Source organism: Anomaloglossus baeobatrachus, chromosome 1 (genome assembly GCF_048569485.1).
Source record: "Anomaloglossus baeobatrachus isolate aAnoBae1 chromosome 1, aAnoBae1.hap1, whole genome shotgun sequence".
In the NCBI taxonomy this organism is placed as follows: Eukaryota; Metazoa; Chordata; class Amphibia; order Anura; family Aromobatidae; genus Anomaloglossus; species Anomaloglossus baeobatrachus.
Window position 1 is genome coordinate 199,238,183 of NC_134353.1, and position 144,179 is coordinate 199,382,361.

Consider the following 144,179-nt stretch of genomic DNA (forward strand, 5'->3'; position numbering starts at 1 on the left):
GTCCTTCCTGGTCGATTGGGTGGATTGCGGCCCCGAGGCTCGGTCCTGGTTGTCCCGGAAGTACGTTGCTGCCCCTCTTCGGCGCGCCTACATGTCCCGGCCGCGGGGAGGGGGGCTTCAAGGGGGGGGTACTGTCACGCTCCCGGTGTCCCAGCAGCCCTCCTTACCCACTGAGCCGGTTCCTGCATCGCACCACCGCTCCATACCCACTGATCCAGTCGTACCTGCATTGCACCACCGCTCTGTACCCACTGATCCAGTCGTACCTGCATTGCACCACCGCTCTGTACCCACTGATCCAGTCGCACCTGCATCGCACCACCGCTCCATACCCACTGATCCAGTCGTACCTGCATTGCACCACCGCTCTGTACCCACTGATCCAGTCGCACCTGCATCGCACCACCGCTCCGTACCCACCGATCCGGCCTCACCGTCATTGCACTGCTCCTTACCCACTGATCCACTCCACGTGTCCACCGGTCATGGCTGCCGCTCGTGCTCTCCTGTGTCCTGCTCCTGGTCTCATGAGTCTGACTCTGAGTATTAGCCTCATGCCTCTGTATAGGACCAGGCCGCGCCCACTCTCCTGGTTTTATGGACCCAGCACACCTGAAGCAGGAGGTGACATACGGCTGTGCTGGATATATAAGACTGGCCTTTCCATAGGGGCGTTGCCTGATCAACGTGTCTAGAAGCTTTGTCTTTTGTGCTAGGTGCTCAGGCCCCCTGGTGCCGTGTCCTGTAGACTTCTTGTCTTTGCTCCCTGGTACCTGTGCCTGTCTTCCTTACCGTCCTGAAGAACTTTGTGACTCTGCTGACCTGGTTATACCTGTCCCGGCCACGCCAGTGCTCCGGCTGCCGTGTACCCTGCCCTCCGGTGGGATACTCGGTCCAGTGGATCCACCTCCTGGGCTTACCAGTCCTCCCTGCCCTGACAGCTATCTTCATAAAGACTGCATCATCCCAATGAAAGCTTGCTCTCCTTCCCCATGGGCAAAACACTACTCAGACAATACAGGGTAAGGGGACCACACATTGGTAAGACATTATTGGTTCCTCAACAGGCAAAAACATATTGCACATTCCCAGCAAGAACACAAGATGATACAAGCAACAGAGTCTCACCCGCCAGGTAGTAGAGTTTTTGTGACTTCAGAGCTTCCAGGGCCAATTATCCCAGGCCAGCAGCACACTACTTTTGGCGGGCACCTACTGAGAATAGATAGAGGCAAGTTTAGGAGGTAGTTCTCTGAAACTTAAGCTGGAACCGTGGATCCTAAACTGAAATCCTGTACATTATTCGAAGTGAAGCAGTTCTGTGTTTCCACAGTTGGAACAGAAGCTCCTCGACTAAGCTGATGTAGAATCCTTCTTTAAGTGAAGCAGCTCATGTAGAGTCTAACAACTGGTGACAAAAGCAAGGACCTTTTATACCACTCAGTTTTCTTACAGGATTGGTGGAGATAGCTGCTCTTTTATTGGTCGCTAGTTCAATCTGACTTCATCTTTTTCCTCTGAACAGTGCAGTCAGAGGGGCTGAGGCAATACACATTTACAGACAATAAGGCTCCAATGAGTCTGGGAAGAGGCAATGGTTAGCTACTCTTGATTTAACAAACAATAGGACCCATACATCTTTAAGAACAGTTCACCTTGGTACAAGTGGTTAAACACTGAGCCATCACAAGATGTCCCTGGTTTGTAGGGCTAAAGGTACCATCACACTAAGCGACGCCCCAGCGATCCCACCAGCAACCTGACCTGGCAGGGATCGCTGGAGCATTGCTACACGGGTTGCTGGTGAGCTGTCACACAGGCAGTTCTCACCAGCAACCAGTGACCAGCCCGCAGCCAGCAGCGATGCGTGGAAGCGATGCTGCGCTTGGTAACTAAGGTAAATATCGGGTAACCAACCCGATATTTACCTTGGTTACCAGCGCACACCGCTTAGCGCTGGCTCCCTGCACTCCTAGCCAGGGTACACGTCGGGTTAATTACCCGATGTGTAGTCTGGCTATGTGTGCAGGGAGCAGGGAGCCGGCACTGACAGCGTGAGAGCGGCGGACGCTGGTAATGAAGGTAAATATCGGGTAACCAAGGAAAGGGCTTCTTTGTTACCCGATATTTACATTGGTTACCAGCGTCCGCAGAAGCCGGCTCTCTGCTCACTGCACATTCAGTTGTTGCTCTCTCGCTGACACACACAGCGATGTGTGCTTCACAGCGGGAGAGCAACAACTAAAAAATGGTCCAGGACATTCAGCAACAACCAGCGACCTCACAGCAGGGGCCAGGTTGTTGCTGGATGTCATACACAGCAACATCGCTGTTGCTAGCGATGTTGCTTAGTGAGACGTGGCCTTAAAGGTACCGTCACACTTTAGCGATGCTCCAGCGATCCCCCCAGTGATCTGACCTAGTCAGGATCGCTGGTGCGTCACTACATGGTCGCTGGTGAGCTGTCTATCAGGCAGATCTCACCAGCGACCAGTGACCAGCCCCCAGATCGCTAATGAGGTCACTGGTGCGTCACAAAAACCATGACTCAGCAGCAATCTTGCTAACGATCTTGATATGTGAGAAGTACCCCTAAGAGTGCAGTGACTGAGATGTAGGGCTAAGGGCACTGTCCCTGGTTTGTAGGGCTAAGGCCGCTGCCACTGGGGTTGTAGGGCTAACAGTGCTGCCTCTGCTTAGTAGGGCTAAGGGCACTGTTCTGGAATCCGGAGTTCAAGATAGACTGCTCCCTATGCTAAGTACATCTGCTCTAAATCAAAGATGGAACCTGCTCCCTTTTTCTTTTTCTGGACCCTGGCTAAGTACTGGTTGCCTCTGTGATAACTTAACGGTTCAAAGAAGGAACCTACTCTTTGTGCTTACGACATCCCTGTGTAAAATGCCTGCTGTGTCTCCTTGATTTCAAAGATGACACCCACTTATTGTTATGGCGCTGCCCCCTCTACTAAGCACTGGCTGCATCTGTTGATTTCCAAGATGGCAATATCTCCCCATTGCTGGCTTCAGCCCTTTGTTAAGCTCTGGCTGTGTCGACGTAAATGCAGCCAGTACGTAGTAGACAGGGCGGGTGACATCTTGGATTTTGAGTTTTGGTGCACACCAGCTCACTGCTCTATAAAGAGAACCTGTCAGCAGCATTTTACTAAGCAAAGAATAGACAGGGCCATATTGGCACTGTACTACTTATTAAAATGGTACCTGAGTTGAAGAAATCAGTTTTGTATATTTTCATTAATCTGTGTTTGAAGTTTTCTTCTTTTCATATTTTTGCGAATTCGGGACCCCCTGTGCGGGACTGGTGGAAGAATCTTCAGCTTTGTTTTGGCCACTGCGCTGCCTCTGGGTGTGTTTTCTTCAACCTTATTTAAATTTTGAGCTGGCTCTGTCCTAGCCATGGGTGGGGCTTGTACAGATTTATCTCTTGGCAGTCTTCAGGAAAATAGCGTCGGCAGCTGCATATGCGCAGAGTGGTCAGTGCCACTGAAGCCATTTCACTAAAGTCCACCATGAGACTAATCTGCACAAGCGACGCCCATGGTTAGGGTGTCGCCAGCGGAACATTTGAGTCCTTCTGTGTCCAGCCCTCGTGGGTTACATAATACCGTGTATTCCAAGAGCTGAAAGAAGTTCTTATCCTTTGGATAGGTCATCAATATCAGATTGTTTCTGGGTCTGACACCTGTCTTCAAATTAAAGAATGTACGTCTGGAACACCAATGGTGTGAACAAGGTGCAAGACTCAAAAATATACAACTAAACAATAGGATAAAGAGTTGCACACCAGTCACAATGTATAGGGAAATAATGAAAAGCAAAACTGCTATGGAAATACTAGACTGAAAAATACAATGGACTATCTGAAAAAAGTGAAAACATGAAAATGGTATATGCATAACTGCTATGAATAATCTGAATGCATTTTCTGTCTGAGAACCCTACCCCACCCATAGCCATGTGTTTTGTTTCACATATATAGCTTGGTCCTTTGCTTCCCATACAGAGCAAGTTTTTTAACTGCAGGTGAGGTTACACGTAGGTTAAGGACACCAAAAATAGAGATTACCTTGGCGTTTGGTTTGGGGCTCCTTTGCATTGATCAATACAATGGTTAAACATCTCTCATTCCTATTATTCATAGCAGTTATGCATATACCATTTTCATGTTTTTCACTTTGTATTTTTCAGTCTAGTATTCCTATAGCAGTTCTGCTTTTCATTATTCCCCTATACATTGGGACTGGTGTGCAACTCTTTATCCTATTGTTTTTAGGTCAAGCTGCACCCGAAAATTAAAGAAGACAACAGTTCCATACACTATGTAATGATTTTTATCAGGTACAAACATGTTCAACTTGTGAGTAAACAGTAGGGTGTGGGCACAGAAGGCTAAATTTAGACAGGTCACTATTGAGCCCTATGTTCAAACACATCAACATTGCATAAATATTCAGAAATAACATTTTAACTAAATAACAAAAATTTCTGCAAGCATTTAATATCATGCAAATAAAATGTGATTCACACACTTTTCACAGGGGTCAAATGGCAGTTAACAGACATTGTCAAGTACAATTTGTTATATATGAAAGTGGATTACGTGTAACAACATGTTCAGTATTTAAAAACTGCCCAAATACATGCTATAGTTGTTGGACAAACGCTTGGGTGGAAGTGTTCTTTCCTGACTCTGACTCCTCCAAACCCATGAACATTCTGCTCAGCTGAGAAGTCATGTGTTTTTAATGGGGATAATGGAGAAGCTGATACAGAGTAGACCGGACGGCAGCTTATCACCTACAGTGCAAAAAGGTCAGGTGTTTAAATACAAATCTCCTGACCTTCAGCTCTTCTGTGACAACATCTGTTAAAGGAGACTTGGGAGGCCCCTATACACATTTACAGATTAGACCTCATTCAGATGTATATGTTGTATGTATGTGTTTTATTATTTTTTTTTATGGATACAACATGTAATGACCATATTCTATAGAGCTGTTCGCATGCGTTTTTTCAAGGACATGTATCTGTGGAAAACTCACGGACACTTGTTTGGGTTTTTTCCGGTATCCCTGATGAAAAGAGCCAATACAAGTCTATGAGTCGGAATGGGATGTATAACATGGGTTGGTGTACATTCTGTTCTAGCTGTGCAGAAGTGATCACTGCAACTGTTCATTAGAAGCAATAGAAGCTCCTACATCCAAAGACAATAATCACTTGTCCATCTGGCTGGAAAAAAACAGTATGGAGACTGGTGGCAGACATAAGAAAAACTAAAGAAGACCATCAGGCAATCAGCAAGATGGGTATGCTTCCCCTCATTATTTTAGTGTAGGCTGGACATTTTTGGAAAAAAGTTTCAGTATCCAATCAAGAATAGGTATAGGAATATACCTAGTTGTAACTAATAGTTGGTCTCCTTTAGCAGATACCCATTCCAGTGGTTCATCTTCTTTGTATAGTCGCAGTTGAAATATCTTTTAGCAATGGAGATCACTACGTCCTCCAAATAACATACATCTCTAAGTCACTTATATTACACACTCATAGTTTGTCCAACATCTGAACTAAAAGAATGTCTCCTTTTGAATTATTTTTTAGTTTCTTAAAAAATAAGAATTGAGGCATTTATTAAAACAGAATACTAAGGTATCGCACGACAATGTTTTGTGCAATATAAACTTTTATATTTAAATAATTTGCTGTGAAATATAGGGAAAAGGCCATCCACTGTGACAAAGAAAAACAAGAAATGAGGTTCCCGGTGATTAGAATGTAATAAAGAGAGATTTTATTAGGAAGCATTAGGCTTGTTACAAATAATGTCATTACGGTCATTTCCAATATGATTATGTTACAATTATACCTCTATTTGACTTCCAATCAAGCCTTTATTCTTAACTAGATGTTCACAGATAAAGAACGATGTTTTGCATTTCCTAAATGGATGTCACGTTCCATGAGCAGTTTCTCGTTAGCACTGGCAGTATTATAAGGACAGATCTGTCCTGATCAGTGGACTTTACGTCTGATATTCTACATGTGTACAACACATAAAAGATTACAAAGATGATTATTTGAAGCGGAATAAGCGTATGCGTATTCTCTCTATGTTACACATATGGAATATTAAACCTTTAATGTTACTTTTCTAGGACCTTTTTATTATGTTTAAGAAATATATCTCTTCTCTCGGCTTCAATTTCCCTTAGCTCTAAAATGTTAAGCTGGTGTCACACTAAACGACAGCGACAACGACGTCGCTGTTACGTCACCATTTTCGGTGACGTAACAGCGACCTTGTAAGTCGCTGTTATGATCGCTGCTTAGCTGTCAAACACAGCAGAAGCAGCGATCATAACGTCGCTGTGCTACATGTTCAGAGAGCAGGGAGCCGCGCTTAGCGCTGGCTCCTTGCTCTCCTGCAGCACACATCGGGTTAATTAACCCGATGTGTGCTGCAGCTACATGTCACAGTTCAGAGAGCAGGGAGCCGCGCTTAGCGCTGGCTCCTTGCTCTCCTTGCTACAGTATGCATCGGGTTAATTACCCGATGCATACTGCAGCCACATGTCACAGTGCAGGAGCCGGCACTGGCAGCAAGAGCGGAGGCCGGTAACCAGCGTAAACATCGGGTAACCAGGGAAAGGTCTTCCCTTGGTTACCCGATGTTTACGCTGGTTACAGCTTACCGCAGCTGCCAGTGCCGGCTCCTGATCGCTTCATTTCGTCGCTCTCTCGCTGTCACACACAGCGATGTGTGTGTCACAGCGGGAGAGTGACGACGAAAAAATGAAGCTGGACATTCAGCAACGACCGGCGACCTCACAGCAGGGGCCAGGTCGTTGCTGGATGTCACACACAGCGACAGCGACGGGACGTCGCTGCAACGTCACAGAAAATGGTGACGTAGCAGCGACGTCGTTGTCGTCGTCGTTATGTGTGACACCAGCTTTATAACCACTCTATCCTCTTACATTTGCTCTACTATTTTCATTATTCTTTGCAGCCTATTTTCTACTCATGAAGAACTTGTCACTTTTAATCACCTATTTCTATAATAAAAAGAATCCTTCTTTTATATTTACTCCCTTATTCTCTATATCAGTTTTCTTCGGGCTAAACGTGACATTTCTACACATTCTAAACCTTCCTTTAAGTACTGTCCATCTTTATAACAATCCCATTACTATCCAGTTATTCTCCTATACCCAGTAAGTGACTAAAGCAAATTACCTACATACTTATCAGCCACCCATCAGTACAACATAATAACCTTTTGGTCGCTGAATGAATACGAATAAGAACCTGAAGAAAATCTGCCTTTCATATGTGAACAGGCTCTTTTGATCTTAGAAATGTTTTCCATTCCATTTGCACCTTCAGCTTTTATCCGTGGACCTTAGTTTTCATTTGAATTCACCTCGTCGCATTCATCACATTTCCTTTCACGTTTCTGACCTCTTCTTTGTATTTATCGTTATCTTGTCATTTTTCTATAAACGATTCCTCTAATTGGAGATCTTTATATATTCACTTAAACATATCATAATATGAAAAATGTATTTCTTATACACAAAGCCTTCTCCAGCTACCACTATCTAACACTTCTATCCCTCTTGTCCACTACAACCATATAACACTTTCTTCGTTTTCATCTACTGAAAGCTGTATTTACAACTCATGCTGCCCTAAGTACAAAGCCTAAATGAGTCTCCATTAACCCCTTTATCCAATATCATGTACATGTATGTGATTCAGGGGGTGATCGACATGGAATGCGCTCCACTGCTTACACGTTGATGAAGGCTGCCATCAATGCCATCTTGGTCCTCTTCTGAATCTCAGTTACAAGTGCATCTCAATAAATTAGAATATCATAAAAAATTAATTTATTTCAGTAATGCAATACAAAAAGGTAAACACATATTATATAGAATTATTACAAACAGAGTGATCTATTTCAAGTGTTTATTGTTAATGTTGATAATTATGGCTTACAGCCAATGAAAACCCAAAAGTCATTTTATCACTAAAATTAAAATAATTACCACAAGACACCTGCAACAGCTTTGAAAGCATTTCAAATGGTCCCTTAGTCTGGTTCAGTAGGCTACACAATCATGGGGAAGACTGCTGACTTGACAGATGGCCAGAAGGCAGTCATTGACACACTCCACAAGCAAGATAAGCCACAAAAGGTCATTGCTAAAGAAGCTTGTTGTTGACAGAGCGCTGTATCCAAGCATATTAATGGAAAGTTGAGTGGAAGGAAAAAGTGTGGTAGGAAAAAGGTGCACAAGCAACTGGGCTAACCACAGCCTTGATAGGATTGTTAACCCTCAACTGGTGAGGTGGGATTTTTGTCACGCAACTGGTGATGTGGGGCTTCCTATACCTCAGTGTTTAGAAATCTCTAATTTTTACAGAAAATGCAAAGATCATGTTTGTTTTAATCATTTTCTTATTGGCGATTGATTACACATGAGTATACCAAATTTTTGACACCCACAAGTATCGGAAAATGAAATACATTGATGATTCATACTAGCATTTTCCATTGAATGACAGCTGAACAAAATTTCCCTGCAGTGTTGCAAACTCCACCTCACCAGTTGACGGTTAAGTAAAGGCCATTCAAAAATTTGGGGGAGATTCACAAGGAGTGGATTACTGCTGGAGTCAGTGCTTCAAGAGACACCACACACAGACATATCCAGGACATGGGCTACAACTGTCGCATTCCTCGTGTCAAGCCACTTATGACCAATAGACAATGCCAGAAGCATCTTAGCTGGGCCAAGGAGAAAAAGAACTGGACTGTTGCTCAGTGGTCCAAGGTGTTGATTTCAGATGAAAGTAAATTTTGAAGTTCATTAGGAAATCAAGGTCCCAGAGACCAGAGGAAGAGTGGAGAGGCCACAATCCAAGCTGTTTGAGGTCTAGTGTGAAGTTTCCACAATCAGTGATGGTTTGGGGAGCCATGTCATCTGCTGGTGTTGTCCACTGTGTTTTATCAAGACCAAAGTCAGCGCAGCCGTCTACCAGGAAATATTAGACCACTTCATGCTTCCCTCTGCCAACTAGCTTTTTGGAGGTGGAAATTTCCTTTTCTATCAAGACTTGACACCTGTCCACACTGCTAAAAGTACCAATACCTGGTTTAATAACCACAGTATCACTGTGCTTGATTTGCCTCGCCTGGCCTAAACCCTATATAGAATTTATGGGGTATTGTCAAGAGGAAGATGAGAGACACCAGACCCAACAATGCAGATGAGCTGAAAGCTGCTATGAAAGCAACCTGGGCTTCCATAATACCTCAGCAGTCGCACAGGCTGATCACCTCCATGCCACACCGCATTGATGCAGTAGTTCATGCAAAAGGAGCCCTGCCAAGTATTGAGTGCATTTATTGTATAGACTTTTCAGTAGGCCAACATTTCTGACTTTAAAATCATTTTTTCAGTTGATCTTATATAATATTCTAATTTCCGAGACAATGACTTTTGGGTTTTCATTGGCTGTAAGCCATAATCATTACAGAAGTAAACACTTGAAGTAGATCACTCTGTGTGTAATTGTTTCGACCCAGGGACATCGATCCAGCTTCAAGGACACCACAAGGTCTTCTTCAGTTTATGGCAAACAGCTATGACAGATTTTGTATGTGTCGTGACGCCACTCACGGCTTGCGGTCAGGGATATGGATGACCGCCACTGCAGATTTTATGAGCGTCTGGGGCTGATGAGGTCTGCAGTCAGATGGTGTGGCCTCCCGTGAGTGAGGCAGGCCCGAGGGGCTCAGGTGTGTAGAACAACAAGTGCCAGAATAACTCAGTCTCAGTCCAAAAGTCTTTCAACTGCTTTTTACTCACTCAGGTGAGCTGACGCAGGCGACGCTGTGATAAACCAGGTTGAACCAGGGCTCCTTCGGACCAGTCTGAGGGTAACTAGTTGGCTCGCCTTCCTAGCACTTCTGTGTTCGGATAACCCCTGACTTGAAGTACCGTGGGGTCTATCCAGGGAGACGCAACTGCCTTTTCTCCTCTTTTTGGACCGTTTGCAGGCAGCGTGGACCAGGTGAGACGGCTTCAAGCTCTGTCCCCTTATGGGTCCCTGCATTGCTGCTGAGGCTCGGACTCTGTAAGGTTGGTGAGGTACTTGTAGTTCCCCTCACCGGCAGGTTTAGCAGGTAGTTAAAACTGAAGTCTGCTCTAGGGACCTGTGCCCCGTACGTGCCTAGTCACCGGAAACCTCGTACTGACTGATTGTCTGACTGACTGACCACGTGACCGTTCTCCCCCACCAACTGTCACTACACCGCGCAGGGTCTGACTAGTGGCCACGCGCGTATTCCTTAGCAACCACCGCTCACCACTGACAGACTGGCTCGCTCTACTCCTTTCCTGACAACCTCTGCACTTTAGCTCCCAGCCCCTCCACTACACCCCTTGACAAGAATTTAAGGCCAGACCCTTCCAGGGACTACCCAAGGGTCCCATGTAATGGTGTGGGAGAACTGGTTGCTATGTGTCTCTGTGTACACACCTCATTCTGGCCCTTAGGATTACCTGGCAGTACTGCCCCAGCATGGGTGCAGTACTGAGTGGTGCCTGATTGGGTCAGGGGCGCCACATAATGACTCTACTGTATATTGTAAAGTCATCTGTAACTACATAACTGTGGTTTATATTGATAAGTCTTTTTTTCTCTTCTTGGTATTGTTATTCTTGACTTTATTTTGGAAATAAAATAAAAATAAAATTGAAAAAAAAGAAGAAAGAAGCAGATTTCTCTGATAGGATATATTACAAAGTTACTTTTATATGTCTGTACTACTGCTTTACATAAATTTTGTTGACAGTACAGTTTCCATTTAACAATTCTTTGCAATTGAGTTCCGAAATATTTTGTACATAATTTAATGCAATATTCAAGTTAAATTTCTCAGAAAAAACATGTATTTTTAATCCAATGATGGTCTAAAGATTTTCTCACCTAATTAGGTTTACCTTACCAATTATAATTATACATCAATTTTACATTCTGTTGACCAAGTGTAATTTTGCACATTAATTGAACACTGTGACAATTTCATTATTATGTTACTATTGGAAAACCTGTAATATGTGACATTTACAAGGAATAAAGACATTGTTATGCTATATATTTAGAAGTAACAGGAAGGTTAATTTAATATTATAATACGGTCTTTCCTGCTCATGACATTTACACAATCTGCTATGGGATCCTCTATATTTGTTTTCATTGAAGAATTAGTTATGGTACATCTCAATGCCTAATGGAAGAAAATTATATAGACTTGTTTTAAACATAATATTTGACTAAACAGATTTCTGGTTAAAGATGTCAAGACAATACACAGTTAAGTATATTTAGTACATATTCATTTTTCACATAGCAAATTCAAGGTTCACATATACTTTTGACTTCAGTGGAAGTCGTCGGAAATCTAAAGTGAATAGAGGTAAATGATCAAATCTTTAGAAATTCCAATGTATCAGGTTTAGGAAATTTTCAAAAAATTTATATAATTCTCATAAATTTGCTGTGAATCTCAGTACTCTAATTGCCTTGAAAAGATGTTTATTATTCTCTATCTGAGGTCTCAGAGGACCGAATCCCTCTAATACAAACACATACTTATTAATGTCAAAGTGACCGCAACATAAAGATGGATGGTAGTGTGGTATCCCAGTGGTCATGGGAACCACAGTGGTGTTGTTTTCCTCACCGGAATCAATGCTATGCTTGGAGGCAGCGTGTGGACCTCTCCTTGTCAGGAACATCACATACAACATATCCTACTCCAGACCAGCAGGGGAGCTCATAACCTGTTTTGAAGGGAGTCTCTCTGTACATGCTGACCGGAGGGAAGGGTTAGAGTGAACAGGAAGGAAGTTAGGCAGAACAGTGTTGGCGAGGAGAAAGAGCGGTCACTGTTTGAGAGCTTCTGTGTGAGCTTTCCAGGACTGAGCGCTAGGACAGGACACCGGGGTCCTTGGTTACTGGGTGCTAATGGCCCAGTAGAAAAACCCGGAGGGTAAGAGATTCTGCATTCCTGGCCCATCTTAGTTCCAAGACGCAGCAGCAATATTGGATCGCAGTAATACAAGCGGGTCCCATAACCGGTTCACCGTGCCCGTCACAGTGGACAGGCATCTTCAAGTGAAGAGAGAGAAGGGGATGTTGTGCTGCTTCAGGCCGCAGCGGCTCCCACCAAAAGCGCATTAAGGAAGGCCTCCAACCCATCAGGGAAGGAGAGATCCACGCTGCTTCTGGGCTGACCGGACCACTGTAAACCTGGACCATAACACCTGACCAGTAAAGGTAAAGAGGAAACTACCAACTTGTGTCGTCCAGTTACTGTCAGCATCCCAGCCCTGCATCCCATTGCACCAATACAACCTCTGCCGTTCTCCTGGGGCCCACTCTGCCTTTGGGGAGTGATCACACCCGAGCTGCACTACCACCAGCCCCAGCAAGGAACCCTGCAGCGGCGGCTTATCCCTGGCCGCATACCACAGGTGGCATCACGACAAACTTTCACCAATCACCCCGCTTTCCCTTCATTTACTGTACGGTTTGGGGCAACAGAACCGGACAAGGCCACCCGTGACATCGTCTGACCCAACGCACAATGGCCTGGCAACGAGTAGGTTAACCACCTGCCCCGTGGGGCGCTGCAGTAACCTAATAGTAGTAATAGCCCATTTAATGCCTTGGCATCCACTTCCAATTTTTTGCTGTTCATTTTTTCCTCCCCTTCTTCCAAGAGCCATAACTATTATATTTTCCATCCAAGTAGTCTTATGAGGACTTATTTTTTTGTGGGACAAGTTGTACTATTGACTGACACCATTCATTTTATCATATGATGGACTTCAAAATGCGAAAAAAAATTAAAGATCATTGAAATTGGGAAAAAAAAGGGCAATTTTACCAGTGTTATTATTTTTTTATTCACCATTTTCAATTTTATTCTCCAGATCAGTACGATTAGACAGATCTCAAATAGGCATATGGTTTTTGTAAGTGGTGGAAAAAAATTGGAAATTTAAAAAAAAAAAATTTTGCTTGTGTCGCCATTTTCCTAAACCTGTAACGCTTGGCTGCACTATATTATCTGACATCTGCAAGGCATTATTGGGTATACCACGCAGTTGCATCTGAGGTCCATTCAGTCTTCTTTGACTGATTCACTGTTGTGCAATACGTAAGAAATCAGCCTGTATTTTTTCGAAAATTTGTGAATTTCATGAAATTCATCTCAAATTTTATTTGCATCAAATCAATTTGATTATCTTTAATTAGAAAACTCTAAACTCTTGTCCAGTGGCAGATGTTTAGGGAAAAAGTGATTTGGCAGCACAATGGCCCAGAAGTAATCACAGTAGCCCTACTGCGCTGGGACTCTGAGGGAGAATCTGACTAAGGATAATATCTGCCTGGAGTTGGTATGTTTACCATATGTTGGTAAGTTTCCTTGGGGTCCTTTGCTTTCCTTAAACACTTTAACTACTGATGGGTTGGCTTTCTCTAAAATTACTCAAAGTGTGTGCATGTCTGATAAAATTAGCTGGTAAGGGGATGATGAAGTAATTCCAATCTTTATACAGCATTATTGAATATATCAGTGACATGAAGTAAATGAACTGCTGAAAAAATAATTCCAAAAATCTTCTTGGTATTTAAAATTATCCATGAAAATTTACATGTCCTGTGCTTGAAAATACATTGTAATAAGGAATGAAAGATAAATATCTAGTGAAGTCTGGATCTGTTGGGTTCAAAAATACCCGAGCACCAACCCTGGGCCCAGAGTTCTCAGGGAATTCTGGATAACGATCCGGGTCTGGCAACTCGGGTAACAAAAAATTAAAGGAAAAAAAAGAAAAAGAAGGGAAAGCAGGAGCATTATACTTACCAAGTCTCTTGCGTGGCTGTACACTGCTTCCGGGCCGCTCACACTACTTAGGGGGCCTCTCATTAACCTCATATATATGCACTGCTTCCCCAGATCCCCAGCAGTCCAGGTGTGTCTGATTGGTTGCAGTCAGATGCGCCATCAACTAGGTGATGTTACCTGTGATCATAGGTGGAGGACAGTGGGAACCTGCAGCTGTGATGCCAAATAACCTGAGTATTGTCACCGCTAACTCCGCAGTTCATTCTCTGCCTGAAGCTCACAGTAGGCAGTCATGTTCTATGCCCACGCGCTGTCGCTTCAGATGTAGCAGAGCCGAAATTGTCATGGGACATCGTGTGGATCACGTCAGACCTGGGGTTTTTGGAAGTTAATAAAGGGGTGAAAAAGGATGGGTTTTTTGCATTCTATTTCAAGTAAAGGATTTTTTCGGTGTTTGTGTTTATTTATTTTCACTTACAGATTAGTCATAGACGACTTTAGGGCTTAGTGGCAGCTGTGAGCTGTTATTAACCCCTTATTACCACGATTGTCACAGGGGAAATCGGGACAAGTCGAGTAAAGTTTTGGGATCGTCACATCTAATGGATGCGACAATCCTGGGCAGCTTCAGGCTGCTATTTTTAGGCGGGGGAGTGACAAAAAAGGGTATGGTTCCACTTGCGTATAGCTTCCGATGTGAGAGCATCGGAAACGATATGCTAATGACCTACTGCTACGAGCATCAGCCGAGGGTCATGTGACTGTGATCCAATCTTGTGATTGCATCACAGGTGCAGAGAGGAGGAGGGGAAAACTTTCTCCCCATCTCCTCCGCTGCCTGTGTCTTGATATATTGCACTGCACTCAGATTACATGCGAGTGCAGTGCAATGTTTTACATGCTCCCATAGACTTGTATGGGGGTGTGTGAGCCGAGACTTGCTGTGAAACGCAGCATGCTGCAATTCATTCCACATGCCGCTATGGCATAAGAAAGCAACCACAGATGGACACTGCCCCATAGTTTTGCACTAGAGTGAGAGCAATTTGACGGCATTCAATCAGAGATGCAAGGACTGCCAGTGAGTGGAGGAAGCAATGAATATGTATGTAGAATAATGAGTGGCCTTGGAAGCAGCGTTAGAGCCGCATGGAGAATCAGTAAGTATAACACACCTGCTCCAATCCCTCTATCCCAGACCTGGGCAAGGGGTGGCCCGCGAGCCGGATCCGGCCCGCCTACTGTCTGTGACCAGCCCACTCGTCTTGCTGAGAGTTGGAGGCGTGGCCTGATCTATTCCTCAGCCCCGCTCTCACTGCCGGGAGCTATGTATCCCGCAATGCAGTGATAAGCAGCTGCCATGCCCCCTCTCTGCTGGTTAAGCCCCCTTTTGCTGCCAGTCATGCCCCCTCTGGATGCTGGCCACATTCTCTGGATGCCTTCTATGGCATCTATGCTGCTGTCCACGCCCCCTCATTGCTGGACACACACACTACTAGGATGCCTCCCTTGTCCCCCCTCCTGCTCTGTCGATGATAGCCACACCCCCTTCTACCCAGGGATCCTCATGTGACCAGCTCATCTCCACAGCGGGCACTTCAAAAAAGTTTGTTTTACAAACTGAGGTAATGTGCACCAGTAGCATCAGGGAGAAAGCAGAGTGCCTGCAGGAGGGGAGAGCAGGGGAGAGTCCAGCACTTATGTCTTCTCAGGTCCCCCTGTGCCTGCAATAGAGGAAGCAGCCACACAGGGGATGCAGAGAAGGCAGCCAGAGGAGCCCTCAGGCTCTGCTGCTGCAGTGCTGCCTGCCTGTGCTCTCAGTGTCCCCAGGACCAATATGAATGCCCCACTGGCCACCAATAGCAGTATGTATGCCCCACTGGCCACCATTGTCAGTATGCATGCCCCACTGGCCACCACTGTCAGTATGCATGCCCCACTGGCCACCACTGTCAGTATGCATGCCCCACTGGCCACCACTGTCAGTATAAATGCTCCTCTGGCCACCACTGTCAGTATGCATGCTCCACTGGCCACCACTGTCAGTATGTATGCTCCACTGGCTACCACTGTCAGTATGTATGCTCCACTGGCCACCACTGTCAGTATGTATGCTCCACTGGCCACCACTGTCAGTATGTATGCCCCACTGGCCACCAGGACCAGTATGTATGCTTCACAGGCCCCAGTAATGTGCATGCCCCCTACTGACCCCAGTAATGTCTATGCAACTTACTGACCCCAGTAATGTGTGTGCCTCCCACTGACCCCAGTAATGTGTATGCCCCCACTAACCCCAGTAATGTGTATGCTCCCACCCACTGACCCCAGTAATGTGTATGCCCCCCCCCACTGACCCCAGTAATGCGTATGCCCCCCCACTGATCCCAGTAATGCATTGCCCCCCACTGATCCCAGTAATGTGTATGCCCCCCACTGATCCCAGTAATGTGTATGCCCCCCCTACTGACCCCAGTAATGTCTATGCCCCCCACTGACCCATGTAATGTCTATGCCCCCCACATTTTCATTGAATTTTTGTATTGTTTAACTTACTGTTTGTTTATGAAGGGATAGTATATACAGTCAGGGCCAGAAATATTTGGACAGTGACACAAGTTTTGTTATTTTAGCTGTTTACAAAAACATGTTCAGAAATATAATTATATATATAATATGGGCTGAAAGTGCACACTCCCAGCTGCAATATGAGAGTTTTCACATCCAAATCGGAGAAAGGGTTTAGGAATCATAGCTCTGTAATGCATAGCCTCCTCTTTTTCAAGGGACCAAAAGTAATTGGATAAGGGACTCTAAGGGCTGCAATTAACTCTGAAGGCGTCTCCCTCGTTAACCTGTAATCAATGAAGTAGTTAAAAGGTCTGGGGTTGATTACAGGTGTGTGGTTTTGCATTTGGAAGTTGTTGCTGTAACCAGACAACATGCGGTCTAAGGAACTCTCAATTGAGGTGAAGCAGAACATCCTGAGGCTGAAAAAAAAGAAAAAATCCATCAGAGAGATAGCAGACATGCTTGGAGTAGCAAAATCAACAGTCGGGTACATTCTGAGAAAAAAAGAATTGACTGGTGAGCTTGGGAACTCAAAAAGGCCTGGGCGTCCACGGATGACAACAGTGGTGGATGATCGCGGCATACTTTCTTTGGTGAAGAAGAACCCGTTCACAACATCAACTGAAGTCCAGAACACTCTCAGTGAAGTAGGTGTATTTGTCTCTAAGTCAACAGTAAAGAGAAGACTCCATGAAAGTAAATACAAAGGGTTCACATCTAGATGCAAACCATTCATCAATTCCAAAAATAGACAGGCCAGAGTTAAATTTGCTGAAAAACACCTCATGAAGCCAGCTCAGTTCTGGAAAAGTATTCTATGGACAGATGAGACAAAGATCAACCTGTACCAGAATGATGGGAAGAAAAAAGTTTGGAGAAGAAAGGGAACGGCACATGATCCAAGGCACACCACATCCTCTGTAAAACATGGTGGAGGCAACGTGATGGCATGGGCATGCATGGCTTTCAATGGCACTGGGTCACTTGTGTTTATTGATGACATAACAGCAGACAAGAGTAGCCGGATGAATTCTGAAGTGTACCGGGATCTACTTTCAGCCCAGATTCAGCCAAATGCCGCAAAGTTGATCGGACGGCGCTTCATAGTACAGATGGACAATGACCCCAAGCATACAGCCAAAGCTACCCAGGAGTTCATGAGTGCAAAAAAGTGGAACATTCTGCAATGGCCAAGTCAATCACCAGATCTTAACCCAATTGAGCATGCATTTCACTTGCTCAAATCCAGACTTAAGACGGAAAGACCCACAAACAAGCAAGACCTGAAGGCTGCGGCTGTAAAGGCCTGGCAAAGCATTAAGAAGGAGGAAACCCAGCGTTTGGTGATGTCCATGGGTTCCAGACTTAAGGCAGTGATTGCCTCCAAAGGATTTGCAACAAAATATTGAAAATAAAAATATTTTGTTTGGGTTTGGTTTATTTGTCCAATTACTTTTGACCTCCTAAAATGTGGAGTGTTTGTAAAGAAATGTGTACAATTCCTACAATTTCTATCAGATATTTTTGTTCAAACCTTCAAATTAAACGTTACAATCTGCACTTGAATTCTGTTGTAGAAGTTTCATTTCAAATCCAATGTGGTGGGATGCAGAGCCCAACTCGTGAAAATTGTGTCACTGTCCAAATATTTCTGGACCTAACTGTATACTATATACAGTCCGGATAGAACTGAGCTAATTATATTAGTCCGGCCCTCCAAAAGCATCCCAATTTCTCATGGGAAAATGAATTGCCCCCCCCCCTCTATCCCTTCTACCACCATTTTAAAGTACCAGATTCTGGTCCCTATAGAGTTATAAGGGAACCAGCGTCCGGCCAGATATTCAGGATCAATTCCAGGCCCGAACTGGCTTTTTTATGCCGGTTGGACCCGCTGATCATGGGTATCTTCGAGTCTGCCCATTACTAATTCTGGGTAGTCGCAGAGAGCAACAAACTGTTATTCCCTATTTTGGAAAAACCCTACTTTTTTTAATTATATTTCTCTATATATGAAGTTTTATACATTGTTGTGAATTTATTCAATAAACTTTATTGTTTTTATATTACATCTGTCATTCTATCCTTTTCCTTTGAGGCCAGCCCCTCATTTGTTGGAGGATATTGCGATTTACATAAACCTGAGAACTGCACCATTTTTTTTAAATCTGCTGTATGTCAAATTTATTAGGGTTATTTAGCCCATTGAAACCAATGAGAAAGTGTAAAAAGGCTGCGAAAAACATAGCACCCAGTTTTGTTGCATTTTTGTTCCATTTTGGGCAACTAAAACTTTATTATTAAATATGTACTGTAAAAAAATCACACATGTAATATGCACTTAAAAACAATGTGTGTGAACATAACCTAATTTACCTGTGTTGAAACACTGGGATTTTTTTTATTTATTGTTTTTTATTTTTTTCCTCACCTTCAAAAAGACATAACTTTTTAAGTTCTTTCTTTAACACAGACATATAATACTGTAAAAAAAAATATATAAAAAATACGGCTCAATGAACATGCAAGTATCCCTAAACTATTACAAGCTAATATCTTCAAAGTAGTGAAAGTGGAAATAAAAAAATAAAAGCTATGCTTTATTCAGCTCCACAGTCCTGCCCCCTATTCCATTATGTGACCAGTTTAACATACTAAAGATATTGAAAAGTAGGAAAAGTAATGAGATTTTAGCTCATCAGACGATAAACTGCAGCAGACACATGAAATTATATCCACTCCATCTAACTAAAATTATAGCCATCTCCTTTTTTTAGTTCCTTCATGCCTCATTTAACTTGCTTTTTAGAATAAAATAGTCATTCTGACAGGTACTAACTTAGGGATCACTTATGAAGATGGGGTCAGAGCACATCAATTAGAAGTTATAGGTGTATCTATAATTCCAAGATTGAAATGGATGTGCAAACATTGAGGCCGTGTGCACACGTTGAGTATTTGGTGAGGTATTTTTTAGCTCAGTATTTGTAATCTTCGAGGGGCTGCTGATAAGTCTTTGGCTTTGTGATCTTTTTTTTTCTATGGTAACAAATGTTAAATCACATGAAAGCCTTATGTATTTATATATTTTGTGTTTGTTGCTTATGGTAACAGTGTTCTACGCATGCGGGAAAACAAAATGGCGGAGTCTAATGCAATATTCACAGCAACTGAGAGCAGAGGAGTGATCAAATTCTTATTTCTGCAAGGAAAGTCCGTGAAGGATATTCATTTTGACGTCGCAGACATTGGGGGATCAATGCCCTTCATATTCCACAGTTAAGAACTGGGTTGCATAATTTAAAATGGGCCACTTCAGCACCAATGAAGAGGAACATTCTGGATGACCGAAATTGGTTGTTGTTCTGGAGATTGTCGATGCTGTGCACAACCTCATACTGGAGAATCGACGAATTTCAGCTAAAGCAATAGCAGACATCATGGGGATTTCCCGTGAACGGGTTTGTGTCATTATCTATGAACATTTAGACATGAGGAAGATATATGCAAAGTGCATCCCCAAATGTTTGACAACAGATCAGAGAAGTCTGCGAGTGAAAACTTCCCGGTCCATTTGTCAGCGTTTGACGGACTGATAAGAACTTTATGGATTGACTGGTCACTGGTCACTATGGATGAGACCCAGATTTATTTTTATGACCCTGAAAACAAAGAACAGTCAAAAGAGTGGAGGCACAGTGATTCTCCTTGTCCAAAGAAGTTCAGGGTGCAAAAATCAGCCACTAAGGTGATGTCGTCTGTGTTCTGGGATAAGAAGGGTGTGCTGCTAGTGGACTACCTTCAATAGGGTTCCACCATTAATGCAAGGTATTACATTGAACTTTTGGACCAATTGAAGGCAGCTCTGAAGGCCAAAAGGTGCGACAAGCTGTCCAAAGGAATCTTGTTCCAGCAAGACAATGCCTCCGCTCACACTGCACAAGTGACTATGGCAAAACTGACAGAGCTCGGCTTCAAGCTGGTTGACCACCCACCTTATTCACCAGATCTAGCTTCCTCCAACTATCATCTGTTATCAAACCTGAAGAAACATCTCAAGGGTACCAAATTTTATACCATTTCTGATGCAATGGCTGCTACAGATGCCTGGTTTGAGGCACAACCGACATTTTTCTTTTTGCTAGGCTTACAGAACTTGGAATACCGATGTAAGAAGTGTATTGACATCAGTGGAGACTATGTAGAATAAATTATTATTATTATTAATAATTTATATAGCGCTATTAATTCCATAGCACTTTACATACATTGGCAACACTGTCCCCATTGGGGCTCACAATCTAAGTGTAAAGTTTCATCATCCAATCTCGTTTCTTTCTGGGTAAAACCAAAGACTTATCAGCAGCCCCTCGTAACATCAGGAGTGCATGACTCAGAGGCAATGTTTAACTCCATCACTTTTTTGTTTTTTCCTCCCTTCTTCTAAAGCAGGGGTGGGGAACCTCCGGCCCGGGGGCCGTATGCGGCCCGCGATGACATTTAATGCGGCCCCCGGGCACATTCCAGGCTACCCCAGTGCTTGAGCGGCACTCGAGCTTTTGCTGGCCGCCGACCCTTTAAAATCCCAGTGCGTTCTGGGTAGATGCTAGAATGTACAGGCTTTTTCCAGATCCTGATTGCAGCCCGTACTAGAATGTACGTGCTCTTTTCGGGACCTGACTACAGCCCGTACATTCTAGACTGAACCCGGGACTGTGCTCGAATGCTGAGAGTTTACCTTGTGGGCGGGGTAAGCAGCGCGCTGTGCTCCAGTCACAGCAGAAGAGGTGCAGCATATGCCTCCCTGCTGTACATGCCTCCCGGACCTGTGCTGTGTGACTCCTCCTCCCCTAGTATTGTGAGTATACAACCCATCGCTGCCCCTCATCCAGTGCTCTGTACCCCCCCTAGTACTGTGTGTAGCCCCAAGTGATGTGTACCCCCAAGTGCTGTGTACCCCCTAGTACTGTGTGTAACCCCTCAATGCTGTGTAATCTGTGCAGCCTTCTAGTGCTGTCAGTGCTGCCACATAGTGCCTCTCCCTGCTGCCTCCAAGTGCTGTCACCTAATGCTCTCCGTGCTGCCTTCTAATGCTGTCACTGTCAGTGCTCTTTGTGCTGCCACCTAGAGCTCTTTGTGCTGCCACCTAGTACTCTCCGTGCTGCCACCTAGTGCTCTCCGTGGTGCCACCTAGTGCTCTCCGTTTTGCCACCTAGTGTGCTCTCCGTATTGCCAGCTAGTGCTCTCTGTGCTGCCAGCTAGCGCTGTCTGTGCTGCCAACTAGCGCTGTCTGTGCTGCCAACTAGCGCTGTCTGTGCTGCTAACTAGCGCTGTCTGTGCTGCCAACTAGCGCTGTCTGTGTTGCTAACTAGCGCCCTCTGTGCTGCCAACTGGTGATCTCTGTGCTGCCAGCTGGTGCTCTCTGTGCTGCCACCTAGTGCTGTCCGTTGTGCCAGCTAGTGCTCTCCGTGCTGCCACCTAGTGCTCTCCGTGCTGCCAGCTAGTGCTCTCTGTGCTGCCAACTAGCACTGTCTGTGCTGCCAACTAGCGCTCTTTGCTGACATCTAGCGCTCTCTGTGCTGCCAACTGGTGCTCTCTGTGCTGCCAGCTAGTGCTGTCCGTTGTGCCACCTAGTGCTATCCGTTGTGCCGCCTCGTGATGTCCGTTGTGCCACCTCGTGCTGTCCGTTGTGCCGCCTCGTGCTGTCCGTTGTGCCGCCTCGTGCTGTCCGTTGTGCCGCCTAGTACTGTCCGTTGTGCCGCCTCGTGCTGTCCGTTGTGCCGCCTCGTGCTGTCCGTTGTGCCGCCTAGTACTGTCCGTTGTGCCACCTAGTGCTGTTTGTGCTGCCACCTAGTGCTGTCTGTGCCCGCCTCTAGTGCTGTCCATGCTCAGCATCTCCTGTGATGTATACACCCCTCCTGTGATCTATACGCTCCTCCTGTGATGTATATGTGGCGCCCCTGACCTGGTCAGGCACCACTGAGTACTGCACCCATGCTGGGGACAGTACAATACAGGTAATCCAGAAGGCTGACCGGGGTGTGGAACACAGGCGCATAGTGATCAGGTCTCACACATGTACCTATGAGAGGACCCCTGGGGATCCCAGGAGGGGGTGAAGCATGAGCATGGCCTCCATCTCCTCTCAAGGGGTGTGGTAAGAGAGTCTGGTTGCTAGGTGGCGTAGGCAAGAACAGGAGAGGAGGGGCAGTGAGTCAGTTAGAGCAGAACTCCATAGGGCTCAGTGAGGAGCAGACCTGTGGGGCTTTTGCTGTCTAACAGCGCCCGCGCAGTGGCTACTGACGGGGGAGAACGGTCAACTAGGAGTGCTACCCGAAATCCATCTTCAGCTAGAGAGAGAGCACGGAGTGGGAAGTAAGGAGACTGCTGGAGAGTACCAGGCCCAAACGGGCGGCAGATCCCGGAGCGGAGATAGATCCAACTTTCTTTTGCTAAACCTGCCGGTGTGGGGCTCTCAAAGCCCACGCCACAACACTACAAAAAGCCGCAGCCACGTAGCCACAGTTAGGGCCCATAGGTCACGGGAGGCAAGCAGCTGGAGTGGCCTGGTCCAGGCGACAAGCAAACGGCAAACGAAGGGGAGAGAGGCTGCAGCATCTTCCCTGGGTGACCCCCATAGGGACTAAAAGTCGGGGTTGCCCCAAACCACCAAGGGCTAAGGAAGGCGAGTTAGTAGTCACCCTCACAAGTCAGCCTGAAGGACACCTGGTTCCCACTTGGTTCATCCCAGCTATGCCCGGGTCACTCACCCTGCCATCAACTGTGAGTAAAAACCCTGAAAGACATCCTGCTTGTGTGGAGTCATTCTGCGCCTTGTAGTTCTACACATCTACACAGGGCCCTGGGGCTTGCCTCACTCTCAGGAGGCTACAACAACTGGCTGCACCCACCATCAGCCCCAGGCATCCCTTAACCTGCAGTGGCGGTCCCCACTGACCGCAAATCTGAGAGTGGCGTCACGACAAATAGAAGATTTCCTACCTGTGACCAAGATCCAGCTACGTGGAGTCCCTGAAGGTAATGCACCGACACTGCATCAGCGACATCAGCGGGGCTTCACATCTGGCGTCACGAACAGGATAAGGACTAGACCTGTTCAGACAGGTGACCATGTGCCTGGGCGGTCCGCTTGAAAAATTGGAAGCGCCGCCATATTGCCACCATGAAAAGCGCGCTGAAAAACAACAGCAGCCCGCGCTGGGAGAAGTTACCGCCCACGAAGAGGTGTGGCTACCCAGAGATCCCCTGCAGAGTTCTGACCTCGCTTGTGAAGAAAGCGGAAGCGTCCAGAGACGGCGGAGCAGAGAAGAAGCCAGCAGCGTGCTAGAAGAAATGGAGTCCAGACGCGGATACCCAGAGCCAGGCTCTGCTGCCTGGTGGTGCCGGGAGCTCGCTATCTTCTGCGACCAGCTGGAGGCCAGGATTGTGCGACAGCTCAGAGAAGAACTCACGGAGCTCCTGGAGATGGCTGCGGCGGTGCGGACCTACGAGGAGGGAGTCGCGCGACGCCTGCCAGACCGAGCGGCGACGACTCAGACCCCGATGCTGCCACCGATGGGTGAGTCCAGAGATGCCCCGGCCAGCGCGAGTGCCCCGACTCCTGCTGCTACGCCCGCGGTCCCAGAAGAGGCGCCCGGCGCGGCGACGCTGGACCAGGCCGCAGCCACGCTAGAAGCGGCCCGCCAAATCCAGGCTGCCGCAGCCATGCCCCGCCTGGCCCGCAAAGGTCCGACTACCACTGCGATACTGATCCGTGCCGCAGGTGTGACGCTGACCCAGGCTGCCACCCTGCTGAGCCCAGTCCGCCAAGACCCCACCGCAGCAGCGACGCTCGTCCGCGCCGCAAGTGAGATGCTGAACCAGGCCGCAGCCACGCCAGGTGCGGCCCGCCAAGCCCAGATCACCGCAGCGACGCCCAGCTCAGCCTGCACGGATCCCATCGAGGCTGCGACGCCAATTCAGACCGCGGCTGCAATGCCCAGTCCGGCCCGCCAAGAACCGGCCGCAACAGCGACGCAGACTCAGGCCGCCGCCACGCCAGGCTCGGCCCGCACAGACCAGGCCGCCGCCATGCCAGGCGCGGCCCGCCAAGACCAGGCCGCCGCCATGCCAGGCGCGGCCCGCCAAGAAAAGACTACCTCACCATTTATCCCGGCCTGCAAGGCCAGAGCAGACACCGCTCCCCAGTCCAAGGAGGTCCCTGCTGGGAAGCCCACGCTGGGAGAGGACCCCGCATACTGGCAGCTGAAGGCTGACATGGAGGCCAAGTTTCCACAATGGTTGGTGGATCAGTACATACTCCCTCCGCACACCCCCAAGAGGATTCCGGCAACCCCTGCAGCAATCACGCCAAAGAGTCCCCCGCCTGGGCCTGCTGAAGAAAGTCCATCCCCAGCACTGCCACCGAAGGAGTGCCAAGAAGAACTAAGGGGGAGAGGAGGCCAGGAAGCTGAGGAGCTGACTCCGGAGCCACCAGCAGTGGATCCATACTCAGAGCCGGAGATGTTGCCCTATTCCCGTTGGGATGAGGAAGACCTGACACCGTCCGCTGACGAAGATCTGCCTAAAAGCCTCACCTGGGAGCTTGCAAGCTGTACCACGCAGAGTTCAGGCCGCAAGACAAGGCGTCGCAACAGAACAACGCTGTCCCCTGCACCGCCATCCCCAGAGCAGAGAGAAGTCACGGCCAGAGACCTACAAGAAAAAAGGTTCCTGAGAAGAGCCCAAGCACAGGTCAGAGGACCCCTTTGTAGAGGAGTTGTGGAGGACTTTAACTTGAAAAGCGGATACGGCTTTATTGTGGCACGGGGTATGAAAGAGGGCATTTTCGTTAATAGGAGGGATGTGAGAGCCCACTTGCCCAGAGGACACCCTGGAAGGAATTTGAAAATTGGAGACTCAGTACAGTTCACTATGCATCAGGGAGAAAGAGGCTGGTATGCCTTAGATGTAGCACCATGTCCCAAAGAAGAAAGAAAAGACAGAGATAAAGAAACAGATGCAGAAAAGGAAACAGATGAAGATCAAGAAAGAAAAGACAAGGAACCTACAGATGAAACTACCTCAGACGACGACAAAGAGCAAGAAAGCAGCAGGTGCCGCAGCCCTACCGGCCAAAGCCCTGGTAAGGAGGAGTAGAGAAAAGCAAAAGAAAGTACAGCACGTTACAGTTTTGAAAAGTTTGAAGTTTTGCAACGTTCTCAAGTTCAAGTATGTGCCCACAAAAACTATTGTGAGAAATAAACCTTAAGGCTATGAACTGGCTATAGCCACAAACTCTCGCAGTGTAAATAGTTACACCAGTGGCACCACCACCAGGGCCAGCCTGTTTAGGGGCTTGGCTCGTCTGCAACCAGGAGGAGTCCGTCCGTATATAGGGCCTTGGCTCACTTGCGACCAGAGAGCATGCCTGTTTATGGGGCCTGGCTCTCCACCACAAAGAGGGTACCTGGTCAGCACCAACTGTGGAGGTCGCCTCTACATCCTGCCAGAAGTGGCTGAAGGCGCGACTCCACCAGGCCAGGTATACCCTGAAACCACCAGACCACGAAAGCCGCCTCTACATCCTGCCAGAAGTGGCTGAAGGCGCGGCCAACGGGAGAGGCAGATTGGAGGAAAGGTCTGGGGAAACGGATGGCCCAGACCTGGTTACCAAAAGAAACCGGTGACCTGCCTCCTGAGAGGGTTCTGGGTGGGTTAACGGACTTGTGGGTGGAGGGTGGTGATGTATGATAACTGGTGGTCTTAAAATGTTTTATCATGCTTTTACTGTTTTACGCATTTTAAAATGTTGTCTTGCAGCCCGAGGACGTGCTGGTGATAACTAAGGGGGAATGTGGCGCCCCTGACCTGGTCAGGCACCACTGAGTACTGCACCCATGCTGGGGACAGTACAATACAGGTAATCCAGAAGGCTGACCGGGGTGTGGAACACAGGCGCATAGTGATCAGGTCTCACACATGTACCTATGAGAGGACCCCTGGGGATCCCAGGAGGGGGTGAAGCATGAGCATGGCCTCCATCTCCTCTCAAGGGGTGTGGTAAGAGAGTCTGGTTGCTAGGTGGCGTAGGCAAGAACAGGAGAGGAGGGGCAGTGAGTCAGTTAGAGCAGAACTCCATAGGGCTCAGTGAGGAGCAGACCTGTGGGGCTTTTGCTGTCTAACAGCGCCCGCGCAGTGGCTACTGATGGGGGAGAATGGTCAACTAGGAGTGCTACCCGAAATCCATCTTCAGCTAGAGAGAGAGCACGGAGTGGGAAGTAAGGAGACTGCTGGAGAGTACCAGGCCCAAACGGGCGGCAGATCCCGGAGCGGAGATAGATCCAACTTTCTTTTGCTAAACCTGCCGGTGTGGGGCTCTCAAAGCCCACGCCACAACACTACAAAAAGCCGCAGCCACGTAGCCACAGTTAGGGCCCATAGGTCACGGGAGGCAAGCAGCTGGAGTGGCCTGGTCCAGGCGACAAGCAAACGGCAAACGAAGGGGAGAGAGGCTGCAGCATCTTCCCTGGGTGACCCCCATAGGGACTAAAAGTCGGGGTTGCCCCAAACCACCAAGGGCTAAGGAAGGCGAGTTAGTAGTCACCCTCACAAGTCAGCCTGAAGGACACCTGGTTCCCACTTGGTTCATCCCAGCTATGCCCGGGTCACTCACCCTGCCATCAACTGTGAGTAAAAACCCTGAAAGACATCCTGCTTGTGTGGAGTCATTCTGCGCCTTGTAGTTCTACACATCTACACAGGGCCCTGGGGCTTGCCTCACTCTCAGGAGGCTACAACAACTGGCTGCACCCACCATCAGCCCCAGGCATCCCTTAACCTGCAGTGGCGGTCCCCACTGACCGCAAATCTGAGAGTGGCGTCACGACAAATAGAAGATTTCCTACCTGTGACCAAGATCCAGCTACGTGGAGTCCCTGAAGGTAATGCACCGACACTGCATCAGCGACATCAGCGGGGCTTCACATCTACGCCCCAACCTCTCCTGTGATGTATATGTCCCAGCCTTTTCTGGGATGTATATGACGCAGCCACGCCTGTGATGTATATGCCTCAGTATTTCCTGTGATGTATATGCCTCATTGTCTCCTGTGATGTGTATGCCTCATTGTCTCCTGTGATGTGTATGCCTCAGTGTCTCCTGTGATGTGTATGCCTCAGTGTCTCCTGTGATGTGTATGCCTCAGTGTCTCCTGTGATGTGTATGCCTCAGTGTCTCCTGTGATGTGTATGCCCCCAGCCTCTCCAGACCAAGACAAACCAGGAAAAGCAGTTGTGAGTAGAGATGAGCGAACCGGTCGCGGTTCGGCTCGAGGTCGGTTCGCCGAACGGAGCTCCCGTTCGAGTTCGGTTCGTCGAACGTTCGACGAACCGAACTCGAACTGCATAGGAAACAATGGCAGGCAATAACAAACACATAAAAACACCTAGAAAACACCCTCAAAGGTGTCCAAAAGGTGACAAACAACTCACAACACAACACAAACACATGGGAAAGTGACAAGGACAAATTATCATGCGAAAACAAAACAGCGTTACGAGGAAAAAGAGGACGAGACACAGATATAGGCATGGCATGCCCTTCTAAAATCATGTAAAACACCGCAAGGTGACACTAAGCGGAGTCTCCCTTTTTTCCAAAAATTGGGCCACACAGACACCCCTTCAGTGGCAGCACTTGTGCCCCAGTTGTACACTTCACAGCTAGATTTGCATCAAGCACATTCAAAAATACGCCATACTTAACCGTCCCCAGGATGACACCGGGGTAGGTAGCAAAGTCTTTCCTGATCCCAGCTCTGTTCATCTTGGATCATTTTTAAAAAATACAGCAAGCAAGGGTTACTCCAAGCGGAGTCTCCCTTTTTTTCCAAAAATTGTGCCCCACACACACCCACCCATTCAGTGGCAGCACTTGTGCCCTAGTTGTACACTTCACAGCTAGATTTGCATCAAGCACATTCAAAAATACGCCATACTTAACCGTCCCCAGGATGACACCGGGGTAGGTAGCAAACTCTTTCCTGATCCCAGCTCTGTTCATCTTGGATCATTTTTAAAAAACACAGCAAGCAAGGGTTACTCCAAGCGGAGTCTCCCTTTTTTTCCAAAAATTGTGCCCACACACACCCACCCATTCAGTGGCAGCACTTGTGCCCTAGTTGTACACTTCACAGCTAGATTTGCATCAAGCACATTCAAAAATACGCCATACTTAACCGTCCCCAGGATGACACCGGGGTAGGTAGCAAACTCTTTCCTGATCCCAGCTCTGTTCATCTTGGATCATTTTTAAAAAACACAGCAAGCAAGGGTTACTCCAAGCGGAGTCTCCCTTTTTTTCCAAAAATTGTGCCAACACACACCCACTCATTCAGTGGCAGCACTTGTGCCCTAGTTGTACACTTCACAGCTAGATTTGCATCAAGCACATTCCAAATCCACAAGCATTTACTCTCCCCAGGATGACACAGGGGTAGTAAATTCCTGGTGGATCCATGACTTGTTCATTTTGATGAACGTTAGTCTGTCCACATTGTCACTGGACAGACGCGTGCGCTTATCTGTCAGCACACACCCAGCAGCACTGAAGACACGTTCAGAGACAACGCTGGCAGCTGGACACGACAAAATCTCCAAGGCGTAACTGGAGAGCTCTCGCCATTTTTCTAGATTTGAAGCCCAAAATGAGAAAGGCTCCATTTGCAAAGTCATGGCATCGATGTTCATTTGGAGATACTCCTGTATCATCCTCTCCAGCCGTTGACTATGTGTCAGAATTGTTGTCTTTGGTGGCCTTGCAAAGGAGGGTCTAAAAAAATTATGAAAAGATTCCATAAAATTGCTGTTACCAGCACCAGATACAGTCCTACTGGTACGGGTAGACTGTTGAAGATGACGAGACCGTCCCATGTTTGTCAAGTTACAACTGGGAGATTCACTCCCTGCACCTGCACGGTTGTTTGGTGGAAAAGCCGAGCTAAGATCGAGTAACAGCTTCTGCTGATACTCCTGCATACGTGCGTCCCTTTCTATGGCTGGAATTATGTCACAAAATTTGGACTTGTATCTGGGATCTAATAGTGTGGCAAGCCAGTAGTCATCATCACTTCTAATTTTGACAATACGAGGGTCATGTTGGAGGTAGTGCAACAAGAAGGCACTCATGTGTCTTGCGCAGCCATGCGGACCAAGTCCACGCTGTGTTTGTGGCATAGAGGTGCTACCCGTTCTTTCTTCCTCTGACATCTCCCCCCAACCTCTTTCAACTGAAATTTAACCAAGGTCTCCCTCATCCGCTGAGTCTTCCATGTCCATGGACAGTTCGTCCTCCATTTCTTCATGTTCTCCTGCACCTTCCTCAACATTTCGCCTGCTACTATGCGCCCTTGTTGATCCCTGTCCCCCATGGTCCCATGCCTGCCGCGTTGGTGATGATGAACGTCTGGACCTTGGTGATGTTGTTGTCCCTTGCGCATATGAATCCTCCTGTAGTTCCTCCCCTTCCTGTTGTCCCACCCCCTGACTCCGAATAGTGTTTAGCGTGTGCTCCAGCATGTAAATGACTGGAATTGTCATGCTGATAATGGCATTGTCAGCGCTAAACATATTCGTCGCCATGTCGAAACTGTGCAGAAGGGTGCATAGGTCCTTGATCTGAGACCACTCCATCAGGGTGATCTGCCCCACCTCTGCATCTCGTTGGCCCAGGCTATACGTCATGACGTATTGCACCAGGGCTCGGCGGTGCTGCCACAGTCGCTGTAACATGTGGAGAGTCGAATTCCAGCGTGTCGCCACATCGCATTTCAGGCGATTAACCGGCAGGCCGAAAGACTTCTGGAGCGATGCAAGTCGCTCAGCTGCGGCGGTTGAACGGCGGAAGTGAGCAGACAGTTTTCGTGCCCTGGTCAGAAGGCCATCTAGGCCGGGATAGTGTGTTAAAATTGCTGGACAACAAGGTTCAACACGTGAGCCATACAAGGCACGTGTGTCACCTTGCCCAGGCGAAGGGCCGCACCCAGGTTTGCAGCATTGTCGCACACAGCCTTACCAGGCTGCAGGTTGAGTGGAGACAACCATTTATTAAACTCGGACTGCCGAGCTGACCACAACTCCTCAGCTGTGTGACTCCTATTCCCAAGACATGTCAAGCTAAAGACCGCCTGATGCCGTTGCGCTCTGCTGCCAGCATAATAATGAGGGGTGCGTGATTCCTTCTGCGCAGTGAGAACGCTGGTGGCCTGACCAGGCAGGCTTGGGGTGGAGGTGGAGGACACAGATGAGGTGGAGGAGGCAGAAGCAGTGGCGGAACTTGGACAGACAGAGGATTGACACACAAGTCGTGGGGACGGCAAGACTTGTGCAGCAGACCCTTCACCATCTATCACCATAGTTACCCAGTGCCCAGTCAGCGACATGTAACGTCCCTGTCCATGCTTACTGGTCCAAGTATCGGTGGTGAAATGCACCCGTTCACACACAGAGTTTCTCAAGGAAGCGGTGATGTTGTGTGCGACATGCTGGTGTAGCGCGGGCACACCTTTCTTAGAGAAGTAGTGGCGACTAGGCATCTGGTACTGGGGCACAGCGACAGACATAAGGTCTCTAAAATCCTGTGTGTCCACTAGGCGGAAAGGCAGCATTTCGATAGCCAAGAGCTTACAGAGGGATAGAGTCAACCTCTTAGCTTTGTCATGGGTCGCAGGAAATGGCCTTTTATTTGACCACATCTGAGGGACAGAGATCTGGCTGCTGTGTGTAGACGGTGTTGAGTAGGGTGTCCCTGGAAAAATGCAGGTTTGTGAGGGAAGTGCAGGCGGAGACATGATGTTGCCTTCATCCAACGTTGGTGCTATCGATGTCTGAGAGAGCTGTACACACTCACTTGTTTCCCCTTCCAAACCAACTGACGACCTACCAAGCAAACTGCCTGTTGCGGTTACAGTGGTGGAAGTTGTGCATGGAAAACCAGGTGTGACAGCTGTCCCCACAGTCCTAGAAGATGAAGAGCGCACGGATGCACTGGAAGGGGCAGGCCGTGGATGGTTCGCTCCGCTAGGCCGCATTGCAGCACGGTGAACTTCCCACTGGGACCTATGATATTTATTCATGTGACGATTCATGGAAGAAGTTGTCAAACTGCTGAGGTTTTGACCTCTACTAACAGAATCACGACAAATTTTACACATCACATAATTTGGGCGATCTTTTTCTATGTCAAAAAAGGACCAGGCTAGGCAAGGCTTAGAGGGCATGCGACCTGCTGAGCCCCCCCCGACTAGTGCTCAGAGGCAGAGTGGTGGCTGATGATGCAGTTGTAGACGTGCTACCAGTGCTCCGACTCTGTCCAGGAAGGCGCAAGGTAACTTCGTCGTCGGTTGCATCCTCCTCCACCGCCTCTGTTGACCTCCTCGAGTGCCTGACTGGGGGTTGACAGTAGGTGGGATCTAGAACTTCATCATCAATTGTTGTGTTTGCACTCCCCTCCCCCTCAGACCAAGCCTCTTCTTGCCCTGACCGAATATTTAAGTTGTCATCCCAATCTGGTATCTGCGTCTCATCGTCATCAGTATGTTCCTCATTGTCTATAACCACAGGTGTTACAGTTTGTGACAAAGGGTCAACATTATGCTCAGAAACTTGGTCCTCACGGCCTGAATCAGAGTCACAAAGGTTCTGGGCATCACTGCAGACCATTTCCTGGTCTGTACTCACTGTAGCTTGGGAGCAGACCTCTGATTCCCAGGGTATAGTGTGACTGAACAGCTCTGCAGACTCAGCCATCTCAGTTCCACCATACTGTGCAGGGCTGATGGAGACTTCAGAGCTGGGAGAAAGCAAGTTTGATTGGGATGACAACTCAGAGGACTGGTGTTTTTTGGATGCGGTACTTGAGGTGGCTGAGAGGGCACTTGTTGGACCACTTGAGATCCATTCAAGCATTTTCCTTTTTTGGCCATCATCTACCTTTGTTCCTGTTGTTCGTGTCCGTAAAAAAGGGAGCACATCGGATTGTCCACGGTAAGTAGTAGACATCGTACTTTTGCTGGTAGATGGTCTATCTTCAGCAGATGATAATGGAGCTTTGCCACCTTCCCCATGGACAAACCCTTTTTTTCCTTTTCCACCACGCCTCTTCCCCTTTCCACCAGCATCTGTCATTTTGCCACTCATGTTGATTGCAACAAGATTGTGCACTGAAAATGTGGTAGTAAAAATTGAGAGGTGGTGTAGATTGCAGCGGTGGTCTATCTTTATTAACAGCAGAATAAACAACAATAACTATCCCTGACAATGCAACTACGGCCCTTAAACTGGCAGCATAAATTACTAGTATAATGGCTTAGTTATAATGAGTTTGAGTGTGCAATGCAGCCAGACGTGCTGCAAATATCTTTGCACTACTGGGACTATACAGAAGTCCAATAGCCACGTTTAGGATGCCACTAAGTTCACTCAGTGTTTGCTAGTATAATGGCTTAGTTATAATGAGTTTGAGTGTGCAATGCAGCCAGACGTGCTGCAAATATCTTTGCACTACTGGGACTATACAGAAGTCCAATAGCCACGTTTAGGATGCCACTAAGTTCACTCAGTGTTTGCTAGTATAATGGCTTAGTTATAATGAGTTTGAGTGTGCAATGTAGGCAGACGTGCTGCAAATATCTTTGCACTAATGGGACTATACAGAAGTCCTATAGCCACATTTAGGATGCCACTAGGTTCACTCAGTGTTTGCTAGTATAATGGCTTAGCTACAATGAGTTTGAGTGTGCAATGCAGGCAGACATGCTGCAAATATCTTTGCACTAGTGGGACTATACAGAAGTCCAATAGCCACGTTTAGGATGCCACTAGGTTCACTCAGTGTTTGCTAGTATAATGGCTTAGTTATAATGAGTTTGAGTGTGCAATGCAGGCAGACGTGCTGCAAATATCTTTGCACTAGTGGGACTATACAGAGGTCCAATAGCCACGTTTAGGATGCCACTAAGTTCACTCAGTGTTTGCTAGTATAATGGCTTAGTAACAATGAGTTTGAGTGTGCAATGCAGACAGACGTGCTGCAAATATTTGTGCACTAGTGGGACTATACAGAAGTCCAATAGCCACGTTTAGGATGCCACTAAGTTCACTGAGTGTTTGCTAGTATAATGGCTTAGTAACAATGAGTTGGAGTGTGCAAAGGGCAGGAGGATACAGTGGCAGGGTTGTGGGTCTCTGGGTAGAGGAAAGGAAGCCTGCCTTTCTATCCCTCCTAATGGGGAAATGCAGCGAGGAAATCCCTGACCTTAGCTACACAGACGCTGTCATCTTGTGTAGCTGTTAAACTCTGTTTTCAGGACCTGTCACCTATGGCTCTGACCCTGCCGGTATGAGCCCTTAAAAGTTCTGATAGAAAGTGCTATCCCTATGCTGTCCAGCGCTGTGTATGGAGCGTATACAGCTGTATCGGCGATAGGAGCTGCGCCAGTGATGTCTGACACCAAGGACGCAGAAGAGATAATGGCGTCCGGACGGGCAGATACTCGTTTTTATAATGCAGGGACATGTGACATGGACATCCTATCACACATGCCGTTGCTTCTCTGGCTAAAAGTCCACTTAGCTGTATGTGTGTCTGGGATTGGCTGACATGCTGGCCCTCCCCACTACACGCGCGCGCTTAGGGAAGGAAGACAAGGAAAAAAATGGCGCCATTATCCAAACAGCAGTGATCTGAATGCGCTGTTCCCTCACACTATACACTGAAATGTCATAATAGTGTGAGTCACAGAGTGACTTACACTATTACAGCGGAAAGCCAGCTAGGAATTAGCTGGGTTTTTTGCTGCTAGAACCGTTCTCGAACGTATCTAGAACTATCGAGCTTTTGCAAAAAAGCTTGAGTTCTAGTTCGATCTAGAACAGCCCCCAAAATCACTCGAGCCGCGAACTGGAGAACCACGAACCGCGAACCGCGCTCAACTCTAGTTGTGAGAAACAAAATGATCAATATCACCAAACATCACAGCTGCTCCGGCCACGACATTAGGGGTGAGTTAATTAATTGTTTGACCAAATATAGCCTGGTCCTTTTCAAGTTGATAATTTTGTGCGGCCCCTGAAGGTTGGTAGAAAATTTCAAATGGCCCCCGGCAGTAAAAAGGTTCCCCACCCCTGTTCTAAAGCCATAATGGGGTTTTTTTCCGTCAATATTACCATATGAGGGCTGATTTTTTGCAGGACAAGTTGTACTTTTGAACAACACTATTCATTTTACCATATTGTGTACTGGAAAATAGAAAAAAAATCAAAATGTGGAGAAATTGTGAAGAAAGTGAAATTCCACAATGTTTTTTTTATTATTCACCGTCTTCACTATATGTTAAAACTGACATGTCAGTATAATGCCACAAGTTGGCACAAGTTCGTAGATACCAAATATGTACACTTTTTACTTTTATCTCAGTGGTGAAAAAAAATCCAAAGTTTGTCCAAAGAAGAATAGGGGTTTTTTTTGCCATTTTCCGAGACCCACAGTGTTCTCCTTTTTCAGGATCTGGAGCTCTGTGATGGCTTATTTTTTTGCATTTTGAGCTGATGTTTTTATTTATACCTTTTTTTTTGCAGATGCTACGTTTTAATCGCTTGTTATTGCATTTTAATGCAATGTTGTAGGAACCAAAAAAACGCAATTTTGGAGTTTGGAATTTTTTTTCTTGTTGCGCCGTGTACTGATCAGATTAATCGATTTTATATTTTGATAGTTTGGGCATTTCTGAACACAGCGATACCAAATATGTGCTTTTCTTTATTTTTTTTTAATTGTTTTATTTTCAATGGGACAAGCGTGGCAATTGGAGGTGATTTGAACTTTTGAGGGTTTTTTACTTTTTCATATTTCTTAAAACTTTTTTGTTTATACATTTTTTACTGACTTTACTAGTCCCCTTAAGGGACTTTATCACTGCACAATGTGATTGCTTCTCCTGATCAGAGCAATGCAGAGAAATGCTGATCTCCTGAGAATGCCAGTGCATTGCCGACTCTCACAGCAAGTGACTTGTGAAGTCAGGGGTCATCATCTGACCCCGTCCTGTCATGGTAACACATTGACACACCGTGATGCGTCATGGGGCAGCCAATGGCATCGGGTAATAGTGTGATCTCCGCGGCTTTAAATTGCGCTGTCAGTGTTTGAGAGCGCTCTCTGAAGGGGTAACAGACATGGGTAAATCTCAAATCCGCCCGCGCCTGTAAGCCACACATGTCTGCGCATCAGATCAGCAGAAATGTGCAAGGATTACCGTGGGTTCACCGTCGGAGCCCACGGTAGCCGGGAGGACATGACCAATGACGTAATACTACGTCATTGGTCATAAACGGGCTAATAGAAATATGTGCACCTCTTCTGCATTTTCTATCCACTCCTGGCTTTGGCTTTACAATATTGAGATAAAAAAAAACCTCAAATATACTGAATATAAGTACGTGGCCTTACTGTAAAAGGCTGATAAGTGTGCCCTGGACACCAGACCTATTAGGCCACTTACACAAATTGAGTATTTGGTGACTTTTTTATCACAATATTTGTAAGGCAAAACTAGGAGTGGGTAAAAAATACAGAAGTGGTGCCATGTTTCTATTATTCTTTTCCGCTTCTTCTTCCTCTCCTGGTTTTACCTTACAAATATTAAGGTAAAAAACTCCCCAAATACTCAATGTGTGCACATGGCCATAAACTATTTTCTCACCATGAATTTTTGATGAGTTTTTGATGTTTCATAATTTCTGCATCTGTTATGTAAATTAAATTACTTGTGCTTTTGAGTACTTTTTTTCATGCATTTTTATTGTGTTTTTGTTCCTGCAGTTTTTTTCTCCTTTTTCTATATCATACTTTGAACCTGTTTTGTTTGTCGCACTTCTTGTCATTTGCCACAACTTTATTGATACAGTCGTGTGCAGATTACATGTGGATTCCAGCAGAAATGCATTAAAAAAGCACATGTATTTTTTACCTATTGAGTTTTCACATCTAATGAAATTCAATGCAGAAAATCTGCACATAAAACCTGCAAGAGAAATTGACATGTTGCGAATTTGAAACATACATCATTTTTGTAAATAAAAAGCACAGTGGGCATGAGATTTCTATACATCCCAAAGACGTTTTTGGAATTGTAAGACCACGCGCACATGATGAGTATTTGGTGAGGGTTTTTTTACCTCAGTATTTGGAAGCCAAAATCATGAGTGGTTAAAAATGCAGAGACGTTTCTATGATACTTTTCCTCTGACCTTATCACTCCTGGTTTTGGCTTACAAATGTAAAAAAAACCCTACCAAATACTCAATGTATTGCGTTTATGAGCAAAAATACACAGCATCAAAAAATCACAAAAAATTCATCATGGCAAACAGCCTTATAGGAAAGGGAGTGATGAATGGATTGTAATACACCTAGAAGAAAGGATGTCGTATAGTGATGTTTCCCTTTAATTCATTGTGCAGAGTTGCTCAGCATTTTATGTGCAGAGCCTTGAAAAAATATTCATATCCCATGAACGTTTTCATATTTTTTCATGTTATATCCAAAAACGTAAATGTATATTAGTAAGATTTTATGTAATATACCAACACAAAGGAGCAAGTGTTTGTGAATTAAAAAGCAAATAATACATGGTTTTCTAACTTTTTTAAAAATATAAATCTGGAAATTGTGACGTGCATTTTATTCCGCCCCCATAGTGAGATATCCATAAATAAAATCCTGAATGATCAATTGCCTCCAGAAGTCACATAATTTGTAAATTGTGTCCACCGGTGCGAAATTTATTCTCAGTATAACTACAGATGTTCTGTAAAGGCCTCAGATTGATGTTTGAGAACATTTGGGATCTAATAGTATCATCAAACTCAAAGAACACACCAGACAATTCAAGGATAAAGTTGTGGAGAAAAGTTAATGAGGGTTAGGTTATAAAAAAAAAAAAATAGCCCAACTCTGAACACCTAAGGCCATGTGCTCACACTGCGGATTTACCCGCGGAAATGCCACGGATTTTGCTGCAGAAATGCTGCAGAAAATGTTTATAACATTTTTGCAGTCCTTCTCCAGCAAAATCTATGGGCATTAAAAAAAATCTCACTGCATTTTTTTGTCCCTGCGGATTTTGTCCGCAGAATTTCCGCCGTGGAATTAATGTGCATGTTACTTCTTTTCTGCAGTCCTGTGTTTTTGCCATTAATTATTGGTAAGGAACCGCAGGTACCAACCTGCAACAAAATCGCAAAAATTCTGCACCAAAACAGCACCAAAACCGCATGCATATTTCGTTGCGACCTTCGTGTATTTTTTTACCGCAGATTCTTTCACAGGGTCTAGTTTTTCCTTAAGAAAAAGTCATTTTCTAGTGCGCACATAGACATACAGAGCATTGTTCAATCTATCATCCAAATATGAAAGGAGTATGGCAGAGCTGCAAACCTACATGACATGACCAGCCACCTAAAGTGACATCCCAAGAAAGGAAATCACTAATTAGAGAAACAGCCAAGAGGCCCATTGTCACTCTTGAGGAGCCACAAAGATCCAAAGTTCAGGTGGGAGAATCTGTCCACAGGACAACTATTAGAGGTACTTTACATGTTGCGACATCGCTAGCATCGGCTAGCGATGCCGAGCGCGATAGTACCCGCCCCTGTCGCACATGCGATATATGGTAATTGCTCCAGTAGCGAACATTATCGCTACGGCAGCTTCACACGCACATACCTGCTCGGCGACGTCGCTGTGACTGCCGAACTATCCCTCCTTCAAGGGGGAGGTGCGTTCGGCATCACAGCGACGTCACCGCGACATCACTAATCGGCCGGCCTATAGAAGCGGAGGGGCGGAGATGAGCGGGACATAACATCCCGCCCACCTTCTCCCTTCCGTATTGCCGTCGGGACGCAGGTAAAGAGATGTTTGTCACTCCTGTGGGTTTACACACAGCGATGTGTGCTGCCGCAGGAGCGACAAACAACATCGTACCTGCAGTCGACCCGACATTATGAAAATGAACGACGCTACACAGATCACCGATTTTCGACGCTTTTGCAATCGTTTATCGGCGCATCTAGGACTTACACGTTGCGATGTCGTTACCGGCGCCGGATGTGCGTCACTAACGACGTGACCCCGACGATACTTCAGAAGCGATGTCGCAACGTGTAAAGCTCCCTTTAGTCGTATGCTCCACAAATCTGGACTTTATTGAAAGTGGCAAGAAGAAAGTTTTTAAAACAATCCATAAGAAGTCAATTTTGCAGTTTGCAAAAAGCCATGTACAATGGATGGAGTCATGTACCGTACAATCCTGAGTGACAACCTCTTTCCTCCACCAAGACATTAAAAATGGGTCGTGACTAGGTCTTTCAGCACGACAATGACCCAAAATATACAGCCAAGGCAGCAAAGCAATGGCTCAAAAAAAGCACATTAAGGTTATGGAGTGGCCTAGCCAGTCTCCAGACTTTAATCCCATAGAAAATTTGCGGAGGGACCTGAAGCTCTGAGTTGCCAACTGACAGCCTCAAAATCATAATGATTTGGAGATGATCGGCAAAGATGAGTGGTCCAAAATTCCTCCTGAAATGAGCGCAAACCTCATCATCAACTACAAAAAACATCTGACTGCTGTGCTTGCCAATAAGGGTTTTGCCACCAAATATTAAGGGTTTTTTTTGCCAGAGGGATCAAATACTTATTTCTCTCTGCAAAATGAAAATAAATTTTTATAATTTATACAATGTAATTTTCTGGATTTTATTTTGGATATTCTATCTCTCACTGTTAAAATTAACCTACCCTTAAAATTATAGACTTTTCATGTCTTTGTCAGTGGGCAAACTTACAAAATCAGCAAGGGATCAAATAATTGTTTCCTTCACTCTACATTGCATTTATATTATATTTGGGTGTTTGGAAAAAAAGTTTCAAAAGAAATGTGAGCCTAAACGTACATTTTTTTTTCATTTGGCAAAAGAAGAAATACAGACTATTTGTGAATCACTAAATTGGTTAGAGAAATACAGAAGGCTCTGTTTTTTCCTTATTTCCACCAGGCTTTTACTTATTCTGCCTTATTAATTTGGCAGCGGTCTGGTTGTTGTTAATCACCATATACTCTAATCTTAGTTTTATGACTTTACTTTTGCCAAATCTTACAAAACAGAGACTTCTAATCCGATTCTCTTTAGAACTGTCTCCTTCCTGCTCCCATTTGAAATGACTGGTTACCATGGTTTATCCAATTTAAAAATCCAGTTTGTTGTTTTCCTTGTTTCAGCTAAACTGATTCTGATTGTATGATACATTAATGCTAATATCTAAACAAAATAATAAAATTATCATTTGGACTAATGTGATTCCTCTTTAAAGCTAACAAGTTAAATAAATGTTTTTTAAGTTCTGGGAAAAGATCTGATCTACAGATACTTGAAGTATTATACCTCAACAATGCCTTGTGCTTAGTGCATATTGATTGATCCAGTTCCTAGTTTGTTCCTTTTTACTTTTAAAAGCTATTACTATTATAACTTTATTCTTCCATTTTGGGGGGCTATTAAAGGGAACCTATCACCAGATTTGGTGACTATAAGATGCGGCCACCACCTGTGAGCTCTTTATATACAGCACTCTACAATACTGTACATTAGAACTCAGGCCACTCTGTATAACGTAAAAAACACTTTTGTTATACTCACCTAGCACTAGAAGTCCCAGAGAGGGGTCATTTAACATTTCTACCTTTGGAACCCAGAGACGGGTCGAATGACCTGAAGGATTTTAGCTAACATCCTATAATCACCGTCTTTTGTTCTGTAATTAAAGCCATTACAGTCGCACCACAGGAGGTTGTTTTCCATTGAGTTTAGCCATTTAGTTTCTAGTTAGTTCTATTCAGTTCATTTGACCCTCTTTCGGGACTTCAGGGGGGAGCTCGAAATTTCTGGGACTTCTAGTTAAGGGGCGGTCCAGTCCGATGGGTGTCGCTGCTGTCCAATCTAGTGCCTCCTATCTGTGGCGATCACCATCCTACATCTACCAAGCCCAATGTGCGTGACGCATCCTACGTTATCCCCACAGGCCAGCATTGCAGTCTTGCGCAGGCATGGGGAAAGGTGAAAGACCACCCGTGCATGTTTGGCACCCCTGAGGCTTCAGGCGCCACAGGGTACTGCACCCCCATTAGAGTGTAGTACTTATCCCGGGTTCTGGGAATGTCAGTACCGGTTTCCACTCACACAACATACAGTAACACAGGGTTGCCCTCCCTAATGGGGACCGGGCCAGGGTGGGATCACAGCAGGGGGTCACTACAGCGGTGGGTTTACAAGATGCCACCACACCAGGGGCTCCCCAGATCTGGGAATTTAGGGTCAGGGAGAAAGCAACCACCAGGGGGAGTCAGGAGCACACAGTGGGAAGAGCAGGTTGAGCTGGCAAGAGTAGTGAACCAGCCAGTGGCAGCAGCTCAGGGCAACAGCTTGGAACACACAGAACAACACAACGAAACAGGGAGAGAATAGCTTGAGACACAGAGCAGAGCAGACGTTCCGCAAGTGGTTCTGTGAGCTAAGGCTTTCAACTCAGTCGCTGAGGAGGAACAGGGCAGCTATTTCCACAGGACTGCCGCTGTCAGGATACAAAATCCTAGGGCAGATCTACTTCACGTTGTCTACCAACTCTGCAAGGGTCGCAGGGAACGGCTAGAACAGTCACCAGACCCATCTGCAGATAACAGAGAACAATAGAGGAAAATTGGGGTTTTTTGAGCCGCGCCATTGATCACTTCTCAGGTATTCAGATTAATGGATCTTTAAGCGGTTCCTTGATCCTTGGACTTTTTTCCATCTGGAACCTAGGCTATGGATTTTTTTCTCATATATTTTTTTCACGGATTCAGGGCATTTTGACTGTTTCTTTTCTTCCATCACCCAGAAACAGCAATTGCATTGTTGGATGCGTGGTCTCATGCTCTCTCTCACTGATCTATCCTACATTCCTGGGTTTTCCAGCACTGACATGTCTAAGTGAGTTCTAGGCTCATTTCATGTCCTCACTGCACATACATATGTATCTTTTTTGAGAGATAATCATGATCACACATAGATCTGTTATTTTTGGTGTTTTTATGTTTTGAGTAATTTCATTATTTCACGATCTGAGATATGTGTTATCGCCACTATAATTGATTTTATTTTTCACATCCTTCATGAAGTTACTTGTATTGCATCATGCTTCACTGCAATGCACCCTTTCCCGCCTTTTTTTTTTTTTGTCAGGGGCGGTCTTGTGATGTCATCAAATGTATTTATACTGTGTTAGTCTCCATTATGGTAGATTTTATGTGTTCTTATGCCTGATGGTCCTGAGGAAGGGAGCTGAGACTCCAGAAACACGTAGACCTGTGCAAAATAAAGATCCATTAATCTGAATACCTGAGAAGTGATCATTGGCGCGGCTCAAAAAAACCCAATTTTCCTCTATTGTTCTCTGTTATCTGCAGTCTGGGTTGCTGCTGCCTTGATCAAAACTTTCCATGCCTGCATCGTAGTTGTGACTTTCATAACTTCACTTGGTGAGTATTACTGCTCCCTGTCTCTACCCCGTGTGTTATTGGGGTAAAACCCTATTGCGCTTCTTCTCCACAGCTTTTTACTCATCGACCAGACCCATCTGCAGCAATTAGCACATAGGATCCAGGGTTGAGGACCGGCCCCATAACGGAACTGCGCTATCAGCATACAGAATGGGACACTTTACTGACACCGGGACCCTCAAGTGCTTCACGCCATGTGGGTCCGATACTTAGCACATCAAAGGAGGAAAGGGCTCACAGGCTGACATACACCGGACTTGACCTTTCATGGATCTGGGATCGGCTGGAGCCCATCTTGGCAGAGAACAGTACCCTGGGCAGCGACTGAAAGACTTGTGAGTAAAAAGACCTGGAACCGCAGCCCCTGTCTCTGCCTCTTCTTTGCCGGCATCATCGCCCAGCACTGTAGCGCCAACGGGGACTACCACCACCTCCGTCCTCCATCATCCCCCCCCCGGGGTAATCCTGCTCCACCTGTGGGGAGTGACACCATACCAGCTACACCCAACATCTGCCCTGGTGAGAGACCCTGCAGCGGCGGTTGTTTACCTGGCCACGTACCACAGGTGGCATCACAATCATCATATAGACTTTCCTAACCGTCACCCCCGTCCTCCAACTCCAACTACCACCCTCATCCTCCACTCTTGCCTCCTGTCCACCGCTATCTTTCCCTTCCTGTATGTCTTGGGTCAATGGAACCGGGCCAATCCACCCAGTGACGACGCAGAGGATCTGCACCCCCGGCTCGGCTACAAGTAGGTTATAAACACCTGCCCCGTGGGGTGCTACACATGCGCACTCTAATAACTTGATCTGAGAGAAGTACCAGTGCACAGGACCACAATGCCGGCCTGGGTGGATGACGTAATATGCGTCATGCACACGTGCCTGCCAAGAAGGAGAACTACCATCGCAGCAGAGAGGAGGCACCGGACCTGAGACCAGCGACACCCATAGGACCGGACTACCCCTTAGGTGAGTATTATAAAAGTGTTTTTTACGTTATACAGAGTGGCCTGGGCTCTTATATACAATATTCTGGAATGCTGTATAACAGAGCTCACTGGTGGTGGCCACAGCTTATCGGAGCCAAATCTGGTGACAGGTTCCCATTAATATTGCATTTTGAGGTATAATTATACAGAAAATTAAATTTTTGCCTTTTTATTCCTATCACATTAAGGCCAGATTGACTAGCGTGTAACTCACGGGAGTCTTGCATTGCATCATCCACCACGGCTGCACACTCTCCTGACAGGAGCCGGCCAACTGCATGTATTTCTATGCAGCTGAGACACTGCAGTCAGGAGAGTGGCAGGCTATGCTGGGTGATGCAATGTGAGACTCACTCGCAAGTGTGATTCCTGCCTTATGAACAGTGCGATATGAGCCAAAGAATCATATTGAAATTATAATCTAAGGACTAACTTTTATTTCTCATAAGAACATAGAGAAATATAATATAACAAGCATTTACTTAGTTACTCCAAAATTGCACAGATTTTTTTTTTCCGTGAAGCCTGAAAGAGACTCTTAATCAGAATTTTTTCATTCGGGAGCTTGACAGCTACATTATCCACACCTAAAGGAAAAAAGAACCTAATTTTCAAATTATACTCCACAAACATTCAGTGAGAAAGTCTGACATTTCTCTACAGGAGAAAACTAAACATCATTTAGTTGGGTTTGGAGCTGTTATTAGCACGCACACAAAAATCAATATCCCTGTTATTTGAATGACTTTGCTAGGAATTCAGTAGATAAATTAGGTATTAGTGATCTACTGCCTTCTAAAATCTCACTAATCAATTATACAAATCTACAATGCAGATTGATCATGATCACCAAAAAATAGTGATACTAGGTTTGTATGAATGGTCAGATATCCAATCAAATAAGAGGGTGACCTTCCTATTCTAAAAAAATTCTAGGAATATAAAGACTTAAAAAAAAGCTAAAGATATTTATGTTGTAATTAACGTATGCAAAAGATTTTTTGTGTGTATAACTCTGCTATGAAGAAATTGTTTTTTTTAATAAATTAAGACACATGCAGACTACAAGTTTGAGTAAGTATTTTATTATCACACATTTGGTTGTTAAAGGGACTCTGTCAGCACAGAATAAAGGGTGCTTTACATGCTGTGACATCGCTAACTATATATTGTCGGGGGTCATGTCGTTACTGACGCACATCCGGCACCGGTAGCGACATCGCAGCGTGTGACACCAAGGAGCGACGATCAACGATCGCAAAATCGCTCAAAAATGGTGATCCTTGACACGTCGCTCCTTTCCTTAATATCGCTGATGCCACAAGTACGATGTTGTTCGTCGTTCCTGCGGCAGCACACATCGCTATGTGTGACACCGCAAGAGCGACGAACATCTCCTTACCTGCGTCCACCGGCAATCCGGAAGGAAGTAGGTGGGCGGGATGTTATGTCCCGCTCATCGCCGCCCTTCCGCTTCTATTGGTCGGCCGCTTAGTGATGCTGCAGTGACGTCACTATGACATCAAATGGACCTCCCCCTTGAGGGAGGGATTGTTCGGCGGTCACAACGACGTCGCTAACAACGTATGTGCGTGTGACGCTGCCGTAGCAATAATGTTCACTACGGCAGCGAGCACCAAATGTTGCACGAACGACGTGGGCGGGTGCTATCGTGATCGACATCGCTAGCAATCGCTAGCGATGTTGCAGCGTGAAAAGCACCCTTAACTGTTCAAATCAAGCACAGGTGATTAGTGCATCATGGCAGGGCTAATCATTTAAGTGCACCTTCCCACCAGTTTGCTTTCCATCTTTTTTTGCCCTTCTTTGTCTCTATGAAGCCAAAGTTGTCAATAAAAAAAGAGGGGAGGGTGGAGATTAAGGGAAAATAAGCAGGTAGGAAGGTGCCTTTAAAGGGAACCAACCAGCAGGTTTTTCACATATAAAGTAAAGGGCGAATTATATTGACACTAGAATGCTGATTAGGGTTCTTTTCCACTCATGATTTCCTGGTGCGATTGCGATCCGATAAAAAATCTGATTGCACTCGCACCAGTGTTAATCAATGAGACAGTTTTCACTGTCCCGTTTTTTCTCCACATGAATCGGGCTCTCGGTGCAATCGCAGCATGCTGTGTTTTGCACTGAGTCCCAGCTCACGTGTGTGTAAAATCGCACTGCACTCGCATGTTATGCGGAGTCTCAGGGTGGAACTTTGTAATGAATCCTCCTCTTCCCTTGACTCCTTTTCTGTATTTATATTTTGTGCTGCCACTACCGTTGGCGAGGTTGGTGGTGCGTGTGCATTTCTAGTGTGACATTGTCGTCCATATAATGGCGCAGGAATCAGTGAATGCGTGTATAGCGAGCTCTGCAACCATTTTATTGAAGACTCTGTAAGATGAAAACAAGCGGCAGTGGCGCATGCGCAGGTTTTGTTTTTTTTTTCGTCAGCGCATGCGCTGTTACTGCTCATAGTCATCTCCACAGTGTCCTGTGTCAGGCGAAAAAGTTTCTGGCTGTTTTCTTTTTAATGATCTGCCCCACCATGATGAAGAAGCGCCTGTACTTGGTTTGAACAATCATTTTGTGCTGAAAGAGTTCCTATTTATGGTGTTCATGCCCTTAGGAAAGTTAGAAAAAAAGTAAAGTAAAAATGCTTTTATATATATACAGTATATATATATATATATATATATATATATATATATATTTATATGTACTGCTCAAAAAAATGAAGGGAACACTAAAATACCATTGTGCTGTTTAAGTGTGTTAAGTGTGCCCTTTATTTTTTTGTGCAGTATATATATATATATATATAGATAGATATAGATATATATATCTATATATATATATATATATTGATGTATCTACAGTGTATATATATATATATATATATATATATATGTAACGCCCCGGTGACGACCGGGGTACTCGGATCCGGGTTGGTTGTGGCTCGAGGGGTCCGGACCCAGGCTCGGCGGACACTCAAAACTGGAGCAGGGGTTATTTACAGGGGAAATGTTCATGATGCCACCTGCGGGGTGCGGTAATGAGAGTACTGCCACTGCTGCAATGAGGTCCGGGGCAGATGGTGAAAAGCAGCAAGGTGACAGTCGATATGCAGGTAGGGAAGGCCCCAGAGCTCGGGTTGGTGAGGACATGTAAAAGGCAGGGTGCAGGGGCAGGCGTACTCACTGCAGTGGTTGATTCACTGTTTAGGCGGAGAAAAACTGAGGCACACACTGTTCTTAACCAAGTCTCTGTGTACAGCTGCCACTGTCTGGAGCACGTCCAGGTCCCCGGCATCACCGGTGTCACTAGTAGTCCAGAACCTGCTTCCGTGCACTGTTTGTTGTCTGTGTGGGTCCCTATAGCTTGAAGCTGTAAGGGCCAGTTCTTCAGTTTTAAGTGAAGTCTTGCTCCTAAGGGCTGGCACTAGGGACCTCAGTGGGTTGCGTTTTTGTCTGGAAAACCTTGTCCCCTGCATTGTGCTGATGCCCTCAGTCTCTGAGCTCTAGGAAGGTCCCTGAAGGCCCCTTTCCTCTGCAGGTTAATTGCCAGGACGTTGAATTGGCTCCTGACCTAGGGTCCTGTACCCTATTGTGCTCGGTACCGGCCATTTCTGTCAGTCCCTGAACCCGGTCGCCGACTCCTCTGGTCCTGGACCACTGTCTGTGACCCAACTTCAATCTTTCTAACACTCCAGCTACTCTCACTTTGAGAGCTGTCAGTACTCTACTAACTTGGTCCCGTCCAACCGTCTGCCTGACCCCTAGGTGGGTGGCCCTGTTCCAGCTAGACCAACCCACTGGTGTGTCTGACAGGTCATGGTGTGAGGTGTGGGTTGGGATTTGTGGTGCTGATGGAGGTGACACCGGTTTCTGGGAGAAAAAAAATGCCATTTTGTGGGGTCACTAATCTACCTAAAAACACAGTGAAAAGCCATCAAAACATCATATGTAGTCCAAAATATTATCAATAAAACATCATCTCCCCATATCATGTACAACATCCATAAACAAAACAATATAAATGCTTAAGTTCTCAATTTTTTTAAACACTACAATCTAAAAAACATAAAATTTTTGTATCACTATAATAATGCTGACCTGAAAAGTCCTGTTGCCAGGTCATTTTTTTCTTTTCTTCATGCATAATGATGTGTTCAAGTGAAAATTAATGCCTTCAGCCCCGGGCGATTTTCCATTTTTCTGTTTTTGTTTTTTGCTCCCCTTCTTCTGAGAGCAGTAACTTATTTTTATTTTTCTGTCAATCTTGCCTTATAAGGGCTTATTTTTTGCGGGACGAGTTGTACTTTTAAATTAAACCATAAGTTTTTCCATATAGTGTACTGGAAAATGGCAAAACAATTCCAAGTGCGGAAAAATTGCAAAAAAAAGTGCGATTGCACGATAGTTTTGGGTATACTTTATTTACAGTGTTCACTATATGGTAAAAGTGATGTGTTGTTGTGATGTCTCAGGTCGGTGCGAGTTCATAGAGGCCAAACATGTATAGGTTTACTGTTATCTAAGGGGTTTAAAAAATTCAGATGTTTGTCCAAAAAAAATGGCATACTTTTTGTGCCATTTTCTGAAAACTGTAGAGTTCAAATTTTTCAGGATCTGGGGCTCAGTGATGGCTTATTTTTTTGTGTCTCAAGCTGACATTTGTAATGGTACCATTTTTACACAGATGCTACGTTTTGATCGCCTATTATTGCATCTTGCGCAAAATTTGCAAAGACCAAAAAATGTAATTTTGACGTTTGAAATTTTTTTGCCTCTATGCCATTTACTGATCAGATTAATTGATTTTATATTTTGATAGATTGGGCTTTTCTGAACGCAGCAATACCAAATATGTGTATATTTTTTCTTTTTTTAACTCTTTAATTTTCAATGAAGCAAATGGGGGGGTGATTTGAACTTATAGGTTTCGGGGTTTTTTTTTTTATTTTTGAAAACTTTTTTTTAATTTTACGAATCCCCCTAAGGAACTATAAGAATCAGCAGTCTGTTCACTCATTTATTTCTGTAGATCAGAGCAGCATCATTCTGATCATCAGAACATCTGCTCTTCTCTCACACACTTGGATCTCTGCAGGCTGTAAGAGGAACTGACTCATGATAGCTACAGAAGTCATCACATGACCCTGTGCTACCATGGAAACCATCGGATAACCGTGATTACATCACGTGACTTCCAATGGAGCCGGGTGAGTGAGTGCTTACTGCAGCTGTGATGTATACCGTGCTGTCACATTTTGATAGCTCAGTGCAAGGCATTAATAGGTACGAGTGGAGAGTGGATCCACTCGTGCCTGATAGCTGCACATGTCAGCTGTTCAAATCAGCTGACATGTGCGGAACTCACCGACATGAGGCAGGATGCAACCAGTACTTCCAATGTCGGTAAGAGGTTAAAAACAATGACAGGTTTGTGCTTTTTCACCATTTTACACCACTTGGTATCTGTATGTTGTATGTAAATTATATAATATTATTTACAGTTTTAAAGTTACTAGCTTTGCAAAAAACAAGCCCTTATATACAGTACCTTTTGTTAGCAAAAAAGAAAAAGGTTATGGCTCTTGGAAGAAGGGGAGAAGAAAACGAAAGTCCAAAAATAAATATTGTCTCTTATGGGAAACAGATGCCATGTAATCATTGTGATGCTGACTTTGTGCACTTGATCTGAGATGTCCAAGTTACAATGATATTTGGGAGAACTTTCTTATTTTATAATAAGACTTTAAAGTAAATTTGGATAATGCCATCCCTTAGACGTTCTTTTCTGAGTATCTACATTCACTCTGTATAGTAGTGGATACCTGAAAAAAAAAAATATCAGAATATCAGATATAATAAATGTTTATTACTTGAAGTCAACAGGTTAAAAAGAAAAAAGCACAGAGATATTGGTGAGATAAATTTGTTTGTGTGCAAATTGTCTAATTAGTATGAAATTAAAAATGAGAAAAGATAAAGTAAAAAATCCTATGTAAATAATGTTATCTGAATGTTAAGATGTTATTAAGTTGTCATGCTTTACACTGTCAGCGCACCAAATTTAATCTTTTTTTCCGTTAATTTAATTTCATTCAATATCAGTTTAATTTACTTGAAAGGTAGTGGATGTTTATCATTTAGTGAGGGATTAACCGTCAAGAACATTTTTCTGCTCAACATGATGATGCCTATATATTATCTGAGGATCTCCCATCAAACACATATGATGTGACTAGCCATGACACTTCCGAAATGTCAAGATTTATTTCTTTTCAGAAAGCTTCTTCTGAGTTTGATTTGTAAACACTCAAGCTGGAGGCTGCCATGAATTTCTTCAATTCAAATCTTGACTAGGAGTCTATTTAATCCCATATAAAGTAAAAGGGAATTTTCAATTTTATTATTAGAAGTGTATAAATATTCAACTGAGAAGTTACCATATGCGAAAATAGCTCTCGCACAGATTCATTTAAATCCTGAATAAGGATCCTTAATATGGGAGACATTGTAGTCATACTGTTATTATTAGTAGATTCTACCTGAACCCCTTAGCGACCAATGACATACATAGCTTGTGAGCATGTGGAAGTTTCCGCATCATAACATGCAATGTCCATAATGGATTTAAACTGTCACTGTGTGAAAACGCACAGTGACAGCTCTATGCCGGCACCAGTCACTGACAGCTGACCGGCATGGAAGAGATGTGGGGACCAATTAAAGAAGTCCCTGCTCTCTGATCGCTGTGATCGATCAGGGAGGATTGTGCTCCTCTTGCATTTAGGGGCTCTGTATATGGAGTATGCAAACTATTCTAGCAAAGTCTGTGTTCCAAGGGTCAAATGGTTCTCCTTCTCTCCCAAGAAAAAATCTTGCCATATGGCTAAGCAGTACTGTACAGCCACATATGGAGTAATACTATGCTCAGCAGAAATTGTGTGACACATTTTGATGCCATTGTTACCCACTTTCAAAATGTAAAAATTGGGGCTAAAACTAAATTTTTGTGGTAAAAATGTAATTATTACTTTTTCACCGCCCAATGGTATAAAATTCTCTGGCACACCTGCAATGTCAATATGATCACTGCACACGTATAAGAATTTAAATGAAAGGTGTATTTTATAAAATAAGGTCACTTATGGGGGGAGGTCTGCAGTTCTGGCACCTCAGGGGCTCTACCAATGTGACTTGGCAGCCACAAACTATAACAGCACAATCTGCACTTTAATATCCCACGCCTTCCCTTCTGAGATTTCCACTGTGTCTGAAAACTACTTCACAATTTTATGTAGGGTAATGGTGCACTCAGAAAAACTGCACAACAAACTATGTGGTCCATTTTTTTCCTATTAGCCATTATACAGTATAAATAAAAACGTGATATAAAATTCTGTAAGGCACATGTGGTGTCAACATGCTCACTGCATACTTATATGAATTCATTGAGGAGTGTAGTTTGTAAAATAGGGTCACTTAGGGGGATCTGCATCAGGGATTCTAGCAATGTGGTATGGCAACCTCAAACTATTCCAACAAAATCTGCAATACAATATGGCAGTCCTTCCTTTCTGAGCTGTACACTGTGCCTCGAAAACAGTTTTCGACCACATTTTGCTGTACTTAGGAGAAATTATTTAACAAACTGTACTGTTTGTTTTTTCCTATTACTCTTTTGAAAATTTAAAACCTGGGGCCAAAGCAACATTGTATTGGAGATAATGGAAATTTTACTTTACTTAGCCCAATGATATACAATTCTGTGAATCGCCTGAAAGTTAAAAATACTCACCACTCCCATAGATAAGTTCATCGAGAGGTGTAGTTTCTAAAAAGGAGTTACTTGTGGGAGTTTCTGCTGTTTTGTTATGACAAGGGCTCTTCAATTGGGACATGGCATCTGCAATCTATTCCAGTTAAAATGGTACTCCAAAAATCTTTCCCTTCTGAACCCTGCTGTGCGCCCAAAAATTAGTTTTTCACTACATATGGAGAATCGGTGTATGCAGGAGAAATTGTTCCACAATTTGGTGAATTTTCTCCTTCAGCTTCATGAAAATTAAAAATTTGTGGCAAAAGCAACATGGTTGTGGGAAAATGTATTTTTTCATTTTACAGCTCAACGTTAAAAAATTCTGTGAAGCACCTGTGGGTTAAAGGTGCTAACCAAAAATCTAAATAAATTCCTTGAGGGGTGTAGTTTCCAAAATTAGATCACTTGGCGGGGTTTCCACTGTTTAGGCACATCAAGGGCTCGGAAAATGTGATACGCCATCCACTATCTATTTCAGCCAGTTTTGCACTCCAAAAGTCGAATGTTGCTCTTTCAGAGCCCTGCCGTGTACCCAAACAGTAGTTTTCTACCACATGAGGAATATCTTTGTAAGCTGGAGAAATTGCATAACAAATTGTATGATCCATGTGTTCCTGCTACCCTTGTGAAAATTAAAAATTTGGGGCAAAAGCAATATGCTTGTACAAAAAAAATATTTTTTCCCATTTTCACGGCTCCATGTTATAAAATTATGTGAAGCACCTGTAGGTTCAAGCAAGGGAATATATGGAAATCATGAGGCCCCACCCCCCCAAAAAATATATATAATCTTCCTCTAGGTCACAAGATCACATCTCAAAACTTTGCAGTCCTTACAAAGTAATTTTACACTTACTAATGCCCTTAGATACCCATACCCAACTCCCTCAGTAAATTATGGTGATCCTAATACAGTATGATCCCCCAACTGTAACCTGCACACAGCCCTACATGCAGTATATTGGTATTGCATACAGTATAATGTCCCCCACACCTCTTCCCACTGTATAATGGCCCCCACTAGCCCTCCAAACTGTAAAATAATCCCCACTCAGCCCTACGCAAAGTATGATGGACACCACACAAACTTTTACACTGCATAATTGCTTGCATACAGTATAATAGCCCTTAAATAGCCCTCCATAAAGTATAAAGTCTCTCTCGTAGCCCTGCAAATAGTATAATGACCTGCACAATGCCTTCCATATGGTATAATGGGCCCCATAATGCCCTTCATATGGAGTTTAGGTTAAGTTCAGCAAAGGCTTCACCTAAGATTTTTCTCTCTACTTTGTCCCTTGTATTACATTGACCAATCATAAGCAGGAGGCGTCATGTAGGGAAAAAAAGATTATGCCCTGCTCTCAGCCATGATCAATGCAACTGTTATGTAGTGTAGATCAGAGCTTGGAGTGATTGCAAACACTTGTTCCAGAGAGTTACTGTTGCAGACATGTTTGTAATCATACTCAGCTGTTGGCTGGATAATTCTAGCCTGGGGGTCAATCACGCAGTAGTGGCCCAGAGTTGTGGTGGTTCATTTTAACCTGCTTATCTCTGACTGCTAGTTAAAATCAACAGACATAACGAGGCTTACAAAATGGTGGTTGACGTTGTTTCCATATTGGGAACATGCACACTTGTAATCCTATTTACATTAGTAAATTATAATGTTGTTAGCAACATCATAATTAGTGATGCGTGCACAGTGAATTATTCAAGTTCCAATTATTCATCTTGAATATTTTGTACTATTCATACGTTCCTCCTGAATAACGAATCTAATGCAAGTCAATGGGAAACTCAAAAAACTTTCTGGCAGACCCTTCCAGAATGTTTGGCGCAGCTGTAAAAATGCTGAAATGGATGCAAGTGTGGAAATTGATTGATAACAGCATATGGAAGATGCCTGGATGCATTTCTGAAAAACAGTTCGCTTCTGGGAATAATGTTGTTAGAGTATCATGCCACTTTGATGTGCGGTCCCTGCCTATTTGTAATAACCAGTGGAGGTAAAGTAGACAGCTGTGGAGACGCATATCTGTATGCTTTATCTTGTCTGGTTATCAAAAATAGAGGTTCCCCCAAAACTTTTTTTGAAAAAATTATTTAAATAAATAAAAAAAAAGATGTGGGCTCCTCCCATTTTTGATAATCAGCATAGATTAGCAAACACCTGGGGACTGGTATTCTCTGGTTGGGAATCTCCATGTTTATTGGGCTCTCCCCAACCTAAAAATAGCATTAGATGCAGCAATTGTGGCTCTTATTTCCGGCTCATCCCGATTACCCTGGTGCAGTGGAACTTGGGGTAATAAATGTGGTTGATATCAGCTGAGATTTGTCAAAACTTAGCTGCCATCAAGCCCTTGGTTGGAAATGGAGAGATGTCTATGAGACCCTCCTATTATCAACCCTATAAGAAAAAAAGAAACGAAAACACAAACACATAAAAATCCTTTATTTTAAATAATGAAAAAAAAATACACCCTCTTTCACCAATTTATTAATTGGCAAAAACACTCCCACAGGTCTGATATAGTCCACACAACGATCATGGCACTACTACATCCGGAGGCCATGGTAAGCGGTGACATTAGAACATGTGACCACTCACCGCGGCCTCTGGGACACAATGAGAACAGCGTGGGAGCTGGCAGAAGTGACCACACGTGAACGCACTGCCAGACTGTCTGACTGCATGTGACAGCGGGAGCGCAGTCCAACAGTCCGGCACTGATTTCAACTGATGTCCCTTCTGGGGGTTCTCACCGCCATCTGTGACCTCAGATGAACTCAGTGCCGGACTGTCGAACTGTGTGTCATGGCAGAAGCGCAGTATGACAAATGCTGGAACATCTGGAGGCTTTGAGTCTTACTAGAGTTTGCAGACTAAAGCTGGGAACTCCAGGAACCTTAAAGTACGCGTTATGCACTGTAGTATGCAGTCTGTGACTGCGTGCAATCTGGGCGCGATGCGCTCCGACCTGGAACGCAAGGGGGCGGTACCTGTCGCTTTGATAGTGATCTCAGACGCCGGCATGGTGGTGATTAACGGATTCCATCATGCTCGCAGTAAGTATGGCTTTTTGCACAGATGTGGGGCATTACGTTGTTTAAGGATGTATAAAGGCACGAGTTTTATCAGAGACTGAGCGCCACCATTTGCCTAGCACACATAGGTCCATCACCTTGTTGACCTGTGCTGATCCCTGCCACTGCAGGTCGATCTCTCCCAATTTTTTCCTCCATCTCCCCTGAGGAACTCTCATTACTGAGAGGGAAACGCGTCGGGAGGAATTGTTTGTTGTTTTTTGGTTGCAGGGCAGACATTCTATTTGGGTGCTGCCCTTGTCAGGGCGGAAGTTCATTCACGGGTCACGACAGGGTTTGTAGCATACCTGTCCACCTGATCCTTCCGGCCTGTGACCTCTCACCTTGGGACCGATATGCAGTCCAGCCCATGGATGAAGCTTGGGTGAGATCAAGCCTATGCGCTGCCATGTGGCATATTGTTGTTGTTTGCACAATTTATGCACAAGCACCTTATTATTATTATTACTGATTTTATCTATTTACTAGTAAAAGTTAAGTTTTAGTCCCTGCTGCATTTCTAGTAGTCAAAAAAGCAATGATTTATATTTAAGATGTGACAAAATCCCATTTCTGGGCAATAAAGTAATAAAATTCCTAGAATCTATAATTATCTTGACTACTACATTGTATAGAAATCAAAAATAATTTGATTATAAAAGACATTAACATGAAATTTAAATTGGCTGGGATAGGCCAATAAAATATGGCCCATGTAAAAGCACAGGAAGGAGCATGGAGAACCAAATGAGAAATGCAGGGTAATTTTTGAAAGTTGTTCTTCCTCCATTTCTTGTTGCATTCTTGTCTTCAGTTGTTTCAGAATAATGAGTTGAATGATACTGCTTATTGCACAGTTTTGAACCCTCTTAGTAAAGCCTCAGTAAGCAACACACAGCCCACATCAGCTACTAATAATGTAATAAAAACTCCAATTTCACTTCTGCGTAATGTTATCTGTCACTTCACTGCCCGATGTTGCTCGTACAGATACAGAGGTGAATTCCATCATATTGCAATTTTGAAAATCAGGTGAGGGCTCAGTAATATTGCTTTGTTCATGCAATTCGTATTGAGCTGGAGACCATTCTTTTCGGTATACAAATAGTTGAAGTGCACAGTCTCTCCTATAAATGAGCACAGCATTGTTCCAGTAAATATATATCTTTTTAATAATGTTGTACAAACATTAATGACTCTTCTACATATCTGACTGATTCTGAGACTTTTTTCTTTGTGACACAATGGGCCTGATTCATTAAGACTGGCGTTTTTGATGCTGGTCTAGATGAGACTCTGTGCTGCAATCATACACTCTTGATTCATGAAGAGGTGCACACCATGCCTGATTCATGAACCTCTGTGCGCCACACCAGAAATCTCACTTCAGACATGTACTGGAGAGAGATTTCTGGCATAAGAATGCCACAGCTCATCATGAGTTAGATGAGCTATGGTGTCCCGCCCCAGCCGTGCCCCATCCCACCTTTGCTCTGACCATTTTGTCAAAGCTGGGTGAAGCCAGTGTAAATATGGAAAATGTGGTGCAACTCCGAGTTGCAACTAAATTTTGTAGCTTTTTCAAGCTTTTGCGGTAAAGCTCTGGCAGTAAAGTTTTGATGAATCAGGCCCAAAGTATCTAGTAAATTTATGCCAATGTGATTTGTGCTTGTTGATAAAAAAAATCTGAAATTTGATGAAAATTTTGAAAAATTGAATTGGTAAACACACATTGAGCGTATTGTGGGTGAGCCTAAAGATGTCCTCATTATTGTGTATACAATTTGCAGTTTATGCTATTTATTGTTGGCACCTAAATTTATATTCCTATACCTCTTTCATAGTTGGATCCATTCCGTGTTTACAAGACCTTATTTTAAAAAATTGCACCATTCAAAGTATTCAAATTTGCGTTGTAGGATTAATTTATATTAGAATGATAAAATGAAAAACATTTTTTTTTTCCACAAAAATGTCACTTTAGCCCAACAATTTATAATTTCATAAGGATAACAGGAAAAATGGATGCCATAATATAATTAGAAATTTCTCCTGAATATGCTGATATAGTCACAAGCTACTGTTTGGGCACATGGCAGAGCTCAGAATGGAGTTAAAGCTGTTTGAGTTTTGGAGCAAAATTTAGGCTACAAAATATTGTGTATGCCATGTCGAATTTGAAGATCCTCTTAGGTGCAAAAAAAAAAAAACAGCATAAACCTCATACATATGACCTTGTTTGGAAACTACACCCTTTGAGAAATTAATCTAGGGGGGCAGTGACCAGTTTTCAACCCAAAGATGTTTCACAAAAGTTTAGAACTTTAGGATGTTTAAAAATGAAAATGTTTGTTTTTTTCATGAAAATGATGTTTTAAGCCCAAATTTCTCATTTTCATAAAAGTAACAGGAGAAAATGGACCATGCAAGTTGCTGCACAATTTCTCCTGAGTAATATGACATCCCATAAATGGTTGGAAACTACTGTTTGGCCAAATAACAGGGCTTGTAATGGAAGCAGTACCGTTTAACTTCCTGCTCGCAATTTTAGCTGGAATTAATTGCAGATGCTATCTCGCTTTTGAAGAACCCCTGATCATGCAAAACAGCAAAATCCCGCACAAGTGACTCCATTTTGGAAACTACACCCTCAACGGTGTGCGGTGAGACTCTTGTACCCATAAGTGTGTAAAGGTGGAGAAATCGTCTAAACATCCTGTCTGAAGACTTTTTATATACAGTATGTATGGATTGACATGCTGTTTTACATCTTTTATGTATTCATTAGTTTGTGTAATGTATTCATTATATTATAGACAGGTTCATCACATATTTCCCCCCCCCTTTATTTCGGATACATTATCTCCCCTTCTTTTGGTCTGCTTCCTCTTTCTCCCCCTTAATTATTTCATGTTTCTCTCTACTTTTTTTCTCTCTGCTTTCTCCATTTTTCTATTCTATCTTCTTTTTCACCTATTACTCCCTGGCTCATAAGCATCTGGTCTCTTAGCAAAGTGGGTACATCACATTCTTCTACTCAGCACTTCCCACACAGTGCAATGCCTCATGTATGTGCTGTCTTCACTAACTCCCTCCCCACAGGTGCACTGACTCCGGCATTGGCCCAGAAGCATACACCACCATGACACTAGAGATGAGCGAACCTGTTCGGTAAATGTTTACACTTAAAAGTCAGTATTTGGTTTTTCCACGAACACCTTGTTTCCAAAAATACTTTTGGAATAGCATCTTCTGCTTTGTTATAGGATTGTGGTGCTGTTTGATCAATGGCAGGATGTGTAAAATCAGTGGAGGGCGTAGAGACTCGGGATAAGGCTTTTGGCATTCAGCGGCTTTCTTTTTTTTCTTAACTTTATTTGCTGATGTTCTTGCAGCCAATCATAGCTCAGCAAGCATTCTAAAGTCAAGACGGAAGGGCATCTGTGATTGGCTTGTTAAGTCACATGTCACTGTGCATATAAATAGCGCCCATTTTGCGTGGGCTCCATTCTCTGAATGTTCCTTGTCAGGGAAGGTGCTGCTGCTAGACAGTGAGATTAGGGGTTTAATGCTACGCAGTTTAGCTACATAGGCCAGCGATAGTTTAGAGGAGACACGTGCAGCGTAGGGAGAGGTGTTGGTGTGCCAAAAATTGGCACATTAAATCATAGAAATAGGGATTGGAGGTACTTGTAGTGCCCGGTAAACAATTACCAGTGAGGCATCCAAATATGTATTGCTGCCTGCTCCAAATTACAGAGGCCAACACATCGATAGGTATTGTTAGTGCAGTATCTACACACTGTATCTTGACAATTTTGATTGCCTTTTAGAAAAATTAAAAAACACTGAACTCCATATAACTGCGTATCCTTGACCGGCCTAAAAAAATAGTTAATGCAGTATCTACAACTTGACAATTTAAACTGCCTGTAGAAAATTTTAAAAACACCGCTTTGGGTATAACCACATATTATTGGTGGGCCTAAAAAAAATGGTTAGTGCAATATCTACACACTGTATCGTGGCAATTTTATTTCCCTTTACAAAAAATTAAAAATACTGCTCTGGGTATAACCATGTATTATTGGCATGCCTAAAAAAGTTTTTAGTGCAGTATCTACACACTGTAACTTGAGAATTTTAATTGCCTTTAGAAAATGTAAAAATATTACTCTGGGTAGGTGCACGTATTATTGGCGGGCTTATTAAAGTTATTAGTGCACTATTTAAAAAGTGTTTATTGCCATTTTTATGAGTCTGCTGTAAATGCAGCACTGAAAAAAAATTATAGGTATTGGTAGTGGTGCCTGCTGAAAAATTGCTATTGAACAAGGTAAAAAGGTGTTCTAACTTTTCCGTGTCTGTTCAAAATTAGGCAGTGAAACACTATTGGAGGTAGTGTTACTTTCTTATGCCTTCACAATATTGGTAACTCAGGCACGAAGGGTACATATGTCATCAGTAGTAAATCCCGACGAGGTGGTTGTGGAAGAGGGTACAGGCAGAGTATTGGAGCTGTACATGTTGGAAGTTCTGTTAGTCAAAGGTCTAGGGAGCAAACAACGGCTCAGCCTCTTCTAGAGTAATGAGAACAACTTACGTTACTGGACAGCCTAGTACACTAGATTTGTTTGGCAGCTGTACATCAATTCAACTTCGAAATGAGGCTCATCAACATCAGGTGCATTACCAATTGGTATATGTTTGAGGCCAAAATTATTTCTTGTGGGCAGTGCCAGTATTCTGTGACCAAGAGGCATAGACCGGTCACTGTAGCATGTCTTCCTTTTTCTGTTTCTATTGCCGGACCACAGGCCTGTGTATTGCAGGGACCTATCTTCGTAATTTGTTGACCAACTTTGATAAATGGCTGGCTCCACAGAACCTGGGGTTAAGGAAGGCTAAGCATGATTATGGTGCAAACCTAGTGGCGGCACTACGGTTGGGTGACACTACGATTGGGTAACATCATATATGCATTGCATGGATTAACCTCCTTGTACAGCAATTTCTATATCAGTATTATGTCTTGAATGTGCTGCTAGAGAAGGCAAGGTCGCTGTGTGCTCACTTTTCAATTAAAATGCCGGCCCACAGGCCTGTGTGTTGCATGGACCATACCTTCCTGCTCTTTTAACTCCCTATGGGGAGGGGGGCAATTGATGCTACTGTACCGCTGTGTCCATGGAAGGATTTTTAATGTTGAGACTACTACTGTACGTATGTACTGTATGTCCATGGATACATGGACATACAGCAAGTATCGAAGTAGTGTCTTATCTGTACTGGCAGGGGTATGGGAGCACCAGCCGTACACCTGTCTCTCATCCACCTCTGTATTTTTTCTGTCAAGCTAATTGCTATGCCAAAACAGTGGTGTTGGACTGTAAAACATATTTTTGTGTTTTGGAAGCTTTGTGACCCCCCTAAAGGTTTTTTTCTGTGCCTTACATTTTGGCCTCCCATTGAATCCAATGGAGTTCAGAATGGTTCGATAAAGGTTCGGCGTTCGGTTTGATAATGGTTTGGCGAACGTACCCGTTGTTCAGTTTGGTTCAGGGAACCGAACTGCGGGGGGTTCGCTCATCTCTACATGACGCCATCTCCCCGCCCTCTGGTTACATCTAGATGCACCAGATGCTATGCACCAGATGGATGCACCAGATGGTACGTCTGCACAACACCATATCCCAGAACGACTCTGTCCTCCACATATTTCCTCATCACACGTACAGGTATGTTTCACTGCCATCACCACGGAGTTCATTCTTCTGTTTAGCTAGCACCCCTGTACTTAAGTTATGTATCTCTTGTGTGTCTCACTTGTTTATTTCTGCTGTCACCACTGTATTCGGTTATGCTACCCAGCTACCATCACCATATTTAACTATTACATCTGTTACCTATCTTCATATTTTAGTGATGTAATTTCCACCTCAATCACGGTTCTCCCAACTCATTGTTACGGCTCCTATCACGGTCCTTATTTACTCAGTTTGTTTCTTCTCATTTTCCTCAATTTTCTCATTTCTTTCATTTTCACAACCTTTTCTCCCTTATTTTTCTAATTTTTGTATTGCTTTCTTTTATTTAGCATTTTTTCCATTTTTTTTATTTTTCGTTCTTATCATTCTTGCTTGCCCTAATGTTGTACTCATTCACTGCATTTATGTCATATTTTCCCCATATTCTCAGTTTGCCAATTGGCACTATTTCTTGTCATAATTCCTCTGTGAGTCTCAGATATAAGTCTACTTGCTATTATTTGTTCCTCTCCACAGGCATACTTCCCATAATTCTTCTACCTCTTCGTATGTCATATTTCATATCATATTGTATCATTCCTTCTTAGGGAATTAGACTCTATTGCTTCATCCCGCTTCTTTTCTTTTCATACATACAATAATATGGCAGACATGATTTTCTTTATATAGATTTCTAATATATGCTGGATTCCCAATTTCACCTGTACTAAGCATATTGATAACATTTCATAGTTTTATGTCATGTTGAGATATTACTAGTGTATATACTGTATATTGCCATTATCCAATGTTACCTTGTATATATTCCTATTTTTGCATATTTGTTTTGTTAGTACTATCTACTTTTGTTACCAGATAGAATTTTGCTTGATAAAGGCCAGGTGAGGCTGCAACACATTGTGTTCTACTTTTCAAGAGTAATAATTCCATATGTTTCAAAAAATTACATGACAATTTGGCAATAAAAATGTTTATTTGACATATAGACTTGAGCAATTTTTACGCATGTACCATTATCGTATTAAATGAATAAAGGTGGACTTATCTCTTAAGAGTGGCGAAGAGCCTTTTTACTACACATTGATTTTCTACAGGGCACCTATTATTAACACATACTTATATTTATATTGCATGTTTTATATGAGGTTTTACATAATGTGTAAAACCTCATTTAATTAGCCTGGTAGTGAAGGTCAGCCCAGGTTGAGAGGAGTTAATTGGGTTCCGGAAGCTAATTCCAGTTTGTAAGGAGTTGGAGGGAAGCTACTAAAGAAGGAAATGTTATATACTGTTGTCCAGATTAGAAGCCACGAGTGTAGAGTGTATACAAACGATAGTAAGTTCTACAGCAACTAATTTCCTACACAGTCAGGGTGCAGAGATAGAACAGTAATAAGATGGTATCTGGCATCCACAGTGAGTAGATTTGGTAGCAATACAGAACTGAGAGAGATGTAATTCGACTAGGCAGCAAGGAATGGGCTACAGGGCACAGTGTTAGACAGTGTTAGACCTGTTTCACACGTCAGTGATTCTGGTACGTATGTGCTTTTTTTTATATGTACCAGAATCACGGACATACGCAGACCCATTATAATAAATGGGTCTCCTCACACATTAGTGATTTTTCACTGACCGTGTCTCCATGCGGCGTACACGTGTGTCCATGATTGCCACATGGAGACATGTCCGTTTTTTTATGGCATCACACTATGATGTGGTCCATGAAACTCGCACCAAAAAAACATGGACATGGAAAATAAAAAGTATTTTCAAGTCACCTGTCTCCAGTGATGCTGTGTTCTGCCTCTGTTCTCTACTTCTTCCTGGCCGGCTCATTACTGATATGCATATTCATGTATGCAGCCAGAGCCGACCCGGGAGTAGCTGCAGAGGTGAGAGACACAGCGGCCGGATGCTGCAGAGCTGGAGACTTCAGCACCACGTACAGCAGAAGCAGGGACAGGTGAGTATACATCCATATGCAATCACATGAATCACGGCACACAAAAGGACATATGCGCGTTTAACAAGTCAGTGAAAAACATCTGTGTTTTTCACTGACGTGTGAAACAGGCCTTAACCGGTCCTAAAGGATAAGACAATTCTGACCAGGAAGGGACACGTGGTGTCATTGCAGAAGAGGTTAGGTCATGGGTTGAACTTGATGCACTTAAAGGGAACCTGTGACCAGTTTTTTTCAGTATTGAACAAAAAGTATCACCTTCTACAGCTCCTGGACTGCATTCTATGAAGGTTCCAAATAGAAAAGGTAGTAAGTCTAGCACATGTAAAAAACTTGTTTTTTTAATCGAACATCATAAAAAAGTTTGTTCACATGCAGAGATACACTTGTAAAAACAGGTCAGGATAATGAACAAACTTTTTTTATGATGTTGGAATAAAAAACAAGTTTTTTATGTGTTGGACTTACTACTTTTTTCTATTTAGATACTTGGAGGTGATTGTCCGTGCACTGGGTACAGGTGAGCTGGTCTTTTTGTTTGTTTTTTTCTACTTGCATTCTATGAAGGTGCACCTTGTTCCTGACACCCCTTGCAGACCCCAAAAATAACTTTATAAAATCTGACCGCCACGTATGCAAATGACCTGTTATGTTTGGATGGGCGTGCTCTTTTTCGGCTCCTGTCCCACCTCCTACCACTGTTCGCTGTCCTCCTTTGATGATTGACATGTCTGACACCTCCGTCATCATTCACGTAGCTGAGCTGAATCTCGCGCCTGCGCAATCATTCCTGGCTCACGCAGGCGCACTTCGCTCTGCCACTTTGCGGGCAAAGCCGAAAACATAGATGCACTTCCTAGAATAGAGTAGCGAAGGCATGACACATTTTAAAAGTTGCTGAGGTGACAAAACACCAGAAATCCCATTTTGGAAACTAAATTCTGCAAAAAATGTATCTAATGATCTAGTAGCCATCTTGAAACCAAAAATGATTCACTGAATTTTATAATAATTGGTGAAAATGAAAAATAGCATTTATTTCCACAAAAATATTGCTTTAGCCCCAAAATTTGCATTTTCACATGGGCTAATAGAAATAAATGGACTTGGAATTTGTGACAATATGTTTTCAGAAAGGACTACATGGGCACACTGTAATGCTCAAAAGGCAAGGAGTGCCATTTTGCAGTGTAAATTTTGCTGAATGGTTTCTGGTTGCCATGTGTTATTGGTAGAGCCCCTGAGGAGTGCAGGCGTTTCACAGAATTTTATACCATTGGTCCATAGAAATAGAAAAATTACATTTTCACCACTAAAATATTATTTTAGCCCCAGATTTTTTTATTTCTTGGACCCTGCAATTTATTACACAATCACTTTTGAACTGCAATTAGACAGATTGTTTACCCTGAAGTGTTCCACAAGAATTAACACAAAGTGGAATGAAAAGAATGAAAAATTATTATTTTTTTTTTACATGAAAACATTACTAAATTTTCATTTCTATAATGGTTGGATGGAAAAAATGAACTACACAATATATTGTGTATTTTCTTTAGAAAATGCCGTATACCTCATATAGTCCCTGACAGAAGTTCTGTCGCTTATCCATGTTATGTAAATAAAAGCTTATAACCTGACTTTAAATTCAACCATTGGTTTTATAAATTACTCTTTTGAAAGTTGAAACCCTCCTAAATTTGGTTTAGGTTATGAAAATTAAGTTGCTTCAAAGCTGAAATATTGATCATTTAATGAACACAGAAAGGTCAGATTTTGGCAAGACAAAAGTTTTGTCGCCCACAGAAAGTAATGTGAAATTCAAACAAATAATTAACTTCTAATACAGAGATATGTTGCATAACATTGGTGAATGAAGTTGTGGTGCTATTAGAGCCATATTTAATATTTTGTGTAACTTCCATGAGCCTGAAGGACTGCATCCATGCGGTTCAACAATGATTCATACAATTTATTAATGAATAGTGATGAGCGAGCATGCTTGTTACTACTCGGTACTCGCACGAGTATCACTGTACTCGGGCTACTCGGCGGGGACCGAGTAATCTCGCGATACTCGTGCTGTACTCGTGGTCTTCATCCCTGCATGTTGGCGCTCTTTTGAGATCCAGCCCTCATGCAGGGATTGGCTGGCAGACCACTGCAATGCCACAGCCCTGTTAGTTGTGGAATTGCAGTGATTGGCCGGCCCGCACCGCGTGACCGAGCCTTTATACCGGCGGGCGCGCTGTGCTCTGCTCACAGCCATCCAGACAGTCAGTGCAGGGAGAGTGTTGCTGCTTCAGGGAAAGGTTTGCGGCCCTTTATAGCTATTTCCGTAGCAGGGCTGCAAACAGTGTGACCAAAAGTCCTTCTCAGGACTATTCTAGTTGTATACAGGCAGGCAGGGTATAGCCAGGTCGGAGTACAGTAGCAGAGTCCTTCTCAGGACTATTGTTGCTGTATACAGGCAGGGTATAGCCAGGTCGGAATACAGGCTAGTGACCAGAAGAGTCCTTGTCAGGACTATTGTAGCAGTATACAGGCAGGCAGGCAGGCAGGGTATATAGCCATTCCTAGTGGTGACCGTATACCAGCCTTCATCATATCTGGGGCTGGTGTACACAGTCTAAAACAGTCCAGATAGTGTCAGACTTCTCATTAATTTTTGCTCCTAAAAACCTGTTAGGTTCTTAGTGCGTCCGTGCTTGCATTTAAAAACCGCACGTGTGTGCCTGTCGGTGGCAGCGTACAGGTGCACTTGTGTGCGTTTTTACCAAACTATTATATAACGCACAAGTGTAGTGTATAATACATGTCAGTCAGCAGTGGCTGATAGTGTCAGACTTCTCATTAATTTTTGCTCCTAAAAACCTGTTAGGTTCTTAGTGCGTCCGTGCTTGCATTTAAAAACCGCACGTGTGTGCCTGTCGGTGGCAGCGTACAGGTGCACTTGTGTGCGTTTTTACCAAACTATTATATAACGCACAAGTGTAGTGTATAATACACGTCAGTCAGCAGTGGCTGATAGTGTCAGACTTCTCATTAATTTTTGCTCCTAAAAACCTGTTAGGTTCTTAGTGCGTCCGTGCTTGCATTTAAAAACCGCACTTGTGTGCCTGTCGGTGGCAGCGTACAGGTGCACTTGTGTGCGTTTTTACAAAAATATTATATAACGCACAAGTGTAGTGTATAATACACGTCAGTCAGCAGTGGCTGATAGTGTCAGAGTTCTTAATTTTTGCTCCTAAAACCTGTGTTAGGTTCTTAGTGCGTCCGTGCTTGCATTTAAAAACCGCACGTGTGTGCCTGTCGGTGGCAGCGTACAGGTGCACAATTTGCACAAACTTGGATATAACGCACAAGTCTAGTGAATACACGTCAGCACAGCATTGCAAAATGCGCAAGGGCGTTGGCAAGGAACAAGGAAGTGGACGTGATGGTGGTGCAGGCAGAGGCCGAGGTCGTGGGCAAGCTCTAATTTCGCCACAACAAAGGGCCACATCTAGTCGCTCGCACGTCCTGTCCCAAATTCTTGGGGACCGCAGCAGTACACCGCTCTTGAACCAAGACCAGTGTCAACAGGTTGTTAGTTGGATAGCGGATAATGCTTCCAGTCAGATTGGCACCACCACAAACACTCTGTCTTCAACACGGTCAAGTGTCAGTAGCCGTGATACTGCACCGCACATTTCAGAACCTGATCCTCCTTCCTACCACAAGGCTGAGTACACGTCCTCGGACATTAATGATCCCACACTTGGACACTCGGAAGAGCTGTTCACGTTTCAATTCGCACATTCTGGCCTCTCGCCAGCTCATGTTGAAGTGGGTCATGAGGAGATCGTATGTACAGATGCCCAAATATTTGAGCAGCCACGTTCTCACGAAGTTGGCAATGTGTCTCAACAAGGGGTGGACGATGATGAGACACAATTGTCAGGAAGTCAGGAGGAGGAGCAGGGTGCGGAAGAGGAAGACGACGTGGTGGATGATCCAGTAACTGACCCAACCTGGCAGGAGGATATGCAGAGCGAGGACAGCAGTGCACAGGGGGAGGGAGGCGTAGCATCCCAACAGGCAGTAAGAAGCAGGGTGGTGGCTCCAGGCAGAAGTCAGGCAACCGTTCCCCGGAACAACAACACGACACAAGGTGCCTGTACAAATGTTAGGTCTTCCCGAGTCTGGCAGTTTTTTAAGTTGGCTCCAGATGATTCTAAAAAGGCCATTTGCAACACCTGCCGTGCCAGCATCAGCAGGGGTACCAAAACTAGCAGCCTGACCACCACCAGCATGATCAGGCACATGTCAGCCAAGCACCCGACTTTGTGGGAAGTACAACAGAGTCGAGGAGCAGTGCTTGCTGATGTCACTGCTACGTCTTTGCTGGTTGTGCATGCGAGCCAATCCCCTGTCCATGCTGCCTGCGAACAAGCCTCCTCCGGTCCTGCACCTGCAGTTGCCTACGCAGAAATAACACCATCATCAAGCACGTCCTTGTCCCAGCGCAGCGTTCAGTTATCCATTCAGCAAACCTTTGAACGCAGGCGCAAATACACTGCCAACGCCCCACATGCCACAGTTCTAAATGCTAACATTTCGCGACTGCTTGCGCTGGAAATGTTGCCTTTTAGGCTGGTGGAGACAGAAGCATTCCGCGACCTGATGGCGGCAGCTGTCCCACGTTACTCGGTCCCCAGCCGCCACTATTTCTCCCGGTGTGCCGTCCCCGCGTTGCATAACCACGTGTCACAAAACATCACACGTGCCCTGAACAACGCTGTTTCACCCAAAGTCCACCTAACCACAGACACGTGGACAAGTGCTTGTGGGCAAGGCCGCTACATCTCGTTGACGGCACACTGGGTTAATATTGTGGAAGCTGGGACCCAGTCTGAGCGAGGGACGGAACACGTCCTTCCCACACCAAGGTTTGCAGGCCCTACCTCAGTCAGTGTTTCACCCACACTCTACAGCTCCGGAATGTCATGCTCTTCAGCCTCCTCCTCCTCCTGCGCATCCTCATCCACTGTACCCTCCACACCAGTCCCAAGCTGGAAGCACTGCAGCAGTGCCTCGGCGAAGCGGCAACAGGCTGTGCTGAAGCTAATCTGCATAGGTGACAAACCCCACAATGCAGAAGAGGTGTGGACAGCTCTGAAACAGCAGGCAGATCACTGGCTCACACCTCTGAACCTAAAGCCAGGAAAGGTCGTGTGTGACAATGGCCGGAACCTGGTGGCGGCTTTGAGGCGAGCCCAGCTGACACATGTTCCATGCGTGGCCCATGTGCTCAACCTCGTGGTTCAGCGGTTTCTAAAGTCATACCCAGAGCTGTCTGATCTGCTGGTAAAAGTTCGCCGCCTGTCTGCACATTTTCGAAAGTCACCTACTGCTTCAGCCGGCCTTGCCGGCTTTCAGCGCCGTTTGCATCTTCCGGCTCACAGACTGGTGTGTGATGTCCCCACGCGTTGGAATTCAACTCTGCACATGTTGGTCAGGATATGTGAGCAGAAGAGGGCAGTTGTTGAGTACCTGCATCACCTAAGCCGTCGGGAAATGGGTCAAACTCCACACATAACACCTGAGGAGTGGAGATGGATGTCCGACCTATGTACCATCCTCCAAAACTTTGAGGACTCCACCAAGATGGTGAGTGGTGATGACGCCATTATTAGCGTCACCATACCGCTACTCTGCCTTCTAAAACGGTCTCTGCTCAAAAACAAACATGATGCATTGCAGGCGGAGCGCGATGAGTTGCAGCAAGAAACAGTAGTGGGTGTGGGTGATAACACACAGCCCAGCCTCGTCTCATCACAACGTGCAGTGGAGGACTATGACGAGGAGGAGGATGAAGACATGGAGCAACTCTCCGGCCAAATTGAGGATATGACATGCACACCAGTCATATCCTCGGTTCAGCGTGGCTGGCCAGAAGACAGGGTAGATGAGGAGGAGGAAGAGGAGGAGGAGGAGGACAGCATGTTCAGTCATCGTGTTGGTCAGGCTACTGAAGTCCTGGCTGTTAAGAGTCTGGCGCACATGGCTGACTTTATGGTAAGCTGCCTGTCTCGTGACCCTCGCGTTAAGAACATCTTGGCCGACAATCATTACTGGTTGGTAACACTGTTAGACCCACGCTACAAGGAGAACTTTATGTCTCTTATTCCCGAGGCGGAGAGGTCAACCAAAATGCAGCAGTTCCGGAAGGCCATAGTCACGGAAGTAGGCAAAGCATTCCCCTCACAAAACGCTAGCGGCATAGGTCAGGAATCAGTGGACAACCAAGGCGTACAGCCAAGAGAGGCACAAGTCCAATCCGCCAGAGGTAGGGGAACAGTCTTTAAGATGTGGGACAGTTTTCTCAGCCCCTCACGTACCACAGCCCCTGAGGTGCGGGGTAGTGCCACAAGAAATCCTAAGTTTGCCCAGATGCTCAAGGAGTACCTTGCAGATCGAACAACTGTACTCCGACATTCCTCTGTGCCTTACAATTATTGGGTATCCAAGGTGGACACGTGGCATGAATTGGCTCTCTACGCCTTGGAAGTCCTGGCCTGCCCTGCCGCTAGCGTTTTGTCAGAGCGTGTTTTTAGTGCCGCAGGTGGAATCATTACAGATAAACGCACCCGCCTGTCAACTGAAAATACTGACAGGCTGACTCTGATCAAGATGAACAAGGGTTGGATTGGGCCAGACTTCACCACACCACCAGCAAATGAGAGCGGAATTTAAAGTTTGTAACGGGAATTTGCCATGTACCTCCACTCACCCATGGGTACACACTTCTGGACTTTGGATAATCGCTGGACTGCTCCTCCTTCTCCTCATGCGCCACCATGATGACCGTTACAATAGTTAGGCCTTTGTTTCAGGTATACCCCCAGTGGTAAATTTTTTCGCCCATTCTTTGCAGAATGGACATTACAACGACAGGAGACCCGCTCCTTTGCAATGGGAACAATGTTTTGAGGCCCTCATGCATGTCTCTATCCAGGGACAACGTGGAGCCTCCCAATTTTTGGCTGCCCTGCCAAAGGGCTATACTACAATAGACCCACTTCCTTACAATGGGCACTTCAGGTTTACAGGCCCTCATGCACATCTCTATCCAGGGACAATGTGGAGCCTCCCAATTTTTGGCTGCCCTGCCAAAGGGCTATACTACAATAGACCCACTTCCTTACAATGGGCACTTCAGGTTTACAGGCCCTCATGCACATCTCTATCCAGGGACAACGTGGAGCCTCCCAATTTTTGGCTGCCCTGCCAAAGGGCTATACTACAATAGACCCACTTCCTTACAATGGGCACTTCAGGTTTACAGGCCCTCATGCACATCTCTATCCAGGGACAATGTGGAGCCTCCCAATTTTTGGCTGCCCTGCCAAAGGGCTATACTACAATAGACCCACTTCCTTACAATGGGCACTTCAGGTTTACAGGCCCTCATGCACATCTCTATCCAGGGACTACGTGGAGCCTCCCAATTTTTGGCTGACTTCCAAAGGGCTATACTACAATAGACCCACTTCCTTACAATAGGCACTTCAGGTTTACAGGCCCTCATGCACATCTCTATCCAGGGACAACGTGGAGCCTCCCAATTTTTGGCTGCCCTGCCTAAGGGCTATACTATAATACACCCACTTCCTGACAATGGACACTTAATGTTTTGAGGCCCTCATGCACGTCTCTATCCAGGGACAACGTGGAGCCTCCCAATTTTTGGCTGCCCTGCCAAAGGGCTATACTACAATAGACCCACTTCCTTACAATGGGCACTTTAGGTTTACAGGCCCTCATGCACATCTCTATCCAGGGACAACGTGGAGCCTCCCAATTTTTGGCTGCCCTGCCAAAGGGCTATACTACAATAGACCCACTTCCTTACAATGGGCACTTCAGGTTTACAGGCCCTCATGCACATCTCTATCCAGGGACAATGTGGAGCCTCCCAATTTTTGGCTGCCCTGCCAAAGGGCTATACTACAATAGACCCACTTCCTTACAATGGACACTTAATGTTTTGAGGCCCTCACGCACATCTCTATCCAGGGACAATGTAGAGCCTCCCAATTTTTGGCTGCCCTGCCAAAGGGCTATACTACAATAGACCCACTTCCTTACAATGGGCACTTCAGGTTTACAGGCCCTCATGCACATCTCTATCCAGGGACAACGTGGAGCCTCCCAATTTTTGGCTGCCCTGCCTAAGGGCTATACTACAATAGACCCACTTCCTTACAATGGGCACTTCAGGTTTACAGGCCCTCATGCACGTCTGTATGCAGGGGCATTTGTGAACCTCACAATTTTGGACTGCCCTGGCAAAGGAAAATACTACAAAGACTCACTTCCTCAAAATGGGCACATTAGACTCAGAGGCCTTTATGGACGTCTCTTCTCAGGGACATCGGAGTGCCACACAATGTTTTACGTAAAATCTTTCATGTATTAATCTCAAAAAGTAACATACATTAGCTCTATCTCACTATTGGGTATGTGCCCTTAACATTTCCGCCATGAAAATTCATTTTGGTGTCATTTTTGAAGGTTTTCTGGTGAGTCCGTAAAAATGGCGTAAAACGCGGACAAAATTGTTCACAGCTGTGACTTTTGAGTGATAAATGCTTCAAGGGGTCTTCCCCATGCTGTTGCCATGTCATTTGAGCACTCTTCTGAGACTTTTGTGCCATTTTTAGGGTTTCTACATGCTGCCGGGGGTCATTTCACAAAAATACTCGGGTTTCCCATAGGATAACATTGGGCTCGGTGCTCGGGCCGAGTACACGAGTATCTTGGGATGCTCGGCCCGAGCCTCGAGCACCCGAGCTTTTTAGTACTCGCTCATCACTATTAATGAAGTCATCAAGAATAGCAAAAAATCCAGTCTAACATGCCTCCCAGAGTTCATCTAGATTCTTTGGTTTTGTCTTCCAAACTTTCTTTTTCATCCTACCCCAAACATGCTCAATGATATTCTTGTCTGGTGACTGGACTGGCAAGTCCTTGAGCACCTTGATCGTCTTTGTCAGGGGGAACTTTGTTGTAGAGATGGATGTTTGAGATGGAGCACCATCCTGCTGCAGAATTTGACCCCTTTTATGATTGGGAATGTAAGAGGTACATAATACTTCTTGATAGTTTAGGCTATTGATATAGCCTTCCACCTTGCAAATGTTTCGAACACCCCCATACTGAATGTAACTCCAGACCATGATCTTTTCACCACCAAACTTAACTGTTTTCTGGATCCATATGGGCTCCAGTAGGTCTCCTACAGTATTTGCGGCGGCTGTGGTGTAATTCAACTGAAGATTCATCAGATAAATCCACCTTCTGCCACTTTTCCAGCGTCCATCTGTTTAGCAGGCTGTGGAACTTGGCAAATGCCACATGGTTTTTTAATTGCCTTTTGTTTAGTGCTGGCTTCTGGGCACTGATTGGAGGCCATTTCGAGGCAAAATCCTACAAACTGTTCTAGTTGACACAGGGACTTGAGGTGACCAGGCCTTTTGGAGCTCTGTTGCAGTGGAAAAGGGGGCTGGCTTTGGATTTTCTAACCAACAAACGTTCCTCCTGAGAAGTTGTCTCCCGAACCTGGGCTTGTCAAAAACATCTGCAGTCTCTTCAAATCTTTTTTTAATTCTTTGTACTTGACGCTGAGACACATTAAAGGTGCCAGCCACCTCTGCAGTGGATTTGGTCTTCAGCCTCTTAATAATCAAGGCTTTGGTCGCAAGGTGGATTTTTGGCATGTTGTCAGTGTTCAAGTTGCAGTTCAACTGAAAGTCTGGGGTGCTGGGTTTCTTTTTATACGCACCCACTAATTAACCGATCATTTAGTTAGCACAGGTGAGGATGTAAACTAGGACTGGGTGCATTATATGACAAGGCGACAAAACTTTTGTCTTGCCAAATCTGACCTTTCTGTGTTCATTAAATGATGATTATTTCAGCTTTGCAGCAACTTAATTTTCATGACCTAAACCAAATTTGGGAAGGTTTCAGCTTTCAAAGGAGTAATTTATAAAACCAATGGATGAATTTAAAGTCAGGTTATAAGCTTTTATTTATATAACATGGATAAGCGACAGAACTTCTGTCAGGGACTGTATATGGTCATAAACTACTGTGTGGGAATAGATTGTACGCACCATTTGTATTGCCCCAAATGTATTGAAACAGCATATTTCACCGACTGACCCAATTCTAGAAATATCACCTATTTTGCATTCATCTAAAGTTTATGTTCTGCATACTGGTATTGCTGGGTGAACATTGCAAATATGCCAGCTTAGAGGCCAATACATTGTGCACAGCTCATTCTTCTGGAGACATGTTCCCCATTCATTTTTAAGCATGCTCTCCCCAGTTCAATAAGATTTAGATTTGGGAAAACAGCTTTTTGCTGGATTTTTTTTAGAGGGTGCTGTGTTGCTTTTGCAAAGCTTTACTGCTTCCATGTAGAAACTCCCGAGTAGAGGGTTTTATTTTTATAGGATGAGCTCAAGGTTTAATTGGTACCATTTTAGGAATATATTCTGTCCAGCTCGTGATCTTATGAGTTGTCAAGTGGGTTCATTTTACTACAATACTGGGGAGAAGTCATTATTTTTTAATTTGAGCACAAAAACAATTACTATATGTCTATATGAGTAATTTCATAAGAGGAATTTCACTATTGTACGAGGGCCACAAAAGGGACAAATACTAAAATATTTTATCTAGAAGACTCAAACATCTGACCAACATGCTGGTGGTGGCCCAGGTTCAAATTTGACACCATCATAATGTAGTTACTTATCATAACAATCCTTTTTGCAGCCGACAGAACCTGAGTTGCCAACTGTCAAGATATTGCAGGACGGTACAAAAAAATAAGGCACTTTTTTGGCCTGTTGTGAAAAAAATGTATCGTGTGTGTGATTTTTTTTTTAAGCTATAGAAACTTATACAGATTATTTTGACTGTAATGATCATCGTTTAACAGATTACAGTGACTGCAGTTGATGTCTTCATATCAGAATTATGGGCTGTAGACATGTATCACTTATTATCAGAATATAAGAGTTTTCCAATTTGTCTGTAAAAGATATTTTCTGTCCATGATTTTTTGATAAGCTGTTCAGAAAAAATAAAAAAAGTCAGTTTTTGCAGATGATGGTTTTAGTTATGTAATTTTTATTCACATGCAACTAATATATTGCTTTTAATTCCACTTTTTCTGCGGCACTACAAAGATGAAACAGCATTCTTGAGACCTTTCATGGCATCAGTAGTTTCAATTATATCACCTCCAGCCATCATATTGGAAAAGGTTATGACACCATTAATAAGATCCACTCCATCATTCCTAGAGGATAGTGGTCATTTTTGAATGAAATGGAAACTATTTATTGATTCGGATTACATACTGATACCATTTAATGTTTGTAATTTATATACTTCAATATAACATCAAAAAAGTAATTATACTGAATCTCAAATAAGTTTTTTCTGCATTTGTTATCAGTAGATTTGTAATTATTTTGTATTTCCAGACACATACTACAAGTGACGGTTCTCCACCGCTATTGGTTAGAATGTTGCATTTCCATATAAAAAAATGTTATATGGTATGGTTGCAAAAGAAATTTAGATGAATCAAACCCAGTTGTTCAAGAAAATTGCATTTCTTAGGGCAGGTTTATTTTGCGTGTAGAGTTGTGGTATTTAGGCCCGTCAAATCTTCTTTGACCATATTAAGTCCATTTGGAAAAAATTGCAGTTTAGAATGCAATTAAAAAAAAATCAATTCCTTGATATACTGGTGGTGAAGGATAATGATTAGTGAAGTGAGTGAACCGAAACTGTAATTCGGGGTTCGTACTGAAGACCTAGTATCCACTACTCGAACATGGACTTATCACAGAAGTCCATGTCCAAGTTCGGAGTTCAGTTCCTGAATAAAGTTTGTTGAAAGGCTACCGTGCAGACAATCAATAAGCTTTTCAGCTGTGGGTGTGGCGCCCCTGAGGCTTCAGTCGCCACAGAGTACTGCACCTGATTTAAGGTGTAGTGCTTAACCCAGATCTGGAGGAGGTCGGTACTGGTTTCACCACTAACACACTCAAATACACAACCAGGTTGCCCTCCCCAATGGGAACCGGACTAGGGTAGCGTCTTACGGTTGCCTTCAAACATGGGGGGCACCACTCACTAATGACAGGGACCCAGGGGAGGAGCACTTAGGGGGAGTTAGGAGCCAACACAACAGTTTTCAGTGAGTTCTCCAGCAGGAGAGGAAAGGAGCAGACGTGCCTCACTGGTGCTCTGGTGGGACACAGGAGTTCATGCGGTTGCTGAGGGGAGAGCTTCATTGCTCCCTCAGAACCAGCACCACACGAAGGGTGCAGGACCCTAGGGAAGATCGTTCTCCAAGTTGGTTTTCCAGAATCTGCCGGGACAGGGAGGTTTCAAACTTCCCTGGCCACAAATAGCCTGAAAGCCCAGTGCCAGATAGGATTCAGGGCCTTAGATAGCACCAGGCCCCACTGTGGAGCCGCGGTACCTGCAAATAGGGACAAGAGTACTACTCGAGACGGACTGGGGTCCCCAAGTAGCTTTAAGCCACGGGGATCCACCACACAAGGCACATAGGAGGAAGGGACCTACCAAGGAGCACACCGGACTGAACTCTGAAGGAATTCAGGTTAGACGGAGCCCATTACAGCAGGTGACCAGTACTATCCAGGCGAGCGGCACAAAAAATTAGTAACAACACCTGGAACCGCAGCAACTGACTCGGACTGTTACTACCAGTGCCACCGCCCCACGCCTTGGCACCAAACACCATCACTACTCCCCTCAGCATCCTCCTTGGGGACAGCTCCACTTGTAGGGAGCGATACCATCTCTGGCTGCTACTACCATCCGCCCAGGAGGACAGCGACAGCAGCAGTGGCTAAAACCCTGGCCACATACCACAGGTGTCATCACGACATTTATCCTACTACTACCCCCATCATCTTCGCTCCTTATTGTGTACACCTCGTGGCACGAAGCCGGGCTGGCCACCGCGACATCCCAGATCATCACACCAGCTCGGTAACGAGACACCCCGTGCCTGACACCCCCTGCTCCATAGGTGATACATGGGCACTTTAGGAGCTATCACAGCTGTGATTGGCAGTCTCACCATGTCACCCAGCCTGTATAAAGGATGGATTATTGGTGGTGCAGCCATTCTATTTTGAGCATGGTGCAGAGTACCCTAATGAACCTTGTGCAGAGTGCCCCAACAGAGCCTGATATAATGCACAGGAACCAGAAGAGTACCATGGATATTCGGTAGTATTCAGTGGCTTTCCTAAAGAAGAAATTCATTTCAAAATACATTGAAATAAACCACCTTTATCTACAGCCAGCATATTGGCTTTTATCATCTATTTCCAGCAAAGCATAGATATATGCACTACTTTACTGGTTCCTGTGGATTATATCTGGCCTTAGGGCCTGTGGATTCTGCAGCAGCTGCACTTTGTATCTGTTACATTATTATTATTATTTATTATTATAGCGCCATTTATTCCATGGCGCTTTACATGTGAAAGTGGTATACATAATAGGGACAATTACAATGATCATAAATAATACAAGGCACAGTCTGGTACAGGAGGAGAGAGGTCCCTACCCGCAAGGGCTCACAGTCTACAAGGGATGGGTGAGAATACAGTAGGTGAGGGTATTGCTGGTCTTGCGGCGCTATATCAGACTGAGTGTTACGGCAGGTTGTAGGCTTGTCGGAAGAGGTGGGTCTTTAGGTTCCTTTTAAAGCTTGTCAAGGTAGGTGAGAGTCTGATATGTTGTGGCAGTGTGTAGCGCCCCAGAGACCCTCAGGGCACTACAGGGAACAGCATCCTCTTGGGGATGCAGGACCTATGCCCTGGAACCTGGAGTTTCAGTGCCTTTTCCACCAAAACACAATCTAAATCCTAGTTCTCCTCTCCACACTGGGCATAGAGGGTTAACCAAGTAAGGGGATGTTGCCATGGGAATGAGTCCCTGGGTATAACCAGCCGTGTGGGAGGGGTCAGTCAATCAGAGAGTAGTCTAGAATCGGGAGCACACAGGAGAGGTGTACGGACGTGCCGGAGCTGGGTCCGTCCAATGGTGACCCTGGGGGCACAGGAGAGAGGTCGCCAGAATGAGTACCGAGATACCGCTTGGACCGGAGCACGCACGGGGCACTAGGGCCCTAGGTCAAGCACAAGTTTTAGACTGTTTGGCAAATACCTGCCCGTGAGGACACCTTCACAGACTTCACCGAACCAAATAATCCTGGGGCATCTGCAGTAAACTAGGATCGGGGTTCGGACACTTACCTCCCCACCGGGAACACACTGCCCGCCGTACGGAGAAGGAGACTGTACCCCACAAGGGACAGTTGGGGTCCCCAAACGCTCCACGCTACGGGGACTCAATCTACAGAGAGTGCCGGGGACAGAGCAACCTGGGTAACTACATTGGCACTGGTCCTCCAGGGACCTGAACCAGCAACCCCTGGGTCCACAGTGAGTAGAGACTGTTAAAGACAACCTAGATAACCTAGTGTGGTCTCCAATATTGCCCCTCCAAATCTCCCAGGCACAGCCCTACCTGCAGAGGGCCTATCATCACAGCTGCTACTACCACCAACCATGGGAGTACCTACCTTAAGCAGCGGCAGTTCTCCATCCCTAACCGCAACCCACAGGTGATGTCAGATTACAAACAGTCTTATCTCCCCTGTAAATATCCCCCATTAACAAAAGGGTCCCAGAGTATGGGACCAGGCAATGGCCACTAGAGTGACATTCCCATTTGTTACCGCCCGAGACCGAGTAACCCCTTCTCTGGGTGCTACAAGTGCATTCCAGAGTATGAGGGAGGCACGGGAGAAATCTTGGATGGGATGTTGGGAAGAGGAGATGAGAGGGGAGTAGAGAAAGAGATCATGTGAGGATCGAAGGTTACGTAGATCAGTCTAGAGTTACTCCCAGGCAGCGAGCACGTGGGACTGGGGAAAGTGAGCAGGCATTAACATTGATGGATATGTCAGGTGGGAGGGTTGAGTGAGGAGGAGGAAAGACAATAAATTCTGTTTTGTCTATGTTCAGTTTTAGGAATCGAGCAGAGAAAAAGGATGAAATAGCAGACAGACATTGTGGGATTCTGGTTAGTAGGGAGGTGATGTCAGGTCCAGAGAGGTAGATCTGCGTATCATCAGCGTAGAGGTGATACTGAAAGCCATGGGACTCTATGAGCTGTCCCAGGCCGAAGGTGTAGAAGGAGAACAGCAGGGGTCCTAGAACTGAAACTTGGGGGAAACCGACAGATAGTGGGCGAGATGAGGAAGTGGTGTCAGAGTGGGAGACACTGAAAGTTCGGTCAGTTAAGTATGAGGAGATCCAGGATAGAGTCAAATCTGCGATGCCCAGAGATGAGAGAATCTGTAGTAGAACTGAATGGTCTACTGTGTCAAAGGCAGAGGACAGGTCCAGGAGGAGGAAGACAGAGTAGCATCGCTTGGCTTTGGCGGTTAGTAGGTCATTAGTGACTTTGTTTAGGGCAGTTTCAGTGGAATGATGTTGTTGGAAGCCAGATTGTAAACGGTCAAAGAGGGAGCAGGAAGAGAGGTGTGAGGACAGTTCAAGATGGACATGCTGTTCCAGTAGTTCTGATGCATAGGGGAGAAGTGATATGGGACAATAGTTTGACACAGAGGAAGGGTCAAGGGAGGGCTTTTTGAGGATGGGTGTAATGGAGGCATGTATAAAGCATTAAGGGAATACACCAGTTGTTAGTGATAGGTTGAAAAGATAGGTTAGGGCTGGGATGAAGACAGTGGTGAGATTAGGGATGGGAATAGATCAAGCAAACAGGTTGTGAGATGTGATCTTGAGAGTAGAGTGGAAAGATGATCTTCTGTCATGGGGGAGAAGCTGGATTTGGAGGAAGAAGGCTGAGTAGTTTTGAGGAGCGGCTGTGGTGTTTGTAGGCCAAAGCTTGCTCTGATGTTGTCAATCCTTTGCTTGAAGAAAGAGGCAAAGTCTTCAGCTGAGATGAGAGGAAAGGGAGGTGGTGCTGGGGGACGGAGGAGAGAGTTGAAAGTGTTGAATAGCTGTTTAGGGTTGTGAGATAGAGAGGATATGAGAGATGAGAAGTAGGTTTGTTTTGCAGCAGTGAGTGCAGACTTGAAAGTGGTGAGGGTCTGTTTGAGGTAGTATTATTTCGGTACACAATACATGTTGTTTCATAAAAACCCCCAAAAAGGCTCGTAAAATGATTTGCTAAGTTTCATATATAATACTTAAGAAACTGAAATCCCATGGTAATAATTAACATATATGTAAAGCAAGATCTTTACATATTGTTTATCTGATTTATTTCTTCAGGGTTGGGGGCTGTTTTGCCCCGTAAGTACACAGCTATGATCAGTGACTATAGCTTAAAGCATCAGGAGTATTTCTTTTTCATTGCTAGAGTGGCTCTTTAAATGTAAGTCACTGTAGCAATATGTTATATGCTGTATGGCCTTTTGGGGCCTCTAGGGGGTCTCACTACTTGTATGTGTGCACCACAGAGAGGAGGCAACTCGCTGGTATTGCAAACAGAGTGCAAGCAACAGACAGATGTAATGGCTGACAAAACCACTTGTAATAAAGAGTCTGAAGAGATCCACTGAGTGTAATTTATGAGAGATGCAACAAACAGAACATGGTGGTAGCTGGGCACAGAACCTTCATACGATACACCTGCAAATCCTTAGAGCGTGTGTGTGAGACTAGGACTGTACAGAATATCATTGCAACTGTAAGTACAGATTTCCTGTTATTACTACAACATAGAGACTGGTCTGAAGCCCCCTCAGAAACTGTATGTCACATGATGTAATCTATCCCAGATATGGAGACACTGGAAAGAAGAGTTTAGTCTATATGTGGATATGACAGTGGCCCCCAGTGATGACAAGCGTAAAGTGAAGCTGCTTTATTACTTAAAGGGAACCTGTCAGGTCAAAAAAGCGTTCTGACTTACAAGCAGGAGCCTGTGTTAGATGGTAACCCCTTCCTACCCATCCCTGTATTGTTATATTGTGTAATATGAAAGTAATAAAATACGTTTTATTACTTTCATATGTCCTATGTAAATGACAGGGTCTCTAGCCCCATGGGCGTCTCAATGCCCTGTGGGCGTCTACATGCTTTCCATGGTATCATGCCCCTGTGGGTGCGATACCATGGATTTACATGAGCCTCATCAGTTCTGCAGCTTCAGAATCTCGCGTGCGTGCACTTACCATTCTCGTCGCCTTCTCATCCTGGAGCTTGGTTCTAGGCTTCTGACGCGCATGACCAGAACCGCAAGCGTCTTCTGAGCATTTGCAGTGCGTATCAGAAGCCGACATGCCAACACCAGGATGAGGCAGGGAGAATGGAAAGTGCGCACACGCGTGAGATTCTGAAGTAGCGACGGTCACGTCACTGATGTAAATCCATGGTATCACGCTCACAGGTGCGTGATACGATGGAAAGCATGCAAATGCCCACAGAGCGAGGAGACGCCCATGGGGCTAGAGACCCTGTCATTGACATAGGACATAGGAAAGTAATAAAACATATTTTATTACTTTCATATTACACAATATAACAACACAGGGATGGGTAGGAAGGGGTTAGCAGCTCACACAGGCTCCTGCTTGAAGGTCAGAAAGCCTTTTTTACCTGACAGGTTCCCTTTATTTGGGGAAAAATGCAGAGAAATAGCCCAGACCTTACTTACACACACAGACAGCCTAGTCCTAGTAGAGATTGCGCAGGCATTTGATAAACACTGTGACCCAAAGAAAAATGAGACCATGGAGAGATACAAGGGGGCTAAGGGGTTAAAGGAATCTGCTGCCCACTGCACTTCTTCTTTTTCCTCAGCATAAGCTGACCTGCGGTGCATGATTTAAATCCACAACATTTCAATTCTCTTTCAAATACGATGAGTTTTCTGTGTGAATTTTCCCCACACTTGCATTAGATGCAGATAATCTGCAGGTAAAACACGAACATCCGGTTTTAGTGCACTTTTGCTGCAGAAATTCATAAAAAAAAGCAGGAAATAACCACATGACTAAATCAATAAAGCTTTGCCAAATACCAGGAAATATTAAAAACAAAAACAGCTTTATTTAAACAACTAGCTGTATTACCCGGGCTTTGCATGGGATAGTAACTGTTTCTCTGTCTTTCTCCCAGTCTCTGTCTGTTTTTGTCTGTCTCTGTCTGTGTGTCTGTCTCTTTCTGTCTTTGTGTCTGTCTCTGTCTGTCTCTCTGTGTATCAGTCTGTCTCTGTGTGTCTGTTTCTCTGTCTCTTTCCCTGTCTGTCTCTGTGTGTCTGTCTGTCTCTTTCCCTGTCTGTCTCTATCCATGTGTGTTTCTGTCTCTATCCATGTCTGTCTGTCTTTGTCTTTCTCTCTCTGTCTGTGCCTATCTCTCTGTCTGTCTCTGTATCTGTGTCTCTGTCTGTGTTTCTATGTCTGTGTCTGTCTGTCTCTATCTCTGTGTCTGTCTGTCAGTCTCTTTCCCCATCTGTCTCTTTCCCAGTCTGTCTCTTTTCCTGTCTCTTTCCCTGTCTCTCTCTTTCCCTGTCTGTCTCTCTCTTTCCCTGTCTGTCTCACTTTTCCCTGTCTGTCTCTTTTCCTGTCTGCCTGTTTCCTTGTCTGTCTGTGCCTGTCTCTTTCCCTGTCTGCCTCTTACTCTGTCTGTGCCTATGTCTGTCTGTCTCTTTCTCTGTCTCCCTCTCTCTCTGTCTGTCTATGTTTCTATCTGTCTCTCTCTATCCGTCTCTCGGATAAGCTTCTTATACTAACAATGTATTTTGTTCCTATAGCAACCAATCACAGCTGCTATTAATAACCTGTAGGTCGCAGCTCCATTAACTTTAATGGAGGCAGGTTTTTTGGAGAGTAACTGTAAAGCACGGGGTTAAATTTTCTGGTCAAAACATAGTTCATGACGTTCCCTGAGTAACATGAGGCATCTGTGCAAAATTTCGTGATTGTAAATGCGACGGTGCAGATTCCTTTAGCGGACATACACACACACATACATACACACACACATACAAACATACATACAGTCAGCTTTATATATTACACTTCTCACAAAAACATAGGGATATTCAGCTTTCAGGTGAAATCTATTCAAAATGTAAAAAGTTCACGCTGCAGTGATATTTTATCATGAAATTAGGGTATTTAAGTAGAAGCATGCAATGGTGATTATATCATCTCATACAATTTATTGAAACTAAAGCCAACAACAGTGGTGGCTACACCCCCAAAAAATGTCAATGTGGCCATGAGCATCAATTACAGATTGCAACGATGTCTCATGCTGTTCACAAGTGGATTTATTGTCTGCTGAGTCATGGCATCCCCCTCTGTTTGCCCTCAGTTCATTGAGGTTCTGGAATACATTGTTATGAGCCTCTACATGGTGACTCAGTTGATCCCAAACATTTTCTATAGGATTCAGATCTGGAGAAAGTCTCTAGATGCCATTCTCTAATAATGCAATGTCAATATGATGGTACATGGTCGTAGATGAAGATGATATTAGGCCTGTATTGTTAATACAGAGGCAGAAAGACTGGATTAATTATGTTATTTAAGTAGTTGGCGCTTGTCACTGTACCATTCCCAAAGGGTAGAGCAGTTTTGTGTTGACTAGACACATCTGCCCATACTGTAACTCTACCACCACCAAAATCTTGTATGGTGACAATAGTGGCTGATACTCTCCTTGACATCTCCAGCATCATTGGCGGACATCATTTCTGGTCAGCCTAAATAGACCTTCATCAGTGAACACCACTGAGGCCCACTGGTCCCTCGTCTAGCAAGACGATTGCGCCTGTGCCTGGTGGTGTGGTTAGGTGCAGGATGTATAGCACACAGACCATGCTGATGTAAATAGTTTTGAATGTTCTGATGTGACACTTGGGTGCCTCTCACCTCCCTTAAATGTGACTCGAGTTGTGTGGAGTTCATCATCCGATTCTGAAGTGCATTGTTTACAATAAAGCGGTCATCAGTATGGGATGTGGCCAAAAGACATCCACATCTATGCCTTTCTGTGACTCTTCTAGTCTTTCTGTATCTCTGAAGATAGCAAATTCTACACCAGTAGGTATCAGAGATAAATTCCAACATGTACAACGGTTAATGCAGATATAGCAACATGTGATGATAAAACTTAACCTTTAATGGGGTATATTAAAATGAAACCAAAAAATATATAGTGATCCCAACACCATTAAAAACCAAAGAAAATGTTGAGGCCAGTTGATTCATATATTCATGGCGTCAACATGTTTCAAAGTACAGGGGTACGAAACAGGCGTCACCCCTTATCAGCAACACGGGAGCTTAACCTCATATATCAATCACCTTTAATGGCACTTCCAGCAAACTGAATAAATTCATGGATATACACAGCTTGCCAAACATGCATATGATCCTAATGGGGATAATACGGCAATAAGCTCAATCAATGAGGCAAATAAAATGAATGAGCGCGATTATTTACCCAGCTGGTTATGCATGTATGACATGCCATCAAAGGCAGACCGAGACACAAATCGACACCTGACCCATTCGGTAATGGTGCCAAATTACAAGGGTGAAATATAATCCCTCGCCCTGCTGATCATACGTGTTGCACTAAACCGTGGGGGGGACGAATTGCGCAGAGACATGTATCATAGAAGGCAATCTCCAGGGAATGCTAACCCCCAAACGGGTAACCTATGTTAGATACATGTAACATGCAAACATGCAGATAAGACGACTCAAAATCAAAACCAGCATAAGTGGAACAGTCTCACCCGATTCTTTCGTCCCGCCAATGGATCAAGGTTCTCCCGTGTTGTGAGGTCCAGGTACCGACACGGAGGGAGTCATGGCTTGGTCACCAGCCCTGTTTGGGATATAACTGACCCTTAAATTGCGCACAATGACTCCCGCCCTTACAAGGGCAGTCCACAGCTGGCCCTGTTGTGGCTGACCCTTGGTGAACAAAAACAGGTGACTCCCGACGCGTTTCTCAATGTCCGTTCATCAGGGGAGGCACAAAACACCTGTGACTTCAGCGGTGGCTCAACACAGAGCTATAACCTATACGGCCTGGTATCCCTGGTGGGTGTCTTATCTGCATGTTTGCATGTTACATGTATCTAACATAGGTTACCCGTTTGGGGGTTAGCATTCCCTGGAGATTGCCTTCTATGATACATGTCTCTGCGCAATTCGTCCCCCCCACGGTTTAGTGCAACACGTATGATCAGCAGGGCGAGGGATTATATTTCACCCTTGTAATTTGGCACCATTACCGAATGGGTCAGGTGTCGATTTGTGTCTCGGTCTGCCTTTGATGGCATGTCATACATGCATAACCAGCTGGGTAAATAATCGCGCTCATTCATTTTATTTGCCTCATTGATTGAGCTTATTGGCGTATTATCCCCATTAGGATCATATGCATGTTTGGCAAGCTGTGTATATCCATGAATTTATTCAGTTTGCTGGAAGTGCCATTAAAGGTGATTGATATATGAGGTTAAGCTCCCGTGTTGCTGATAAGGGGTGACGCCTGTTTCGTACCCCTGTACTTTGAAACATGTTGACGCCATGAATATATGAATCAACTGGCCTCAACATTTTCTTTGGTTTTTAATGGTGTTGGGATCACTATATATTTTTTGGTTTCATTTTAATATACCCCATTAAAGGTTAAGTTTTATCTTTCTGTATCTCTGTTGAAACTGGCTGATGACACTCTGTGAAACTCTAAGCTCAGTGGCCACTTCCATCTGAGAATATCCTAGTTGAAGCCTTGTAATGGCGAGATACTGTTAATCAATTGTTAGGTCTCGTCTTGGTCTCATGATATCAAAATCTGAACAACATGATGAGGAGGAGTTTTTTGGGCAGCCACAACATTGCAATAAAATGCAATAAGAGGTGATCAAAACATCGTATCTACCCAAAATGGTATCAGTAAAATCGTCAGTTCAGAATACAGAATTAAGTCATCACAAAGCCCCAAATCCTGAAAAATTAGAACTCAATGGAACTCTGAAAATGGAGACAAAGGCAAATTAATTTTTTTTTATAAATTTCTAATTTTTATTTTCACCAATGAAATATAAAAAAAAACCACTGTACATGTTTGGTATCTACATACTCAGACTGACCTGGAGAATCACATTGCCAGATCAATTTTACCATAAAGTGTACATGCTAAATAAAAAAAAAAACAATTGTGGAATTGCACTTTTTTGCAATTTTTCCACACTTGGATTTTTTTCCCATTTTTCAGTACACTACATAGTAAAATGAATGGTGTCTTTCAAAAGTACAACTCATTCCTCAAAAAGCAAGCCATCATATTATATTGATAGAAAAACAAAAAAAAATATGGCTCTTGAGAGATAAGGATGAAAAAACAAAAGTGTTAAAGTGGAAAATGACCATAGCACGAAGGGGTTATAAACCAATGGCAGAATTGCTGTTTTTTTATATTTCTTTCCATTAATGAGTTAAGAAAAGTATAACTTGTATCTACCACAAAATGGTTATCCTGTAAAATTGGCATTGTCTTATTTAGAAAAATGTAACACAGAAGAGTGTGTTCCAGAGAATGCTCAGCCTGCATCAATTAATACAACTGTCATGGAAATACAGGACATATCTGCTACAGATTTTGGTATAAATTAATAATAGTTAATAATTAATAAATAAAATAAATAATAATAATTCGATTTTGGTATAAATTAATAATAATTAATAATTAAAAAAATAATAATAATAATTAATAAATAAATGTAAGCGATCCACCATTATTACCAGAGATAACAGACACAATTAGACAATATTGAGTAGAGCAAGGGTAAGGGTTTATTCTGGAAGAACCCTTTCTTTTGAAGAACGCTGCTTCAAACTAAATTAGCCACTTGAAACGAGTGGTTAATTGGAAAAATGTTGCCCGCACTTGGATGATTTATTCTAAAACTTAAAATGCTTTATGTTGTTTTCCTTTAATCTTATTTGGCAAACATAGTTAGCCTTAACAAACCCCAAAAAAGGATTTTTAGACTGGAAAAATGTAAACACATGAAAATTCACTGGACCATCATTCCAATTACTCCTCTTGGAAACTGATGGAAAACACAATGATGAAAAGTCATTCCATTGATTCTGACCTGGAGAAAGTAATATTGAAAGAAAAGGAAAAGTGGCATAATGTTTTACAGTGTGTTCTACAAGCTATATGTGCTACAAGCTCTGTGCCAAAAACAATCTTGCACTTAGGGGGTCTTTCACCTAGGGGGTCTAGCTATCATCTTTCTTGACTTCATAGAGGTTTTAAGTAAACATAACACTGCTCTGAAAGAAAACGTTGATATACATCAAAGAAAAAGTTTTAATTAATTATCCAATAAAAATTAAGAATGAGTTTATTCACAGTTTGGGAAAGAAAGTCTGCTCAGAAACTATTTGCAACTTCAAAAAAGGCTTTTAAACTTTAGCATGACTAGGGTATTGAAAAGTGTCTATGCCACCATTAATAAAGACATCACACTGAATGACCATGGAATATAAATGGACAAAGCAGGCTTTATTACATATAATAGGTAAATAAAAATCAAATTTGCACTGAGGGGATCCTGGATGGCCTACCAATACTGAACAATACAAAACACCACAATCCCAAGTCGCACCACTCCAACTCAGGGTTGACCAACCATCATGATACTGTTTAAATAATGACTCTCTGTTCCCTGGCAACTGCCCCAGCAGGAACTAACCACATAATAAATAGGTGACATCATATATCCGATGTGACACCTGTTCTGATTATCCAGGGCCATCCCTGACTCTTCACTTCCAAGACTAGCGGGAGCGATATCTTGCCCCCCCCCGGGAGTCCCGCTACATCTTAACTGCCTTCTCCACTCCTCTCTCAGATTCAAACACCAGAGATCAATACATACTTCATTCAAATGTGCCCTGTCCTTTCTGAGAAAATCTGCATCAGAAATTTCCAGGTCCCTGCTGCAAACCACCAAGCCACTATTTTATGACACAAAACTAGATTTTGTCCTAGCCTTATTCATCCTCTGAACCGCCAAAGGAGATGCACTGCAATCTCCGACCACACCAAGATAACACCTGGAAATAATGACTTTACCCATAACAAGTCAAATTTAAAATCCCTTATCAGGTCCCTGCATGACCTCGCTGTGAGGTCGTTCCCTCCTATGTGTAACACCAACATGTCCAGGGCCCTGTCTAGTCTCAAATAGTAATGTAATTGAAGGAGAACCCCACTCCATAAAAGGCTCCAGACCCCAATCCAACGCTCTCTCACCTCAATCCTGTCCAGTCCCAGTAGCCTACCTTCCGGTCTCATGTCCACTCTCATAGACCTTCAGAAACAATTGAATGTCCCTTGATCCAAATTAAACACAAATCTTAATTTGTGGGATATACAATTATAAGCTGAACATGGAAAACCAACTATTCTAAAATTTAATCTCCTCACATATGAAGACGAACATACTATCCATATCTGCTTGATTCCCAGTGACAAATCTGCTTAATAGTAGCTTCACTTAATCCTCAGTAGCAGCACCAATTCTAAATGATTGTGAAAAACTGCAATAAACTGAAATTTAGATAAAGTCTTACCATCCTAATGAATCAAATATGAACTGTTTTCCACTTTAGGCCTGGAATCCATATACAACCCGACACACTGGACTGGGGACACCAGAGCCAGCTATTCTGAATAATGTTACCTTTTTCTCCTTACCCAGTTGATCCAGCAGAACCTGCAAATCAGCTGATCATCTGTACACAAAACATCCCTGAACTGTAATTGAGAAACTACAGTCCAGTAACTCACTAATACTGAAAGCCCCAAAAAAGCCGAGGCAAAAATTACTTTCCTGATTCCCTACCCAAGCATATCTTGGATGGACCTGAACTAATGACAGCGTAGTACATTGAGATATCACACCCCTCAAACCATCCAGAAACTGCCCTACAAACTCCTCAAGACCCTGCATACTAACTGAACCCACAGAATTACCCAGAATTACTAGCCCTAGACACATAAGTGGACAAAACAGACGAAGACACACATGTACTAGGGTTCTCATTAGGCAGACTCTGGGCAGGTTCCGGAACAGCCGTCACACTGGAACGAAGGCATTGTGCTTTGGTCGAAACTCCATCGCTGTCCCCCTGGACGTCCTCGAATGATGAAGGGATAATTCTGTCTGCTGCAGTGCGGGGAGCCCATGCAGTCCCTGGCTCCTGCACTGGCCTGGAAACAGGACTTACGGCAGCAGTTGCGGTCCTCCCCTGCTGCCTGTCATTGTCCCAAGGACCGGTCTGTGGTGTCAAAGACTCCAATGCTAACCCCCCAGGAAGGGGCAAATTCCTCGTGTCCCCCTGCAAATTACCATGCTTCCAGGGGCTGTGCCCAGATGAATCAGGCCGGGGGAATGATGCCTTTGCCCCCGCATCCCGGCGCCGGGCCACATTATCTCCCTGTGCAGAGAAATTGGCCGCAACAGGTCCCATCGAGGTATCACAAGAGAGAACAGAGGGCAGAAGCATTTCCTCCCTCCTTTGTTTGCCCCTCTGCTGAATTTTCCTGTGTGTTCCTCTCTTCAACAGATTGCTCACCCATCCTGAAGGTGCTGCTGGCAGGGGTAGTGATGGACTCCTCACTCGTCTGGATCTCTGTGGCACCTCTGGGCTCAATCTCTCCGGGTAGCTGTGGTGTCTGTCCAGGGGATGCAATTGGGTGGCACATGGGCCTATGGCAGAGTTCAGCTGCTCCTGTAGCCACTCACGGCCATGCTTCTTTCCTGCTGCTCTCAATGCAGACACAACAGCCACGTCCATGTCGCCTGTTCAGCACCGATCCATGCTGCACCAATGTTTGCTGGTCCTGGATCCTAAGTGAAGACTGTTAAACCAAGCTTTGCTTGCTTGTACAGGTAAAATTATATACCCCTCCCCTACATTCAAATTGTTCAATCTTAAGACACACTCTCTCATGTGACCCAAAGACCTGGCACATTGCCCTCTAGCTGACCCTTCTACTGTACTTGCAAATTCCCTAGTTAACCCTCTCCTAGCTTCCTATTTTCAAACTCCTATCATGTCTGGGCTTCCACTAGCTGCGCTTATTCCAGCCCTATCTTTCTATCAATTGAATATCAAAGTGGAGAAGGAGAAGGGGTTAAACCCGCGCAATCCGCCAGATAAATTCAGAGGAGATGTTGATAATTCAGAACATTCTTTTATTCCATGGGTCTACGCGTTTCAAGGTGACCTCTTCTTCAGGACCAGTAAATCAACTTGAAACGCGTAGACCCATGGAATAAAAGAATGTTCTGAATTATCAACATCTCCTCTGAATTTATCTGGCGGATTGCGCGGGTTTAACCCCTTCTCCTTCTCCACTTTGATCTGCAAACACGTGGGGCCGCTGCAGCCGCCATTATCTGATGCTATCTATGGTGGTTGTGACCTCTCACAACCTGAATCGGTGAGTGTATTGTGATATATGCTAAACCGTATGTGTAATCTGGTAAAACCCTATCAGCGCTTCTCTTTTCTAGTTTCCATATCAATTGAATATGCAACAGCAAAATAAATAGATTTTAATGAGGCAATTGATGAGTTTGCATCCATGAAGGCAAGAAAAATAGCACTGTAATGAATGGTGATATCTTTCCCTTGTCAATACACTATTTATAAATTTTACATTTTTTTATTTGTAATTTGCACTATTTATTGCGTTATCATTTTCATTTGGATAACATTATGCTGGACTTTATTAGTTTATATTTATTGTTTGCAATTTGTGAAGTTCTTCTTTCAGTGTTCTTCAGTAACTTCTGAGAGTTATAGTTTGTCTTTGATACTTGTTTAAAATAATTTGCTAGTTAGTTTCATAATGTTAAATTATTTAATTTCATTAAAGTTGTTTTTAAGATGTGCTCCCTTTTTTTTTGTTACAAACCTTTTGAGTTGATTTTAAATATGTTTGCAGGAGGGAGGGCATTTTGAGGAGTGTTTGGGTGGAGGATTACTGCGTAGGAGGGGGGTTGAAGTGTTACCACAAGCCTCATCTGGCAAGTGCCCAAAAAACCTTGTCCTGACTAGAGTTGAGCGCGGTTTGCGGTTCGAGGTTCTCCAGTTCACGGTTCGAGTGATTTTGGGGGCTGTTCTAGATCGAACCAGAACTCGAGCTTTTTACTAAAGCTCGATAGTTCTAGATACGTTCGAGAACGGTTCTAGCAGCAAAAAGCGGGGCTTTTTACAGCTACAGTGTGCAGGAGCCATCGCTGGCAGCCTGCCAGAAGCTGGTAACCAAGATAAACATCGGGTATCCAAGCAAAGCGCTTTGGTTAGTAACCCGATGTTTATCCTAGTTACGTGCAGGAAGCCCACACTTCCCCGCTCAGCTGACTCCGCCCCCTCCTGCACGTGGCATGTACACACACACTCACACACACACACACATGTTCCCAGCCATGCAGTCCACGACACTGACGTCCTCCTGGCACTCTGCACACATGGTCCCGCTCGGCTTACCTGCAGTGATGAAGTCCCGACCTCAGCGCTGTCACTGTCCTCCATGGCCGCCGCTTGTCACATCACCTTCTCTCGCTTCCGACCCGAGACTGACTAGCGGTGACGTCACAGGCCTCTCGCGATACTTGGCTGTGAAGGCGGAGGCCATTGAACTCAGTGACAGGTGCTGTCAGCAGTGCAGGAGATCAGCGCAGGTAATGTACCTCGCTGACAGCAGCACTTGTCATCCCCCTGCAGTGACCTGGGCTGACCCATTGATGTTAGCTCAGGTCACTGCACTGCTCTCCCAGCCAATGGGGAACATCCTGCTCTTCATTGACTGGGACAGTGTGGATCATCATGGCAACCCCTTGGATTACACCAGACCTGGATTTGTTTTTCTTTCTAATAAATTGGTTAAAAAGGGAATGTATTGGGGAGTGTTTTTTCAAATAAAAATGTGTTTGTCGTCTATTTTTTTTTATTACTGACTGGGTTGGTGATGTCGGGTATCTGATAGACGCCTGACCTCACCAACCCCAGGGCTTGATGCCAGGTGACATTACACATCTGGTATTAACCCCATATATTACCCCGTTTGCCACCGCACCAGGCACGGGATGAGCTGGGGCGAAGCACCAGGATTGGCGCATCTAATGGATGCGCCACTTCTGGGGCGGCTGCAGCCTGCTATTTTTAGGCTGGGGAGAGTCAAATAACCATGGACCTCCCTAGTCTGAGAATATCAGACCCCAGCTGTCTGCTTTACCTTGGCTGGTGATCCAATTTTGGGGGGACCCCTACGTGGTTTTTTTTTAAATTATTTATTTAATTTAAAATAACAGCGTGGGGTGCCCTCAGTTTTGGATTACCAGCCAAGGTGAGGCTGCCAGCTGTGGACTGCAGGCTGCAGCCGTCTGCTTTACCCTAGCTGGCTACAAAAATAGGGGGGACCCTACGTCATTTTATTTTTTCATTTTTTTGGCTAAATACAAAGCTAAGCACCCCTTAGTGCCACATGAAAGGCACCAAAGGGTGCAAAATTACAAAATGCAGGAGAGTGGGACATTATGTGTCTTTCTGCCATTATAATGACAGAAAAGACTGATATGAAGTGCACAAGCACAAGAAAATCACCAGAGCGCTCTACGGTGTGAAAAACAGTAGAAAATGGCACTGGAGTGAACATGTGACCGCCTCATGTAGGATGAAGCTATGGATCCTGGGTAAATTTATGTATTTTCCCTCCTTCAGTTTTTTTGCAGTACACAAAAAAAACGGAAGGCACACGGAGGACAAACAGATGACATACGGACCGTCTATGGAACGGAAACGGATGCCACATGGATGCACCCGTGAAAAAAAACGGACTGTTTTTTGCAGAGCACAAAAATGGATCGGTCGTGTGAATGTAGCCTTATTCTGATCTGCCGTTTATAAACAGCAGGCAGAAATAAGTGAATAACGCCCCCCAGCGTCAGAAAATCTCCGGGGTTTCAGGGCTAGCTGAGACCCTGGAGATCATGATTCAGGACGGTTTTTCCGGTCCCCGCTCATGTGATCACAGGTATACACCGTATACCGATGATCACGTGATAGTAAATGACAGCGCTGGTAAAAAATTATTTATCTCCCATCTGGCATGAACAAACATGATAAATCTCCTCCTCGGTCCCCTCCGGTCCCCCGGTGTCGCCAAAGTGCCCCCCCTGATGCCCTCCCAGAAATCCAAGATGGCCACGCGCACAGCAGCGTGTCGGCCGCATTCACCCTACTCCTCTGATTTCTGTCGCATGTGCCATGACACATGCGACAGAAAACTCCTCCCCAGGCCCTGCCAGGTCACCCCCTATAACCCCACCGGTGTTCCCCGGTGTCCCATGGTACCTGTGCAGCGTTGATCCCCCCACGACCCTCTCCTTCACAATAGACGCTGCCGCATGCACAGAGCGGCTGTCAGCTCAGCTTCCTGTGTTCAGACACAGTGAGTGGTGGTTATGCATCTGTAAGCTAAATTGGCGGCACGGTGGCTCAGTGGTTAGCACTGCAGTCTTGCAGCACTGAGGTCTTGGGTTCAATTCTCACCAAGGGCACCATCTGCAAAGAGTTTGTACGTTCTTCCCGTCTTTGCGTGGGTTTCCTCCCACACTCCAAAGACATACAGCGCTATGGAATTAATAACGCTATATAAATGAATAAATTATTATTATTACTGCAATGCCCTGCTCATGAGGTAAGGAACATAATTGATCAGGAGAGCTATATACTACATTTCCAAATGGAGGGATTTGCTTTTATAGTTTCCCTGCTGAGCGACTACCAAACATGAGAGTCTATTATACGCCACAAGAAAACACATCTAAATAGCGAGCTCTGTTGTTAAGTATTCATTCAGCTGGATAACTGGACTTAAAGGGGTATTCCATCTCCAAGATCCTATCCCCAATATATAGTAGGTGGAATAGCAATAATATCAGAAAATACCAATATTTGGAAATGTAGAATAGTTCTCCTGATTAGGCATGCCCTTACCTCATGAGCAGGGCATTGCAGCTTTGGTAGCAACCATTACGACATGGACTCTGCTGCTGTGGACCCGGGGAGAGTGAGTGCAGATTCATTGCACCCACACTCCTCACATGAAGGGTCTGCACTCCTAGAAAATGGGGGATACGTTCCCTGAGTGTTCCCCCCCCATATTCTAGATGGTCCAGAGTCGTCGTGGGACCCCTTTATTTTTTTTCTTACAATAAATTGGTGAAAGAGGAAATGTTTTGGGGACTGTTTTTTCAAATACATTTTTTTTGTCGATTTTTTTTTTTTGTTAGTACTGACAGTTTATGATGTTGGGTATCTAATAGACGCCATGACATCACAAACTGCTGGGCTTGATCTCAGGTGACTTTACAGCTAGTATCAACCCGATTTATTACCCCGTTTGCCACTGCACCAGGGCACGGGATGAGCTGGGGTGAAGCGCCAGGATTGGCGCATCTAGTGGATGCGCCACGTCTGGGGTGCCTGCGGCCTGCTATTTTTAGGCTGTGAAGGCCCAATAACTATGCACCTTCCCACCCTGAGAATACCAGACCACAGCTGTCCGCTTTACCTTGGCTGGTGATCCAATTTGAGGGGGACCCTACTTTTCTTGTGTAATTATTAATATTTATAAAATAATTATAAAAAAAGAGCCTGGGGGGACCTCCTTATTGGATCCCCAACCACGGTAAAGCTGCCAGCTGTGGTTTTCAGGCTACAGCCATCTGCTTTACCCTAGCTGGCTATCAAAAATGGGGGGACCCAACGTCATTTTTTTTTAACTATTTTTTAAATAGAAAAAATTAATGGGCTTCCCTGTATTTTGATTGCCAACTAAGGTAACGGCAGGCAGATGGGGGGTGGCAACCCATAGCCGTCTGCTTTATCTGCGCTGAGAATCAAAAATAGGGAAGCCCATTTTGTTTTTAGTTATTTAAATAAATAATTAAAAAAAATGTATATGGGCTCCCGCTGCATTTTTTGTATTGCTAGCTAAGGGTAATCCAAGCAGCTCCTGGCTGCTAACCCCCACTGCTTGGTGTTACCTTCACTGGCAATGGAAAATCCAGGGAAGCATTTTTTATTTTTTTTGCCAAAAAACTACAAAAAAAGGACGTGAGCTTCACCATATTTTTGTATGCTAGCCAGGTATAGCAGGCAGGTGCTGGAAGAGTTGGATACAGCGCCAGAAGATGGCGCTTCTATGAAAGTGCCATTTTCTGAGGCGGCTGCAGACTGCACAGGCCAACCTGTGCTGCGGATTCCAATCCCCAGCTGCCTAGTTGTACCTGGCTGGACACAAAAATGGGGCGAAGCCTACGTCATTTGTTTTCTAATTATTTCATGAAATTCATGAAATAATAAAAAAAGGGCTTCCCTTTATTTTTGGTTCCCAGCCGGGTACAATTAGGCAACTGGGGGTTGGGGGCAGCCGTACCTGCCTGCTGTACCTGGCTAGCATACAAAAATATGGCGAAGCCCACATAATTTTTTCAGGGGGTAAAAAACTTCTGCATACAGTCCTGGATGGAGTATGCTGAGCCTTGTAGTTCTGCAGCTGCTGTCTGTCTGTATGGAGAAGAGCAGACAGCAGCTGCAGAACTACAAGGCTCAGCATACTCCATCCAGGACTGTATGCAGAAGTTTTTTGCCCTCCAAAAAAATGACGTGGGCTTCGCCATATTTTTGTATGCTAGCCAGGTACAGCAGGCAGCCACGGGCTGCCTCCAACCCCCAGTTGCCTATTTGTACCCGGCTGGGAACCAAAAATATAGGGAAGCCCGTTTTTTTTAATTATTTCACTTATTTCATGAAATAATTAAAAAACAAATGACGTGGGCTTCGCCCCATTTTTGTGTCCAGCCAGGAACAACTATGCAGCTGGGGATTGAAATCCACAGCACAGATTAGCCCGTGGTTTCTGGGCGCCTCTGCTGCGAATTGCAGTCCGCAGCCACCCCAGAAAATGGCGCTCTCATAGAAGCGCCATCATCTGGCGCTGTATCCAACTCTTCCAACAGCCCTGGAGCTGGGTGGCTTGTTGGGTAATCATGAGTTAATACTGGCTTTGTTTTACTTGCCAGTATTAAGCCAGAGATTCTTAATGTCAGGCACGTTTGACCCGGCCATTAAGAATCTCCAATAAAGGGTTAAAAAAAAGACACCACACAGAGAAAAATACTTTAATAGAAATAAATACACAGACACATTAGAGACTCCATCTTTATTACCCCCTGTCAGCCCTCCACGATCCATTGTCTTCTGTCTTTCTCGTACAACAAATGCAGCTCTGCTCCATCACTGCTGCATGAGGGAAGACGCTGCTTCCCGTGCAGCCTTCACTCCGTGAAGGCTGCACGGGAAGCAGCGTGCAGCCTTCACTCCGTGAGAGATCAGTGCTGCTGGCTGCTGGCTGCTGGCGGTGACAGACGCGTTACCATAGCAACAGGGCTCCGATCATGTGATTCCCGGAGCCGCGGTTAGCGGTGACGTCACCGCTAACTGCGTTGCTATGGCAACGGTGATCTCCATTAATGACCGTCTGTGTCAGCCGGTCCCTAACGGAACGGGGAGTCGACCGTGTGCTATAGCATGTCGCCGGTACACGGCGATACACAAATGTGCACCGTGTACCGGAGAGTGCAATGACAGGTCCTACGTGACGCGTCATAGTCCTGTGACCAGTCTGTAGCCAATTAGATAATAGCCACATGACTGGTCACATGGCTATTTTGACGTCACGATAGGTCCTGCATCACTGCTGGCAGTGCTGGTCACCGGGAGGATTCAGCGATCATCGGATGGAATAGCGGCAGGAGACAGAGTGCAGGAGGGATCGCGGGGACCAGTAAGTGTTATGGCAATGTTTATTAACTGTATGTGTACATTTATAATGCGATTTTATGTGATTGCCTCCCATTATATCCTATTGGTTCGAGTTCGGTTCGTCGAACGTTCGCCGAACTGAACTCGACCAAGACCTCGGTTCGACGAACCGAACTCGAGCCGAACCACGGCTGGTTCGCTCATCTCTAGTCCTGACCCTTCCTCGACACCAGCAGCCAGGGCTGGCCTGGGACAAATAAGCAGCACTGCTACACAAACCCCACCAACCCTCATACTAATACACTCCCTACCCCATGATCAGTGAATTTTGCTTTTCTTGGCCATGCCTCTCTTCACTCTCTTAAAGCACCATTCCAACGCTTTTTGTTTGTTTTTTTTCAGAACTGGAGCTTTAAATATAAGTACTCTGCCCCCAGTATTTTACCCACCCTTCAGTGTTTTCATACACCCGGAGCCATCTTGTGACTTTAACTTCTGACTGGATGGAAGACATAAGTTACATCAAAATCTCCCAAGGCAAGTCTATAAGAGCCAGAACAAGGCCAAATTAAGACTCTCATAGGGATGTATAGTTGTGACCTCCATGAAACAATAGAGCAGCTTGCAGGTGACAAATCACCGAAGATCAACTGGAGTGGTGGCAATAGAAGATGATGCCGCCAAAAGGTGAGTATGTTATATAGGTGAGGGGACTTAGATTTAAAGCACCACTCCAGTAGTGCAATAAAAGAAAATTCTGGAGTGGTGCTTTAAAGAACCCACATGTGAATGAGACAGCAGTATGCATGATCGACCACAGCTCCATTTGCATGGTGATTTTCAGAGTTCTGTTTCTCTGGATCGTAGTGGTCCCAGTGGTCAGTGCCCCAGTGATTGGAAAGTTATCACCTATCCCCGTAAGATAGGAGATAGCTTGAGATAACCCAATGAAACAGGGTTTTCAAGATTTATTTTTAGTTGCCCATAGAAATATAGAAAAAATAAACCAGTAGAGACACTCCCAAAGTCCAATGCCACCTCTCTGACAACAGGACAGCAGAAGTGGTACTGTGCAGTGTGTATATATATATATATATATATATATATATATATATATATATATATATATACATAATACAGATACTGAGAATTACACCCAGTATGAGTTAAGAGGGCATACCAAATGTATACTGTTATACAGACTACTTTACATAATATAAAGTGAAAACCAAAGAAATAATATTATGAGCGTATAACCTACTGTAACTAAATAAAAGCATAATGAATATAAATAAACATAGGGTACTTAGTAAACACTGTATTTGATAAAAAAAATCATAAAGCCACCCCACCAACGACAAGGTGTACCCAGTTGGGACAGTACCTACACTCTCTAATATTAAAAAGTTACCATAGGTAAAAATAGGCCTCAATGTGAATAAGGGCTGAGAGTGACAGGGTCCCAACAGGACACACAGCCTTGGGATGCATAGAATGAAATGCCCAGCTCACTAAGAGGTGAGGGGGTGTCACACCCTATTTGTGCTAAATACAAGAGACAACATAAAAACAAAAAAGTGAGCCAGAGTATAAGATGGTATACATGCAGCTTGTAAGCACATTGGCCATAAGACGAAGGAAAACCAAAGAAAAAATATTATGAACGTATTTTTTTGTTTTTATAATATCGAAGTGTCATATCTTCAGTGTTGTCCTATGAAAAAATATAATATAATATTTACAAAAATGTGAGAGGTGTACTCACTTTTGTGATATACTGTATATACTATAGTGCAGAGATGTGACTCTCATGACCGGGCGAAATGATACCCGTCGTGTGTTGCAAAGGAAGGGAAAAAGGTGGTCAGGGGGCTCTGACGTTAGGGAGAGTGGGTAAGGGTGACAATTAAACATTCACGTGAGACTTTAACTTACACTCCCTATGAACCCTAGATGGGCCCTTTTTCCCGTGCGTGAGCATGTGCCTAAGCCTTGGCTGACCCTGGGCTAGCCCTGGCTAGTGAGCTGGGCAGCAAGAAGCTAGTCTTACTACTATGATATGATGCTACTAAATATCGCCAATCTATCAGGCCTTCAAAAGCAAATACACAGGCACTCAAAAGACCAGCACTGGTAGGTTTTCCCCCTCCCCTTTTTAGGAAGCCCCCACACTGTGGAGCAGACTGTCAACACAGACTAATCTACTTACTTTGGTTTACAGGTTCCTACATAAAGGGGAAACACCAAAAGTTGTTCTTTCCTCCTCTTGTCATTTTCACAAATTCTACATTTTCATCCTCATTGTGTTCATAACCACCAGGTAATTAGTATTCAACCCCGATCTTCATTATTCCTATTATCAGTATATCTGCATTCATTCCTGTCATTTAGTATTCCTAACAGGTCCCAAGCCTCCCCTTCTGTCCCTAAGATCCTCACCAGGACCCTCTCCACAATACCTCCACGCAGAGGTTTTTTGTTTTGTTTTTATCCTTCATTTTAAAACTTGTTTTATCTTAAATTATTATACAATAAATCAGCTTACAGTTTACCAATTCCCTGCTGTGTCTCCATATTTGTATACCTAAATTTAGGTCCACCCATTCACTCCCTTTTCCCACTCATCCAGTCAGCGCGGTAGTTTTTCATTTATTTCTTCTTTTAGACAGGTTTACGTGGACCTTGACAACTGCCTGCAGCTTCCATTCCCTTCCTCCCCCCCTTTTTTATAGGTCTAACTGATTTTTTCAGTCCTGTGTCCCCCCCCTGGCATCACCTCCATACCCCCAGAGTTAAGTATAGCCCCTTTCCCATTCCTTGTGGGAGCGCTAGTGTCCATCTTTATATTATGATAAGACAACTGAGGGAGCAAGACAAATAAATGGGAATAAAACCACAACAGAACTCCACAGCTTCCACAAGGATAACTTCTCCTGGGAGGTGAGCAGGGAAGAACTATACCTGGCCTATGGGAGACTAAGGAGTAAATTAAAATAATGAAAGGGAGTGGCAGCAGCTGAGATTAGAGCAATATGTAATTTCAACATAATCAAAAAGGAACTCCTAACACCTTCAACACCAAATAAAAATAAATCCGCTTTGATGTGAAAGAGTAGAGATGAGTGAACCTTTGGAGATTCGGTTTGCAGGGCACATTCGAACATTATATAATGTTCGGTTTGTAACCCTGACTTGAACCGACCCTCAATGGGAGTCAGTAATTGGACAATTCATGTCTCTGCCAACATGCGCCAGCCATCAGCAGATCACTTACAGGGGATCACTTCCAGGGTAGGGTGGGCAGGGTCTTTAAATTTTATTTTTTTTTTGTATGTGCACACTACATCCGATTACTCTGATTTCCCCCCCAGTGTGAGCCGTTCAAACACTGCAAGCGGCTTGCACAGAGCTGAGCATCAATCATACCCAAGCACAGCACTACTCACTTGAGTGGTGTGGACTTTTAACTCACTTGAACTTCGAACCCAAACTTTGGGGGTTTTGTAATTTCGTTCCCGAACCCGTACCTTGAAACTCAGGTTCGCTCATCTTTATTAGAGATGACCTATGAGTCGCTATTCGCTATGACCTTTGAATCCCAGATACTACAAAGGTCTCAGCCGGACGTGACACACTCGTGACAGGGCCTGTGTATATAATGTGGATTCCACACTATACTATATACACAGCATCATAATATATAAAAAATCTCTACACTATATAATATATGGTATCTACCCAAGCATATATTATATAAACACAGAATCATATACCCCTTATTATGCAGTATACATCACATAGGATACAATGAGTCTGCTGTATATATGTTATATAGGATACACTGAGACTGCAGTTTATATATCACATTGGAGGCTGAGACTGTATTATCCATTATTGGAGGGTGAGACTGTGATAGACATGTAGGAGGCTGAGACTGCAGTATATACAGTTAGGTCCAGAAATATTTGGACAGTGACACAAGTTTTGTTATTTAGCTGTTTACAAAAACATGTTCAGAAATACAATTATATATATTATATGGGCTGAAAGTGCACACTCCCAGCTGCAATATGAGAGTTTTCACATCTAAATCGGAGAAAGGGTTTAGGAATCATAGCTCTGTAATGCATAGCCTCCTCTTTTTCAAGGGACCAAAAGTAATTGGACAAGGGACTCTAAGGGCTGCAATTAACTCTGAAGGCGTCTCCCTCGTTAACCTGTAATCAATGAAGTAGTTAAAAGGTCTGGGGTTGATTACAGGTGTGTGGTTTTGCATTTGGAAGCTGTTGCTGTGACCAGACAACATGCGGTCTAAGGAACTCTCAATTGAGGTGAAGCAGAACATCCTGAGGCTGAAAAAAAAGAAAAAATCCATCAGAGAGATAGCAGACATGCTTGGAGTAGCAAAATCAACAGTCGGGTACATTCTGAGAAAAAAGGAATTGACTGGTGAGCTTGGAAACTCAAAAAGGCCTGGGCGTCCACAGATGACAACAGTGGTGGATGATCGCCGCATACTTTCTTTGGTGAAGAAGAACCCGTTCACAACATCAACTGAAGTCCAGAACACTCTCAGTGAAGTAGGTGTATCTGTCTCTAAGTCAACAGTAAAGAGAAGACTCCATGAAAGTAAATACAAAGGGTTCACATCTAGATGCAAACCATTCATCAATTCCAAAAATAGACAGGCCAGAGTTAAATTTGCTGAAAAACACCTCATGAAGCCAGCTCAGTTCTGGAAAAGTATTCTATGGACAGATGAGACAAAGATCAACCTGTACCAGAATGATGGGAAGAAAAAAGTTTGGAGAAGAAAGGGAACGGCACATGATCCAAGGCACACCACATCCTCTGTAAAACATGGTGGAGGCAACGTGATGGCATGGGCATGCATGGCTTTCAATGGCACTGGGTCACTTGTGTTTATTGATGACATAACAGCAGACAAGAGTAGCCGGATGAATTCTGAAGTGTACCGAGATATACTTTCAGCCCAGATTCAGCCAAATGCCGCAAAGTTGATCGGACGGCGCTTCATAGTACAGATGGACAATGACCCCAAGCATACAGCCAAAGCTACCCAGGAGTTCATGAGTGCAAAAAAGTGGAACATTCTGCAATGGCCAAGTCAATCACCAGATCTTAACCCAATTGAGCATGCATTTCACTTGCTCAAATCCAGACTTAAGACGGAAAGACCCACAAACAAGCAAGACCTGAAGGCTGCGGCTGTAAAGGCCTGGCAAAGCATTAAGAAGGAGGAAACCCAGCGTTTGGTGATGTCCATGGGTTCCAGACTTAAGGCAGTGATTGCCTCCAAAGGATTCGCAACAAAATATTGAAAATAAAAATATTTTGTTTGGGTTTGGTTTATTTGTCCAATTACTTTTGACCTCCTAAAATGTGGAGTGTTTGCAAAGAAATGTGTACAATTCCTACAATTTCTATCAGATATTTTTGTTCAAACCTTCAAATTAAACGTTACAATCTGCACTTGAATTCTGTTGTAGAGGTTTCATTTCAAATCCAATGTGGTGGCATGCAGAGCCCAACTCGCGAAAATTGTGTCACTGTCCAAATATTTCTGGACCTAACTGTACGAGGGGGTACCCAAAAAAACGAGAATTACTTGTTTCATTTTTTTAATTTCAATTAACATTTTTAAAATGTTTTGAAAACACTTTCACTTGAGGTTTTTCTTCAGTCTTGGGAATAAGAAGTCACAAGGGACTAGATGGGGCAAGTAGTGGGGGAGGAAATCAGTCTGTATGGCAAGGTATAGAGTCAGTGTCATTCAACTGATGATTCTCAAACGATGAGAGGAAACAAGTCGGGAAACACTTTATTTGGACTGTTCAGGTACACTTATTATGTAAGGTGTCAGCTGTGGACTGTCCTTGTCAGGGCAGGAGTACTTTTGGGATGCCAGAGTATAAGATAGGGCTTTAATATGGCCTCATTAGCTCCCCATAACAAAAAATGTGACTGTTTGAGTGGCAGAACTGGGCCAAGGAATAGATTCCATCTACTCCTGGACCAACACAACTGGTGAGATTGTTCTGATTATATTCTCATTGTAGTTGCTACCGTATATTGTCTAGTGGAGTCTTGTATAGGCTCAGCTCTGACGCTTGGTGACTATTTCACCATTGTGGCTGGTGATGTGCATTCATCTTAAAAAGAAAGAGGTTACTGGACAACTGTCCAGCCTATTGTTATTTCAGCCTCAACAGGCTGTTCTTGTACTTCTATGGGTTCTTTGTCTTTTTTTTTAAATTGCAATATTTTTAATCTTAACACTAAAAGTTAAGTTTTATCATGAATTTCATTTTTGCTTTCCCTATACCTGATTTCATTAACAGGAAACAGATTTTTATGCTGTCGCATTGCTCCTTAAAGGTTGCTATCGCAAAATAGCACAGAACATTGGGAGAGGCTTAAGAAAACAATCACTCCACTGCAATGGTTTCTCATGAAGGCCAACTGAGGAAGGAGCGTGTCTAGTAAGTGTACATAGCGGGAGAGGACAGCACTGCCAACCCACTTGCCTACAGAAAATAATTCTCTTTTTTCGGTACCTCCTCATAGATATAGGAGGCTGAGACTCCAGTATATACATATAATCGGCTGAGACTGTTATGTAAGAGGTTGAGACTGTGGAATACACATAGGAGGCCTAGACAGCAATATATAGATACTGTATAGGAGGCCGAGACTCTGGAGATCGAGACTAGGGTACATAAATATAGGAGGCCAGACTGCAGTATATACATATAGGACTCCGAGACTGCAGGATATACATATAAGAGGCCGAGACTGCGGGATATACTTATAGGAGGTTGAGATTGTGGCATATATATATATATATAGAACGCCGCTTTTGGTAGTGCATAGGTTTCATCCCTAACATAAATTTAATGGGCCATAAAAGACATATAATGTCCCTGGTCATAACAACTGCTGTCCAATGTTGAATGCATTGTGCAGCACAATGCTAATTCCTAAAAGCAGTCCACGGTCTCTGCCACATGACACTATAAAGCAAAGACGGGTTTATTGAATTAGTAATGGTAGCTGGTAGTGATGAGCAAGCACTACTCGTGAAGTCACCATCCTGACACCCGCTGTAGTGCTGGTGTCATTGGGGTGTCATCAGGAGGTCATCAGAGTTTATTGGGAACTCCAATGACCTCCTGGACGTCACTGCATACACACTACTAGCGGGATACTCACCTGTCGTTGGCGATGCTGTCCCCAGTGATGCTCCTGCTTCCAGGTCCAAGATGCAGTGAATATTCAATGAGTATAATGAGCACGGTCAGAAGCAGGAGACAGCAGAGCCGAAGACAGCAGCGCTGGATACAGGTGAATGGAGAAAATCTTTTTATTTCAAAGACACATGTTTTCTCTGGTACGGGTCACACTGATGTTACACGTATGCAAACAAAGATGTCACACATGTGACACACGCATGACACGTATGACACATGTATGACCATACCCATGCGTGTGGCTTGTACCTGATTAAACACAGATGTCTGAAACTGGCCTTATAATGATTTAAGAATGAAAAAAATGGTGTAATTAAATTCACAGGCAGATGGAAAACGTGATGTACTGGACTATATCACTGATCAATCAATTCACAATCACACAGACTCTGCAGTTCCTGCAACTGTCCTATCTCTACCTCTTCCCATCACCATCTATATAATACACTGGCAGACACAGTCAGAAAAGGGCCCCTGTGCAAGAACAGTATATGGGCCCTTTGCAGTCCGATAGCTTATCATAAAGCACAATAACTGCTTTGGAGGTAGAAATAGCCCCCTTTACCTCTCGGACCCTTGTGCCGCTGCACAGGTTGTGCCAATGATATGTCTGCCCCTGATATAGGATGCTGCCTCATCATTTGTTGTGGGACTGATAGTCTCTCCTGATTAGTCGGGCTAGACCATGTGAGCTTGCACTCTAGCTGACGCAATCTTTAATATATGTCACATAGAGACTGGGATTTTCTTTGCTAATTGTACAAATCAACTCGCAAATTGTTTCAGTCAGCCAGGACTTAAGAAGTTAAGCAAGTTCAATCGACATCAATTCATAGTGGATCGATTTGATCATCTCTAGTTAATGTGAGTCCCGCACACACAGCCCTCCGCAGCCACAATAAATAAAGATTGATACAAATTACTTTTATGGCTCTTCTTCTGGCCTCCTCCTCTAAATATTGCATAATATACACATGTGGAACAGTTTATCTTAACACAGATAACACAGCGATGAAATAATATGGCACAAAAATGTGCAATTTGTCACCTAACCTGACATCGGTCAATAGATTGTGCAATATTAAGTCATCTTAATCCTCTTTAGCGAGATAACTATCTGTCACAAGTTATCAAGATGGTGAGTTATTTCTCAACTTAAATATTGCTACATCTGTATATAAGACTCCATCCTACATTCCCACATATACTGTATAACTACATCCACCATGTAATGTATGAAATAAGAAAGAAGCATAAATCTCCTTATTTGTTTCAAGCTGCTCAAAGTCTCCATTCATTCTGTGATATCACCCAGTAAGAAACATAAAGTCTCACAAAGTAATAAAAACAGTGAGACAGCAGAGAGCCCAATGTCTGCCGACTCCAGTCTCTTTCTCTTAATGAGCCAGTGCTTTAATTACCAATTTAGATAGGAAATGTTTTACTTTTCTTAATTGCATTTAATATGTCTAAGAAATGTTTTATATTTTGGTCTTCCTTTACTTCATAAAGGTTCTCAAGAGGTAATAAGTCCTTTTAAAGTAAATATATTCAATATATTTTTTTATGATTTATTGGGTATGTTTGAAAACAGATCCATCAAAGCTGTCAAGGTACCATTAAGAAACCATCTTGTTAATGTTAACAGGGCCTTACAGAAAGAAAAAAACCTCTTCCTACAAACCTCTCCAGACAATTTTACTTTACTCATCTTCATTCCTATGTTAAATGCAGCTGAAGTGTGCAGATCTAAAAGGCTAATAAACAGTAAAAGCATCTTAGCAGCCATTCTGAGCATTTGATGTGATATTGCATCAAATTAAACAAATGTATATTCAAAGTGTATTCAAATGTATATTGATAGCAATACCTGGATACAAAATGTTTGTAAATACTATTCTCCTTGTAAAAACAAGACTTTTATAAAATACTATGGATACATAGAATAAAACTTTATTTTAGTGAATTTTCAAGGTGGATTTTATTGAGCTATTGTTGTGCTATATCAATAGCACGTCTCTCAATTAGCAAAGAATGCTCGGGAACGGAAATTACTCATCAAACATGCAATTGAAATAGTAGTCTTTCAACTGTATAACTCAGTTATATAGTAGGCAATTTAAACATTTTGTTCTGTGTTGTAAACACGAGACACATACCTTTATCCTTGTTTATTTCCTCCCTTTACCTCTATAGCTTCAATATTGTCACCGTTAACATCATTTCCTTTCTCCAATTCAAAATTGAACTATCCCATTTCAGACACACACTATTCCAATTTTATTTGAAGCCAATTAAGGCGCTGCTGACACCTCTGTTCTTCAATGACAGTGCTGGATACATCTCAAGGATGGGCTTGATTAAAACTATAATGGGATTTGTCGAGTTTCTATCATGGTGGCCGTTTTTTACTGAACAAAATAGTGCAGTATGTTGTCCTTTTTTTCTTTGGTATTTTTAGTGGAATCTGCAAAAAAGTCTTCATAATGAAAATCTGGAAAGCACCTAACTTGTGAGTGTTTGTTTTTAGGAGTAAGAAAGAAAACCAGAATACCTGGAGGAAACCCACAAGAACATGGTAAACTGATAGAAACTATATTCTAATGTTGTCTTTGGCCATATGTGATATTGTTTATTGATCTTTTCATTATACATCCAAGTGTAATACACCAAGGTTATTAATGGGGGCAACTTGGACAACCCCTACTCATTCCATATGTTCACCCCCTTAAAAATAAATAAGCCTATACTCACCTCTGGTGTGGCCGCCGTTCCAGTGATGTCTGAAGCCTCGTTTCAGGGGCCCACGTGACATTGTTTTGATACACGAGCCTCATGACCAATCAGTGCATGGCATCTATTTCCCCACCTTCGGACATTTGAGCAGAATGTGAGCACTATCATAGTATCATAGTATCATAGTTTTTACGGTTGAAGGGAGACTCTAAGTCCATCTAGTTCAACCCGTAGCCTAACATGTTGATCCAGAGGAAGGCAAAAAAAACCCAATGTGGCAAACAAGTTCCAATGGGGAAAAAATTTCCTTCCTGACTCCACATCCGGCAATCAGACTAGTTCCCTGGATCAATACCCTGTCATAAAATCTAATATACATAACTGGTAATATTAAATTTTTCAAGAAAGGTATCCAGGCTCTGCTTAAATGTTAGTAGTGAATCACTCATTACAACATCATGCGGCAGAGAGTTCCATAGTCTCACTGCTCGTACAGTAAAGAATCCTCATCTGTGATTATGCTTAAACCTTCTTTCCTCAAGACGTAGCGGATGCCCCCGTGTTCCAGTCGCAGGCCTAGGTGTAAAAAGATCTTTGGAAAGGTCTCTGTACTGTCCCCTCATATATTTATACATTGTGATTAGATCCCCCCTAAGCCTTCGTTTTTCCAAACTAAATAACCCCAAGTTTAATAACCTGTCTTGGTATTGCAGCCCACCCATTCCTCTAATAATCTTGGTGGCTCTTCTCTGCACCCTCTCCAGTTCAGCTATGTCCTTCTTATATATCGGTGACCAGAATTGTACACAGTATTCTAAGTGCGGTCGCACTAGTGACTTGTACAGAGGTAGAACTATATTTTTTTCATGAACACTTATACCTCTTTTAATACATCCCATTATTTTATTAGCCCTGGCAGCAGCTGCCTGACACTGTCCACTAAAGTGAAGTTTACCATCCACCCATACACCCAAGTCTTTTTCTGTGTCTGTTTTACCCAGTGTTCTACAATTAAGTACATAATCATAAATGTTATTTCCTCTACCCAAGTGCATGACCTTACATTTATCTACATTAAACTTCAAATGCCACTTCTCAGCCCAATCCTCCAATTTACATAAATCTCCCTGTAATATAAAATTATCCTCCTCTGTATTGATTACTCTGCAGAGTTTAGTATCATCTGCAAATATTGAAATTCTACTCCGCATGCCCCCAACAAGGTCATTTATAAATATGTTGAAAAGAAGCGGGCCCAATACTGACCCCTGTGGTACCCCACTATGAACTGAGACCCAGTCCGAGTACGTACCATTAATAACCACCCTTTGTTTCCTATCACTGAGCCAGTTTTTAACCCAGTTACACATATTTTCCCCTATCCCCATTATTCTCATTTTATGTACCAACCTTTTGTGTGGCACCGTATCAAAAGCTTTTGAAAAGTCCATATACACAACATCCACTGCATTTCCCTGGTCCAGGCTTGAACTTACCTCTTCATAGAAGCTGATCAAATTAGTTTGACAGGATCGATCCCTCATAAACCCATGTTGATACTCTGTCATAAAGTTATTTTTTTTTTTATATGCTGACTATGCTGTCTTCCTGCTAAAACATCCAAAGGTGTGGAGAAGGAAGCTGGTGCTTATTCATCTTTGGACCCACGTGTTATAACAATGTCACTTGGGCTCCGGGACTTTAGACATTGCTTGAACTGCGGTCACATTGGAGGTGAGTATAGGCTTATTTATTTTATGGGGGTGAACAATGGGAAGAAGAAGGGGCCGTCCAAGTAGTGAACAACCGCTTTAATGTTAGAGCTTTTTAAATCTTTCCCAACATCCACCGTACATGTATGGAGCAGGTGCAGAAGCTCAGCCTGTTCCATGCTCTAAACTATGAGAGTCAGTACGAGGCTCCTGTATGCTCCATGAAACACTGGAGCAACCGACAACTCCCAAACTACCTGCAACTAACTGGAGCAATGGTGAAAACAGATTAAGCTGCCAGAAGGTGAGTATAAGACCAGGGACACTATCCCATTACTTTGAATGTTAAAATGAATGGTGTAATTTAAAGCAAGCTACAATTTGACCCCCAGAACATAAGCTGCATATGGTAGTGGAACAGTTAAGATTGATGGAAAAGGGAGAAGGACAAACATGAAAACTGGCTGTGGTGAGAAGGAGTTAAGGTTCGCTGATATTAGCATTTAAATCAGACTAGTGCAATGTGAGAAAATCTAAAAGAAAAAGAAAAGAAAATGTGCAAAAAGTGGGATCACCAAGTATAGCAAACAATATCATTTTAATACATAGAAAAAACACCAAAACATCGGCAAGCATAAAAACAATTAAAAAAGCAGAAGCTTATAAGAATACATGTATTTGGTGTCAATGGTATGAAACACCAAACACACCCCACATCCTCAGCAAGCCAAACAAAACCCCAGAAATAGGCAGCAAACAAAGCAGTATATTAAAGGGCAAAACCCAGAAGTAATTAAATATATTGGCTAAAGTATCCAGGATAGATTAATGTTATACAATGCAGGAATGCCCAACATAAAGATGTGGCAAATATATGGTTAGCACCGCATGGATATAAATAAGAAAATAAACCAAAGCCAAAATGTCACCTGCCTTGAAGGAGATGTGTTCCGCCAAGTATATGGGAGAACAAATGCCCATGATCAGATGAAAACAGGGGTTAGAAGCAAGCATAATGCATATGAGGGTGTAGGGTAAAACCCCACGCATATCACTACAGCAGGTGACATTTTGGCTTTGGTTTTTTTTCTTATTTATATCCATGCGGTGCTAACCATATATTTGCCACATCTTTATGTTGGGCATTCCTGCATATTCGGACAGGTTTACTATTACTACTATTTTGGCTAGTATTCTATCGTCTTTTATGCCATGGGAATTCATCCATTTCCTGATGATCCCTGTCACATACAGGGGGAAACATGTCAAGACTTGGACCTGGGACTAGGACCTGAGATTGAGACTTACCTAATTGGACTTATTTTCTTATGAGGTTATATATTCTTTATCAACATATAGGGATTATTATTTAAGCTAAGTATTATTTTGGAATTTAATGCACATACTATCGTATATTGATATTATTGCGTAATTGTGCTGGATAATGGTTAGGGCAGTTTTGTAGGGGCAGCCATCGTTGAGTGGGGGCTGTACATCATATTTTAGGGTGCCAACCTCCATAACTAGGCAGAGAAAGCCTTTTAGGGCTGAATTAGGGTCATTATTTATCTCTGAGGTCATTTCACTGCTCACATTTCCCCTAGTTCATTCCCCTCTTTATTGAAGAATTTGTTCACCCGTATCCATTATTGGCCACATCAATATTATGTTGAGAAACAATGTTTCTCTCAAATACCTTGTGTTGCCAATTCTGCCTGTGAGCGGTGCTATTGTGAACTGCTCTTCCCCATCGCATGAACCCCGGGATCCGTGACCTCGGGGATCCGGTGATGTCACGTCAACTTCCTGATCACGTGACTTCACCGCAGCCGGCCCCTGTTTTCCTGAGTCACTGGGCTGTTGGCGGTGTTTCACCGCTTGTCAAAGCCCAGCGTGTCTCCTTCTTGCAGCGCTCTGCAGTGAAGGAGGAGGGATCAGGGACGTGCTGCGCTAGGCTGTGCTGAGCGATGAAACGCCACACACAGGCAATCACTCACGGAGACTGTGACCATGCTCAATTGACATAAAGTCACCGGATCACAAAAGTCAGGGAGCCCCGGGGGTCACGCAAAGGGATTGAGTGGATCAAAATATAGGTATTTGAGAAAAACATTGTTTCTCAACATAATAACGATATGGCCAGTAATGAAAAGGGGGGAACCACCCCTTTAATTATTTTTTTATACCCTTTATTAGGCGAGGTTGATTTGTTGATCGTTGACAGCCATTAGGATCTTTCTTCTTTCTTTGTCATTTCTTGACATGTTTTTTAATAGATTATAATAAACATTTGGCATTTTAATATTTATGTTTTTTCTGAACATATATTGTTAGAATACCTCAACTTATTAGGAAAATGAGCATTTTGGTGCAAGTTGTCAAATCTACTTTTAGCTCTATTTATTAAGAGTATAAAATATTGCTACTGCCTCATTTACAATAGTGGATGTGGCTCAGCAAGAGGGGTTTATTTTACCTTAAAAAGGGAGTATTTTAAGAAATCTCAAATTTCCACACTGGCATATTAAGTTTAATGAGAATGATCTATGCATACAGATCAAACAGCATCACTAAAAATGTGGGCACAGCAAACCTGGCGGAAAATATTTTCCTCATTGAGAAATCTAAGCTTGAAATGTTATTTTTTGGAATTGATATGCTTATTAACACGTAATGTCAATCAAATGTGTTATGACAAATTAGAGCGGTTCTTAACCCCTTCACGACCTTGGACGGATCTATCCGTCATAGATCGTGTCCCGTTAAGCCCCGCCCCCTGCCGCGGGCAGGCGGCGTGGATCGGCACACATATCAGCTGTTTTCAACAGCTGACATGTGTGCCTGCTAGCCGCGGGTGGAATCGCTTCCACCCGCGGCCATTAACCCCTTAAATCTTGCTGCCAAAGTCTGGCAGCAAGATTTAAATGCGCGCGGCCATGTTTGTTACTCACCGCCGCCCCCACCGGAAGTCACGTGTGTTATCACGTGACTATCGGTGGTTGCCATCGTAGCACAGGGTCATGTGATGACGCCTGCTGCTATGATCTTTCACTTTCATTTTCCCTCGGCCGAGAGCAGAGGGAAAACCAAAGTGAGTGAATCTGCTGATTACAGCGGTATTGCTGTGATCAGCAGATAGCGATCAGCGATCGGATTGCTGATTGCTATAGCCCCCTAGGGGGACTAGTAAAATAAAAAAAAAAGTAAAAAAAAAAGTTTTAAAAAATAAAAAAAAAAACAAAAAACCTAAAAGTTCAAATCACCCCCCTTTCCCCCCATTGAAAATTAAAGGGTTAAAAAATAAATAAATATACACATATTTGGTATCGCCGCGTTCAGAAATGCCCGATCTATCAAAATATAAAATCAATTATTCTGATTGGTAAACGGCGTAGTGGCAAAAAAATTCCAAACGCCAAAATTACGTTTTTTGGTCGCCGCAAGTTTTGCGCAAAATGCAATAACAGGCGATCAAAACGTAGCATCTGCGCAAAAATGGTACCATTATAAACGTCAGCTCGAGACGCAAAAAATAAGCCATCACTGAGCCATTGATCCCAAAAAATAAGAACTCTACGTGTTTCGGAAAATGGCGCAAAACGTGCGCCACTTTTATTGGACAAACTTGTGAATTTTTTTTAACCCCTTAGATACAAGTAAACCTATACATGTTTGGTGTCTACAAACTCGCACCGACCTGAGGTATCACACCCAGACATCAGTTTTACCATATAGTGAACACCGTGAATAAAATATCCCAAAAACTATTGTACGATCCCACTTTTTTTGCAATTTTTCCGCACTTGGAATTTTTTTGCCGTTTTCCAGTACACTATATGGTAAAACTTATGATTTCATTTAAAAGTACAACTCGTCCCGCAAAAAACAAGCCCTCATATGGCAAGATTGACGGAATAATAAAAAAGTTACGGCTCTTGGAAGAAAAGGAGCAAAAAACAAAAACGCAAAAACGGAAAGTGCCCGGGGGCTGAAGGGGTTAAAGAGAGCTTTTCACGTTTTTTGCTGTTTTTTTTTAATAAGTACCTCTGCCAGTTGCCACTGTTCCACAGATTCAGGAAAAATTACTTTTTATGTTCTGTGCCCCTCCGCTCTAAAGTTATGCCCCTCTGTTATATAGAGTCATAGAACTGTTGTGTGGACTTTTGTTTTTCCTACTACAGGGTGAGCCATAAGTATGGATACACCCTGGGTGGGCCATAAGTATGGATACACCCTGATAAAATGGAAGTGGTTGCTGACATCACCTTACTGTTTGTGGCATATTAGTACATGGGAGGAGCAAAACATTTGAGGCCGGGTGATGCCTAAGGCAGCCATCTTTTTTATCAGGGTGTATCTATACTTATGGCCCACCTAGGGTGTATCCATACTTATGGCCCACCCTGTAAATGACTGAAGTTCTGTGCTATATCTCCAGTTGAATGGACAATTTGCATTACTGGGGCATAACTTTGGAATTGAGGGGCACAGAAAAAAGAGAAAACTGTTCTAGACTAAGTGGAACCATGGCAATTGGAGGAGGTACTCAGTTTAAATGTTTAAAATTTAGTGAAAAGTCCTCTTTAAATTACATAATTTGGAAGAAAATTTAAGAAGGCAAGCTAAAAACAATAACAGCTCTTCATGAAGTATTTGCATCACAAAATATCAAATGTGCAGAAAATGCAAAAGGTTCCTATTTTTCTGTTATGTTACTGTACAGGTTCAATGCTATTACAGGTGTATAATAAATCAGAAGATGCTGCAAATGTCAAACTCCACAATGCCAGGTATCATCCAGGATAAGAAAAGAGGATAGAAGATTGCTATAGCTAAAGCTATAGCTAAAGATAGCAGAGGAAACATGGACTTCAGAGTGAAAAAGACAGATATCCATATGACTCATTGCGTCATGGCTACAATTTGAAATTTAAAGATGGCGACAATTTCAAGTGGATTGGTAAAAATCAAGCACTATTGTTTATCTGGTATTTATTAAGATGGAAACAGTAAAGGCAAGTAGAGTATGACTTTAGTAGAATTACCAGCCTGAACATTCACCTACTAAAAGGATCTCAGACGAGATACTTCATAAATGTATCCGTTACGTAGAAACAGCATTCACATATCCATGTTGACTGTTCTGTCGAGATTGATTCAATGTAGAACTCCTGCACAGAAACTACTGAAGTAGAAAAATGACAAGAGACATGCTTGTGCCACAAATGGAGTCAAAGGCCATCCTTTACTTGATCTGATGAGATGTTACTTGAGATTTTCAGCAACAAATGATGTATCTTTGTGAGACTCATTGAAGGTCAACCGGTTATGCCTGAATGTGTCGTTCTTATCCTGCAGCATTGGAGAGAAGATATAATGATGTGTCGGTATGGAAGGCACCATTCCAGTTTACTTTAGATCCAAAATCATTCTACGCTCAGAATTTTGTTTTCAATATGACTGTATGAGAACCATGGTATTTGCCCTGACTTCCACAATTGTTTGTCCTAAACGCAAATGTGGTGCCCCTGAGTATATCAGGGTGCCACAGGGTACTGCAATCCTTACCCAGGGTGCATGGCCTACCCCCCATGGTTCCAGGTTCCCAGAAATCGGTGTCACTACCATCCGCACAAATCCCAATCACACTTCACATCATGACCTGTCAGACACACCAGTGGGTTGGTTAAGCTGGAATAGGACCACCCACCTAGGGGTCAGACAGACTGCTGGGAGCGAAGTAAGAGAGTTGAGTGAGAGCCCTCAAAGAGTGAGGAGCTGGGGAGTAGTAGCTCCCGGGGAGCTAGACTGAGGTTGGGTCGCATACGGTGGTCCGTGACCAGAGGTGTCAGGGACTGGTGACAGAGACATTGGAAGGGTGCGACAGACATAGTGTAGGAGGACTGTTGGCATCAGAAATCCAAAAGAACTGACCAGTACCGAGTACGACAGGGTACAGGACACTAGGTCAGGAGCCGGTTCAACGTCCTGATAATTTACCTGGGAGGGAGGGTCTCTTTATGAACTTCCCTAGGAGCTCAGAGATTGAAGGCGACAGCACACCGCAGGGGATAGGGCTTTCCAATAAAGCGGCCCACTAAAATCCCAAGTGCCAGCCATCAAGAGCACAGCTACACTAAAAATATAGTGAGCGGGTCCCCAACAGCTTCAAGTCAAGGGGCCACCACAGAGAACTAACTTGTGCACGGAGGCGGCTCCGGCTTACCAAGTGACACTGGTGGGAGTGGACACCTGGACGGGCTCCCCCGTAATGACTGTGATGCACAGAGACTTTGGTTTATCCTCAGTGTGAGTGTCTGCTTTATAATCCTCATCCAGCACCACGACTACCCACAGTAAGTACCCTGGTTCCCCTGCACCCTGCGCTCCCAAACAGCTCACCAAAAACCCCAGAGGCCGGGGCCTTCCCTACCTGCGGAGGGACTGACACCTTGCTGCTCCACACCATCTGTCCCGGTACTCCTTTCAGCAGCGGCGGTACTCCAATTACTGCAACCCACAGGTGGCATTACAAACTTCTCCCCTATAAATAATCCCTTTTCAAGGATCGGAGTGTCTGCTGAGCCCAGGTCCGGACCCCTTGAGCCACGACCACCCCGGATCCGAGCACCCCGGTCTGCGCCGCGGCGGCACACAAAGGAGATAGTTTTGGCTGAGGAAAGACAAAGAAGTCACTAAGTAGTCAGCATGTTTGAATGGAACTCCTTCAAGATGGTTGAAAAAGTATCCTAGGTAGCTACCTCATCATGTATGTTGGTTCAAAGTAGGTGGTTAAAGCTGTAAAAGGCAAATGATGGATTTTGAAAGTAGGGATCATAGCAGTCATGAAAAACTATGGGGGGGACTACTTTTGGAGATGATGCTTTAGGAAATACCATTTTTTGTGAATCTTTTCTGCATCATTTCAGTCTCTTTTTGAGATGTCTTGCTGCCTGCATTCTGTTTAACTAGTATTGGATATACTATGGCTTTTAAGTGGAAGCTTTCTTTTAACCAGTTTGCATATTTACAAGGGTATTCCCATCATGTAGTGGGTGTAATACTAATAATATTAACACATACCTCCAAATAGAAATGTAGTATAGTTCTCCTGATTTAGCCATGCCTCTTACCTCATGTGCATGGCATTGCAGCTTAGGTATCCATGGTTATGACCATGAGCAAATAACTGTTACTATATGAGTGGTTGTAACTATGCATACCTAAGCTACTGTAATGCCCTGCAGCTGAGGTAAGAGACATGACAATATCAGGAGAACTATACTACATTTCTTATCGGGAGTGTTTGCTAATATTATTATTTTTAAACTTACTCGATATTGGGATAGAATCTGGGAGAAGCAAATGCCCCGTTAAATACATGAAGTGACTAAAAAGGGTTCCAAAGATTAACTTCTACACAGCAAGTTGTTTTTACAATAAAATACATTTATTTATTCTTTATAGTGTTTATGTTGCGCTTTTTCAGTCTGGTTACAGAGTTACCCACCTAAAAAGATATGATGTGCATATACCCGAAACGCATTGGCTCTGGAGCAGTGAGGGATTTAATATATGTGTAATGTTTTTTATGGTTGAATATTTGCTGCTGCCATTTAAATTTCATTAACCCCCTGATTACAAAGATAAGGGGTATGGAGAGGTGACAAAGAGGGCAGCGGCACAGTTCTGTCTATGATTAGGCAACGCAATTCAGGAGCACTCTGCATGATTATTAAGAGGAGACTGTCCTTAGGGGAGAGACCTTTCCGAGAGCAGGGTGGCTTCTTAGAAGTGCGGCCATGACACTTAGTAGAAACATGTTTGAAAATGCATTTCCAGATCACTTAAAACCCCACAGAATCTCAGATATACCTCTGCTGTTATCCAGGGAACGAGTCTAACTAATAATAACTCATAGGACAAGTGCTGCAGGGAATTCATTATACAGTTACGTAACAGTGGACATGTTCACATTTTTCAGTTCTGTTCCCATTCCCAAGCTGCTCTGACCGTTAAATGACAAATGTAACTGCAATTGTATTCCAAGACAAAACCTGTAAACCTATGTTTTCGTGTCAATAAATCAAGGTCTACGAACACGTTTCAGGCAATTTTCTGACTCCCGTAAATATAAAAAGTAACAAGTAAAAATAATCATTGAGGTAACATCTGTGCCGATGTGATTATATTGGAAAAAATGAACCACATCCATATCCCTGCCATCTATGCTATCACAGTGTCCTCCTAAATGGAAGATCAATCACATTTAAATCAATGAAAACTTCAATGCTTATTTACGATTATGGTGTAAATAAAAGGTTACTATAATACAATTTTTCCAGAAACTTGCAATCCAATCATGAAGTCTACACGGAACACTCTGATCCATAATTATATACAATGTCTACAATCGTCTAGTATCATTATACACTTTAAACTAAGTTAAATAAACACTTTCCCCATCCATGTGCTATATATATATATAAATATATATATATATATATATATAGATAGATGTAGATATATATATATATATATACATATATATATATGTATATATATATATATATATATATATATATATATATATATAGAGCACATGGATGGGGAAAGTATTTAGCTTAGTTTAAAGTGTATAACGATACTATATAATTATAGATATATATATATATAAGATAGATAGATAGATATATATAGATAGATAGATAGATAGATATACATATATATATATATATATATATATATATATATATACTGTATAAAGTAGTAGCGCACTTCAGGAGCATTTAGCAGGCGATTTGAGAACGCTGAATTCTGCTCAGCACAACTAAACATGAGGCTTTGGTCTCTCTTGAGGTAATCCCATTTGGAGGCAATGCTGCACATCTGCTTCTATTAAAACATGAAAACATCACTGACATTTGTTTTGCAAGCAATGGGGATGTTATCTCCTCTGAACTGGATTGGATTAAAATGAAAAGCGCAAAGAGGGGGAAAGCAAAACACATATGACATTAGAAGTCTGAGAACAACATGAAACAAGGGAGCATTTATTTACACTGAAAGAAATTAGATTCCACTGCAAAAAATATCAAACTGTACTAATAAATGGTTAAAAATCTATAATACGATCACAACAGCCAGACAATTAACACCATGTAGCTGACAGATAATGGCACTGAGCAAAAGACTCCTGGTAGGCTGAAAATACAATACTTGATGCAACTAAACCCTACATTATAAGTGCAATTCTGTAATAAAATTGCTGTTTGAAGGTACTTAGGAAAATTTTCGGCAAGCCTTGAAACATGCCAAATCCTAACATTATATAACAAATACACTGTTAGGATTCAGCTCTGGGGAAACAGCTTACTGTATGTAGTGTACACATGTTGAAATAATTGTCATGTCAATTAAAAGTTTCTGGGATTCATTCTACGATGTCGGTGAAAATGAAAGGGAACCAGTCAGGTGCTGCATGTACCCAGAACCACGAGTAGTTCTGGGTGCATATTACGAATCCCTGCCTAACGGTCCCTGTATACACTAGCATAGATAAAGAGATCTGTAGAAAAAGTATTTCTAAAGATCTGTAATCTCATGCTAATGAGGCTGGGGACTAGTACCAAGGGCGTTATATCCCCTGACTAGTCTGCCCTCTTAGCATGTCAGCACGCCCACAGGGATGTACTAATATGCAATTCAATGCAGCATCACCAGTGGTGACGCGCGTACCTGTGTTCGCTGTGAGGCTATGTGCACACGTGTGCGTATTGCATGCAGTTACGCTGCGTTCTGCACCACAGCGTAACTGCATGCATCCTGCGTCCCCTGCACAATCTATGGAGATTGTGCAGGAGCCGTGCGCACGTGGCCTATTAGAACACAGCGATTCGGCTGCTGCCCGAATCTCTGCGTTCTAAGAAGTGACATGTCACTTCTTTCGTGCGGTTTGCATGCTGTCTATAGGGAGAGGCAGCATGCAGAGCGCACGTTCCCGCCAGCACCATGCGCTTCAGAACGGAGCTTTTCAGCTGCGCTCTGAAGCGCACCTTTTAGGTGCGGTGCAGAGCGCACACGTGCGTACATAGCCTGACTGCACTTTTGAATGCCGGGCATATCTAGTCATGTGCAGTATGAAGCCAGGTGTATGCTTCAGAGAGGTCTACTGTGCATGACTGGAAGTGTTGGGAATTCAGAAGCGCAGTCACAGTGAACACAGGTACGTGTGGCACTGCTTGTGATGCTGCATTGAATAGCATGTTAGTATACCCCTGACATGCTAAGAGTCGGACTAGTCTCGGGTTATAATGCCCTTGGGACTAGTCCCCACGCTCATTAGCATACGATAAAATATCTTTAGATATACTCTTTCTAAAGATCTCTTTAGCTATGCTAGTGTATACAGGGACGGTTAGGCAGGAATTAGCAATATGTACCCAGAACTGCTCGTGGCTCTGGGTGCATTCAACCTGACAGGTTCAATTTAAAGAAATACACAAAATACACAGGCATGTGATTTCCATAGCTCTCCAAAGTTTTAATGAGCACTATCTCTTTTATAGTCCTCAAAAATATAGATGTAGCATGCATAAATGTAGGCATTCCTTACAGGATAGCAAATAGTTGAAGACCTAACTGCATAATAAGTAAAGACACTCCCAGCATCCAGCCAGCTAAAGTGGGCTTTACACACTACGATATATCTAACGAGATGTCGGCGGGGTCACGTCGTACGTGACGCACATCCAGCATCGTTAGTGATATCATAGCGTGTGACAGCAGAAATACTTACCTTCTCTTTCATCGTTGACACGTCGCTCATTTTCTAAAAATCGAACATCTGATTGTTCAATGTTCCCGAGGCAGCACACATTGCTCTGTGTGACACCCCGGGAACGATGAACACAGCTTACCTGTGTCCCGTGGGCAATGCGGAAGGAAGGAGGTGGGTGGGATGTTTACGCCCCGCTCATCTCCGCCCCTCCGCTTCTATTGGCCGGCCGCTGTGTGACGTCGCTGTGACGCCGAACGTCCCTCCCCCTTCAGGAAGTGGATGTTCGCTGCCCACAGCGAGGTAGTTTGGAAGGTAAGTACGTGTGACGGGGGTTACAGCATTGTGCGACACAGGCAACAAACTGCCCGTGCTGAACAAACGATGGGGGCGGGTGCGATCGCACGACATATTGCAACGTGTAAAGCAGGCTTAAGCCACCTCCCCTGAACAAATTTTTATTACAAAAGTGAAATCCCACACCCTGAGAACATGTTTTGGTATGATTGAAGATTTTAACTCTTTGCTTACTTTAAGAACACACTATTAGGCTATGTGCGCACTTTGCTTTTTACCTGCTTTTTCAACTGCAGCATTTAATGCCAAAATGGATGTGTTCTGCTTTTCAAGCATAGTCTATGGGAATTTGGGTTTCTTGTGCGCACTATGCTGTTCAAAATGCTGCCTTTTTGTGGCGGAAATTTGGGCAAAAACTTATGAAATAATCCGTGAATTGGTCTCTCACAGATATACCTAAATTATTTAATTGGCCAGATATTGAAGGACATGGATGGACGTTTAATGGAATTTCTTCCTCGTTAATTTCAAATCTGTATTTACGCAAAAAGTTATGTAGCACACAACAACATTTTATAACAAAATCAACTGTTGAAACAGTTAATTGTATGGGGGTATGTAGAATTCGCCATTGGCTACTCATTATTCCAAATGTGCATTCTACATATCTCCTTGCACGGCTTAATCTGTGATTGAAGATGCGACGGGGAACATCTAATCCTCTTCTGGGAAATGGTCGCAGGAGATTTTGTAAAAGGGGAAAAGCTTCGTCCGCAACAAAAACATAAGGAAAAGGTATATCTGACCCAGGTATTGGTTCAGGTGCAGGTATGAATTCAGAGTTGTTAATGAATTGAAGTCCTATTTGGGAATTTTGAAGTACACGTGAATCACCTGTACTTCCATGGGCACCAACATCAATTGCTATAAAATTATATTTGGCATTAAAACAATGGAAAAATATTTTTTATAGTTAAAAAAATTTGATCCTGAACGGGGTGGCTGTTGGATTCTGATGTGCTTGCCATTAATTGCTCCAATACAATGTGGAAAATTTGCAATTTGAAAAAAATCATCAGCTATCTTGATTAAGCTTTCTTCATTAGGGGTAGGCATGACAATAGGTTGAAGGGTTTCCCATATTGCTTGACAAGTTTCTTTGATTATTTCTGAAATTGTGGTTTTGCCTAGTCGGAATTGTAAATGGAGTGATGAAAAATTTTCACCTGTAGCAAGGAATCTGTAATGTAAGATAAATAATTTATTTTGCGAATTGATCATTTTTTATTTTTTTTTCTGCTTCTCTATAAAAAAAAAATACCTCAATGTAACAAGAAGTCTTTGTTCAGCAGATATTGCTTGACACATATATGTTTCTGCGTGGGTAATTTTCGGTCTAAGGGTATGTGCGCACGTTGCTTTTTACCTGCTTTTTACCTGCTTTTTTGCTGCTTTTTCTTCTGCGCTGTTTAATGCCAAAATGGTTGTGTTCTTCTATTCAAGCAAAGTCTATGGGAATTTGGGTTTCTTGTTCACACTATGTTGTTCAAAATGCTGCCTTTTTGTGGCAGAACTTTGGTCAAAAACTCAGCTTTTTAAAGAAGCAACATGTCAATTGTTTTTGCCATTTGGGTTTTGCACTGCAAAGCTGAGTTTTTGACCAAAGTTCTGCAACAAAAAGGCAGCATTTTGAACAACATAGTGTGAACAAGAAACCCAAATTCCCATAGACTTTGCTTGAATAGAAGAACACAACCATTTTGGCATTAAACAGCGCAGAAGAAAAAGCAGCAAAAAAGCAGGTAAAAAGCAGGTAAAAAGCAACGTGCGCACATACCCTAAATAAGGTAAGCAATTCATCAAAGCCTTGTTGTGGGAGCCGGCAAAATGCAATGAATTTGTCATCAAATCTAAGGATTATAATGTTTAAAAAATTAAATTTTGTTTTTTAAAAAAAACAAAAACCCTACATAGCTAAATTAAATTTTTAGAAAAATTATTGATCTCCAATTTTAATGCACTATAAATTTTGTTTGAAAATTTTAAAAAATTAAATTAAAAAAATATATACTTTCGTAAATCCGCATATGAGAGAGCAAAATGGCCTTTGACATCACGATCCTGTTACAGGGGATGTACCCACATTCCTCTTGTCGTCTGCTGCTGCTGGTTCTACAATAATTAAGATTAATTTTAAAAAAAATTAAAAAAAAAAAATATAGAAAATTAAAAAAAAAAATTAAACACAAAAAACAAACTTGTAGTCTTCTTCTACGATTTAATAACATCAATATTAGCAACAAGCGATGCCTTTGAGACCTCCTCAAACGTAAATTCGTCGACGTATTAGGCATATTCAAAAAGAATCACATAAACCAAGAGAAGCAGATTTTAGGATCCAAGTCGGAAATGACATCAGTAGATCACTATAGATCCTTTTTTTTATACTAAATAGAACTAAAACAAAAATCAACTTTATTTACAATGGTTAATATGTGACAAACACAGGATGAATGAAATTTCAGAAACGCAGGAAAGTACACATATAAACACAAGTAAAACGTAAGTTACAAGCTTCTGAAACGTAAGTAAAACTGATGCATTTGGGATGCATGTTGTGGCAAAAATCCAAAAAGGCAAAAGTCAATTTGGGCAAAAATATGCGTTTTGAAATGCAAGTAGGACGACGCAAAGTGCGCACATAGCCTAAGGATTCAGTCTTCTTGCCAAGTTCAAGTGATTGCCATGTGACCACAAATATGCAAATTGTCACTCGGCAACCACATAAACTGTTTCACACAGTAAACTTTTCCCCCAGAGCTGGAAAACCCATTTAACCCCTTCACCCTCGGGTGATTTTCTATTTTTCATTTTTTGCGCTCCCCTTCTTCAGAGAGCCGTAACTTTTTTTATTTTTCCATCAATCTCGCCATATGAGAGCTTGCTTTTTGCAGGACAAATTGTACTTTTAAATTAAATCATAAGTTTTATCATATAGTGTACTGGAAAAAAGCAAAAAGAAATCCAAGTGCACAAAAATTGAAAATAAAGTCGAATTGCATGATTGTTTTGAAGGTATTTTATTCACCATGTTCACTATAAGGTAAAACTGTGTGTCGGTGTGATGACTCAGGTTGGTACGAGTTTGTAGATACCAAACATGTATAGGTTTATTTTTATCTAATGGGTTAAAAAAATTCAGAATTTTGTCCAAAAAAAGTGGCACACTTTTTACGCCATTTTCCACGACCAGTAGCGTTCTCATTTTTCAGGATAAGAGGCTCAGTGACGGCTTCTTTTTTGTGTCTCAAGCTATCATTTTTAATGGTAAAATTTTTGCGCAGATGCTACGTTTTGATCACCCGTTGTTTGATAGATCGGGCATACCACCATACCACTCCTGATAGCCACACATGTCTGGTGTTCAAATCAGCAGACATGTGCAGGGATCACTGCTTGCTCACAGCAGCAGCCAGCGTTGATCACCACTTCATGATATAGGATGTATCGGTACGTCCATCCTAAGTTGTGAAGGAGTTAAAGAGGACCTGTCCCCAGGTGAAATGTGACCAAGTTTTTCTCTTTTTCATTCTTACTGCGCCTGTGAGAATTCCGTTTTTTGTTTTTTTATTAAAACAGTTCAAAAGATATAGGCCTTTTCACTATAGTGCTAATTTTTATGTTTTTACCAAGGGGGTATTGCTCATAAGATTCTCTGGGGACATGTCATTAGGCTGCTCTGCATAAATATCCTGTGAACACTAAAAATAAAAGGCTCATGTCTCTAGAACACTGTATGGTGGATTTACGAAAATAAACAACAAAAGGCTGAATATTCAGTGGAGCAACGGGAGTAAAATAAGAGCAACATCTGGTCACTTTTGACCTGGTGAGAGGTCCTCTTTAAGTGGCCTATAGCCTCTAGATACATTTCACCTTGTACATCAAGAGAAGATACATTTAGAACATAGAAATAAGATTGTGCTTGCAGGTAGCCTGCCATAAGTCACTTGTATTATTATTTGTCAGTTCCATGTTGTAAATTGTATAGCTGTCATGCCTTCTTCCTGGGGATTCAAGCAATATACTATCATTGCAACAGCTATTTTTAATCACTTTAATATTTTCATGTAAAATTTGTGCTTTCTTTTTTTCTGTAAAGGACTTATGTGTAATTTCTGGGAGCTCTCACTCGTTCACCGATATAGTTATTGATCACCAGTCATTTAATGGACTTATATTTAGATATAATCATAGTAATTGCAGTATACATGAATACATATGGAGGAAGGGTATTATACCAAAAAATATAGCATGTAACAAAAGATGAAATGTCAAATAGATATGAAGGGTGGTGGACTAAGGCTATTTCGTTCCTACCCCTGAAGACACCAATCGCATTTCTGTATTGTCATCAATACCAAAGCTACCGGGGGGTAGAGGCTGCTGCCGCCCCGGGCCCCATACTCCGGGGGGGCCCACCGGGCACTCCTGGAGTAGCGCTACCATTAACTATATCGGCATGCACTGCGCGCCAACATAGTTAACTTCTGCGACAGTGCTGGGGAGACGTGATCTCCCTGCACTGCTGCTGATGACAGCGCACACGGAGGACATCAGAGTTCCAGCGTGGTGATGTCATCGCAGAGCGCTGGGACTCTGATGTCTTGTGCGCGCGATGTAATGCCCCCACTGCCCTCAAGACCTGTTGGAGCAGGTGAGTATGTAACGGTGGGAAGGGGACGCCTCAGCAGTAGTCATAGTCCCGTGCCCGGAGGGCACCAAGCACGTCACGGCCATCACAGAAAACACAGGAGCACATGGAGCAAGCAGTGAAGGGAATATGGAGAGCTGGTGATCATCCCACAGGGAAATACCTGGTTTCTCCAGTACAGTGGTCCTCTCCTGATCACCGCCATCGTCCTTATCAACAAGGAATCATCCAAAATAACCAGGCAACTTAAACAGGTTTTCTTTATTAAAGTCCATCTTACAACCCTACATTAGCTCCATCCTTCTGTGTTTCTCACCTCTGGTAGGAGCGTATTGTTACAGGCTTTGAGACCGGTCACCATGACCTTACACAGGTAGTTCAGTGCTGCCACCTAAATGAACTACTAGATACAATGCCCTCGGACACTACTCCACACCACAGTCCCAAAAAGGTGCCAATTACCCCTATTTGCTGCACTGCTTCCCAGCAAGTCACAATCTTTCCTCAGTCTTTCTCAGCCCTCTAGCTGCAGGATCCTGTGCCAGCCTTAGGACTCATTAGTGTGTCCAAATTGTGTCTCTCTTGCCAGCTCCCTCTTTCCTGTGTCTCTTTCTTTATGCCATCATCAGAGGTGTCCCATTTTCCTTCATTCTGGTTTCTTCCTCGTCTCCTTGCTTCTGCTCTGTCTTGTGTCCCAAACTTAACTAACTTCAACTGTTTCTATCTGCACACCACTGTAACTTTTTCTCCACTTTCCGTATTACAAGTTCCACATAGCCAGTGACTTTGCTGCTCCACAGGCCTGAGGCCTGACTCCGACCCAGGCTGGGCCCTAACTGATGTTTCCACAGAAATAGTCTCTCTAGCTGTGCATTATCTTCTCCCCTATAGGCTAATTTCAATATCCCAACTGTCTGTTACCAGGCAGATTTAGCCTTCAACTGCATACCTATGCCTGTTCCTAGTGTCAATGTCCTACTATTGGGTAACATCTAGTGGTGGCCCTATAAAACTACACATTATTGTAACAATACATTAATAACTCCATACAGTATATTCAATAAATGCTTCTCAACTATGTGATGTCTTAAGGGGGGGTATCTTCTCTCTCTGGAGTTTCGACCACCCTCTTACATACCTCCCTTCTTTGACCATAGCCGTCCTCGGCATGATGGACACCTGCAAGACATTACATACACAGACAATACACATATATAAGATAACCAGAACATTTTGCATAACTAGTAAAGTCCTTCTCTTCGTAGGGACCCCGGAACAAACACAAAGTTCAGGCTATTGTTCACCGTTGGTCCCTCCTGTCCAGGGACAGAAGAATCATGAAAAATAAAAAATAAAAACAAAAGTCACACAATGTTCCTCCATCTAAAGAACAGTCTTTTTCTCACAGGGAATGTCCTAAGGAACAGTCCAATATCCCCCCCGAGCATTTTTCTTAAACATAGTAAACCATGAATCGCAGGGAGCTCAAGTCATGTTTGAGTCCTCTCCCCAAGCACAATCCTCTTTAACGTTACCAAAACTTCTTGCCCAGAGGGTGCCTTCACCCAGGACCCTCTTAAACAGGGACCCCAGACTTTGTTGGATATTATCCAAGTCCCAGTAACAATAAAAAAACAGTTCAAACAAAATCAGTAGTAAAGTTCTCAGGAGGGGAGTCCATATGCTACCGTACAATACATCTCCCCCTGGGCGCAGTTACTTCAATGCTACATCAACTTTCAAACTGTTCAGTCCTGCAGCACCCGGACTTAGGGGTGCCAGCCAACAGAACACAGGCCAGCAAAACTCAGATCCGGCCTCCTGGTCGCCGACGCCGCTCACCTCTCAGCCTGGCACCACCCACTCTTCCAGAAGCCTTCATCTTCCAGTGTACCCCCCGGGGTCTTCTGGGGAATGCACCTCCACTCTTTGGGCTGGACACTCTTTCCCGCCAGAACACTTCTCACGGGCCAGTGCTCTGACTCCACCCACGACAAATCAGTCTCTTACTTTGCGTGCCAATTTTTGCCGCCATTCTGGACACCATGCGGCCGGCCGCCATCTTTGTTTTTCCTGGCCACCGCATCACAGGGCTCCACTGACACTGCACAGTCCTCTGAGCCCACATGTGCCACCGGTATCACCATACACAGTCCTTCAGACCCCACAGAATAATTCATAGGAGTCACTTTCACAGTCAGTGCTACATTATATAGTCCTTCAGGCACAACACAGTCCACAAAATCCACAGGTGCTCTCAGTGCCACTTTCACTATCTCTTCAGACACTACACCATCAGTTACAGCCAGGGTCTCTTCCCCTTCTCCATGCATGATGATTTGATCCTGCCGACTACGCCAATTGTAACTGTGGGCAGGGGCGCCTCAGCAGTAGTCGTGGTCCCGTGATGGGAGGGCACCAAGTGCACCCCGGCCACAGCCATCACAGAAAACAAAGGAGCACCTGGAGCAAGCAGTAAGGGGAATATGGAGAGCTGGGGATCATCCCACAGGCAGATACCTGGTTTCTCCAACACAGTGGTCCTCTCCTGATCACCGGCATCGTCTTAGCAACAAGGAATCGTCCAAGATAACAAGGCAACTTAAACAGGTTTTCTTTATTAAAGTCCATCTATCTTACAGCCATATATTAGCTCCATCCTTCTGTCTTTCTCACCTCTGGTAGGTGCGTATTGTTATAGGCTTTGAGACCGGTCACCATGACCTCACAACGGTAGTTCAGGGCCGCTAACGAAATGATCTACTGGATACAGGGCCCTCAGACACTACTCCACATCACAGTCCCAAAAATGTGCCTGTAAGGCTTACCCCTATTTGCCACACTGCTTCCCAGCAAGCCACAATATTTCCTCAGACTTTCTCAGGCCTCCAGCTGCAGGATCCTGTGTCAACCTTTAAGCTCGCTTTACACGCTGCAATGTATCTTACAATGTGTCGGCGGGGTCACGTTGTAAGTGACGGCATCGTAAGGTACATTGCAGTGTGTAACAGCTACATGCGATTGCGATTGAACGGTAAAACATTCATTGAACAGTAAAACATTCATCGCACGCACGTCGTTCATTCCTCATGAATTGAACGTCAGATTGTTCATCGTACCTGGGGTAGCACACATCGCAGTGTGTGACACCCCGGGAACAATGAACAGATCTTACCTGCGTCCTGCGGCTTCTGGCCGGTAATGCGGAAGGAAGGAGGTGGGCGGGATGTTCACGTCCCACTCAGCTCCGCCCCTCCGCTTCTATTGGCCGGCTGCCGCGTGACGCCGCTGTGACGCCGAACGTCCCTCCCACTCCAGGAAGTGGGCGTTCGCCACCCACATCGAGGTTGTATGGACAGGTAAGTACGTGTGACGGGGGGTTACTCGTATGTGCGGCACATTCAACAAATTGAACGTGCCGCACATACGATGGGGCGGTTACGATCGCATACGATATCGTATGCTGGATCGTAAGGTGTAAAGCAGGCTTAAGACTCAGTAGTGTGGTACAAATTGTGTCTCTCTTGGCAGCTCCCTCTTTCCTGGGTCTCCTTCTTTTCTCCATCATCAGAGGTGTCCCACTTTCCGTCATTCTGGTTTCTTTCTCGTCCCCTTGATCCTGCTCTGTCTTGTGTCCAAACTTAACTAACTTCAACCGTCTCTATCTGCACACCACTGTAACTTTTTCACCACTTTCCTTGTTACAAGTTCCACATAGCCAGTGACTTTGCTGCTCCACAGGCCTGAGGCCTGACTCCGACCCAGGCTGGGCCCTAACTGACGTTTCCACAGAAACAGTCTCTCTAGCTATGCACTAGCTTCTCCCCTATAGGCTAATTTTAAAAGCCCAACTGTCTGTTACCAAGCAGATTTAGCCTTCAACTGCATACCTATGCCTGTTCCTAGTGTCAGTGTCCTACTCTTGGGTGACATCTAGTGGTGGCCGCATAAAACTACACATTATTGTAACAATACATTAATTGATATGTCCCATGAATGGGAACAACCTGTTGTTTATATTTCTTGCATTGCATATTTTTCCTAGGTAGATTTAGACTGTATGAAGTTTGTCCCTATGTTCCTCCCTTAGTTGGCTTCTGTATAGAAAGCTCCTCCCTTCTCTTTCAGTTTAGTCTAGAGAGGAACCATTGCTGAAGACATGTCTACAACCCTGTACAGATTATTCCTTTTCACCTGCCTTTACTTTGTACTTAATACAAGATTCTAGAAGAAAACTACAGCGTTTCTCCTTGTCTTCCTACAAGTCATCGTTGGGCTGAGTTAAAACTATCTGTTGATGCTTTGAAGAGTGAGTACAATCATACAGTTATCTAAGGGACTGATAATTAGAGCGGTTGGGATTCACAGCTTCTAGGAAGAGACAGAATAGTGAAAAGGACTAGCTGTGACCGGGATTAGTATACATATATCAGTAAAGAATCTATTTCCAGGAGTGCTATACTGCATACAATCCAGAGAAAGGATTACCCCAAGGGGCTAATAACAAGCCACTGCATAAAACTTTATAGCAGCTTCAGACAGAAAGTGCCCTGTAAAGTATTAACCTGTTATCAGAACTGTGTGCAGCTATAAACCAAGAATCCCCCATAAGCTAATTGTAAATTGCAGCCAGAGACTCTGCAAATACATTCTGCAAACCTCAGGCTGCCCCCTGATCAGATTGCAACATTGTATAGGTTTCCCCGACAACCAGTGCAGAGCAGCATTCACCCTTCTTGATGGAGGTAAAGAGAACAATTTCACTACCTGCTTTAGAGCAACAAGAGAAAGACATGGACTCACACTTAAATTACAGTGAAAGATCTAAGCGGTTGACCAGACCAACATGGAAGGTTAAAGAGAACCTAGAAAAAGCCAGAAGTGAACTGCTTACCCACACAACATTATTGTGGCAAAGAGTGCAAAAACAAGTAACTGTTTTATCTGCGCCCGGTGCTCATGAGCTACCACCAGAGGGAGCCCTTGAACAACTGTACTCAGCATACCAGTGCTACAAAGAGACTTGTAAAAGATATACCTCTACCCTGCTGAGATCAAATACGTCTGAGTCTCAAAAAGAACTACAGGACTTCCGACAGCTTAATGCTGAATGAGACCGCACTGTGCGCGACATTGTGAGCGAGACCGAAGCAAAAATTGCGCAAATGTCAGGAGCGGCATCTTACAAATCCAGGTCTGTTAAGAGCTCAAGGCACTCACTCAAGTCAGGCTCATCAAGGTACTCACTCAAATCAGGCTTATCAAGGTACTCAACCCTCAGCGAGCAGCTCATAAAGGCGCGCGCTGAAGCAGAAACAACAAAAGTACAAGGCATCTTAGCCCAGAGAGAAGCAAAGATGAAAACAGAATCTGCACGCAAGGAAGCAGAAATTGAAGCCCTAAAGAAGAAATGTGAACATGTGGTGGCCATTGCAAGGCTAAAGGTCTTTGAGCAAGCTTCCAGGTCAGTCCAATGCACCTCAGACTTTCAAGCCTGAACCTGCTTCATATTCCAATGCACAGCCACACCCTGCGCATAAGCAACCTCTGTATGCCCATGTCTACATGCAACCTAATATGCCGGCAAGGCGCTACACTCCCAACAACTGTTTAGCCCCGCATACAACAGATACTGTACACACCAAACCGGCGGTCGCTGGTCTATACGCCTACACCACTCCGTACTTTCCCATGTTCCCTAACCAAGAAGCTACGAATCACGCAACCAGCACCACGCAGTCAGCAAATGTGCCCCCAATGTTGGAAAAATCAGACATGTCCGACTTTGCGAGGTACATGATCCGCCGAGAACTCACCAACACCGGTCTCACAAAGTTTGATGACCAGCCCGAAAACTACAGAGAGTGGAAGTGTGCCTTCAAAACAGCAACGCGTGATCTCGGCATTATGGCTGCTGAAGATCTGGACTTGCTAATCAGGTGGCCAGGGCCACGGTCTGCTGAGAGAATCAAGAGACTCAGATCCGTATACATCAGCGACCCAACAACTGGTCTCGCAACCACATGGGACAGACTACAGAAAGGCTTCAGCAGTCCTGAAGCAATTGAAGATGCATTGCTGAAACAACTATACGACCTTCCCAAAATATCTGGCAAGGATGCTTCAAAGTACCAGGAACTCAGCGACCTGCTATCCGGCTCCAGCTGGCCAAAACAGACACACACCTACCTGGCATCAGCTACCTGGACACCGCTCGTGGGGTGAAACCCATAGTCGCCAAGTTACCTTACAATGTGCAGGAAAGGTGGACCACGGTAGGAACAAACTATAAAAAGAGCACCAAGTCTCCTTCCCTCCATTCTCCTACTTCTGCGAGTTCATCAACGGCATCGCGGAACGTAAGGCAGACCCCAGCTTCACCTGTGGAGAACCCACCAACTCCACTTCACCAGCTCCCAGGTATGAGAGCACTCATCAAAATGACAGAAAACGTAGGGGCCCAGTATCAGTCAAGAAGACCGATGTTTTACCACGTACACCAACGTCAGCACCAGACAAGGGCAATGAAGGCGGGAAGGTGGAAAATCCAAACCGTCAGTGTCCTATTCACAAACTGCCACACCCCCTGAAGAAGTGCATTGGCTTCAGGAAGAAACCCCTTCAAGAATGAAAAGAACTCTTGAAAAGGTTTGGGGTATGTTTCAGGTGTTGTGCCTCTACTGAACACCTTGCCAAGGACTGTAAGGTTACAATTAAGTGCATGGAGTGTGACAGCACGATTCGCGTACAAGCGCTCCACCCATCTCAGCCTGATCCTGCACCTACACCTTCTCCTACCACAAGTCATGGCGGGGAGAGTACAGGCCAAGCTGCAAACCACCTCACAGCATCCTCCTCGTGCACCGAAGTCTGCGGAGAAGATCTCTGGGACAAGTCTTGTGCGAAAATATGCCTAGTAAGGGTATATCCCAAAGGTCACCCAGAAAGGGCCGTGAAGGTGTACAGCATCCTGGACGACCAGAGCAACAGGTCACTCGCCAGGTCTGAACTCTTCGACTTGTTCAGCTTAAAAGGAAATGCCTACCCTTACACACTAGGTACTTGCAGCGGCATCTCAGAAGCTTGCGGAAGAGACAGTGGTCTCATGGTAACATCTCTTGAAAATATCGTAGAGATACCTCTACCGACACTCGTCGAGTGCAACCAGATACCAGCTAACCGGGAAGAGATTCCGACACCGGAGACAGCTCTTCACCACCCTCACCTGAGAACTATCGCCAGCAAGATACCAGCTCTCATTCATAGTGCAAAAATCCTAATTTTGCTTGGAAGGGACATCCTCCGGCTACACAAAGTACGCCAACAAATCAACGGGCCACACAACGCGTCATTCGCTCAGCGCTACGACTTAGGCTGGGTTATCATAGGAAATGTCTGTGTAGGCAGAATGAAGAGTCCCAACGCGATCTCCTCCTACAAGACGCACATCCTCCCTAACGGTTGCGGCACTCACTTTCAACCATGTCGGTATCTCTACTGGGTGAAAGAGAGGCTGAGCTACACCAGGTGGCGACAGCAGCCGCCTGACTGCACGGACGCACATCATCTCTGGGATGACAACTTTGGGTCAACAGTGTTTGAGTCTACGAACGAAGACAACAAGTTGGCACTGATGAGAGAAGACAAAGGATTCATAAATATTATGGATAAAGAGTTCTCTCAAAACGACTCTAACAGTTGGGTAGCCCCATTATCGTTTCGGTCTCCAAGGCCAAGGTTGCCAAACAACTCCCAGCAAGGAACCACAAGGTTCTCCTCTCTTAAATGCACTTTGAAAAGACAACTAGAAATAGAGAAACACTTTGTCGAGTTTACGCAAAATATCCTCGACAGAGATCATGCCGAACAGTGGCACCACATTCCCACCGAACAAAACCCAGCTGACCAAGGAACGAGACTCACTGCTGCGTCCAAACTCGACGACAACATGTGGCTGACACCTCCAAGTATCTTATACGAGGAGACCTGCGATAACTACGTCGGCAACATGTACGAGCTGGTGGAACCAGAATCCGATAAGGAAATTAGACCAGTCGTCTCTGCTTGCTACACTTCAGTGACATCAAAACAGAAGTTGAGACCTCATCGCTTCGAGCGCTTCTCAAGTTGGTCATCCGAGGTACGAGCCGTAGCTTGTCTTATTCACATCGCTCACTGTTTCTACAAGTCTTCAACGTGCCAGGTCTGGCACATGTGCGTGAATCATCTTGGTGTCATCGACAAAGAACATGCCAAACAATTCCGGTCCGACTGTGGAACTAATTTCACAGGGGCTTGTAAGGAACTGCAGCTAAACAACTTCTTGGCTGACAACGGCTGTACCTGGGTGTTCAATCACCCACACTCATCACACTTGGGTGGATCCTGGAAACGCATGATCGGAATCGCACGAAGAATCCTTGATTCCATGGTACTAAATCGCAAACTTCCTCTCACCCATGAAGTGCTGGTGACCTTCCTCCCAGAGGTATCCGCTATAATAAATGTCAGACCTCTGGTTCCTTTATCATCCGACCCCGACGCCCCAATGATTCTCATTCCAGCCACACTCTTCACACAGAAAATTGGAGCAGTTTCAGTCCCTCCTGGGGACTTCAATCAAAAGGACATTTTCAGAAGTCGATGGAAGCAAGTACAACATCTGTCCAACGTGCTCTGGCGTCGATGGAAGACCGAGTATTTGCATCTGCTTCAAAGCCATCACAAATGGCAGAAGTCATCTCCTAACCTGCAAGTAGGAGACGTTGTCTTGCTGAAAGACAGAGAGGCTCATCGCAACGAGTGGCCAATGGGACTCATCACCAAGGCTGTACTCAGGAACGATGGAAAGACCCGGAAGGTAGAAGTGAAGGTGACGAAGGGCGGTTCAACCCGAATCTTTTTTCGTCCAGTCACCGAACTCGTGCTACTTTTACCAAAGGAGGACATTACATGAACTAACTTTGTTGTTGGACACTGCCACGGCAGGGAGCGTACCTTTCCTTACCCCTGCTGTACTGAGACAGAACTGTCTGTGTCCAATTGAACCTTGAACCTTTCCTTTGGACTAAAACTATACCGTTGGATTATTGGGTTGGAGGAAGAGTTGTCATGTTTGCGGCTTCCCCAATCTGAAGATGGGTTTGTTGAACTTGGATTCATTTTTTACATTTTTCTACTTTTACATTTTTACGCAAGGACTATGTGTCATCGACCAAGTATAGACTTGAATTCAGTGCATTACCATTGCATTATTTTTGTTTCTCTTTTTTCTCATTACAGATTTCGTGACATTGAAGGACAGATTGACTCCTTACGTCGTAGAAGGACTTGTGAAATCAGATGATTTCAGACGGGGAGTGTTGTGTCCCATGAATGGGAACAACCTGTTGTTTATATTTCTTGCATTGCATATTTTTCCTCCTATCAGGAAATTCCATATTGTATTGTTACTAGGTAGATTTAGACTGTATGAAGTTTGTCCCTATGTTCCTCCCTTAGTTGGCTTCTGTATAGAAAGCTCCTCTCTTCTCCTTCAGTTTAGTCTAGAGAGGAACCATTGCTGAAGACATGTCTACAACCGTGTACAGATTATTCCTTTTCACCTGCCTTTACTTTGTACTTAATACAAGATTCTAGAAGAAAACTACAGCGTTTCTCCTTGTCTTCCTACAAGTCATCATTGGGCTGAGTTAAAACTATCTGTTGATGCTTTGAAGAGTGAGTACAATCATACAGTTATCTAAGGGACTGATAATTAGAGTGGTTTGGATTCATAGCTTCTAGGAAGAGACAGAATATTAATAACGCCTTACAACACATTCAATAAATGCTTCACAACTATGTGATGTCTTCAGGGGGGCATCTCTCTCTGGGGTTGCGACCACCCCAGCGCTACCGTTAACTATATCGGCATGCACAGCGCGCCAACATAGTTAACTTCTGCAGCAGTGCTGGGGAGATGTGATCTCCCTGCACTGCTGCTGATGACAGCGCACACGCAGGACATCAGAGTCCCAGCGTGGTGATGTCATCGCAAAGCGCTGGGACTCTGATGTCTTGTGCACGCGATGTAATGCCCGCGCTGCACTGCTCAAGACCTCCTGGGGCAGGTGAGAATATGATTTTTTTTTTTATGCAGAATGGGGGATATGTATACCAAGGCTGGGGGCTCATATATACCATCATGGGGTCCAGGTTGGGAGCCCATATATACCAGCTGGAGGCCCATATTTACCAACACAGGGCCCAGGCTGGAGGCTTATATATACCAGCATGAGGGACCATATATATCAGCATTGGGCCCAGGGTGGGGGCTCGTATACCAGCAAGGGGCCTAGGGTGGGGGCCAATATATACTAGCTTGGGTCCCAGGCTCTGGGTCCATATACAGCAGAATAGGGCGCATTTTGGAGGCCCATATATGCCAGGCTGAGGGTCCATATACACCAGGCTTGGGGTCCCTATACACCAGGATGGTGACATTCCATATATACCAGGATGGGGGACATTACTACATAATGAATAGGGTGCACCACATGTCTTTGTAGGAGTTAGAATGCTGCAAGGGCCCGTACATGTGACATAAACATGTCAATGTTGCATCAGGGCCCATGAGAGTCTAGTTATGCCACTGGTGTGGGGGGCACTTATACAGTATGATGAGCCTTTATACAGTGTGGGAGCTAATGTAGGGGTCATTATACAATGTGGGAGCTAATGGGGGGCCTTTTTACAGTATGGGAGCTAATGTGGGGGCTGTCATATACCCTGGGGACTACTTTGGGGGCCCTCATACAGTGTAGGGGGCTACTATTGAGGCCATTATACAATGTGGGGGCTGATGTGGGGAAAATTAGTGTGTCGGCTACTGTGGTGGCCATTATACAGTATGTGAACCATTGTTTTGGAGGATCTGTAGGCCTATCATACTGTGTATAGAGGATGTGTAGAGGCATCATACTGTGTATAGGGTGAGGTGTAGAGGTATACTGTGTATAGAAGGAGCTATGGGAACATCATACTGTGTATAGGGGAGGTAAAGGGGCTTCATTCTGTGAATAGACAAGCAGTACCAGGGGGGACATTATTAACTGTTAAGTGGACAGTTAAGAACCATTATTGTTATAGGGGCACTCAGAGTATTGTGACCGTCACAGACACACTGAGGGCATTATTACTTTCTAGGAGCAAAATGTGGGCACTTTACAGGGCATTAGTATTATCTAGGGGCAATTCTACCATCTAGAGGGCACAAATGAGGCCTTTTAACATGTAAAGGACTCAGTGGTGGCATTGATATGTGGGGCAACAATGGTTGTGTTGTGGGCGGGGGACAGACCGCGGCAGGGGGGCTGCTCGAGATGCTCGGATCCAGGGTCATTGCGGTGGCTTGAGGGGAAGCTGGATCCGGGCCTGAGCACCCGTCCGTCACCCGCAAGTGAAAAAGGGGTGATTATTATATAGGGGAGGTTTTGTCAGTGACGCCTCTCGTGTTGTGCGGTGATTGTTGGTGAACCTGCCACTGCCACTGGAGGTGATGCCCGGGACCGATGGAGTGGGGCAGCTGGATGTTTCCCCTCCACGAGTAGGGGAGTTGTTGTCCCGGAGCCACAATACAGGTGGGATGGTGCTGCGAAGCGCAATCTGCAGTGTTGGACCAGGTGGTGTTGGTGTACTCACAGTTCCTGAATCAGACAGAGTCCATATAGTAAACCAAATTGCCAGTGACTGGTGACCTCTGGCGGGTGTGTTCGGATCCCGCACCCTGGTACAGCAAACAGGGGTCCCTTCCTCCTGCACTTGGTGTTTGTGTCCTTTATTTTTGACTACTTCACTTGAAACGGGAAAGTCCACTCACAGTGTGTTTGTCTGTGGGAGCTGTGGTCCGCGAGAACTGACCCGTGGGATCTTAGCAGCCAATTGCGGAGCCCTATCCTCCTCGTTGGGCTCCCGTCTCGCTCTATCTAGGCCTCCTGTGGGACAAGACCTGAAATCTTGTCCCCGGCTGGTCAATTAGTAAGGTGCGTAAAGCTGTCCTTGCTCTAGGGTCCAGGTACCCTGTCGTGCACGGCCTCCGGACTGGATTCCCGCTGTCAATACCGGTGGGCTACAACCCTGCCCCAGTCCTCTTAAGGTCTCCCGCGACCGGATCTCCATCACCTGTGGCCCTGTCTGCCGACTGCCACCTAGTCAGTAGTCCAGGAGCTTCAACCCCTGACTACCCTGTCACTTCACACTCCTCTCTCCACCCCTGTCACTTTCTGACTCTCTGGCTCTCTCACTGGCCCCCTGTCACAGAACCCCTAGGTGGGCGTCACCATTCATTTGAAACCACCCACTGGTGTGTCCCTATTGTGATGGTGGGGGTGACTAGGCTTTGCTGGCTGATGTTGTGCACCAGGAGGGGGTTTGTGATGGAGAACCAAAGAGGAGGAACTCCTGCACCAGAAGAGGGGGGCAGTAATCTGTGACACCCTGATTTTGTCAGGGCGTCACAGTTGCATTATTATGTGAGGGCATAGTGGGGGCATTAGTATGTGGGAGGCACAGTGGTTGCATTAGTATGTGGGGGATACAGTGGTGACATTATTACCATGTGGGGGCACAGAGGTGGCATTACTATGTGGGGCAATAAGAGGAGCACAGTTTTTGTGCCACACAGCAGGTGCAGTAATAGGGAGACATGCAACAGCAGCAGCTCAGTATTGGGGTGACAACAGGATGAGAAGATTGTGCAGGTTGGGATTAGATGGGGACAGTGCAAGAAATGTGATAAATCAAATGTATCTTTGTTGTAATCTCTGTAGACGAGTTGTGGCTGCAAGAAGTTGTAATGTCGGTCTGGACCAAATGGAAAAGACGGAAAAGGTGAACAATTCCATCCGAAAGAACGTCAGCTGTAAGTCACCATCTATAACTATACTGTAATCTCTTGTATGTGCTGCAGGGTCGATATCTACCACTATATAGTCCCCATATAGCAGTAATATCAGTGTTATCTGCTGAGGTTCCACTATACTCACGATTAGTCTGTGCCACCGTAGTTATCATGGTTACCTGGTTAGGGGCCCACTCAGATGTTTTGCCCCCCTGAGCTGAACACCTAGCTAGGCCACTGATTGTCATGTAGTGTAATGTGAATAGTGTCATTCATCTTTTGTATATAATGTGTCATGTGAACTGTGTTGCATTGTAATACATAAAATAGGGTCTAATGTAGGTCATAAGAAAGTAATATCTAGTATATAAGGCAGGGGTGGGGAACCTTTTTACTGCCGGGGGCCATTTGGAATTTCCTACTAACCTTTGGGGGCCGCACAACATTATCAACCTGAAAAATAACCCTGCTATATTTGGTCAAACGATTAATTAACTCACCCCTATTGTGGTGGCCGGAGCTGCTTCTCTTTGGTGCGATTGTGATGTTCGGTGATATTGATCATCTTGTTTCTCACAGCTGCTTTTCCAGGTTTGTCTCTGTCTGGAGATGCTGGGGGCATACACATCACAGGAGGGGCCAGGGCACATAAATTACAGGAGACACTGGGAGTACACATCACAGGAGGGGCTGGGGCATATACATCACAGGAGGGGCTGGGGCATATACATCACAGGAGGGGCTGGGGCATATACATCACAGGAGGGGCTGGGGCATATACATCACAGGAGGGGGCATGGACAGCCCTGGCGGTGGCACAGACATGACTGGGGACACGCACAGCACTGGGTGGCAGCACACACTGCACTGGGTGGCAGCACGGACTGCACTGGGTGGCAGCACGCACTGCAGTGGGTGGCAGCACGCACTGCACTGGGTGGCAGCACTAGGGAGACAGATAGGTCTGAGGGAACATAGACATCAACAGGAGAGCACGGACTGGGGAGCATAGAAAGCAGTGGGAGGGTACAGACAGCAGTAGCGAGTTAAGAGCACTGAGGGGTGGCACACAGCACTGGGGAGCATGGACAGCATAAGGGGGGCACAGGCAGCACTCACCGTGGCATGGACAGCACTGGTGGCAGCATGGACAGCATTAGGTGGTGCGGACAGCACTGGTGGGGGGGCATAGACATCACCCAGGGGGTATAGACAGCACTAGGGGGGGCACGGACAGCAGTGAGGGGTTACACCGCGCTGAGGGGGTACACAGCACTGGGGTGTACACAGCATTAGGGGGTACACACAGCACTAGGGGGTACACACAGCACCTGGGGGTACACAGCACTGGGGGGTACACACTGTACTAGGAGATACACAGCATGAGGGGGTACACACAGCACGAGGGGGTACACACAGCACGAGGGGGTACACACAGCACGAGGGGGTACACAGCACGAGGGGATACACAGCACCAGGGGGTACACACAGCATTAAGGGGTACACAGCATTAGGGGGTACTCACTGCACTAGGGGGTACACACTCGAACTAGGGGGTACACACTGCACTAGGGGGTACATACAGCACGAGGGGGTACATACAGCACGAGGGGGTACACAGCACGAGGGGGTACACACAGCATTGGGGGGTACACACAGCACTGGGGGGTGCACACTGTACTAGGAGGTACACAGCATGAGGGGGTACACACAGCATGAGGGGGTACACACAGCACGATGGGGTACACACAGCACGAGGGGGTACACACAGCACGAGGGGGTACACAGCACGAGGGGGTACACAGCACGAGGGGGTACACACAGCATTAAGGGGTACACACAGCATTAAGGGGTACACACAGCATTAGGGGGTACTCACTGTACTAGGGGGTAATCACTGTACTAGGGGGTACACACTGCACTAGGGGGTACACACAGCATTGGGGGGTACACACTGTACTAGGAGGTACACAGCATGAGGGCGTACACACAGCACGAGGGGGTATACACAGCACGAGGGGGTACACAGCACTAGGGGGTACACAGCACGAGGGGGTACACAGCACGAGGGGGTACACACAGCATTAAGGGGTACACAGCATTAGGGGGTACTCACTGTACTAGGGGGTACTCACTGCACTAGGGGGTACACACTGCACTAGGGGGTACACACAGCATTGGGGGGTACATACAGCACGAGGGGGTACACACAGTACGAGGGGGTACACAGCACTGAGCGGGGGGGGGCAGCGATGGGTTGAGTACTCGCAGTGAGGGGGAGGGAGAGTCACACACACACAGCAAGTCCGGGAGGCTGGTAAACCTGCTGCAGCTCTTCTGTGTGACTTTATCGCAGCGTGCTGCTTACCCGCCCACCAGAGCACACAGGCCGGGGATAAGCCTAGAATGTATGGGCTGCAGTCAGGTCCTGGAAGTCAGGATCTGGAGAGAGCCCGTACATTCTAGCATCTACCCACAGGGCATAAGGCTGTGGGATTTAAAGGGCCGGCAGCCGGGAAAAGCGCGGCTGCCACCAAAGCACAATGGTCCCCGGGAATGTGCCCGGGGGCCGCATAAAAAGTCGTCACGGGCCATATACAGCCCGCGGGCCGGAGGTTCCCCACCACTGATATAAGGTATAGTAGGGTTATAGGTAGGAATAAAGTGCATGATGTGATAAGATAGTACTGTAATGTGTAATGTATATGTCACGGGTGTGTCACGTGTCGCGGGCGGAGGGGACGCGCTCGCCACGCTCGGGTCTGGGGCTTCTGCTGCTCGGTGGCTCGAGCGGTGGGCCGGACCCGGGGACTTGAGCAGCGCTCCTCACCCATGAGTGAAAAGAGATGGTTTGTTTGGGGAGAGAGTTCGTGACGCCGCCCACGGGACGTGGTGATGATGGCACCACTGCTGCTGGTGACGGGGATCCCGGGAGAGATGGTAGGGAGCAGCTAGGATGTTGTCCCCTCCGTGAGTAAGGGTTGGTGATCCCGGGGCCCGGTGGTGTAACGGGGAGGCTGGATGGCTGGGGTACAGGATTGCAGGGTCAGTGCGGCACCGGATGGCACTGGTGTACTCACTCAGACAGTCAATGACAGAGTCTCTGGTAAACCAAACGGCCGGATGGACGGGTCCCGCAGCCGTATGCAGTGTTGTTGTGCTCTCCCCGGACGGCTGATGGTGGCTGTCTTTCCCTGCACCTGTTAGAATGTTCTGAGTCCTGTGGTTGCCCACCGGTAGTCCGCTCCCCGGCGTATAGGTGCAGTAGGAGCCTGTTTTGCCCGCAGGCGCTGGCCCTTGGATCTCTAGCCTATGGCGGTGGCTGTATATCCTCATGGTGTGGACTGTTGCCTTCTGTCGGGTCTTGGTTGTTGGGAAACACCTGGGGTTCCTGTCAGACTCGGATTTGACTATTGACGGCGGCTCCAAGCCTGGTCGGGGTCCTATGGCCCTGCCTGTGTGCTTAGCTTCACTCCGCTCCCCGGTTCGGTACTGGCGGGCCAACACCCGACCCCGGTCCTACAGCTCTGCAGAGTTCCGCTAACTCCTGCAGACAGCCACCACCGTCTGCCAACCTTGCTGTCAGTGCCTGGGCTCCTACCCAGGCACACACAGACATTTCACTCCTCTCACTTTCCACTCCTAAACTCATCTCTCTGTTTTCCCGCCTCCAGGCCTGTGAACTCCTCGGTGAGTGGGGCCAACCGCCTGGCTCCGCCCCACTTGGGGTGGACATCAGACTCTGGAGGGAGGCAACAAGGGTTTTTGTCTGACTGGTGTAACTGTCTAGGGAAGGGGTGTGTATGTTGTTATGTCTGTGACTACCTGGCTAGTCCAGGGCGTCACACATGCATGACAGACAGTCCTGTAGTTTCCGACTGTAAAAGGTTGCAGCATTTGGCTACACAAGTTGCTCTATGACTTTCCCTTTTATCTTGCTTGGGGTTTATCCCTTTCTCTTTAGGACATTGTGGATTTCCTCACCTTTTGAGCTGTTAATCTTCAGCACTTCACTTGTCTTTAAATACCCTCTTTCCCCCTTACTCTGTGCTGGTGATAGGTCTAATACCCTTAGCAAGTGTTCACTGCAAGCAGTCGGCTTTTTTTCATCTGGAAAAGTTATTTGTTCACTTTCCCCCGGTTTGTGATCCCTGTATCTTCTTTAGTGCTTAGTGGGGTTGAATAAGTGCTCATCCCTACCTAGGGCTTATTTCAGGGTCAGCTAGGATCAGCTATCCAGCTCAGTGAATAAGTGCGGAACCTATCTAGGGTGGAGAGGGAAGACAGGGGTCAGCGGTAAGTTTGGTCAGGGTTCACCATCTCCCCCTTCCCTAGACACAGGGTTACCCTTCCCTTTCACTGTTCGCTTGGTGCTTCCATGCTTCCCTGTACCTAGCATTACAGTATAGCAGTATTTTGTTTAGTTGCCAGTATGGGAGGCAGGAAATAGTTAAGTGTTTTCTGATGTGATGTATCACATTGCTTTTGTTTTGTGGAGGAGGGTGGATTCTGTCCAGCAACAAACAGTAAGGGGTACTTTGTACAGGTGCGATGTCGGGGGGTCAAATCGAAAGTGACGCACATCGGAGTATGTGAATCCTTTTTACTACGATTAACGAGCGCAAAAGCGTCAAAATCGTATGGTCGGTGTAGCGTCGGTCATTTCTATAATTTCGGAAGGACCGATGTTACGATGTTGTTCCTCGTTCCTGCGGCAGAACACATCGCTGTGTATGAAGCCGCAGGAGCGAGTAACTTCGCCTTACCTGCGTCCCGACTGCAATGAGGAAGGAAGGAGGTGGGCGGGATGTTTACGTCACGCTCATCTCCGCCCCCCTGCTTCTATTGGCCGCCTGCCGTGTGACGTCGACATCGCTACCATCGGCTTGCGATGTCGTAGTGTGCAAAGTACCCCTTAGACAAACAAACTCCACCACACCCAAAAGTATCACAAAAATTGGCTGGTAACTGTCTCATGCAGCTTTTATCTATCTCCCGTTTCTTCAAGATGTCTGGACCGTCATTGTAAAAATGCACCTGTACCTTGTCACCCCCACCTCATTGTAGATTGTGAGCTCTTACTATCAGGTTTTCATTATTTTTGCTTTAATTATTGTATTTTCTTTCATTGTAACTTATAAATGTTTGTTTGAATACTGTATGAAACCCCCAAAAGAAAATTAACCATTCAGTTAAGAGATATTGTTTAAAGTGAACTGTTGGTCTCCCTGTGAGTGTGAGTCATCATCTGGTCGTGGTTAGCCGATATCAGCGGCAGTGTGCAACTTACATGGGTTCCTGGCCCGCGCAGTGAAAGTCCACACACCCAGCAAGAACCAGGTATTTCATGCAGCGTGCTGGAGAGTCTGTAATCAATCCCTCAACCACAACTTCAACACTTGTTGTAGTCGACAGGATCAAGCCTTGCAATTGGAAGAACCAAGTGCTGTGAGGAAGGAGGAAGGCATGGGCTATGTTGAAGATGGCGCTGAGCAAAGACACTAAAATGGTGCAGCTCTAAAATGATATCCTGCTTGTCTTAGGCAGCAACAGAGTGAAAGGGCGTGAAGCTCTGTCCACCCAAGGAGAAACTGCCCATCAACAGAAATGCCATGCCTGGATATGCCAGCCCATGATGACCAGTGTCTGCCCCCGTCAGAAGAAGTGCAAGAAGAAGGCTAACTGTTGGCGTGAAGTGAAGACCTAGTGAGTACATGTGACAGTCGTATAGTTAGTTGGTCATGAAGGTCGCATACAGTGGGTAGTTTATGGTAATAGAGAAAAGGAGACAGGAGGCAAGATAGCATGAACCTCGAGTGTGACCAGAGACACAGGGTGTGAACAAGGTTGGAACTAGAGACCAATCTTTGAATGGAGAGGTCACAGATGATAGGAGCCAGAGGACAGAACAATAGCATCAAGGTCCCTTGAACTGTCAAGAAACTGAGTAATTCTACTGGTGTAGGAGTCTAGTGACCAGGCGCCTTAATCATCAAGGTACCGGGTTAATCTCAATTGACATGTGAATGTGGTCAACCAACAGAGCGGTTTCCCGCTAGACGTCCGAATGTGTAAAGCTTTACTCCAGCCATTATGGGATCCCTAGAGACACTGGACATGGGAGTGCAGGAAAGGAAGGTGACCATCAAGGTGTATGCTTTAACCTTGGAATGGGTTGCACTGGGACGCACTGGCCCAGTTACATCAGACACAACCTAGAGGGAAGTTGAACTGTGTCTGTTAATGCTGAATAAAACTGTAATGTGCTGGAATTTATGTTTCCGCACCTAGAATGTAAAGTTGTGAAAAAGAATAAACAGCACAGTAAAGAGTTGTTGTTTATAGTGAACTGTTGGTCTCCTTGTGAGTGTGAGTCTTCATCCAGTCCTGGCCAGCCGACATCAGCGGTAGTAAGAGGTGTACATGGGTTCCCAGCTTACAATGCGAAAGTCCACACACCCAGGCAGGACACAATATTTCATGTAGCATGTCGAGACATCAGAAGTCGATCCCTCGCACACAACTACTGCCCTATGCCAGTAGGTGGAAATCACTCGATTTTAAGATGGCCAGCAACCAGCCCTCACTCAACTAACAAAACCTTAAGGAATCAACCAAGATGGTATGCGAATATGATGCCGTAATCAGTATAATCAACCCACTACTGTATCTAGTAAAACGCTTGCTGCTCATAAATAAAAAGGAAGCTTTGCATGTAGACTTGTGGAGGTGGAGTAAGTACACAGGGTGTTATGTGCTTGCATATCCTGACTGCTTACCCTTGAAATGTTGCTGTTTAGGTTTGTGGACTCTGATGCTTTGTAATGGCGTCGGTCATCTTGCAGTACTTAGTCCCTAGCCGCCAATATATTTTCTGGAGTGCCGTCACTGCCTTATATCTGTACGACTTCCATAACATCCCCCATGCTCTGACCAACGAAGTTAGGTTGCAGCAGCAGTATACCTATAAAAGGACTGTAAATAAATATACCCTATCTATATACCTCTGATCCAAAATTATCCCTCCTCCTGCAGCTATCCCTACACTGAATGTAGCTAATAGCAGTATTAATAGGGAAAAGAATAGCTGTAGGCCTGAAAATGACTTTTGGTTTTACGTTGTAGCAGCAAGGTCTGTAAGGCTACAATCCCTGCTTACATGCCTTTAATACACTAACCCTTCTCCAGCAACTTGCCCTACACTAAATGTAGCAAAGAGCGGTATTATTAGAAAATAATTAACATTTCTTAGGTATCAGCAGCACATTCTGTAAGGTTAAAATCTCTACCTACAGTCCTCTAATACACTAACCTTTCTCTAACAGCTTGTACTACACTACACTAAATGAAGCTAGGAGTGGTATTATTAGAAAATATATGAAACTTTTTAGGCATCAGCAGCAGTCTGTAAGGCTACAATCTCTGCCTACAAACCTCTAATGAACTACCCCTACTCCAAAAGTTTTACCTACAGTAAATGCAGAATAAGACCAATATTATTAGAGAACAGAAAAGCTTCTAATTAGCGATGAAAAGGGATGTTTGTTTACTGTTGTTCCAGCAGGTACTGTCACGCTATAACACACTGTCCCTTCTCCAGCAGAATCTTTCCTTAAACCCTACACTATTTCCATCTCTGGGTCTTATGTAGACCCAATGATGCTATGCAGCCAACCAATCACAGTAATGACAGTGGCCAAAATGGCTATGGCATTACCATGATTGGCATGCAATCCCTGCATGTTTATGGCTGATAAAAAGGTGGGAAACATGCAGGGAGGGGACTTGAGCATGGCATCCAAGCAGCAGAATGCTTGATCGAGTATCGAGTGTCTTGAGCATTCTTATACTTAATAGAGTACCCAGCAGTGCCAAGAACATTCACTCATCACTACTGATCATGGTTTTGACAATGTTTTTATGTTCTCATGGTGGTTCTGGTATTGTATTCATTTTTTGATGGTTATTCTAGTGATGATTTGCTGTAAAGATAGTGGTTCTGGTGATTTATTTCTGTACTCATGGTGATTCTGGTCAGTATATTCATAATGGTCGTACTGGTGCTGTATGTATATGCTGATGATGGTTCAGATACTGTATTCCTATACTGATGGTGGTTCTGGTGCTGTATTCATGTGCTAATAGTGTTTCTGTTGCTGTATTCCTGTACTGACGGTGGTTCTATGATATTGCATAATATAGTATAAGTGATAAGCCAATCACAAGTCGGCTAAGGTGACTAAATAATCTTGACTAAATACTGTAAAAGCAAAACCCCAAAAACCATTGCGTTTGTTCACTGGAGGTTTCAATTACATTGTGGGTAGAGGTGCCATTTTAACTTTGCCTTAGGCTGCAGAAAATCTAGAACTGGTCCTGCTATATATTTATCTATCTATTCCTATTTTTTTTAAAAGTCTAATATGTTTGAATTGCTAAACCATAAGATCAATGCAGAAATCTGAAATATCTATGCAGCTTAAACCGGTGAATATATTTAGAAAAATCAAAAAGAAAAATGCATGCATCAATTGCTATACCCAGCAAGACGTAAAATAACAGAGACGGGATACTCACAACAGGTGAGTGGTATAAAATGAATATAAGACTCTTGAGATGCACAGGTCTAAATAGAAATTAGAATAAAAAATACTAGATCTTGTTTGCTGTGCCGTATCTTATTAAATTATATCTTATTATTTGGAAGCAATAAGAAGAAAAATAAGGCATAGCACTAAAATAGTTTCCATAGAATTATCAGGTAGAGGCAATCTTCTGAAAATGCTAGGTTACTCATTCTCAAAGTACAGAAAATATTCACTCAATAACTTCAATGCTGGGAGCACAGGCCAGCAAGCTGCTTATTGCATATTATTCTGTGCTACAGAAAATAGCAGCAATTTCAAGTGAC